We start from the raw sequence: 121,089 nt of genomic DNA on the forward strand, positions 1-121,089 counted from the left end.
GAAGTCGCGATATAGTGAGCTTTGGGAGTCACAGCAAGAAAGAAACCTGGTGCTTGGGGGGGAAACCGAGGAACCCCAACTCCGAACTCCGCGGTGCAACACGTGAAGTGAAAAACGTGGTAAAGAATTTGCGAACCCGATCGCTCTACTGGCGAACGATTTTAATCCGCTAACGCACATCATAGTCGTTTGGAAAAACTATTCAGAAACACCAGCGGGAGGGGGGGATGAAGGATGATTGAATAGGAAAACCGACATGAAAACTCCAATTCCAGGTAGGGGTGGCAGACAGACGGAAAGAGAAAAAGAAAATCAAACATCCCATCCGTATTGAAATGCCCAGTGTGGCACCAACCTTTCCGGAGGCTCTTCTCAGCTCGCGAGACCCCAACACTAATACTCTCTCCTCCTATTTCCCCCCTTTCCATCCCCTCGCTAGCTATCCGGTACCGTTTTCGCTAAAGTGTGCCACGGATAAAGCTCTGCTTTCGTGGGGGGGGGGCGAAAAGACGCAAAAGGTTGGTTAATAAGTAATCGTAGTAGCCGTAGCCAACCAAGTGCGACGTCAAGCGCTCTAGGGCAGGGGTAGGCAACCTATTTTTTGTTGACAGATAATTTATGTTTTTTTTTTGTCATTTTCCTGGGGCATGAACTTTAAGCTTTTTACAAAGAATATTTCAACCATCGTATGGTTGTCGATAGAATGAAATGAACAAAATTATTTAAAAGCGATATGAAGACCCCTGTTCCACAGCTTGCTGGGAGGACGGGTGGATGTTTTGGTGTTATGCTGGGTGCTTTTGGAGACCTCCACCAACGTGGTCGCGTTGGTTGTCGTCAGACTCATAATCGCAAAACCCTGGCCAAGCGAACGCAAACGAACCAGAGCCAGCGAGACACACCGCCGCGCGTTGTGCGATTTAAATGTTTTTCTTCCTCTGTCTGTTTTCCTGCTCCGCGTCTTTAGTGTAGGCCTGCCGCCGCGCACTTTCACTTATTTCACATCTCATCACACACAGCGAGCTTATAGGGTGGGCTCTTGGCGTGTGCAGGGAGGCACCTGCGGGCGAGCGAAAAATGGTTTCGGTGCGCGGCTGACCGTTAGACGATCTCGAAACGAACTCGCCACGAAACGAAAAGAAAAGAAAAACACATCACCCTTGCCGGAAACCGGGGTTCCACTATTACCGACGGATGGGTGTTTCTACGCCGTTCCTCCCTTCCTCCGCTCGCCAATCGTCAAACTAGTGCACGACACTTGTTTCCCTGTGATTTCCTTAAAACCCTACCGTGGAGTTTGTTGCTGAGTTTTCCATTCGCAACTTTTGGCACTAAACCACAAGTATTTCTCTGCAAAGTTTGATGTAAACTTCCTCCTTCCCTTGGATACACCATTCTTCCTTCCTTTTTTCATTTCCATTGCGCTTCCTTGGGGCCATTGAAGGAACATCAAAAGGAGCAAATACCGTTTTTCCCCTTTTTCCGACCTGTTGCACATCATTATTAGCACATAACTTGTGTCCGCGACCACTTCTCAATATCACTAGACACCTTCACATGTTCCACGTACCCATCCATTAATGCACGTTATTTTCCTTCCCCTTCCCTTGGTCAAAAAGCTGAATGTGGGGCCCCCGTGTTTTTTGAGGGCATGAGATGGCAGAGTTTTCTTTTGCGAAATGATGTAGCAGAAAAACGGCCCCCTGACTCATGGTTAACAAACTAATGGTAATAAAAATAAAATAATTACAATAAAATTAATAAGGAGTAAGCATTAGTTAATTACCTAAGCGGATACGATTCCCTAACTAACCCTAGGGCGAATGTACGGTGCGTACGGTTTGTGTGTGTGTATGTTTTTTGGGCAAACATTATTAGAACTAAAATTTCCTAAAGACGAGAAAAAAAAACAACCAAACGCCAAAACCGAAGGCGAAAACGAAACGGTGGAGTGAAGAAGAGGAATAAGAAAACCCCCTCCGAACAACAATCGAGGTGTCTCGAAATAAAATTGTCTAACTCAACGTCTATCATCTCTCTTCGTATTTTCCTCCTAATCTGTGTGGAGTATTAAGTGGGTTTTTTTCCTTGTTTTCTTTTGCATGGTTTTTCCACAGAAAAAAACCTAGACTCAGAGGCGAGCGGTACACACCGGGGACCGGTGGAAAACTTTGTGACGCCTTTGGAACTCGAACCGTGTGCGTACCCGCCGCTGCTTATCTCAAGGGAAAAGTGAAATCAATTTCCCCACCCCTTCCCGACTCGTTTCTCCTTTCGAGCGTTGTTAGGCGATCCACCTTCTTCACCTTCGTCGGTGTGGGTGTGTGTGTGTGTATATTGGTGTTGGTACATTGTTTAAGGGCAAATAAATTAAGAATTACATTAGCGGCACACAAATGGCACCACCCCCGCACAAACACACACACATACAGGAGGCTTCATCATTAACCTAGTGTGGTGTGTCATGTCCATCGGCGTCTCTTGTCTGTCGGGGCAGCGCATTGTTGACGCAGCAACAGGAGGAGGGGGAGAAGAAGTTGGTTGGCGGCCTACTTTCAAGTTTCCAGCGACGTAACGACGAGATTATGGAACACGCTCGCACCGCCGTCGGAGCCCATCAGCATGGCGGCCTGGCCGCAGGAATCGATGGTGGTGGTAGGGGTGGGAGCGATGGAGTTGGCACCTCCCGCCGTATTGCAGCTGGCCACCGGCTGCCCGTGACCGTTTCCGGCTGCTGCTCCACCGACACCGCAACCCATCGCCGTTCCGGTGGCATTTCCGGTGGCGGCGGCGGCTGCTGCTGCGGCGGCTGCGACCGCCCCGGCCGATTTGGCCGCCACCACGGCTGCCATCGCACCACCATTGCTCACCCCGAGCCGCAACGCGTCCATGATCACCTCGAACTCCTTCTGGTGATGGTGCGCCACCTGGTAGTCGAAGCCGCTCAGATCCGGCAGTGGATGGAACGGATGCAGGAACGGGTGCGAGAACGGATGCAGTTGGTAGTGGTGATGGTGGTGGTGGTGGTGATGGTGTTCGAGGAGATCACCGATCTTTGGTCGCTTGGGAGACAGGTCACCGATGGTTTCGCTCACGCTCGTCACCTTCGACTGCTGATCTTCGACCGCGCCACCCTCTGCGCCACCGTCCGTCGTCGTGGTCGGCGGACAATCGTCGATGCCGGTAAGGAGACGGCCCGCACTGGGAAAGTAGATCTGCGAGAGGGCCTCCCGCACCAACCGGTCACTGTCGTCGTCGTCGATGGAGGCAAACTTGCGCTTGCGGGACACCATCGCCTGTTCAAGCTGTTCCGCGCCCTGCGTGATTTCCGGATCGACCAGCGGCATGGCGGCGTCCAGCGCGCACAGCTCCCGGTCAAGCGTTTCCAGGTCCGTCTCCACCTCGGAGGACGACTTCCGGGACGATGGCACCGTGGCACCGGAGGGCTTGCTGCAGTCGCTCGCCTCCGTCGAGCCATTGGTCGTCATCGTCGTGGACGTCAGCAGCTCCGAGCAGGAGGATGAGGAGGAGGAGGAGTCTGAGGAGCTCGACGTTCCATTGCAGTCCGTATGGGGCGCGGAGTGGGGATGAGGCAATCGTTGGTGGATGAGGTGGTGGTGGAGATGGTGGTGGTGGTGTTGGTGCGAGGCTAGATTATGGTTATGCTGCAACTGACAGTTGTTGTTCATGTTTTCATTGTTATGCACGAACTCGCCGTGCTCGCCATGGTGGTGGTGGTGCGGATGCAGGTGATGGTGGTGGTTGTTGCTGCTACCGTTGGTGTTGTTGCTGTTGTTGTTGTTGGCATTGGTAATGTTGTTATTGATACAATCGTCCGCAGACGGATCGTCTTCCTCCGACTCTTTTCTGCTGCTGTCAGTTGACCTGCAACGAGCACGTAGGACAGAAAAAAAAAATAAGTAAAACACTTTTTATAAAAACAAAAAACAACGATTACTAAAAATAAAATAATGTAACACTCTCATACACCTTTCAATTCAATCTATAACTCCCTATTTCATTCCCACGACACCCGATGCAAGCAAAAACTCAAAGCACTGCAAGTAAATCGATTAATCTCCGACCGTCGAGCGTCAAACGTTGTTTTTGTTGACCTCCACGATGACGTTTCACGCTAATGACGTAGGTGACGACGTCCGGCAAGCGTAGGCTGCTTCGATGACCAGGTAAGATCCTCGAGGTTTCCTTTTTTAGTTATTGCTTGGTTACTACAAAAACCAACTGTTGTTAGCAGGTTGATGGTATCTTTAACAAACACACACACACGCATATATCCCCACACATAGTGAGAAAAGTGCATCATTCGAACTATAGCGGTGGTTTTGACGTTCTTATGAAGGATTTCTTTATGCATTTTAACGGTTTAGTTTTTGCCTTCTAGTTTTTCCCCCCGCCATTACCCACGCTCCGCTCCCTTTAAGAGTACCCATTTTTGGGTTTGCAGTATTACCCAAGAGCGGGTATCTTTATCCACTCGATATCGGGAAGGTATCGGTTTCAGCAGCAGCTTCCTTTCCTCCACCCGTGACAGTCTAAAATTAACAACCGAACCCCTCACCCTTCCTCTCCTATTAAGATTCCAACCCAGCTGTGTTAGCTTTTCTTCTTCGCGTAAAAGTTTCAACTGTATATGATACACATAATAAGAAAATTTACACTTGCTCCTTTTCAGGTGCGTATGCTCGTGTGTTTGTGAATGTTTGTGCGAGGACTATTTTTAAATCTCCACCGCAGCCACTCTCATCGCATCGCAAACTCTTATTCTTGTGTTTTTTTTTCTGTCCACGCCACCTCACTCGCCCTTGGCGTGGTTCGTCGCGTGGCACAGAGTGAGACAAAGAGAGGTTTAAACACGGAAGAGAAAATTCGAAGCGAATAAAAAGCAACCTCCGTTGGGAGAAGATGTTAGCAAATCACAATACACACACCCCTCTTCCACACGAGCTTCCTCGCGAGGAAATCGACGCACGGTCATAAACGCGTCTCGCCGTGTCAAGTGGGAAAACACGAAACCAACATAATACACACGCGAACAAAACGCGTGCCTCCGCGAGAAGCGTGCGAGAAAATCCCTCTCACCTTCCCCCCGCTCGGCTTCTTCCTTCTCTCCTCTCTCTTTCTCCTTCTTCTATCCGCGTCCTATGGGCCGGTTTAAAAACCCTAATTGAACCGTTAAATGGTTCGGTGGTTTGCGTCCTTCTTATGATGATACCTGACGACACACAAATTAAAATAACACTGTATCGAAACGAGTATGCGACACTTACTTGGCGAGATTGGAGAGCATCAGCAGCTTGTGCTGCTTCTCGCGCCGAATATCGTCGGTCAGCCGCGAGTACGTGTTGTTGATGCACACCGAGCGACGCAGATTCCGCTCCGAGTCCTTGATCCGCTCCAGCTTGTGCACGCACAGCTGCAGGATCCGCTTGCGCACCTCGCGCTGCTTCAGCTGGGGCGAGATCATCGGCACCTTCGGGCGGTTGCGGCGGATCGGTGGCGACGAGTGCGGCGGCCCAAACATGTCCGAGTCGTCCTCCGCCACCGTCGAAGTGCTGTTCGTTGGCAGGGTCATGGCTGAACCGTCTTTACACCCTCTTTCCCTTCGTGAGCTTTAACAGCCTTGGTGAGCTCACTCCTCTTACGTTCCTCTTCTTTGGACTTTGAACTCACTTCGAACTGTAGTGAGTCCGTCGCGCAATCTCGGATGCTACCGGTGAGAAGATCACTTCTCACTTGTCTCACAGTGCAGTCTTTTTTTTTTCGAGCACACACAGGTAACGGAACCGAATGTCGCTGATCAACGACGTCAAGTACGTGCAGAATTCCTTGTAATCCCACTTTCACACGTCACACGGTAAATTAACTTTTCTCCTTTGCTCCCGTCTTTCCACTGGAGGGTAAGGATGTTATGATATGGTTATTGCACAAGTTCAAGACTTTACCGAGCAATTTTGATTACTTCCAACAACTGATACAATCGGAGGCTGTACTAGTTTAATTTGTTGCACTGTTCCCACTCCCTTGATTGGCTTCTCGTGGTTTGTAGCGTACCGTCGATGATTTCGCCACCAAAAACGCACACACACACATGTACACGAACCGTGGTCTGTCGAAACCCGTTTGTCTTTATCCGATCACCCGGCCTCGACGACGTCGACCTTGCCCCGTTAGGTAGGCCGTTAGGTGGTGGTTCAAATAAAACGAGATTTGATATCTCCCGTCTACCAGCAGCGGGCACACACCCTCGCACTTGACACAGTCTCTCTGTATTTTATTTTTACTTTCCTTGCTTTTAGTAACGTTGGGAAAATTTCCTTCACTACCTGGAGAGCAGGAAACGATTAATCCAACAACAGTGACGAATAACCTATTCCGATTCACCCGTTTTTCTTCGAGAAGCGTTTAACACAGCTTCCTTTGATGGCATTTAAATTCGCCTCCGTTCGTCACACATATCACATTTCACTTCTCATGCGCACGTCGAACACTTTCCTCGTGCACGCACGGCAAAGGATGAATGAATTGCTGCTTGTAGCTTTTCCTCCACTTGACTCTCTCACTTTCGCGTTTCCTCGTGTGTCTTTCGTTCCGCGAGTCTCCAGGTTCCAGTGTAACACTCCGGGTCCGCCGTAAAACAATAGAAAACTCGCACGTGGATCGCAGCTCAATTGACTCCACAAAAGGGTCGGAGAATGGTGTGTTTAGCTATGGAATATGCTTTCCTCGACGATCGACACCAATGACACGAACTGGAATGTTCGGACCAGGGGGCGCGGGGAGGGGTCGATGGTGATGGCCCACAAAACTCGCGCACTCGGTGGGGAGAAATGAAAACCGAAAGTTTTTTACCGGAACGTCACTGGACCGAACGGTTCGATGGTTCGATGGGTGGTTTTTTCCCCTGCCCTCCTCAATCGACCAAGGAAGGAAAAACGGTAATGAATTGACACGCGACCTCGATTGAGGACGTTCGAGTAGTAAATGGACCTTCGATTCGAAGCACTTGGTTTGGTTGTTTCTTAGATCACTTCACCTCACGCAGCACGTCATACAATGTTTTCACAAGCACTTGCGGTCTACCACCGGATCCACTTGGAACGCAGTCGGACATATCATAAACCTTGGGTTAGTTGTTTTTTCCCACTTGTAGGAGAAATGTCTCCAATTGATCCTGTTGGCCAAATTGATTAAAGGACCCTCGTTCCCAACACACACACACGCACACACCGTTTGATGAATAAAGGGCACTACTATTGCGGCTTGTTGCTGGCTTCGATGGCTCTTCCCAGTTTCCACAGGCTAAGTGTTTGGCTCAAGCTTTTCCGTTTCGCGTGCTGCACGCTCGAGCGCCAATCCGAAACTGACGAGACGAGACAAACGCCACACGGTCCGTTCGTCGGTCGCGGTCCGAATGCGAGCCTGCAGCAACGCCGATCCCGTCTGCGCCCTTCGACACACGCGTTTCGGGCTTCCCAGCGAGTAGGCAAGCGAGCGAGCGAGCGAGCGAGCGAGAGACGGCGCCGTCATCGCACTCACGCCGTCGCCGCGCGGCCGTCGACGCGATACTGCTCTGCTTGTTGCCTTTGTGGCGCAGCTTTAGCGGTGCGAATCTCTCCCAAGCGTCCACGGGGTACTCAGCATCCGCTCATTCTCAGCCGCGAGAAAAGGATTCGCGCGAGAGACGGCGCGTGAGTGAGTGCAACGCGTACAATGTGCGAAATGCGTTTGAAATTTAACAGAAAAGGGTCGATCCGCATCCATTCGCTGAAGGTAGTAGCAACAACAATTTACCAATTACCGTAAGCAAGTAGACCAGATGATTGCGTCAATCTCGATTTATCACAGTGGACCAAAACGGTGTTGTTTGATAAACTACCTTCAATTTTACCACAAGAATCAACGTCGGTCACCTTATACCTTCAAACAAGGGTTAGAATTACCGAAGAGGGGAAAGTATCTACTGAAATTAGGTCCCAATAAGTCTCCCCCAAACTCATCCCAAACACTGCGTCGATTGTTCGGCCTGTATTGTGAGTGAGAATGAGTAAACCACGACTTCATTCGAGAGGAACTCATCTCTCGTACACGTTTGACAGCGAAACGTTTAGTTGGCGATTCTTCCATTCTATGTCGTTTACAGTGTAGCGTGTAAACGAATGAAATCGTTTACACGAGCCACTCAACGCTCCCGTGCACCCGACGTCCGATGTGAATGTATGGGTTTGAAATACGCGTACCGTGCGTATACGGTACGAGATGCACGTACAACGGTATTCGAAATCAGCTGTGCACTGTTCGGTCGTATGGTATCAATGGGCCGACTTAAAAGGTAAGGTGTTTGAAGCTGGAGGCGCGGTTTGATGGGAGGATGAGTGGATAGAGAGAGAGAGAGAGTGAGAGAGTGTGGTGGTGTCCATTCGTACTCACGCACGAGACAGTCGAGTCTTTTGTTTCTTTATTATGTAAAAAAATGTGCTGTTGGGGGATTCGAACATGAGTGCGGGTCTATCACACATCGTACGTTGTTCACTCGAACGTTATAATGCGCGATATGCGCGATTGAGGGTTTTTCGCTGGCTTTTTCGTCATCTCGCTCAGCTTTTCTCTTTCTATCACCCTCACTCATACTCGGACCCTTTGCTAGATTTTCTATTTCGTTTCGTCACATTTTCCCCTGGCATGCTCTATCTCCTTTTGCCAACGCGACGACAGTGATTGTCGGGCTTTGAAATAACGCCCGATGAGACCGGAACTCAGGAGAAGTGGTTTCAATTTCCGTGCCCTGCCGTAAACTCTATGCACCATCACCTTACCCGGTCCCTTTCCTTCGCACCTTAAGTTTTCTGGCTTTTCCTTACCCATCGGATAGGGAGTTTGCCTCTATCGGTTCACAAAAAACTATCGAGGAAAACCTTATGGTGGAAGTTAGTTCATAAAGTGAAAAATAGACCATGGTAAAAACTCAACCAAATTCAAACCCCCATCGCTTTGCAGTCTCGTCCGTTATTTCGACCTACGGAGTGCAGCAACAGTCGAACTTTACAAACTGAACCGCACGAGAGAGCTCTGAAGGATGCCGATTCTGTGTGTGATGTACAAAAAGCAGTAATCACCAGCTTTGCTCGAAATTGGATGCTGCCGTTGGATGGAATAGGGTAAAGAAGAGTCAAAGAGAAGGAACGAGAGAGAGAGAGATGGCAAGCGTACGGATGTAGCTGTGAGCGAATGGGAAAGGCAGATATTAAAAGCATCGAATCGAGGGAAATCCACAATGTACACTCGTACACCTAGCTCACCTAACGGGTAGCCAGCAACGACAGCGACACGGGACGAGCAACTTGTCTGTTCGTGAAACGATGAGATGAGTAAGCTGGGATGAGAAGATCATCAGCCAAGTGAGGCTATATGGTCGGTAATTTATGAAGGAGGGATAGATTTGCACGTACCTACACGAAAATAGCGTGCCGTGCGCGCGTTACGCCGACCCTTTTTCTCGCCCTTCCCACCGATGTCGTTGTCTTTTCCACGACACCATTCGTGCACGCATTCCCTAAATTATCTTGAGCAGCCAGTTTCAAAGTGATCCGTGGCACTTGTTTCAGAAAATCAGCACACGTACACGAAAAGCGATGAAAAGGAATTCATCTTCTACTAAGTTAGCATAAGATGGAGAGATTGCCAATGACTGACAAACAACTTATAAATTTTTATTTCAAGTATGAATTAATTAGCGTTTATTGCGATTCAACGTTAATGCAATGTTTGAATAATTCCAATACCCAAAAGTCCAACTTGTCTAATTTAACCTCATGTTCATCGAATCTTTCCAGTATCTTTCCAGTTCCTTTATCGTTGGGTCTTTCATTCTTTCCATTCGTCTCATTCTCCCTCCTCCCCACACCCCTTGTTTTTATACTTTTCTTTTTGTTTCCCTCAAGCGTAATTTACTTTTCGTCTTTTCTGGGTATGATTCGTTTTTTTTGTCTCTTTTAATGTCCCAAACAGGATACCATCGAACAGCTGGTCGGTAACTGTCTGGGGCAGACGAAAGGCGATCGAAGGCGAAACCTCGAAAGGCGAAATATAAAAACAACAAGACAAAACAAGCAAGAAAACAAATCACACAGAAGCAGAGCGCAACCAACAACAGAAAGCAACAAGGTATAACAAGCAGTATGCAGGGTAGGTACGGAAGCAACGCCAAGACGATAAGGCATAGAAAAAGTAACCATCGACCCCTTACCGACGACGCGGCGCACCACCACCGGCTGATTTTCATTTATTTTTTTATTCTTTTCGTTTTTCCATCCCCTGCACATCAGCACACCCACTGTGCTCTCTGGGACCACGAAGGGCCTCGCAACGCCCGTCATCGTTCTCACGGCTCGCATCGTACTCAACTCTTCTCACCTTTCCACTGTTTCTCACTTCTCACACTGTTCTCTTGGGACGGTATGGTGCCGAGCGAGATGGTTTTCATTCAACTCCATCAGAACGCGCTTCTGGGAACACATTTTACATGTCTATCCACGTGTGTGTGTGTGTTGGTACGTTTATGTTAATGATTTGTTATCACCGTGTCAGCAGCGTGTAGTCTAATTTCGCTGCCTAAGTGAGACGATTGGGGCCCATTAACAACTCATACGCGATTAAATGTCACAAAGTGTGCCCCATTCACGCGTCAGGTATCGTAATATTTTATTTTTTTATAGTATTTTATTTTAAAAGAAGAAATGTAATTTAAAAAGAATATCAAATATAGGAGTGAATTTGAACATAATTCAAATGAAGAACGGGTGAGCAACATTATGAAATAGCTTGGCTGCTATAATGCCGCGGTTGATAAAACAAAATGTTTCGCTAAGGAATTGATTCATAAAATCTTCCTTATTTTTTAAGAATCAGGACCCTTCCCGAGCAGAGCCTTGTTTGCCGGGTGGAAATGAGGTCAGTCAGTATGCCAGACCAAGGAAGACGACTGCTTGACAATATACATTTCTATTCGTGTTTCCTTCTCCACCCTCCCTGTCCAATGATTTTCGCTTCCTCCTGCAATTGGGGAGTGGATTTTCCACATCACACCACCACCGTACACTTTAGCCCCATCCGACTCGCTGTGGCCGTTCGGTTGTCCTGGAGGGCCTTTCCGTTCGTATGCATTATTTGGACGGTTCGCTCGCTTTGCCACCGAAGCGACACGCATCACCGCCCTTTCTTGTACCGTCATGTGCTATCAGCATAACTTGACACACGAAGTAAGGCAAGTTGAACGCAAGGGAAAAACACACAAATAAGAGAGGAAAAAAGCATCCAACCTCGCGTGTGGTACACGCAGGCACGTACGAGAGCCAACTGCTTCGATGGCGATGTTGGCTTTCGTCCGTCGAAACGTGTTTCCTACATACACACACAACACAGCCGCGCACACTCGAGTGTGACCAGTTCTGCCCTCTCTCCAATTCAACACCCACGGGGGCCAGCATACGACAGGGAGACAGCGAAACATTATGTGATATGAACAATTCGACCAAACCGAAAAGGTACGGGCTGAAAAGCGAGACCCTTTTTACGCTGTTACCCAAGCATTCATTCTTGATTTTGTTCGATTTGAGAAAAGGCCAAACAAAAAACCACTTTATATCTCCCAGCCTAAACGACATCCTCCCGAACGCAATCATCATCTGGGCTGGTTTGAAGCGAATCCGACAACCTGCCTCGGTTTTTAGTGTTAAAAATCTCACCCGCCCCAACGATCATTATCTCACGCTCGCGGTTTTTATAGCTTGCATTATCATTTTTATCAGCGTCAAAGAAATAAAACAACAAATGGAAGGCGAGATGGGTGGTGGGGAGATGGGTGCGTTATACTTAAAGTAGTAAAACTGGATGTTTACTTTATTTATTTGTTTTCATTGATTATTTTCCTTCCTTAGATAAAAAAGAAACTCTATGTACTTATAAACTTGAACAAGAGTGGTAGAAATAATGTGTTTATCCAACTAAAGCCTCATTATCAGACTCAAACAAATTATTTCAAAACGGACATCATTCTTTGTTAGGATGGTTTTTAAAAATCCACCTTTCGCGAATAAAATCTAACCCGAAAGTACACTGCATTTACTACTCGAAATTTTAGTTTCCTACAGTTTCCTAACAGTGTACTTATCAGTGTACTCCACAACCCTATCGTGGCAGGGCTAGCTCATGTACCGTAACAGAAGTTTGAAAAAAACATTATGCTTGCCACAAACCTAGAGTGCAGAAAAGTGAGGGTCAGAAAAAACCCCACCGTGAAACTCGAAAACGACGACGACGACGTCGACAAGACCAAACCGACTCCAAGTGCGATTATCGTTATTAAGGCAAAAATATGATCCACACGCAGCTAACTGTCGGTGTTCTCCTTTTATTCCTCTCTACCGCTGAGCTGTGATCCCTTCCTTGCCGCTCCCTGCCGGTTCTAATTCCTAGCTAACAGATGGGTATTAGAATCTTAATATAGCTAATGTGATACAGCATTAAATCGAGTTTTATACGCTTTCCGATCCGATCCGATGAGGACGTTCTCTCACGAGCACTCGGCGCTCTCCACTATTTTTCTCTTTCTCTCTCACTTTCTTCCTCTCTTTCTTTCTTGTTCAATAATATACCCATCATCGAATCCACCAGCACACATACCTTAGCGTTGCCCTGGTAACCGAAACATTTTGCTCACGTTTCCCGCTAGCCTGTTTCTCGCTCGTCCCTCTCATCCTTCGCGATTCGTTTCGCGTGGCCAATCGGATAACCACTTCCCGAATGGATTATTTTTGTGTCGAAAACCGAAAAAGTTTCGATTATCCATCGACAAAGAAATTGTGTGTTTTTGCACCTAGGTTACATAGGAAAATCATAATTATTAGGAATTCATTTCACCAGTCGATGCCCACCTCAAAAACTAATCTCGCCCACTACTCATTGACAATCAAATCAATTTGAGTAAGTGTGGTTATGGCATTGTAAAAAATTATCGGAAACCAAACGAAACGTAACAACAAATCCGGTTTCCGGTCGCCTTCAGCCACGGGGTTTAAGTACTTATAGGGGTATATTGTTGCGATTCCCTAGCGGATGAGAACTCCTGGGTCGTATTCTAAAAGCTGAAAGGGAAAAATCTTGAACAACGTGTGCACATCAAGACGTACTTTCCAGGCGTTGGATGTGAAAATATCAAACCTGGGGAATAACCGATCGCTTCTCGGCTCCTTTTTGATGACTCAGAACCCAGTCAGTCAGAGGTCGTCACTAGGAGGCAATAATATTCAAAACACCCTCACCCTCGACCAAGTTATATCTTGTCGTCAGAAGACGCGACAAAACATTCATGATTCATCGATCGGGCCAGAACGATCGTGTTGATTTTTTTACACCACCACCACAACCACCAGCAAAAGCACACACAACTCGACGCCAGGATGTTCTTTTGACACACGGACATTTCTAGCGCCCGTGACTAATGCGCGCGACCCCGATGCGCACGTCACTCATTGCCGTGGGCCGGATTTGGACGGTTGGGCGGTTCACTCTCACTCTCATTTCTCACTTTTCGTTGCTCACGTTCCTTATTTCGCATCCTTCGCTACGGCGCCTGCCTGGTGGCGCTTCCCCCTAGGTAAGATTTCCCGCTTGACATCAATCGGCCGGCGGGTTGTGAATTTGTAATCAGGACGCAACGCGCTGGGTGTCGATCCGATTCGATATGAATAATTCTCCACGTGACCCAAGGTGTAATTACGGTTGAGAGAGTCCAAATAGAGAAGCTTCACAATGCCGCCTTGTCTTCATCTACGGAGCCGATTATTTTACCATTAATCGTGCATTAATAACTTCTTATACAGGAGCATTTAAAAGCAGAATAAACTGAGCTTAATTGACGATCTGTTTACCACAAACGGTTTCTTTTATTGCTCCTTTTAAATGAACAAACCCATGGACATATGCAGTCCCTTTCCAGCAAGGGATTGCTTCTCTTTTAATCCTTTTCCTGTAGGTCTTGAAAAGTTTTAGTTCTAGACTCGCCAGGTGCCAGTTGGTCATGCCAAACTCGAAAAAACAAACACTGAAATGTTGTCAATTTATCGGTTTCAATCAAATTGCGGCCATCAAACGCCTATTAACCAAACTATACCAGTGGGGCGCGAGAGTGGCTTTCCGCTTTTCCCACGGAATACGAGGGAGCATGTGACGCCACAGGCATACACACTCATCCCAAGTTGAACGCAGTGTAACGGTTTCATGTTCCTTTTCCGGTGTTAACGCCGATTCCAGAATGAATATCCTTTCGTCGTCGATGGTACGAGAAGAAGGGACGATACACAAACACTCACACACAAAGCCCTCGAAAGGCCACCCATTCCAACACACAGCTCTATAAACGTTCGACCACGAAAAGGGTCCGTTTTATACGTGGTCGAGAGTGAGCGATCCTTTTTTCTTCAGCATTCGTTTCTTTGTGTTTTTGACTCAGTTTTGCACACGCAAATTAGGGCGGCGGGGAAAATAAACACTCGTCGGAGGCCGTTCTCAACTTGACATCGTCGGCCGGCGATGTTCGCGAGTAATGTTCCGTAGGGAAAAACTAGAGCTTGCAGAAAAGGACGACAATAAATAAATTCGGCGGAGTAATTCACACCATTCGCAAAGAAAAGGAACGCATCCGGAACCTAAGGCAACAAACCACACCACAAGTGCTAAATAGTACGCATTGAATTCAAAATTATGGTGAATATGCTTGCTATGAAAAAGAGGAAACAGAATATAGAGCTAATCTCTAGTGTCCAACGAAAATAATTCCAAAACGTTCCCAAAAGTGCCTCGAATTCTTAACCAAACAATATTTATCCCCCCTCGTCCACAGCATTGGGCTCTAATACGATGATGTTGGTAGAAGCAAAACAAAGCGGGCGGTCGGAGTTCAAAAAGGGAAGAAGCGAAAGAAACAGTCAATGGCTGCTGGCGGTACACAACACGAAATGGTAGCGTTCGTCGTTCGCATATGTAGATCAATGTCAAACAAAATGAAGCTTTTCAGGTTATGACTACGTCCAAGATGCGAACGAGATGGAAGAAGTGTGAACGAAGGAGCCGAGTTTCGCGGGAGGTGTTGTTGTTGCTTTGGTTTGACGTAAGCCGCTGTCAAACGGGGAGGAAGCTGCAGGAACTGTTGCTACTATAGCTGAACTACAACACACGGAGGTCGTAGTTGGCGGATATTTCAACGCGATCAGCATATTTCACTCTCTCTTTCTCTCTCGCTCTCTCTCTCTCTATCCCTCTTTTATTATCTCCTCTTGCTCATTCTCTCCCACAGTGTGAAGCACTATCGCTGTGACGACTAAATCAACGGTAGCGAACGAAAGAAGCGAATAATGAACGCGACAAAAGTAAGCCGCCGTAACCGTCCGACGCCACTGCCGTCGTGAGGATGGTCCGCTTGGTTTACCCCAGGGGAAACCCACGGGACATCTTCCCTTCCATTCCCTTCGCGTCAATACCGATGCTGCTCGTCGGAAGGCGAAGGTGAAGCAGACAATTGAATAAGGTCGTTAGAGCGTCAGCCATCGTCATCGTAATGGTGCTTGGTTCGAAAATTATACGAAACGAGCTACCAGTGAAACGGCGAAGGAGAGAGTTCACTGCAAAAAAAAAAAAAAAATTATACGCGATCCTGCCAGGAGTCGAACCTGGAATCTTCTGATCCGTAGTCAGACGCGTTATCCATTGCGCCACAGGACCCGTTGATGACGAGCGGCGTTGTTTACGAACGAATGCGCCGTGTTCGACTCAATCCGAAAACGCAATCATGAACCACGGGCGCATTACGTGCGTCTTTTGATGCAATACGATGAAAAAATTAAGCCACGTTGATATGCATTCACGGCGCCGACCCACGAGGCTCTCGCACACAGTGAAGAGTGGACGCGCACGCACCCTCTTTTAATTGCGGCACCATAACACAACATCACCATCTTTTGAGCCCGTCGTCGTCGTCGTCGTCGCTGGTTCCAACCCGCATGGTATGTGCGATGGCTACCAACACCACTTTACGAGTGCCTACCACGGCACCAATGCAACACCGTGCCCGCGGTTCCCCAGGAGAAGCAAACTCACTCGTGGCAAAAACCGCTAGCTGGTTGTACGATTTCGGGCCACTATACTGGCCGAGACCGAGCGTGTGCACGTTCGGTTCCAACCGACGGTTGGAAAAGAAAAAATACTACACTGTTGCACAGCGTAGCACAGTGTGGAGTGCATGCAATGCTGCTTTCCCCTCACAGGGAGCCTCGGTTCCCACTCTGCGTTGAAACTGTCCACCCAACAACGAGTTCAAGCTCCATTCGCCACCATTCGCACCACTCGTTCTAGTCATAATGCGAGCAATAAATAAGCCCCTGAAAGTGCGCAAAACAAGCGATCTCGACTGGCTGTCAGCTGAAGGATCGATGATAAACGTAAAGAGGGAAGGAGAAGGAATGAACGCATGAGGAACCGAAAGGGAGGAAACGGGAAAGCAATGAAGCGATAATGCTGTGGTATGTCACTCCGGGCGACATTTGTTTGTCTGAACAAAACCAAGCATTTGCTTGTCAAGCGGAATTTTATCAATATTTAAAACAAAACGCTCATAGTGATTTGGTTTTCGCTTTATTGTGTTTTCACATTACTTCATTTGAAATCATGCCAATGTCGTGGAACACATTCGCAATCTTGGCTACAGTGGTTAATAATTTCGTTTCGCATATTAAATATTTATTTTCCACTGATAAGAACCAACAGGACAAATAGAGTGAACCGACGAAAAAAGGAAAGGTCGGTCGCGATTAACCTCTAGTAAAATGTATTAGCCTCTAGATTCGTGAAGAACATTCTGAACCCAGGGGGCAGTAATCGTTCGGTGAGTTTGGTAAATCGATAAAAATCAAGAAAGGGATGTTCGATCGATACGGCAAACGTCCGTAATAATAAAAGTAATTTAAAAAAATAAATAACTGATAGTCAATTCCACATTGATTCGGCTTGCATTTATCATTTATGCTTTTTTCTATTGCTTTCGGTGTGTAAATCGATAGATTGAATTCAACAACCGAACATTTATTGTATATTTCCGATAAAGCAAAATATTCACTAGAGGGAACTGTAACAAACGCGACAAAACCAAGAACACTGCTCACATGCCTCCATTATGATAGAAATATCAGTTATTGTGATGCATTTTTGACTTATTCAATAGTTATTTCTTAAAAGTTGATTTTGCTTTCACCTGGACAACTTATTTTTCCTGTAAATTGTACCTTCGGCATGCGAACCCCTCTGTCGAATAGCGACAACTGATTGATTATTGATAGGTGTTTAATAAATAATAAAGTGCATTGCAAACTGCACACTTTGCATCACAGGCCACAAAAAACGACTTGAAACACAGGGCGAAAGCATACAAAAGCGCAGGTGTGCATGTATGTTGACAGAACCACGTACACCAGACTCCATGCGGGAAAGCGTGAAAAGTTGCCATCGCAAGATCGTGGGATGGGTTCGGCCGCCACCTTCGTCGTCGTCGTGCAGTAGGTTTGTTGTTGTTTCCTTTTCGCTTCCCGATTTTCCACCAACCCATCATTCATTCGTCATCGTGGAGCCGCCGGACGACGCGTTTTGATGAAACGTGCAGGCTGGCGGCGGGAAAATGGAACTGGTAAATGTGCGCACATGCTATTGATTTTTCCGAATCCCCAAACGGAGAACCGCATGGTCCCGGTGCGATGGGTCAGTTGATAGGTTTCTTTTCAAATTATCTTGCCACTTGTCGAATTAACTCCTTTTGTATCGAGTTTTCCCCTTTGGTAGCGCTTTTTGACGAGTTTGAGCTTACGCGGCCAGTTTTGCTAGGGACAATTTCAACAACGCATACACAAATAAACAGTACACTGTTTCACGCTTGAAATTGGAAATTAAATTGAATTCAAAAGAATGATTCTCATGACCTTAAAAACTATTATAATAATAATTCAATAATAGGATTCAAACAAACGAGTCGAAAAATTTAAACACAAAGATGAAAAAACTTATCGTTTTCTTTTGTATACCGAGCTTTAATATTTCTGTGCACAAAACAAAAATTCAACATAGATGCCTTTTTTTCACCACGTCCTTGCACGTGATGTTCTATACTTCTCGTTGTCCGATTCTCCTTTCTACGTTTGTTATTTTACTTTCTTTGAAACCATAGACTGGAAACGGATAATTTTTCCAGTCTTTCCTTTTTTAAAATTATGTCTAGCGGAACAGAGAAAAACAAACGAATGAAACAATACCACCGTAGGATGTCCCAGGACAAGTTTTGCTGACATTGCTTCGGGAAGTAGCCTTCCCTTATCCACACAGGTTGAGAAATTAATGCTTATTTTGCTGGCCCATTCTACAGCTAGCTTTTCACGTGCAATGCAATTGCAAATGAAGATAAAGATGTTCCTTATTATTTGTTGTTTGGTTTCATTTTCAGTTTGTTAAAACACAAAAGAACATCGTATGTCAGTATTACATTTGAAAGATGTTTTAAACAAATGGCAAAACTCCCCCAAATACGAATCCTATAGGAGTTAAAATGTTACATTCGACACAACATTTCTGGCAGTTACATAGGATCGGGATTGAGGTTAACTCCTAGTTCCCAGATTCATATTTTCCCTTCCACATTCCTCACATGGATGACATTCATTATGTCCGAATGCCTAAGCAACCTAGAGCCACTAAAACCCGGACAGGATTCATTACTTGATTAGAGACGAAAGTAATCGTGATTAATAATATCGGCCATCATCGGTCGTATGACTGTGCGTGGCATACGATGGAGAGCCGTTCGCTAACATGCTCACGGACCTACATTACGAACGTACACAGGTTGACGGCGTATGTTATGCAGCTTTCGAGGCAACCCGGACAGTATCCGGGTGGGACGGGGAAAATGCAAGTCTCATGCTCATAAATCATCACAATTCAACTACCGTTCGGGGTGGGTAACGCCGTCACTGGTCGTTGGTGTAGGCTTCAATGATGATGTTCCTCCATGAGATGAAACTTCCATTGCGAAGTGAGAAGCTTTCGCAAAATGGTGAATGTTTCTTCTACGCGGGCAGTTTGTTGGTAACATTTTACCAGTGACTACCATGATTACTCGTATGTCAGTTTGTTGTTATCTCGCTTTTTATGGAAAGTTTGTGTGGTGTAGTTTGAGAATATTTTCCAGAGTTACAGTCTCAACTTTTATTACAGTAACATGGCATACCGCATAAGAGACATACATTTCTATCACCGGACCCAAAGATTCTAATGGGTACCGGAAGCGAGGAGGGGCAGCTTGTGCTTAAACTGTCAACGCGTCATTTATTGGCCCGCTTTTCGTTTCGAGAATTCGTTGTGCGGACGGAGGGTTTTGCGGGCGAAATGAGTGCGCCATCGAAAGCGGGGAGGAGTCCACGGTCTGCGTAAGCCCATAAACGTCGAAACGGAATGAATATGTCCACACGCGTAAGCTTCGATTAGCACAGCCGTAGCGAAAATGTGTTAATGTACGGACTGGGGGAAAGACGACGAAACAATGAGACAACGGTGGCGTGTCGCGGGATATTAACGAAACAAAGCCGCGATTCGTTCCCCGTACATGCGTCCACTTGACCTAGCAGGCCCATGCTGTTTAGCATTTGGCCACAAGTCGAGTTCTGTCGCATCGTTCTCCTTTTGACGACGGAACGTTCTAAAAACACACGCCTTCGGCCTTTCATGCGATACTTCCCGTTTTGGGGGGCGAACTTTGGGGAGCATAAATTGGCTACCATTTTGTGGTTGTGTTGTTTTGAACCCTGTCCTGCCAATTCCCTGGCTACCTCAAGTGGCGCTGGTTTTGGGGTCTATGCAGTGCTAGACATCAAAGCTTCGAAATTTGCTTCCTTCTGCGATTTATTCACATTCGATGAATCTTTTAAGCCTTCTTCTGTCTAACCGACAAACATCGGCCAGTGTAGCTGTTGGAATCACATATCCCAAAGAGGACCAACTTTTCCCCCAGTGCTTTTAGAAATCTGTTCGACTGGCCAACGCTGTTTGAAGCGTTTGAAACGATGGAAACCATTCGGAGAGCGCTAATATGTTCACTTTTGCTCTCAGTTTGACCAGCTTGCTCTCGTTCCGTTCGACTAGCGGTTGGGGCCACCGCCTCGTGAGTTGTCTCACTTTGTCCTACGTTCATTGGTTTGCGATGCAAAGTATTTTATTTTCATTTCAAGTATTAGGTTTCAAACGGAAAGAAAGAGAAAGCGATGATGAGAAAAGGGACGCAAACAGCGCGGAAGAGTGAAAGAAAGACATGCCACCAGCACCGTGCGGCAGAGAAAACAATTTATTTTATGAGCTTTTTGGCTTCGCTGAGCCATTTAATATGCTTTATCTGTTTCAACACCGATTCTACCCCCCCCTTCCCTGTGTGATACGTTTTTTTTCTGTTGATCTCCAACGATGGAGTCCACTAACCACGCTTAACTCCATCATTTTGTCACAGTCTTCCCTAGCGTTCCGCTTTTCTTCCTGTAGTTGTTATTTCTTTTCATCATGCTCTACGTTTTACTGTTTTTCCATTGGGTGTGTTTTCCTTATGCGCTCCGCGATCGTGACACGATGGCCCCTAACGGTTTTTCGTGGAGGCACTTGGTAACACCAGAAACATGGAAAAAGTAACCAGAAACATATCTTTGGGGGATTGATTCATTGCCCTATACCTAAGCCATGGTTTTTCAACCATTTCATTAATTTCCCTTGAGTCGATTGCAGCGTAGAAAGGTCATTCGATGCGCCATCTTCTAATTGATTTGTTTTATGCATATTACATAGTGGATTCATGTAACAAATTATAATTTACATCTTCAACGGCGCATGACGCTATGATATTTTCATTATCAAGTTATAATTGTTTAATAACTTCTTTGCAATCCCAAGGAGAGCGTTTAAAACTGTGAACAAAACAACAAAATTAGCCTCGAACGCAATCGCGCTTTGCCCATCGCTTTGAAATGGTCCCTTTGGTAGACAACCTGTGTATTAACTTCATTACACTTTTTAAAGAACCACACCCCTCCCTCACCCCTCCCACATAATCACTTCTCTCCACCCTAAGACCGTTTTTCAATCTAGTGGAGGCGTTTCGGGCGCGACATGTTGATGTTTACCGTCCAAACAATCGGTGACAGCTTCACAGCAGTAGCTTGCAAGCTGCTACGGTCCAACCGTCGCGTGCGCAAATCGACGGCGCTATTTGGGAATTAGAATAGAAGCTGTATTGAATTACAAATCCCGTCAAACTAGATTGGTACGGTATTAGTAAACCCATCTTCACAAGTCCTCGATAGTATAGTGGTCAGTATCCCCGCCTGTCACGCGGGAGACCGGGGTTCGATTCCCCGTCGGGGAGACAGATGCTTTTTTACCACACTTACCACCCTCCGAAATCCACTAGGTGCTGGTCGGGTCTGTTGGTCGCACTAGAGCAATCATGAATAGCTCAACACAAACCTAAAGAAAGAGTAGAAGAAAGAAAGGAGTTAGGGTTTTGCTTATAGTCATTTTCTTTCAAATTTGATGGAGGCTACGGTTCAACTACCATTTTTCAACAGCTTTGGCCAGTGGTTTTGGGTGACTGGTGTCACTTTGTTGTACCCACCCCATCGCTACCGTTGTTTGCTTATCTCCGCTACCCTTTTTTCTGCACTGCACCTTATGGACCTTGAACCGGCAGCTTCTATCTCTCTCTCTCTCTTTGTTGCTCCGGCCTTTAAAACACATGCCCTTGCCTTGTTCACTCGCTCGTTCTTGTACGGACGGGTTCATTCGCTACCATTTTGCACCGAGCTCCCTCCTGGCGGAGATGTGGCGGAATGCAGGCGTGTGGCTGAGCTGGAGGGATTGATTAATTGTGCGGTTCGGTACGACCGTGTGGCACCTGAATGTGTGTGCGAACGTGAACACCTTTCCATATGCTGACGGACCAGACGAGCGAACGAACCAACGAACGAACGAACGAACGAACGAACGAATGAACGTACCAACGACCGTACGAACGAACGAACCGGCAAATGACCTTCTCTTGTCGGTGCCAGCGTGTGCTCTCCTATAACACGCCCAAGAGGTAGTGGAGTGCAACTTTTTAAACAAATAAATAAATAAATAAACACGTAAAAATTTATCCACCAGCTCCTTCCTGAACACGCAACACACTGCACATGGAACTGCCGTAGGGAAGGGATGTGTGGTGGTAATGATCTTTTAAGAAGCACAAACCACTGCAGCAGGTTTTGGAACGGATCCGCAATCGGTTCCTGCTTTTCCGAATGCGCCATCCGAAATGGCCTTCCGGATACATTGGGTTCTTAAATTTGCAGAATCATTTCGTTTTGCGGAACTCTAAGCCTCCAGGGTTGGATTGTATTTAACGGTGAAGGTGCCGTTTTACGGTGGTATAGTTACGTTCAACAACAAAAACAGCCACAATAGCTTTTGGAACTAAGAACTACAGTAAAAGAGGTTTCGTACAACAACCTTTACGAGTAGAATAAAACATTCCCGTGCTTTACCTTGACATCGACGTCAAGTTGAACTACTGGAAATTCAATTAAAGAAATTAAATTGATAAAATCTTGCAAAACCATAACCTCAAATTGTTCCGGTTACTATAAAGAATTAAAACCGGCATTGAATTATAAGATAGGCCAGTTACATGCAAGCTAATTTTAATTGTAAGTAGCTAAAAATTTTAACTGCCAGAGTTAGAATGAGCAGAAAAATAGAGGGTATATGCATCGGCTTCTTTATCATCATCATCGACTATCAAAGTCGTTTCAGCGGAATGGTTGCTCCTAGGATGAAAAAATGGCAAGGAGAAAATATTCTCACACTCCACCTTGTCCTCCCACCCCCATCGGTCGCATAGCGAACGCTCAAGGGAAAGCACAGCGTACTCAGTTCACGTTGCTTCACGAAATCCAAACACTGGATACCTCGACATACCAACCGAACGAGTAATTTCTTTCTTCCTGACGAAGCGGCCCGTAAAACATCATCTTCCGGCGTGCTCGAACAAAAACGCACCCGACACAAACGAGGAAGAAGGAACCTGGTCACCAGTTCTCACTGCCGGCGTCACAGTGCTTACTCACCCACGTCTCACGACAACGTCGTCGACGGTTAGATGAGGATTTGCGGATCCCGCATGTTGAACCGCTACCAGAGTGATAGAGAGACGACTAAAGAAAAAGAAGCGCAACAAACGTCCATCGAAGAAAAGACAACGATCACGTACACCCGGCCGTACCATATTTATCAATTGCTTTGGACGAGGGAGAAAGATAGAAACACGAAGGGAAAGGCCATGTGAAGGATGATGTGTCAGAGGTGCCTTCAAGAAAAAGGCTACCCGTTTTATCCTAAGCGCAATCGGGGTTCAGTAACATACTGACAATAGAAAAAAAACCCCTCAACATTATACCTGAAGGTTTCGTATGATTATGGTAATGTAGGAGAAATGCTAATAGAGAGGCGAATCGATGACACAAACTAAACTGAAACGTGCTTGAACCGAAAAATATGAACGAGAGCACTACTCTACATATTTTAAAACATTCATACAATATCAAACGTCTCCTTACTTTTGTGGTATTACGTATACCGGAAACAACAAATGTACCACGCGTGGACTTGTATACGGTCCGAGTCGCAAATCCGTCACATAACAACAACAAACAGACGGAATCAATCCGACCCAAGAGTAGATCGATCAGGTGTAGCGTAGAGCACGGTTTTGCCGCCTCGAGTGACGCGTCGTGTACGTGTGACGTCACACCTGTCAAAATCTGTGCAGCCACAGCGCAGTGACGACACTTGGCGGTATACTTCAGCCCACTCTGGTTCACCATTGATTGCCAGCAAACAAAAGAATGGCGTCACGCCGAAGCGCGAGATAATACGACGCGTTATCGCGAATTAAAGCGACAATTTCTCTCACTCTCTGTCTTTCGTTCTAAAAGCGTTCCTCTCTTTCGAACAGCTTCACTCTCCTGGTAGAATGTACCGGCCGGCCACCGGTCAGGACGTGGTGTACACACGACTTCTCGCCCGAATAGGGGCATGTTTTGCTGTCGACGATTGAATTCGAGTCTGCGTGCATGACAAAAAACAGCCAACGACGGTAGTTTGACACTTCGAAAAGCAAGCAAATAAACACCAACCGGAAAGTAACGTACCGGGCCACAAGAGGCTCCAGGATCAGTGCGCGTGTTTCAGGATGATTTTCCTGCGAGCAAGAAAGAGAGAGTTGCCCATCAAAGGAAATGTTGGCTGAATTTAATAAGCTTTACTTCGAAAAATCTTTGTGTTTGTCCGGAATGCAGGAAGACCGATTCCGTGAGCGTGGGACTTCAAAACAAAACAAACTAGGCCACCGAACGGTGGAGAAAATCTAAAGCTGGTTGAGTTCTATGAAGGAATAACTGTTTGTCCAATGATCGTTGACGTTATTATCAAAGCATTACAATTATCTCTCAATTATTATGAAATTATTCATTCGGTTAAGTTTGTAGCTTGAAATAATTTCTATTTTTCTTCCCTATCCTATTGAAGGCTTCCAAAGAGCATTGTAAATTTTGCATCTTTTTGAACCAACGAAAATTTTCGTTTCTCTGTCAACTACTAGAAAATAGTTTCATGTTAGCACATGCTTCATCATAGAATTATCCTGTACAAACGAGCAACAAACATGAATCATACAACCATGGTGGAACCGCTCAACTAATGGAAGTTGGTTTTATCGGTTCAAGCGTATTCTTCCAATCTCGAGAATCCATGGAAGACGTTGTGAAATGGCGGCATGTGAAAAGTAAAGGAAAGAAACTCGTCTGAGCCATTTTTGTAGCCAGTTGTGTTCAAGCCCAATGGCGTGAATGTTAATAATCTCAGTTCGTTCACTTCGGCTCGCAGGAACGCAACGGCCGTCCATTGCGACGAGGTCAGAGTTTTTGTTTCAACGAACAGAAAACAGCGTCTTCGGTCCCTTGTTTTGCCAAGCAGTCTGCGGTGCGACTCTGCGGGTGCTTATCAGCTGCGAAAACCGAAAAGCCCGAACCGAGATAAGATTTCTCGACGATCGCCGTCGAGTTGAGCAGAGGGTAAACATTTGAATCTGCTTTCGAAGCGCTTGTGGTTTGGCTAGATTTCTTGATAGAAGTGGCGTTTCTCTCGAGCACAAGGAGCTGCTTGAAACGGCAGCAATTTTATGTCATTTATGTTTGTTATGTAGATCCAAATCATGGGAGAGTGTGGTTTGGGGCGTGACACGTAACGTTGAAAGTTAATGTTCGATCAAATAGGAACTTCAAAGAACCAACCAAATTAACTCCCCCGTACGAAGTGTCATTCATGAAACCATCTGAGAATCGATAAATAAAGACAAAAATCAAACCCAGGTCACGGAGGGTGGGCTTTCGTTCCAGGGAATTCTGCTAAACACTATCCTGATATGATAACGAGCGTCAACATTTGGCCCCTTCTTTGGGCCTTAGGGCGTGAACGATTCCGATGAGTCAACTGGCGCTGACCTCCCGCCGACACCAGCAAACTAATCCCTAAAAAGGATCAAATGATTCATCGATAAGCGAGAACATCCGGGACATCCTCGGCCTAGCCGAAGATTATTCATGTAAATTCGTATGTTTGCCCAGCGACCAAGGTCCCCGAGGGAGGGATTCTACCGATCTACCGAGCCTTGCCTCAGCAGGAGTCCTTCGGGCCCTGGGACTATTAAAATTAAGTTTGATCCGGTGCGTCGCGCTGATGCGAGAGAAAATTAGTTTCAGCAGACGGACGTCGTTTAAATGAAAATTAGGGCGCGAAGGGCCAAAAGGCGAGAGTGTCAGTGAAACCGACGTTTTCCCCGAAAGGCGGTGTTAATTTTCCTTTTACAAATCCTTTTCGTTGGGGATAATGAGGTATGAAATCTTAGACATTTGGGAAAGTCGATACAAGATGAAGCTAGTCCAAAAGCTTGTAACAAAAGCCAGTCCATCTCTGATTTTTGGTTATCAAGAGCGCGGCACAGATTCACTTTGATGCCAATCGAATCTCTTAAAAATGGTCCAGCATAATTTATGAAAACACTAATTTAGCAGCTCAAGAACAAGGAAAGCGCTTTCCCTCTCTCACACACACACACACACACACACACACACACACACACACACACACACACACACACACACACACACACACACACACACACACACACACGACAAAAGCATCACTTCCGTTTAATGGTCCCGCTGGCCACGGTGCGAACAAGGGCCCAGGATGTTTGCTTAATTATTCTAAACCATATCAATTTACGGGTGGGCGGGGGACCGGGTCTAACGGACCGGAGTAAATCACCACCAGTAATGAAGTGGCTGTGAGTGTGCGTTTGGAAACGCCAACGCCAACGCCGGGTTTTTCGTGCTGTGCTGTGTCTCTGGCGTTTTTCCGCTTCTCTCTCTCGCTCCGTCCGTTCCATTTCCCAGAAACTGCCAGCAAGTAAGCGTTCCGTGAGCGTTTAATCTAGCGTAAAATCTTACCCCAGCAGCAGCGCTCTAATGCAAATGAACGCGCGACGGCGACGAGAAGAAAGATGGTGGACGAAGAGGAGTTCGGAGGGAGGGACGTTGGGGAGCTGCCTCCCATTTGACAGTCGTCGAATGTGTGACGCTGTGGTACGTACGATGTGCACGGCGATAAGCAGTGTAGCAGTGAGCGCGCGTCCTAACCTTCTTCGCGTCGATTCCCTCGAAAATCGCGAACGAAGCAACGCTAGAAGTAACGCATCATTCCCTCAAAACCGACCGACAACTGGAGCGCCGTTGATCCCAACAAACATACGACGGAACCGGGGTACTGCTACACAATTGGAGTCGATGAATAATTTAATCGATTTCATAAGTGGCAACAGATTGCCAAAGAGGCGGCGAGAGAGCCAGAAGAAGAAAACAGAAGAGAAAAAAAAAACTCAACGCAAACCGCCTCTCGTCTTCGGGCAATACGATGAGACGGGCGGGCGAAGGGTGGCGGTGGATTGCCATGGTAACGCTCACAGCATTTGGAACGTTGTGTGTGTGTGTGTGTGCGTTGTGTGAGGAAAATAAAAGCGAACGCCGCAGCATCGCACGTAAATCTTTCCATAGCGATGGCAAGTATCAGGGAAAAATGCGGATGTGAGAAATGAGCCGCCAGCTTGTCACGGTTGGGGAGATTGGTGGGGAAGGGAGGCCCGTGATAAGGGACTGCAACGAAGGGAGAGGTCCATCCCGTCGTTAGGCGACTCCTTAGCTTCCTCTGTGAAGGGAAATAAAACACGAAACACTAGTTTTCGCGACTCCACGCAAATCTTCTCACACGGTGAGTCGGTTAGGTAAGCGAGGTGAGAAAATAAAAAGATTCGGTCACGCTCACTCGTTGGGTATACGGAAGATTTCCGCTCGCTCGGAAGAGCGTGAGAATGGAGTTTATATACAGTGGTTCCTTATCCCAAAAATCGAGGGGTTCGCTGGTTCGGTTGCTTGGGTCGGAATGGAACGCACATCGAACATGATTGGCATATCTTTGCAAGTGTTTGGTCCGAGGGTTGGGCGTATTTGAAACGAGGGGCGGAACGAAAGTAGGGTGACGCGGGCAATGTGTAACCGATAATTTTGTACTCCGTCATAGGCATCGGTGATGACGCATGATGCTTTCGGGCGTTATGTATCGCATCCGATGATTTGGAAAAGTGTCAAACCTACCCATTCTAACGGTGACGTATTTTGGATGAATTGATCGTGTTTCGGGGAAATCCACTTTTTTCAACAAGAAATTAAATTTCTTACGTACGAGTATTTCCCCAAGTAGGACGATGATAAGAAATATGAACATTTTTTCATATCATTGTGAAACTGTTGTTAACGAATAAATACGCACCAAATCACATCACACACAAATGGTCAAATCCTAAAATTCACCTTCTTCTTGCCTCTTCCTACACCTCCACCATTTGAAGTGGTTTGAAAGTATGCAACCGAGCAATGATGATGATGGTACACAAATCAAATACTGTTTTCTTCCAATTCCATTTCGTTATTCCAGTTTCGGTTTTGTTTCTTTGTCGCCCGTCTTGCGTTTTGATGGCTAACCAAGGAGAGCAAAAGGGAAAGGGAGCGCGCGGGAGAGAAGCTATAACAATTTCAAACCGGCACCAATATACAAACAAACATCCAAGCCTTGAGAACCACAAGACTCACCGAAAGGCAGGGCAGGGCGAGACACCTCGGGAGGGGGCGCATCTTCGGTAGATGTTGTGTGGCAACATACAAACGTCTAACGTCTCGAGCGCGCGTGTATAATATCGGACTGGATTGGCCGTTGTAACGTTGGTTGTTTATGGCGTTTGTGGATGATGAACTCGGAAGCAACGACAAACCCGAGAGATAGTAAAAACCTTCCCCAGTCAGAAGATCAAGACGGAACGCATGCCATTACACGTCGTTGTTGCTCTCCACTGTTGCTTCTGACTCGTCGTTCTCCATCTTCCTCATGCGACAAATGTCATTTAAAATATGTCCGCCTCCCCCTCCTGCTGGGACGATCAATCGATCGGGCGACGATTTAGCTGTCGTCGCGTCTCGTTGCCGACGCCGCCAGTTTGGAGATGGAATGCGACATTACCTTCCCCGCACGCGCCCCTGGGACGGTTGGGAGGGAAAACAAATTCCGCCGCGATTTGCGTCGCGATGAGAAAGTGAAAACACGAAGCGCTGACTGGCCGCTTGGGTTACTTCTTGCATTTGACCACTCTCTCGGCTCGATCAAGTGAAAACACGTCATGCATCCAGTGCCTGTGTGCGAGTCACACGTACTAAGAAGCTGCTGTGTCCTTTTCTCGATAAGGAAGCATGATTTAAGGGATTTAATTGGTGTTGATACGCTCCTTAAGATGACTGAAACATATTTCTGTAATTTATCTATTACCAAAGATTTCAAGTGGAACATTTTCTCCAAAAATAAGAAAAATTAATAAACTAGAAAAAAGAAACTCACGACAACAATGGGAATTAAGGGTAACCAATAAAATTATAAAACTCATCGGGAGCTCGTCTAAAAGAAAAGAGGAAAACAATAGTTTCTGATTTAAAAAGAAACCCGAAGAGAACCATGAGTTTGATAGGCTTTTGAATATGTCAAAATATTCAAAATTGATTAAAGGGTAAGAAATCGTACGTTAAGTTGAGTCAAATAGCAATTGAAAACAAACATTAAAAAAACATTTAAAATAATTTTGTATATATTTTTTTACTGAAGAAAACTTTCTTCCAACTCCGCAAGATCCATTCTCAATTCTTCAATTGGCTTAACGCCTCCGATAAACGATTGGAAACTTTACGTCAGAATGTTATTGCTACCTTGTGTGTTATCGAATGCAAACAACACGTAACATGTAGAGGGCGTGCATATTGCTTTTGTGCTGGGTATCGCCCCCTTCCTTACCCAACGTACTACCCCGGCCAGTGGGTTTATAATCATCTTGGCCCTTTTGTGAAAGTGAATTCACTTTGTTTCACCAATTTTCACTTCCTTCTCCTCCCTTCTCTCGTCTGACGGTTAAACTTCTGTGCGCACACCAAGTTGGCAAGTGTGTTTGGCCCGTTTGCCAGCGCTCTGTATTACTTTCTCTCTCACACCACTCCCCGTACGGCATTTTGAGGACACAACCTCAAAACTACCTTTCCAACTAGGCCGGGATCCATGTGCCTCCGTACCTCCGTACCATGACGTAATGGCTGGGACAAGGTGGACAGTTATCCACGGCGTACACACACACACACATACCAAGTGCAGGTGGTTTTGTAGGTAGCGAGAGTTGAACGAAGATTTGCGTACGTGTACACTCGGGAAACGATTTTCCTGGTAGCGGGTGTTTCCCGATGCAAACGATGCTCCATCTCGGGACTCCAGAAACAAAGGACATGCTGGAACGTGTAAAAACCAGGATTAAGGGATGCTGGGGATGATGTAAAAGGCGATTGAGATATTTACTTCGAATTAGATAATATTCTTCCATAGTTTGATTATCATCCTCCCACGAAGCTAACGAAGAGGATTGTCTGACCAAAAATTGCACAAGAATTGTCATGATTTCAAAGACTAGGTATTGAGAAATGAAATGATCAGACTGTTAGCTTATACTTCATTTGCTTTCTGAAATTTTTATGATAGCTTTTTGAACGTGCACATTGTGTTCCATTTTCAAATCAATCAAGGAGTCCCATCATATTCGTGAACCATTATGATTTAAGGCCGCACATAAGAATACGGACTTGTGAGTAAAAAGCGTCAAAGCGTTTCCCCCGAAAAATTCAAGTCCACATCAACAGACGCCGAGATTCACCGGTCGGACCACCGATCCGAACCAATCCGAAATGCCAGCCGAAATCCTAACAGCACTCAAGAGCTACGAAAAAGCAAGGCCGAACGCGGAAAAGCCACCCCACGACTTCCCCCTTTTCCGCCCTCCTCTCCCTTCTCACCCCACGATGTAGGTATTTCGTTAGCGCATTATTCGCTCCCCGGCTCGCGGAATGCTTCTCCGGCGGACGATGACGGCGGCGGCGACGGCGACGGCGACTGCTTTGGCGGCCTCGAACCGAAGCTGGAAACTGGAAACGCGAATGGAATGGAGAATGGCGCGCGCGAGCGAGCAAACGCCGTGTATATTTTTTGTTTTGTTTTTGGTGTTTGTGGGAGGGGGGGGGGGGGGGGGGGTCGAAGGGAGAAAGAGGCAGGCAGCTTGTATGTAGGTCAATACTCTCGGTCAACCGTGTCATAGGACGCATCGGGCGCAGGGTTGTGCTGAAGAGGGGGTGGTCTTGGGATGGAAAACCGAGGGTGGGACTGCGGCCGATTATGTTCTGGGTTGGTGGGTGGGTGGCCGCCGGCTGCAAGCGATGAAGCATTTTTGTCTCTCTTTATTGCCCAAAGCTGATGCTAAATTGTTTGTTAGCACGCATTTTTCGACGCCAGGCGCTCCGTGGTACCATTTCTGTGACGGGTACTGAGTGTGTGTGTGTGTATGTGTGTTTAGGTAGGAGGGTTCATAAGTGTGTACTCCCCGCAAAAGGGGGTTCATTTGTTTCCGCGACAACTCGCGGGTGGCGGGCGGCGAACGATAAGAAGACCTTCGCAATGATTGAGGCATGCCGAGTATCCAAAAGCGATGGGCTAATAAAATCGCTTAATCTAGAATCGAATCAAGAATCGTGGAAAGAAGCGTTCAGCGCGAAGCTCGACCAACCACTTCCCATCCTCCCCGCGTCGTAAACCCCATCGCCACCCCCAGGGGCGCCCTTTAGAGGAAGTGCTGTTCGTAAAACATCGAACTCTAAAAGCTGCTGCCATCAAATTTGGCTTATCGTGTTCCACTCTCGCACTGGCTTAAAGGGCGATGATTATGAGGCGGTGAACGCAAAAAGGGCCCCGTAACAAAACGGAACTGATTGGCCAAAATGGGAGCTGTCTTTACCGTTTTTTATTTATTTGCTAAACCTCCCCGGCGGCTTTTCCAAGGTTGAACACCCTTTTTCCCCCGTCGAGACACGTTCGATTCCGGTGATGTTTTCTTTTGGGCACCGGGCGAGGGGTTATGATTTTTTTTTCTTCCTCTCTCTCTGACCCTTCGGAGAACAAATTGACCCACAAACGTCGATTTGGGTTAGACAGGCAAAAGGCACCGGGACCGGTAGAAATAAGAAAAGCCTCCGCAACGAGCGCCCTCCTCTCCAGAACGAGACCGTCGAAAACGACCGTCGATCGGACCGGGTTTCCGATGAAATTCTTTTGTCCCTGGTTGCGATAATACGAGCACACGATGTAGTTGTGTAGTGTAGTGTGTTAGAATGTGTGCGTGTGTGTGTGTTGGGAAATCAAATTATGCCCTCGCATAATTTTCCCATTTATGCTTTCACATTTGTGGTCCTCCTCTTCGCAGGGATCGGCTTCCGGTTCCGTCTGCTTCCGGCTACGTGGTGTTTTGTGCGAAAAAAAAATATATATATGAAAAACCCACGAGTATTAGTGGAATCCCACGCCTAACCAAGGATATGTTTGGAAAATCCAGATCCAAACGGAATGTAAAGGCAATTTTTATAACAAGCAGAACGGTACAATACCGAGGGAGCAAAGTTTCGAAAGCTTGCAAAGCACTGTCCAACTTCATATAATTAATTAAAACCAAGTGGTGAAAAACCTACGTTGTAGATAGGAATGCCGTACGCAAAGTACAAAGCCACTTCAGTAAGTAAAAAATATAAACCTATAAACTTTTTAATGTACTATGACATTTTCCCACAATAGTTAATAGATTTTTTCCTGTTGGCAGACACTTAATTGACCAAAATATTTTCCATCTACTAACATTAAAACACGATTTCACTACCAACGGAAACAAATCGATGTTCCTAGCTTAAAATTACAAAAAGGCGTAAAGTCGTCACTGCAAAGTCAACACACCGATGACGCGTAGTAGCATCACCGTAGTGCGAAGTTGTAAACAGATGACGCTTATCACTGTCCCATCGAATAATGCCATGGTGTGCGAGAGCGTCAGGAGTTTCCTTTTGTTGTTTTCTATGCGAAACTGATCGCGGCGCAGTATCACTTTCTCTCTCGCTTCTCGCCACACGCATACACCTGTGCAACCGGCTTATCATCCGTCACCGCAGTGACGTTTAGTAGCAGACAGTTTGCTTTAACAAGATCCCTGCATTGGACCCCGTTACTAAGGCATGCACTGAACCGACGGTAAAAAGTAACCCGTCGGCCTCCGAGACGAAGCCATGCAATTGTGGCAGTGTGCGTAAGCAGTTGCATCTGGCTTGACGGTTGACAGATTGATCGACTGATCGATTAGAGAGTGGCTGATTGATTGGCTTGAAGTGTCAAAAAGCTTACACTTTTCAGCACCAATGCACCAAGAGGCGTATGATCGCATTGCATTACGCTGTGTGGTTATTTACTTCGTTTTTCATCTTTTCAATCGACGAGCCTCCCTCTGACGAACGCTCGCTGCTTGTTTGCGTTGCCGTTGCCTACGCAGGTGTGTGTTGGTAAATCTAAACACTGCCGCAAACACTCTCACTCCGGCCGGCCATTCGTGTGCCTTTTGCCGCAAATCTGGTTCAGTAGAGTGCTTCAATGTTTCACATCTTCTTCCAATCCCCGTCCATCCGTTTCCTCCTTCCCCTCCGAAACCAAAGCGTGATGGCGTGGACTTAGAGAAATGATAGATGTGCTTTGGCCCAAACACACACCCCTCCAAAACCTCCCTTTCCAGTGAGAGCACGACGGTACGTTTTCTGGTGCCCTGCTGGCAGCGGTAACTCAAAATTCCGTGTCACGTCTACGTCTCTCCCGTCTCCACCCGTTTCCACCCCTCATTGGCCCACACTTTTCAAACGATGTGCAACATCGTCAACGGTCAATTGCTACAATCAGCAGGCCATCCTACTCCCACCTTCGACCCCGAATTTTCGTACTCGCTCTTTTGGGACTTAGTCAATTTTTCAAACCGTTTTCATTTTTGCAAAACTTAAATAAATAACGTCGATTTGATTAATGATCAACAAATTTGTCAAATTCCAAACGTATTTGTACTTTTGTACGTAACTATACAGAATAAAAAAGTTAAAAAGCATGTCCATAATGCACTTCAAATGATTTCAGCACATTTTACAACGGAAATAAACATAGAAAAGAAATTATGCGTTCGATTCCATCATTTTCAATATGATTTACGTCCATGTATTTGAAAATAACAATGAAAATCAAATTCACACTTCGACCAGATTTTTAATCACTCAATGCCAAGCGAAACCGCCTACATTATTGTGGGATTTGGTTGTCCTGTGGACAAAGTTTATTGCGGGTGGATAAATTATTTTTATCACCGATTTTTCATGCAATTGTTGAATAGGCGAAACCTCAACCATGTACAAAAAAATATTATCAAATTTAAAAAAATTTAGGACAGATAAACTTTCGTCACACGCGATTTTTGTTCAACGATCACACTTATTTTTGGCCACCATAGTCTCAAACCCACGCTCACAGTCAAGCTGTCAAGGGAGCGTTCAGTGATGGCAGCCGCCGGGACCGGCTTGGAGTGCGTCGAGCGCAGTGAAAATAAAGTGGGTAAATTAGTGGTGTTTTCTGTGTTTTTTAGTGATCTTTATGGATAAGAGTGAAGAAATTGTGTGTGGGCTTGCTTTGCTGCTTATATTCAGCCCGAAAACGACATATTTAATCGATAGATAGTGTTGTTTACATCGCTACTCTTCCGCACGGAGAGGTACTGCTGCTGCTGGCGTCCGATCCGTTCTCGCAGAATTCATCGATAAAAAACAAAAAAAGATGAGTATTCCATCATTGATTGTGTATAAACATCAATAGTAATTTCCTATCTATTTTCATTTCTAGAGCATCTTTCGTCGGAAGCTTGTTTTGGATTCCGCTGCTCGGATGCGAATCCGAAGATATTCTCTAGTGTACAAGTGTTGTGTGTAGTGCAGTGATATGTAGTGAAATTTATGACTAAGAATAGTCTTAAGCGGTGTAGGTAATTAAAAATAAACCGAAATAAATATATATGTTGATAAAAATATTACGGAACTGGCGGACTTATGTTTGCATGATGACCATCACTATACAGGGTACTCGGGGGCCGCCATTTCTGATCCATGCGCATGCGCAAAATCGCCCACGAGGGTAACTCAGACCCGCGCAATTAGCTGTTACATTGCGCGCCAATTGCGCGCTAATTGCGCGGGGTATACAACATTTTTATGTCACACGTGACATTTTCTGCCTCCTGGGTGGGGAACACTTCGTCGCAAGATGTATGTATGTGGCAAAGCATAACTATGCGCGCTGCGCTCGCTTTCGATTTCTTTCCATTTCACGGAATCGTGCCATTCGTGCGGAAAATTCCTTCCCCATCTCGCCCGGTCGAACGTGCGTTTAGTCGAAATAAGGGCAGCAAACGCGAGTCGGGACGGGGACTGGATCTGATAGGAAACAAGAGAGGAACAGAAGAAAAATCGACGGCCGACCGAAAACGATGCAAAACAAACACCAGCTAAAAAGACAACAGTTTTGGGGCTGGAAATGATGGGTGCACGAAAAAACGGAAACGTACGGAAAACACAGATGATGCTCTCTACTGCGACGGGTGGGGTGAAATTCCTCATTTCCTTTTTTGACATGTGTTCAGCGATAGTCCCTAGAGTGTTTATTGAGACAGTTTTATCGTAAAACATAATCCTTCACCCAACACGATTGTAATGATAACCTGGCGATTGCAATGATAACCTCTATGTTATGGTTGAAATTTCAGCCCAGGTTGATGCACAACACAACGATAAGATAAACGATAAGTTTTAAAATCAACTTAAATTATCTATAAATAATTTTCCATTTTGAGGAGATTTTAAAAGGGAACGACTCTCGAAAGCAGCGAATGCGATGTAAAAATAGATGAAAATGAAAAACCTTTCTCCGTCAAGTAGGGACCAACAAACTATCCTTTCGAAGGCAGTCGTGGCCGAGCGGTTAAGGCGTCTGACTAGAAATCAGATTCCCTCTGGGAGCGTAGGTTCGAATCCTACCGACTGCGAATCAAAGTGAATTCGACTCAAATTTTGAAGCTTGTTTTTTTTAAAAAAAGGCAAGTAGTTAAGTAGTAGCTGGGTTTCTTTTTCTTTTATAATTTTCCTATAATAAATTAAGAAACAACACTAAGCGATCATTGACATCCTAACTATTGGCATAATCGTTTTGAAATAATGAATGTCATCATAATGCATTCAAGCAGTTCATGAAAAACTATATCATTCAACCGTGATGAACATATTAAAACATCCGTTATTTAAAACAGGATGAACAGTTGTACTACCGCATTCATAATGCATCATGCATTTAGAAAAACAACATACGACCAAGAAATACTCTATTTGATGTTTCTCGATTGAATGGTAATCGAAGCGATTCCAAACCACCTCCGACACAAACGGGCTGACAAACGTTTCAGTAGATATCTATCAAATACTAAAACAGCTAGTGCATTACAGTACCCTGCAAAGAAGCGCTACTGCTGGGCGAAAGAAGAATGCAGGACAAAAAAAGATTAATTTTAAGCCTCCCTCTTCCCGACACTGCTGCGTGCGTGTGTATGTGTGGGTACAAATGGGCTTTCTTGAACACCGATACCGTATCTAAACACCGATAAAAGAAAAGATGCTGAAGCAAAAACCGCACGGGACCGGCAAATCGGCGCTTGATCCGATTTGAAGAAGGTTGAAACGCCGAGAAACGCCTGAGAGATCCACGAGGCGCAAGCTAGCGAGAAACGAACGAACAAAAAGGGACAACGCGAAATAGCAAGAGATGCATCGTGGTGAAAAGAAAATGATCGCATACTTGATCAGCACACGAACCGCGATCACCGCTCGGTGGTCAACAGAAGTTGAGGGAGAAAACATGAAGAAAAAAACAAAGAAGGAAAGCAAAACCACGCAATGAAAAACGAACGCCAATGGCAGGGAAGAACACCTCTCGAAGCTAAGAAAACAGGGCGGTGTAGGTTTGCTCCGATTACGATCGCAAGATCAGCAAGAAATAAATAAATCGTCACTCTTTTGTGTCGTTCACGGTGCGCTCTGTCTTACTCCTTCGATTTCCCTCTTTTTTTTGCTTGGGAAAAAAGGGAACGAAGAAACGCGGCTTCTGGTGGCAGCATCTCTTTTCGCCGAACAATGCCAAGACGGTCGAGAGGAAGACAAGTGATCGCCTAAGTTCACGAGAGCTAGCAAACGGGGGAGGGTGGATGTTACGTGCCGCGTGGCCTCGACGAATGATTTTACACTCACTCACTCGCGGCTTCGGTGCTTCGATGGCGGAGCGATTTGCAAACCCATGGATCGTGGAAAGGATGAAGTGTGCAAAAAGGTAAAATAAAAAAAAAATGCATCGACTGCGATTACCATTCAACAACTGGCAGGCACTGTACAGGAGGCCCCACCAGCCAGCAGCACAAGGCACGAGCCAAAACAAGCCCTCACACAAGCTCCGTGTTGTCACCTTCGCGCTGGCGGCGCGTCGCGTCGGTGCGCTACTTTCGGTTGCGCAACACACATCTTTTGGTGGCCAAACGCACACGCCACACAGCTGCTGCTGCTGGTTGCCGTTGGGGCCAGCAATCTGATCTCGTTGCTCTCCAGCTACTCTCGTGCTCGATGGTCGTGTCTCTCACACGAGAGTATACGATGGTACCACACCTGGGTACATCCTCCTGGGTCGGAAAAGAGCAGGCTAGACACACACACACACACGCGGTGCTGCGTGTTCTGCCACTTGTGAATGCCTCGAGGTCAGATGCGGATGTACGCGGAACTACCCGCGCCGAGCAGCTGAGCCGATCCGGCACGCAACGATTCCGCGTCCGCGAGATGCTGCCGAAGGTGAACGCAACATGATGATCGGATTGCTTACCATATGATGATTGCTACCGAAGCCCTTAACTCCTCCTCCCCTCCTGCTTTACCGGTCGGAATTTGGTCACTCATCAAAACCCCGTGAGTCGTGAAGATGATCAATGGGGTGAAACTTAAGAAGCGAAACAACTGCCCGAAGATGGTCCGAAGCGATGCACCTGGCGAGCGAACGGGGATGTAAATGATAAAGAATGGAAAGAAAAAAAAACGGTTGATAAAAGTGGAAAGAAAGAAAAGCTTCAAGCGATCGTGAATTGGGGAGGGGGTAAACGGAGCAATTAAATGAAAGCTGATCGGCAAAATTGAACTGCCTCTTATCAAGTGACTATTAAGGAGATATTAAGACTACTTGATACATCATTTCCCATTCACATCGTTGTTGGGTTTTGATTGTTTTCAGTGAAAATTTTACTGTAACCCTCCAAAGAAAATCAATCCACTCATGTTGTCATACGGTAATGTTTGACATTTTAACCCCTTTCTATTTAAATCAGCATCAAATTTATGTTCCCATCGGCTGACACAGGAGCAAAAAAATAGATAAACATTGTCAATGCAAAAACCGGCGCAAAAGTGAAAACTGTCCCCGCCCGAGTGCAGCGCCGCGGCGGGCTCTAAATTTAGCCAAAAAAACCCGTTTTCTGAAGGAGAGAATACCCAAACCGTCTAACGGCGAAGATGTTCCATAACACACCGGGTCTCTATCCACCCGACCGACCGCCTTTTGCTCGGCGGGTCTGTTATTTCTATTCGCAAACGCGTATATTTTGCTTTCAGATAACACGGTGTCTGTTCGTTTTGTGCTCGAGACTGGGAGAAAGAAAGGATCAATCGCGAGCCACGAGATGATGATGTCGGGGAGGGAGAAGAAAAGATAAGTAGGGAAAAAAGTGCACACACAATCTTCTCGTCAACCCGACTCTCGTGCTCGAAAGCGTTCCGCATGCGGGGGGAGGGAAAAATCGAAAACGAAGATGCGTCAATGAGTTGCAAATTTATGTGCCCAGGGAAAGCACCGGCGGACGGTGGCGGAAGACGTGGAATGGAGCTCCTCTGGTGGAGTTTTTTTTAAAGGAAAAGTGAATGTTGCGCGGAGAAGAGACCCGACGTGCCTCGATGAGCTGTTAGCTGCTACCACTTCGGAGCACCCGAAGCCGACCCCTTGCTGTGGGTCTTGGCATCTCAACGCGTGTCCGCGCTTGTCTTGTGGCCGGCATCTTGGCATTGTGAAAGCCTCACGGTGGCTCGAAGAAGCGCAACACAGCTTCACAGCCAATGGGATCTTACACGTTCGAAGCCACAAACCCAAGAGGAAAAGCGCGCCCCAAGTGGTGGCATCGGTTTCATAATCGACGCCGAGGAGCCTGAAAAGAAATAAATGTAAAATGGAACACACTGCTAAGCATGAGTCCGTGTGCCTCAAGGTAGTGCGCGCTCACGTTTTACGCCTACACATCGCCGGTGATGGATGCGTTTGCATCGGGACAGAATGCACGAAAGGCCACCGGGGGGGCAGAAGATGCAACCGTCTCAAATCTGGCGAAGAAGAAAACACTGACGCCCAAGGGAACTCCAAAATAGGATCATCCGAAGGAACGCGAGAGTAGAAGCTCCATAATTTGCATGAGATTGAAGGCTCATTTGCTTTTAATTTTTCTTATATCATATGCAAGTAGGAGATTCTTATACAGAGAGACGATGTTCTAAAAATCATTTATTATGCAGGATCTGCACCAGATTAGATCCGTTTCTACTCAACCGAGCTGTAACCAACACCGTTCTATAAGTTTTCTTTTTCTTTCGCGCCGAGATATGAAAAATAAACTGCACGCATTTAACTTTCTCGCTCGTTTCGACGGTTGACTAAACAGTTTCTCGATCCAAATTACTTTTTTCCCACACTTTGCTCACTTTCTCCGTTTGGCCCCGATTGCACCACCTGGCTCATTAAATTGCCCCATCATTAGCAGCAGCAGCCCACAGCTCTTCGCCAGTTTCGGAGGCGAACGTTCGGAGGCATTATCAGGTGCAGTCATGTGACGAAATCTTTAGAAAAGTATCGATTTTCTACCGATGAAAAGGAAAACGTGTTCGTGTGATTAAGAGCCAACACACCCAACTAACACAATATCAAGTCCCAGTTGATATGATTCGATATTCAAAAATAGGTTAAATCAAATACTATTTTCCGAACTTTTCCATTGAATAGAAAAGATTCGACGGTTAAAGCTGATGAACATCGAGACAGTGTTTACTCTAACACTTGATCCAACTGGAGATGACCGTCTTTTCTATTATGAAGTCGGTTTCTTCGTTCAGTGCATTTTCCTCCGCGTTCAGTCACGTGTAACTAACGAAACAGTTATACGAACGCGGCCCTGCGAGCTAACGGCGTTTGAATGACGATTCGAGGGTACTTTTATATTGCACCGAACACACACACAAACCGAGAAAAAGAGGTTAGTAACAGGGAAATACAAGTAGGGAACATGTGAGAGGCTGTCTTTGCAGTTCAAACTACGGTAGATATAGAACACGAACGTAAAAATTAAGGTATTCTGTTGATTAAAACGCTTATCTAAGAGTTTAAATGGGTATAAAGATACAAACAGGTAATGAAGCGGTCAAAGCTCACTTCATCATCACTTTAAGTGGTTCGATTCCTTCTCATCCCGGAATGGAAAGAACAAAAATATTGAACGTCTTCTCGCACAGGAAGAGACACACTTCAAACCGGAAACCTGGCCGATGGGGCCCTCCCCATTTTTCCTCCCTTTGAGGCCCATTCACACCATCGTGGGGGGGTTGCAAGGGGGCCATAAAATTCTGCACTCCAACACCAGAGCGGCACGAGATGCTGGCTTGTTGTCATGTGCTCGTTCCGCGTCTTCAAGTGACAAATGGAGTCACTGGCGTTGACGTATGTGACGATAATGATGACGCACTGATAGGCGACGGATCGAGTGCTTTTCTAGTGTGTATCAATTGCACCTTTTCTTCTGTGTTGCTTTCCCAACACCATCTTCCCCAGCTGGCCGTTTCGTTTCGAAGCGAATTCCGACGTCCCTGTTTAGTCGGTTGATTGGAAGCTTTCACTCTCTCCCTCGCGAGCCACTGGAAACCGTCTTCAGTTCCATCCTCATTGCTTAGGCCGTGCTTTACACGCGAAGGAACTTACTGACACCACTTTTCCTTTCGTTTGCGATTCAACAATTCACTGCAGGTGAGTTGTCTAAGTATTTAAGAAGAAAAATTGTTCGTATACGACGTTTTTATATAATTCGTCAGGATTGTTTTATTGAAAGTCATTACAATACTGATTTGTATCCCGTCCCGTTGCATCAAAACAGTATCGCCTCGAATCAAGGATAACTTCCTCGACTTACACTCATGCGAACGCCTGTGCGTCCTTCACCTTTCCCTTTGCGCGCTTCGATAACGAAATTATCCACTCCACCGCGGGAGGGCGCAACAAACAACGCAACCCCGTCGTCCAGTGTGTCTCGTTCGTGATGGCCATTTCTCGATGGAAGGTCGGAATGGACGCCGGCCCCGGCGCGACGCCATTTGCCGGGCGAAGCGCAGTTTATGGGATAAAGCACATAACACAGCGCCATTACACGGAAATTGAGAGGCGTACGACGCAGACGGACTTAGAAGATGGACACAACCGGAAGTGCCACCGGTGAGGAGGGAGAGAGAAAAGGACGTAAAGCAGGGAGGGAAGGGATAGTTTTCGCTTCGATTCCGGCCGATTCCGGTTTGCGAGTTGGAAGTGTAATGTTGAGCGTGTTTGTTTCTAATATGCTGGTATATAACTGTCTGTGTTTATCTAGCATTTATTTGTCTTTTACTTTCATGCATTTATTAAAGTTATGGTTACAATTGTATTTCACATTTGTTTTCTTCCAAAAACATCAATTTGCTTTATTATTTGTTTGTCATTGTGTTATGATACTGATTTAATACAGTCTATTTATCTTCCCCTTTTCATCTTTTACGTTTATTTATCTTTTACTTTTTCTTTTACAAAACATTTTATTTTATAAAAATTTAATTTGCATTTGCATTCCACTGTTCAAAGCATTTGTTTAGGAAAGGGATGAAGAAAATCTCAAAACCAATTATACCCACATATCAAAGCCCAAGAATGATGCATTTTCTTCCTGCAACGGCTTTTTCCCTGCGAACAAAACCGAAACCGTTCGGCCTTAAAGTTGGCGGAAAATCGGCCGGGGATAGAAAATTCAACTGTGTTCGTGAGCGGTGCGTTAAATTTCATTGAATTTCACGCACCGAGTCACGCGCGCAGCCCGATTGTCTGAGCGCACACCGTGCAAGTGTGCAGTCGGCAACAGAATCCCATCCCAGGTGCATTTGTTTCAGACCCATCGTCTTCTTCGTCGTCGTCGTCGTCGTTGTTGGCTTCAGTCGACTGCACACTTGCTGCAACAGCTTGCAAGGAAAAACCGTAGTGCATAACTGCACATTTTCTAACGCACCTTTAGCAGCGTGTCAGTACGGTGTAAGTTCGGTACGCTCATGTGATGGAAAACCACGGAAAGGAGACGCATTAACGAACACCGGACTACCGAGCTACGGATCGTTTCGATTTAAAAGAAGATAAGAAGCAAAGGCAGACAGAACGTTCAGATCCAGAAAACCGATGGAGAAAGAAATACCTCGCGAAACGACAGTCAAAATCGATGGAATTGACCCGATGCCTATGGTCAACCAATTAGAGGGTCGCGGAATCGCGAAAACCCAAAAGGTGTCCGCTATCGGAAAAGTCTCACAAATCGAAACGAACCGAAGACGAATCCGCAAACGCTCAGCAAAACTGAACAAATCTTCCGGAGGTTTGCAGAAGCAGATTGAAAATACCGAAGCGAACAACCACTGGCCGGGGCTTGGACCGAACCGAGCGCGGTGCAGAAGAAACACAAACACACAAATTAACTTAATTTATGATCATTTCTTGGTAACTCTCCGTGTCTCGGGTGCGGCTCCTTTCTGCACCGTCTTCTCCCGCAGAAGAAGCCGCAGTGGATCGATGGCGTTCTCCCTTCTCCTCTCTCCCTCTGGGCCGTGCGGTGGCGGCGGCGGTGCATCGACTTGCAATTTGAGAATGTGTGTTCACTGGACCCACCCTCCCGCACACAGCTGCCCGCACCCGCACCCACAACCAACCCGCTTATACGGTGAGTGGACTCAGATTGCTGCTGCTGCCGGCTGCAGCTCTATGCACCCGACGGCATTGCAGCACCTCGCGTGTGTTGGTGCCACGGTGGTGGTGGCTTATTTCTCTCAGCTACATGGAGAAAACGGCGTTTTTTTTTCCACAGCACGAGGCAATGCATGCATCATCCGTGAAGGCTACACACAACAGTCCCATCCGTAGAACTTAATCACTAACGTAAAACGTGGAGATAGATTTGTTGGGAAACATGAGAAGCCACGGTGTTTTCTAAAAACTATACGGTTACAGTATAATCGATTACATGCCAAAGGGAAAATGTAGGCATTAGAAACGATTTCATGTCAAAACAATTTGAGGGATTGTTATAAGAAATGTGTTTTAGATCTTAATCGGACTAAGCTGCTTTTCACTGAGTTCATATTAACCATGCAAAATAATGAGCATTCAATTTGACACATATGTATCATTCAGATATTAGACCCATAAAAAGAGATTTAAATATTTAAGCACACATCGTTTTCAGTATCATCGAATATTTTTATGGAAATCAAGAGACCGAAATGAACGCAAAAAAATTAAGCTTTTGCATGTGTTATGAAACATTTTTAAAATATAATTCAGAAGATGAGTGTTTTTACTTCAAAAAGAGTTGTAGCAATATTAACTGCTTAACACATTGTCAATTATTGTCCTTCAAGTCATTATGTGTTAAACAAGGCGCAAACAAGAAAAAACAATAAAAACAGTAGAACTGATGCACCCTTGGAATCATTGGTAACTAAATTTCAACCCACCATCAGTCCCGGACATCGGACAACATTCTTCTGTTTGTTGATTTTCAATTTTTCCGTTGTTTTCCGGGCTGAGAAACACCAAACAGTTCGGTTTTCCAAAACGGTTTGTTTGGGCTTCGAGTGGTCGGGGCCCGGTGTCCTTGTGCTTGCGGCTGCGGTTATGATGTTTAGTCCTTTCCCGGGTCTTGCTCACCAAACCAAGCACCAGCCTGATTTACGCATCCTGCTGGTTAACTTCTTTTTCCCCCCTTCCTTCGGTTGAATCTTCTGCACTGACCTGAGCCTCGCCTCGCCTCGATGTAGGAACGTTTTATGGCCACCGTAACGAAGAAGTTTGCCGGAAAAAAAGCAATACCAAGAGATTGTTGTTTGTACTGACGTTGACGGGGCAAAAAGGCTCACACTCGGGGCTGCTGCTGAATGCAAAACGTTATGGGACGAGGAATGGGGTTTTATCTCCACCCCGAAACGCTGATAGGGCAGATTACTATTATGAGCGGTGAAACGATCTCTCTCTCTCTCTCCTCCGGAGGGAATTGTCGAGATAAGATTGCGGGGGGGGATTATGAGGTTGAAAAGACCCGTCGGCGCGGTCGATGGTGGGAAAATTAGGTGGAAAAAGCAGCATTCATCATAAAACGGGAGAAAATCTCAAGTATCGATTGAATATTAAATAATGAAATTATATCACGCTATCTTGCGTTATTTTATAATAAATCTCATGTAGTTCTATTTCAGAAATAAAGTACTTTGTTGAATCTAGAAAGTCTAATAAAAACATTATAATTATTTACTTTGAGATTATGGGACGGTAAAGATCCGAGCAACTCGATTATCTGTTGGTATTTAGAAGCTTCTGAAGATTCGGACGTAGGGAAAAATAGATAAAGACCTGGCAACAGTGGAAAAAACCCAGAAACTCAGCAGCTCCGCTACTCTAGCATATCGGGAAAAAGGCAAACGAGCAGTAAAAATTGACGTCCGGCAGTGGATTGACTTGGCCCGGCTCAATTTCTCTATTACCCCTCAAGCTTTAATATTTATGGTCGGCCATAATTTGTGCCCTTGTCCGGTGTTGTGTGTCCTCGTGCTTGGTTGGTGTTGATGGTTCTCTTATTTCTTCGCTCGCACGTGAGTGTTGTTCTTGTCTTCGGTCCCTTCGATCCGGTGCATCCCTTCACGCTCGGTTTTTGAGGTGCATTTCTCGATTCTTCTCCCGGGTGAACATCTGCACCGAGGAAGGATAGCGAAGAGACCTTCAGATGTGGCTCGGGACATGTGTGTGTTGGTCAACGTGTTTGTGGTTGTTATCCTACGTCTCGCCATTGGGGTTCCTGGATTCCCGCGGTGTCCTTCCCTGCTGACTTCCCCAAGGTCTTTCCCGTCACCGAACGTCAACGTGACGTACCGTGACGTACACCAACGACTTACCGTCGATTATTGATTGTGAAAGTTGCCAACGCTTTATGTCGTGGACGAAAGATTGGGAACGGAACAAACGGAAAAAAAATCACTTCCCTCCTATCGCCGACAGTAACGGATAAAACATCCTGTAAACGCCACCGTCGGAAGGGTGAACCCGAACGAAAGGACATTCGATTGACATCCTTTTCCTTCTTTTCTTGTTCCAAAACCGGGGGGTCGGGGGGAAAATGGCTTGATCACGTGCGGGGTGGCATTGATTCGAGGGAAAACTATCACAAGGCGCGCCCCTTCCCCTCCCTACAACTGTTGATCATAATTTCCTCCGAGGGAAGGGAAGTAAGCAGGCGAATCGAAGCGAAAAGAGAGGCTCTTTCTTGTCTAGCCTCAAGCCATTATGGTGCTGTTGCATTTCCCAGCCACAACGGGGGAAAAATCGCCGGAAGCCCTAGACGAGAGATGGTCGAAGCATAATGTCCTTTCTTCTGCTTCGTCTTCGTTGGTCAGAGCTCCTTCCGAAAAAGGGTCGACCCGAGTGAGTGTTGCCTTGAGAAAATGTAATCGAGTGCTAGACGACACCGGAAGAAATGTGTCAAATCGATGGTTGGTTCGCCTTCTGGTAGGAAGTTCCGCGTCGAGAGGGTTTGACGATGGCAGCAAAGGATGTTCTAGTCGCGGTTGGTGAGAGGAGTTTCACTTAAGCCTTACAAAGCTAGTCCATTGTTCCATTCTTTTTTCGCAAAGTAGCACAGGGGTGGAAGACAAAGTTGAGAGATGAAACAGTGCCAGAACTAGGATAATCAGACTTTGGAAATGCTTTGTAGATAGGAATCATACAATTATCTTATAGCTCCAGATAGTTTGACTCATCTGACCAGAACGCGTAAGAGTAATTCTACTAGTTTCTCATGAAATTGGACATGGAATTCCGATCATTCCGCAACAAACACCCTTTCCCGTGGGCGAATAGGTTTGTACAGGACATCGACGCACATGGGCTGGGCATGACATTCTACCGAACATACCCCGGTTCATTCGACACACGAAAATGTCTCACGCGTTCAAGTTTTTCCGTGGAGGAATTTATCAAACGATCCTCCACGGTTCGGAGTGCGAATAGGTGACCAGCTGAGCACTGCCCAAATGGCCAAATGGAAAGCAGCGTCGGTAGGCAAAATCTTTGCCCAGCTGGTCACAAAAACCCGGGACTTTGTAGCGAGCGATTTCGCAGACAACACACACGGCGACGATGGTGTCCCATTTCGTGCGTCTCGCCATTCGGCCGTCTCGCGTCCCTTTTTACCCAAAAACCATTCTCGAGCCTTCGAACGGGTTCTTCCTTTTTCCCCCAGCTGGAGTGCATAAAAATAAAGGACAGTCTAATGACGACCAACTGCTACCGGACCGGTACGATGACAGCTAGACGGAACGCAAGTGACAGTTGTGCCGCCTCGGGGTGGCTCGGGAGTTCGCACAGGTTCCACAGCCAGGCCGGAGTTGAGAATCGATGCGGTTCGCTAGATGTTTCGTTTGCGGTTGGAAAACGATCAAAAGCGCCTTTGGGTGGGGGTTGCTTTTTTTCTAATTCGCGCGAGCGACAAAAAGAGAATATGATTTTACAGCCAACACGGCAGAGATCGGAGCTCCCCGTTGAGAACCAATTTGTTCGGCAATGACGAGCTTTTAACGGTAGCACGGAAGGCACAGTGCAAGTCGGAGGTTTTGCAGAATGCTTGAAGGCCAAAGTAATGAGTAACGATTGCAGCAGGTTCGATAAAAGAAAAATTTGAATCCCTCATGTGTACCTAACTGCTTTAGGTAGCAAATTGTGTTTCGAAATCAGGTATTCTTATCCCCAAGGCACTATTTTCTAAATAACGCATCTAGTTTTGCTTTTAAACCATCTCCATTTGCCTTATTGTCATCTGCTTTTATCTCTAGTCGAAATCATGAAAATTTGAAATGTGCCTACTTTCATGTATTTTACACCGATTTTCCGAATACTTTTCTTTTGCATGTTTATTTATTTTGTTGGTACTTGTCCGCCACATTGGGCTACACAAGTCGGGACAAAAACGTGGGTACAATATACAATAGATTAAATTTTAACGGGTAGTCTTACACAGTTTTAACAAACTAAAACGAAGAGCCACGCTAATGCTTTGTGACGACTCATTAAAATCAATTAGAGCGTAATGCTGATTGAAGCTGCGGGCCATTGGCTCATTGGCTGCATAGTAACTGCTGTATCTCTAAGTTTGAAGTGAATAGTTAGATCTTAAGCTTAATCTAAGGTACATGTAAACGTAACATGGACAGGAGTTGAGGTGCATCGATTTCTTCTTTTAGATATTTAAACATCCGCACCGTATGGAGATATAAACGGATTGTCACTTGCTTTGTTTGTTGGTATCATACAGGTCACACGTTACTAGATTTTATTGAAATAATTATTTTCATCCCAAATACCATTATTGTCAGAGTTTTTCAATACTGAAACATAAAGAGATGAGATAAATATTGATGCCTCATGTCAACACCGGATGTCTTTTATAGACCATCATATTTAAAACCTGTCCTACATGAGTACCTTATCAAAGTGCAAACGTCACGAGCAGCACTGTGTCGCGGCCTTTCATGAGTTTACCGTTGCGATTTCTCGCGACTCGAAGCGATGCAAGCGTCCGCAAAAGGGATCCGTCGGGGTGCGACGAGGCATGCGGATGTAAATTGCATTCTGCCTCGCCAACAGTGCAGCAGTTGCAGGCTAGCTACCACCCGAGTTAACCGTACCCTCCTCCCTCCCTCCCTCCCTCGGCCCTTGTCCCGGGCAGACAAGTGAACACTATTGCCACGGTGTATTATGACGTTTAGCGCGTATCGAGACAAGGCTTATGCAATGGCGATGAAGCAGGAAGGAAGTGACGCCAGGGAGAGGAAAAGGCTGACGGTTGGTAGCCGAGCGTTTTAACCACAATCCGGACCTTTCGGCTGGTTGGTTGGGGTCGAGCTTGAACGCTTTGATACGGTAGCGGAAAGGGGGTAGGTGGCCGGTGGAAATGACCAACGCCAACGGGATCACCAATTAGATGGTTCGTCGAAAACCGTGCGGTGGATTTTGTGTTGCCGCGAGTAGAAGTGGGAAAGGGATGAAGAGCGTTAGAAACTTCCCTTCGGTGAGTACGACTGCGATATCTCGTTGGAAAACTTCACCTTATCGGTTATGTACAGCTCAAAACGATTAACTTTTTATTTGAAAGGCCGAATTGCTAAGCTTTAAACACAGCTATGAAGACCGGCGACGATCTGGAAACTCGTATGGAGTTTGCGGGTTATTCCTCAAGAGAGCACATTTAGAGGAAGTATTTATTCATCTCATACATTCTCTGGACGGAATCAAACAAACTTTCGGCTTCTTCTCCAAATACCCGGAGTTCAGACCATAGGAAAAGAAGGGAAAAGAGAGGCAGAGAACACAAACTGATAAACGACCCGGAACGAGCAGGGCTGCACCTCTAAACTCATCTGTCCCGCGGCGGCGGCTGTGGCATCTCTGGCGTTGTCCCGCTTTTATCTGCTCAACACGCTGAAGATATCTATTTTCATCTAAATTGAGTGCGTATTTGAAGTAATTTACACCAAAGCGCCACGGCACGTCGCTGTGCTTTGCTTTACAACCCAATACAACACCCTCGCGCCAAGTTCTCGCCACCGCTCAGAAGACTCGCTTGACACAGAACCGCCGGTTGTGCTACTTCGGGGGTCGGTCTGAATGGGCTGAAGTCGTGGACGCGTACATTGTAACCAAAAGTCACGCAATCGAACGGGGTATTTGGGTATTTAGAGTTGGCGATAAGCAGTTGGCGGCACTGGTTTCCCTCAAACCGTTCTATCGTATCATATACGATTAAATCATGACTGCATGCATTCTGCAAACTCAGCATAAATATTGATTATTTTAGCTTGAAGTATTGACGAGATATTGAACAGCGTGGAAGCTTGTTGAAGAAGAATTTTTCATTTAGTTTGTGACTCAGACTGCTGAAGAGTTTTTCGCGCTAATGAACAGAAGTTACTCTTGCAATTTGCAGAACTTACATGGGTTTTACCAAAATTTAAATTTGAAATTGAATTGGTAATTTATTTCAATCGGTTACTATAAAGGCTATGTATTTATTTCTTTACTGAACCATAGCCTTCTTGGATGTTTATTGTTATAGGTTCCGGCTTGCCATATTGAAGCATTTTAATACTATTTCTTCACCTTCAATGATGAGTAAACTATCTTTCAAATGTTGTATTCTTCTCATAATCGAAAATCTTTGTTATAATTGATTGTTTAAATACAATAAAAGTATTAATTCTTTATGACGTAGAATAGTCAGTTTTAATTCTTTATGACGTAGAATAATGTCACGAAACATAATCAGGACAATCGTAATGGACGTCAAATATTATGCAAAGTCTTCCAAGTCCAAGTCCACCTCGAGCAAAGTACTACTGTTCAAATGTTCTATAACTTTTCCCTTTTTTCTGTTTTTTTTAAATCCTATTTTCACAAACATAAACGAAGGAAGCCATACGAACGAAACCCCTAGCGGGGTGGCGGCTTTGGAATGCACGTATTTTGCCATCCTTCCCATCGGCGGTCCTCGGTCTTCGTCATTATTTTCCCTTTTTTTTTTGGTCTCCTTCCACAAATTCGGTACCATTTTCCACCAAGCCATCTTCACTTTGCTTCTCACCCAAACAAAATACGGAACGAAACGGAAACTGAGAAATGTGAAACGAAAACGCTACACGGTGGAGTGAGACTTTTCTCTCACTCTCTTGCTTCTCGAACCCTTTTACCCCCCTCTGGTGAAGGTGGTCGAAGGCACACCATACCAATGTTGGTCCTGTCGCATTTATTTGTTTCTTTTCCGATCCAGGGGGGGGATATTTTGACAAACATTCGTGTGGAGATCCCTTCAGATGTTCCAATCTTCAACTGGCGGTACTTGCGTTCGGAATCGGTCCCTAATTGCTTGCACACAACGCTTCTTTGCATTTGAGGTACTTATCAGAGATATGTTTTTGCTTTAAAATAAAATTATAAACCAAAGTGTCGGACTAGCAGTATTTTCTTTCTCGTTGAACCTCGCAGATATCGAAGAAAAGAAGTAACGTGACGATTTTAAATCCCAGACAAACAGAAACGCTCTACATTCCCCCCAACGCTCTTAGCTTTTATCGCCTTTTACTTCGCCTCTTCGAACGAACGACCCCGGGCTTTCGGCAACATTTTCACAAATGTCCGTTCTGGAAACCGGGCGCGCGCGCGAACGGCAACAGGGTGTGCGCGCACAGGCTGACGCTAATTTTATTACCATAAAAACCAACCCTTTTAATACTTTTTATTAGTTCTAATAGAAGGAAAGGAATAGCAAAAAGAGTGCTGCTTTACAAGGGGGTTGGGAAAATAGGGGTGTGGCGTGCGTGGCGGAGGGTTTGCTTTTTAAGCACACGTAAATTCAAATCATACGCCTCTAAAAACATGATGTCGTTCCATTCTGCCCGCTTGTCCAGTACCCTCCTTCCCTCGGCCTCTTCTCATCAATTTCGGCCCAAAGTGAGCCTCACAACGTCTCACGAAAGAAAAAAAGGCCGATCCGGTCACGTCGGCATCCAGTTCCGTTCGCCGGCCGCAAGGTTCGTCCTTTTCCTTCCCCGGTAAGACAGGAGACAGGAGCACAAAAAAAACGCAAACACACACAAACATCTCACCAACCTCGCCGAACAGGCGGAAGAGCAAAAGAGGGTCACAGGTTTCGGTCGGTATTGTTATTGTTTTATTTTTTCCACCATTTCAATCTTCTCATCATACCGATTACTTCTCCCCCCCCCGGTTTACCGTCCGGTGTTCGTCGCTCGCCTTCCAGCCCTTGCCCTCCACCGAAGCACTCGAGACACGCATACATGCTGAACGCTTGTCCATCCGCTGGGGATGAGGGCAAGAGGCGTGGAGAAAAAAAAGCACACACACACACACCCCATGAACATAAGCCCAACACCACCAACAACGCTCCATTTGATGGTTGAACGGGCTCAAATACACAATCGCGCTGCTCATGGTTATGCATTGCCCTTTCGCTGACTGGGTTTTTGTTCCATCTCTTTCCCACTCCAGCTTCCATCAGCCATGATGCTGCCTTTCTCTCTCTCACACTTACACAGTCGAACCAGAAAGTACCACTTGGTTGGTTTCGTTCGTCTGTTTTGCCCCGCGACCGAACGACGGTTGACGGATGGAGGGTTCGAGGGAAGGGAAGGGAGAGTTAAAGCATAGCATGTACGTACATTGTTTTCTTCCGATGGCTTTTCTTTCTTCCCGGCCCCGGTTGCGAAGTCTCGGCAGCGGAAAAACACCAAACGGCAGTAAATTAATGCTCTACCAGAAACATTATGCCACGCTGCTTCCTCGCTGAGTTGTGGAGTGGGGAAAGAGAGTGGGTGGGGGGCCCTTGGTAACGGGTGGCTACCGGTGGCAGCATCCAGGGGAAAGTGGTGAAAGAGGGAGGGTAGGATGTGGCGAAAGATAAGCAGTCAATCGATGTTAATTAGGTGTGATTTGAGCATTATGTTGCCATCTCAATGTGAATATCGATGTCGCCCTAAAATGTGACTAACTTTGTTCAGCACAATAATCTTGCGTATTACCCTTATTAGACGTGGATGTTGGTCATCTTTTCTCAGAAATTTCCTGTCAAAACGGTCTGTCCGCTGTTATAATACACAACATTAGATTTGCCGTTAAATAATCAGTTTCATGTTTGAATTTAGCGAAATGTTCAATAATGTTTCCATTTGAAGACATTTAAAAATACTAGCCATTTTCGATCAATTGCAAGGATCAGTTAAGTTAGAAGAAAGTGTGATAAAAACAACATTCTTCATTTTGGAAGCATTAATTGGAAACAACGTTAATGCTTAGTCTACACGAGGAGCAAAAGACTGAACATACACGTACAAATGTCGATTTTGTTGTCACTTTTTTTCGTTTCGTGTAGACGAAAGCGTATTCCATGGTGATTTCAGTGTTTACCTGTTAAAAAATGGCAGAGATTTAATGTATTCTCCGAAACATTAGTAACAAATATTGCACATCATCAAGCATAAGGACTAAAGTTCCAAAGATTGTTTACTTAAGTCCCATCTCCATTTAAAGATATTTGGAATTTTACTATCAAAACACAATTGAAGAGAACTATGTTAGTAAGAAGTTCAGACGTGTCTGACAGATAAGAATCTTTCATGTGAGATTGATCCTACGTTCTGAGATGTAAGATTGAAATTCATGAATCTCCTAAGATGCACTGCCGAACTAGAGGAAACACGCAAAAAACTAATACCGACTCAATTTTGCATTCCGTTTCAACTTCTACAAATCTTCCAACTCATATTAATGTGAATGTGTGGAGATTAACGAAACCATGGAAAATCTTTACGAATCTTTAATGTTTCAAGAACTCCTCGTTCAAATGTTCCGATTCTATTTTAAAGTGTTACTCCGATTAATCAATGTGATTCTGAATTATCAAAATCTAGATAGAACCAATAAGCAAATTGGTTGAAACTAAAGTTGTACTTTTCAGTGTTGGTGTCGATTTGCTAGTTCTACCTACTCTTCGGCAAATTTATGCCTTAAAGAGCGACACGTTCTGCCAAAATCACAACCGAAGGTCCGGAACCGACTCCCTAAAACCCAAACCATTGCCATCTCCACCACCTCCCCGCCTATTCCCGCCGGCAGAACGGCACGATCCGGCATATTAAGCCAGGCCATTCGAGCGTGGACCGTCGTAGTGGTTTGAATATTTTATTAATTTACGATTTCTCACTCCGTTGTAAATCACCGCCGCCTCCACAACCACCCCCCCGACGGACATCTTCTCCCAGGAGGAGGATTCTTTATCGCGCAACGGATCGAACACCCTCCCCGCGATGTAACCCCAACGGACATCCCTCCCCTCGGGAGGGGATCAATCGACGTGAACGGGAGTCGGGGGTGCCTTCTGGTTGGTCTTGTTTTAACTGGTTCAATTGGGGTTTCGCAGGGCGTTTGAAGCGGCAACGATTCGAACGATTCGTTTTCCCGTTGTTGGAGAACGAAATAAAAAAAAACAGCAGCACCAGCAGCATATTCCACACATCGGGAAATCCTCGCCTGTCTGACAGCTCTTTTAGCTCCGCAGGGGGAGGTGGAACGGTGTCGCACGTTGTGTGTGTGTAGTGGCGGAAGTTCTCGGATCTCAGCTCCAAAGAACCACCCGAGGAGAGTCCGGGAGTCGAAAAAACACACGGCGAACGAGCGAAATTGGAAGGGAGTTAACGATTTCGCGGGTTTTGCTTCCTAACCTCATTCTTTGGCGTTTCTGATTCGGCAGATTGTTGCTGGTTGTTGTAATCTTTTTTTTCTCTCCCGAACCCTGTTTTGCGGAAGATAAAGGAGGGAAAATTTGCCAGAGATTTGTATCGACGACCTACGCGGTCACATATTTAAGAACCTTGTCTTTCTGCTTTGACGATAAACAATATGCAAAGTTGTCTTATTAATCAAGACTTTTAATATGTTTGATTGGACATTTTTAACAATGATATTGAAAATTGTCATAATGAAATCGATAAGCTTCAAAAACTCAATTGGTTTTTACACACATTTGTAGAACTAAGCCAAAATCTGAATACGCAACAACTCAAATACAGGTTCAGATATTCTTATACAGCAGATTACCTCTTTGCTCGCCGTCATAAGGTTTTTCATAACGACCTCGCCGTCCCCCCTTTGGCCGCCCTATCCATTCGCCCCCTTTCTTACGCCTCCATCCGAAACTCCGACAAAAGCGACGGCGAGTTTTCGGTAGTTTGTCGACTTCGTTCGCTTTGTTTCCAAAATCTTGCACCACCATACAACAACAACACACACCCAACAAACCCCCGTTTTTTTGGTGGCCACCCTTTTCCCTTCCAAAGCGAACCCTTTCCCTCTCTGTCTCTCTCCCCCCTCTCCGACTTGCTTCACGGTTGATCATTGATGCAACATATCTCCCGCATCGCGTAAACACACACCCGTACCCCGGTTGTCGACAGTTAGTAGATCATTTCCACCGCCGGAACAGCGCGCGCTCCTCTCGTGGGACATGTCCCGGGCCGGAGTGGAAAGCGAACATTTGGTGAGGGAATGGAATTGAAGAGAGGGGGGTGGAGGGGTCTTAGCTTTACCCGAACGAAGGGAAGAGGTCCAATCCACCACGCACGACGGCGGCGGCGGCGGCGTCGGCAACAAACAAAGCAAAACGCGATCGAGGAGAAAACAAACTCACCAACCGCGTACAAACACAATTGCTACCTCGCAGGTCCAAAGCGTGTTGAGGAGGAGGGTAAGGAGGAGATGGGGAGTGACGAGAAGCATACGATGTGAGAGGGGAGGGAGGCGCTAAAGAGGTCAGATGTGGAGATGGGTAAGTGGCGTCCGACTACGAGTATCGCATCTCCAATGTAACAAAAACCGAGGGAAGCAGATCGCATAACCACTTTTCACGGCATTTTCACGTTTTCCTCCTTCAGATACTTTGATTATTAACCATCTGATATGGATCTCTCCATCGTGAAAATGTTGTAAAAAAAGCAGTAAGGTAAGAAACAAATCGTTACATTAGTAAACTTTGCACCTGAACTAAAAAGAAACATAACTAAAAACATATATTTCAAACTGGTGAGAATTGAACGGTGGAAATGATTCGCCCAAACGAGAGGAACAGGTTCAGGATTCGCGGTGTTTCCATCGTGTGTTTTAAAAGGTTTCCTCGCAGCAATCAGTCTCGCTTGCACTGCCCCGCGTCGCCTCCGCCGTCCTTCCCCTAATCCGGGGTCTGCTCTCGCTAATTCACTTTGTCGGGTTTGGGTTTTGTGTTCCGCACGAAAACGATACCCAGCGCCGTTTGGGGCACGTTCGATATTACTCGCTTTGTTGGTCGCCCGTCTGTCCGTCCCCTCCCCTCCTGTGCCCTTCGCAACATGACAGTTTCCTCCGTTCCGCCATCGCCATCCAAACCCTTCAGAGCGCCGAGGAAACGAAGTGCACGCGCGCGCATCCATCGATGCAGAAAGGCGACGGGGGGGTGGAATGGAGTGGGAAAATTCAACCCCTATGCACAACTCCCGTCAACCCTTCAACCACCACCACACCGCTTCAGGCCGGGTGTTTTGATTCGCGAGAACAATTATCTCCCCAGCTTTGAACCTGTCTCACCTTTGAGGAGCTCCTCCGAGCTGTGTTGTATGCTTTGTGGCTTCCGTGGGGCTTTGTTGCTTCCTCGATTGCCCATCGGTGAGGTGAATTATGACAATGATGATGAGCCGAGCCTGTCTAACTTTTCGTCAGGACGATACTAATAAACAACACATCGGGATGAACTTGACCTTTTTTTTAAAGGAAATTGAAGCTTTCTTGAAAATTTTCTTTAACAGAATGGCAGCTACTAAGAATTTTCTTACATCTCTTGAAGAGATGGTTTAAAGATTGTATAATGAACTGTTTGTTGCTTTAAAGCTTAAAACATTTTACAACTTATTGCTACTTACATTAATCTCAAACTAGTTTATTTATTTATGAAGCTAAGTTACGAATCAATTCATGTATTGGTAGGAGACATGCTTAGCTCTTGTTGATATATTTGTATTGGTCAACTGAATGTTGATTCGTTCCACTCCAGCAAGCTCCAGAACACGATTTGCAGGGGTCCTCCAGTGAAGATTTAACATCATTATTAGGATTTTGTATGCTCTAATTTGCTGAAAGTATCATTGAATGTAATATTGTGTTATATAACAGTAATTTGTTTTTTGAATTGAGCTTTGATTTTCTGTTGTTCAGTGGATATAATAATCTTATGAGTTTATCCAGTTTATTGTTCGTTGTGTCTAGGTGGGAGCGATATATTAATTTATTGTCTAATTTAAGGCCAAGGCGTTTTCTTAAATTTGTATGGAAAGAATATGGTTTGTGTTTTCGAGCGGTTAATTTTAATTAAACTTGACCTCGACATCATAAAACAAGAAAATATTCTGCCAGGATGAACATTAAAAACAATGTAAAAGTAACGTATTTCATACAACAAATCATACCTGTGACCAAATCACTAATGAACATCAATTACTTCTGGCAAAACAGTATCTCTTTTCATTAAATGATGTTCAACCCCCTCAGATAATTTAATTTCAATCGATCAAATGACATTTGCATCCGCCAATTCTGACGCATTTTTTCCTGTTCTCCAGGAAGAAACTCGCAAGAAACGCATTATGGGCGTGCAAAGAGAACCGAACAACCAACAGGAAACTAATAAAAACCATTTAAAAAAACATAAAAATACATGCAAAGACCATTGAATTGGATGCAAAACACAACGCACCCCGCAAAAAACGGTCAAAAATTGAAAGTCAAAAATGAAGCATTCCGGTCGCCGGCAAAGTTCATGGACGCGGGCAAGTTCATTGGTTGCAGTACCATTGTTTCAGTGTGTTGATTTTCATCGGGTGCTGCAGGCGTATTTGCAGAAAACTATGTAGCCCGCCGGTAAAGCAAACAACCCGCGAACGTCGAACTCGCCTGCTTCCAGCGTCAACACTGGTTAGATTGCATGTCATTCCAACCCATTTTTGCAGAGTATACCGTTCCTCAAGCGGGCTTCAAATGTAAAGTTAAACACATTCCCATCTTTGTCCTTTGACTAGGATAGGAAAGCGCCCTCTTGCACACCGTAAATGGAACAAATTTGTTCTGCTTAATTATACGCCCTCGCGACCTCAGACCCTTAGACCCGAGAAGAGGAGAGTGCACTGCCATCCTCAGCTCTAAGAAGGTGACATTGACCGCTCATTAGCGCATCACAACTGCAACTCCCGAACGAACGCCGAACCCGTTAAAGACCGTTTTCGAGAAGCCTGCAAGTGCCGACGACTGCAAGGAGCCTATTTTTCAACCCTCGGCCACTCCCTTGGCGGTCAATGTCTGCGCGGGCTTCCTGTCTTTCCGTGTAGCATGTCAAAAAGCCCTCCGCAACCAACGCGAAAGACGCAAGACGGCGTCGGCGTCAATGACTTCGGGTCTGGGTCTGATTCTATCTTTTCCCCGTTGCCTTCCCGTTCTCGCTGCACTGAAGGAAAACACACCCCAACAGAGCAAGTGGTGTACGATAATTAACTGTAATTAAAACCCAATTCCCTCTCCGCAACCAGCAACACGGAGCGAAGGCGGCGGCAAACGAGGCGCGATGCGAGTTTTCCGCCAGAACCAACCCGCGAACTAACGGCGTCGTTTAGATTGTTTTTCCTCTTCGCGCACACCTAGCAAAGGTGTACAAACAACTGGAGAGAAACGCACGTGGTGCATCAATGCTGTCGATAGCATTGGCAAAACATGGGGCGAACAAGAGAAGGATGCAGCAGGAAGTAATGTTGCGGTAGGTGATGGTCCGTTCCGGTGGGTTAACGAAGCGCGCTGTAAAACCGTCTCGCTAGGCTCGGAAACCTTTTTCCCCTCGCCCTCTGAAGACTCTATTTTCAGGTTTAATTATAATTAGGAACCATTTAGATTCTGGGCACACTAAGAACTTAATCCGGCGGAGGGTGCATAATGCAAACAGATAGCATAATTGAATGGTTGTGTGCAATCTCTCGCCGGAAAGAGATCCATCAAAAATCATATTCATTTGGAAATAGTTCCCATGACAAAGGAATCCCTTGGCGGTTTCGTTATCAAGGTGGAAAGTGTCTTTGAACCTAATTCTTATCCACGAGGTTAATAGTTGAATCAAAGAACCGTGGAATTTAATGTCAGTTTGGAGGGAAATGTTGCTACCACAAGTTCATCACGTCACCTCCGATAAGATCCAACCCGGAGCAAAACGAAACCAATTTCCAACGCCGGAAAGAGAAAGAAAACTTCAAATCCTCCTCGAAATTAATCGATCCCAAACCTGTAGAAGTCACTTGACGGCGGGCAGTAGCTTGCGGACTTCGGGAGAGTTCACCACAGAGGCTCCTCCAAAAAGTGCGACGAAATTTAAATGGAACGCGATCGATCGATGGGCGCTCGGGAAAATGTCTCGCCCCCGGGGTTGGAAAATATGGATGATAAACAAACAGACGGTTAAAAGCGATCGAGGAGGAAATTTTATTTGAAAATTTGGGAGAATATCGCTACACCAAAAGTTCTTATGGTGAGGCCTTTCTGTTTTGAATACTCAGCCTTAGTTTAGACAAAGAGACAAGCATACGCCAAAAACCCTGCTGCTCGATTACAATGGTAAATACCGTTCAAATTGACATATTGAAGGTTCGATGGGGGCATAATAAAGATTTGCCTCCAAGTTCGGGACATAGGCTTGGGCTCTCTTTCGGCTTTCCACAGGGCGCCTCTCTCGCAAAAGCGGAGTAAAAACGTGTGGAAAGCCGGCCAAACGCGCGACAGATGGTTCTGGTGCGCATGCACCACTCGGAAGGGCTTATGCTCTCGGCTCCCTATGTTGAGGCAGAGGACATTCCCACCTCCCCCCACCCGCGGGATGTCTCCAGCAAACGAGCGAACGTACCGAACGAACGAACGCACGAACTTTCGACACAAAGGGCACGAGAAGGCTTCGGTAGAACGGTTGATAAAATAGGAAAACTGGGAAGATCATCGTGGGAAGAGGGGAGAGGGTGTGTTGGAGCACCATAAAATGGGACGAGGTGAAGGCACATTAGCTTTTCCGCAAAGGCGGCTTCCTTTTACATCGAAGGGTTTTTGCATGGAGCAAAACCTGCACACTCAATATATTCATCCGTTGCTCGTTCGCAAGGGAAACGGAAACTTGGACTGAACGTCAACCGCGCCAGTGTTTGGACACTGTTGGAGGGTGTGTGTGAGTATATGTGGCGTTTCAGACGTGGCCCCCTTTGTCAACGAAGGGTGCTTTATTAACCGCTGAATAAGTTATCACTTTATTGCACGAATTTAATCAACTGAACCTCGAGCTGAACTCATTCGTAGTACAAGTAAAAAAAAAAGAAAGGAAAGGATACTATTACTCAAACACATACACACACACACACACCCGTACAAATTTCCATCTACTGGGCCTCACATAAATTCGAGGAAAACTAGTTGCCGGAGTGTCAAGGAAACGAGCCATTTATGACGAAGTTACCAGAGAGTAGCGGCATTTCCCGGCAGCAGCAGCGGGAAAACTCTTTCGTCTTCTCGAATGGATGTTTTCCTTCCCCTTAGGCACCGAAAGCGTGTGTGCGTGTGTGTGTGTGTGGGACCTTTTCTTTTGGGGCGATGGTTTTCCTAGCCTTTGAGTGTAATTTTTCACACACCGTTTCTTTCGCTTTTCCATCCAGTTTGTTAATTAGAAATGCAGAAAAATTGAAGGATCCCATCTCGTCGACAGCTTGGTGTGGTGGCCCAGGCCTACCGGGGGCGTCGTCTCCGGGCGTGAAAAGTGGGTAAAGGTGATGAACTTTTCGTCCACCCTTAAATTTCCTTTCGAGAAGGAACTATTCATTTTCCATCCTTCTTTCCCTTTCTTTGCAAAACCGTTCCAACTTTGGCTGGGAAAATTCTTCAATTCTTCCCCCCAACCAAGCAGTGGATGACTTGCTTTTCGGCACGGAAAATCGGCTACGGCTTAAGGAAGGAAAACTTTCTCCCCACCAACTATTCCACCTCCGAAGTCGAAGTTCGGTTTATTGATTGTGTTTGATTTCGCCATTATTAATTCAGCGTCAATCTAAGTTTCGGGTTTTCTGCCGTTTTTTGGAGCCGTTTTGCCTTTGAAACAAGACGCTCAAGACTGATAGCGTCCAGTGTATAGAGCCATTGGGGAAACATAATTACACTCACCGGGTCCAGCGCACAGATTGGCGCCGGATGGGTGGAATTTTAAAATTTCCAATTAAATAAACCATCCACCCCTGGAGGAAATGGAACGGGGGCTGAAGAAGCCGATAGGAATGATTGGCTCATAAAATAACTCACCTTCTCTCGGCCATCAAATGGCTGGTGGGTAGCAAAGGACAAGACGACAAGAAGTCCCCCGCATTTATAGTCACTTTTTGGGGGCGTCATCTGGCAGGACTATGGAAATTAAACCTGGCAATCACTCAGTGAAGAGCTGGGGAAAAACTTTTATGAAGTCCGCTTTGGTTGGTAGTAAAACGTTACAAAAGACGGCAGATAGAATTTTTATTTCGTACACATTGTAGACTATTTTATGTCTTGGTGATCGATCCGGTGCCGCCGCCAACTAAGATTGAAAGACTCCAACAACTTTTGACTCCATGTATTTCTAACTTGTCGAGTGTCAAAAATTCGCACTTTCGTAACGGTTATCTTTCCCTATTCCCTATGCGATGGCCGATTTCCTACCAAACTATCAGCTTCCGCGTCCAAACTGGACAACCTTCGTACGCATCAAATTGACCATCAGCGCTACGAGCAACTGAAGCAACAAAAAAAACCCCAACATAATAACAACGAAACAAAAAAGTACTTCACACGATGAAAGCTTCCAACACAATGTAGCATTAATGCTGGACCGAGCGGGCACGTACTGCTCACGTACGCCAATAACGTCACTTTGCGCCCTCTAGCTTCACCAGCTTGACTTAAACCACTAGCCTTTTGGCCGTTACCGTTAGTCGGAAGGAAGTTATCGTCTCGACTCCACCGGCGGCAGATGGTGCGCCCAAGGTGGAGCTGCTGCCCGCTCGCTGGGAACACACAATCGGCCGTGGCTTATAATTGCATACAATGGAGGAGTTTTCCTTCCGCCCCCAAGCGCGCACCTTCGCGGTTTCGGTCGGCTATTATTTTTCTTCTTTCTTCGACGCTTGCCTCCCACTTTTCTATTCTCGGGATCCCTTTTATGACTTTTTTTTTGCTGCTGATGATGCTGCTGCTGTTGTTTGCGCAAATATTGGCATTATTTTAAATCTTCCCTATTCCGGGGCGCCATTTCCAGCGTTGTTCCTCTTTGCTGGCGAAATCGAATGCAGTAGTTTGCCGTTCTTTTTACACGAAAACATTTAGCATGTTTGTTTAATCGGGTTTTACCTACCGGTGCTATCATTCACAAAGCGTTTTATATCCCAAAACGTTCTCGTTTACAAACGGAGTTTGGCATAAATATTCACGCACCGTTTATGTTGTGCTAATAAAGAAAAACTTGAGCGCTGCCCGAATTTTCTCACGCGAAATATGTCTATTTTGTGTTACATTAAACTAGTTCTTCAAACACACACGCGCACAGAGACAGGTGGTATGAAAGTCAGCCCTGTTCGCTTGACTCTTGTTCGATGAAATAGGATGCTGCAATTCATCTTCCTTAATTTGACTCTCAATCCCTCAAGTGCCTGTTGCGGCACTGGAAAGCACTGCTTCCAGGGTTGAATAAAACCTATAATAAGGAAAATGAAAAACTCCACCCCCTCCCCACCGCCCCCAACCGCTGCAGCAAGCTTTTCCGACCACCAGTCGCCCAGATTGGCTCAGCTTGTTTCGTCAAGCAGACGCTACTCCAGCTCCGAAAACTCCAACACACCCGAATGGACCCATTCCTTTCCTCCGATATACAAGCATAAAGGGACGAGAGTTTTCGAAAGGCAACTGGAAACTATAGGAAAATTGTTTGCAGCGGGAGGCAGTCGCGCCCGTTGTGAACCAGTTCCAACCGAAGAACGACACGGACACAACATGCCGGGGACCTTTTTGAAGAAGGCGCGGTGGTGGAGGAAAGTGCAGCCCAAGAACATGCACACGTCCACTCCCGTGTTCGGGCGAGGGCAAGCAGATTGAATGTATTTGCATAAATTTTCCTCACGGTTCGTGTCGCCGGCGATTTTCCTTCGGCACAAGGGGGGGGGACGGTGGGCGTTCGAGAAGCTAGACGGTCTTGACTGGATTCTCGTTTCTTCGTCCGTCGGAGTCCATTTGTCCAAGACAACCAGGAACCTTCAAGGTGTGCAAATAATTGTTCTGCCATCAAACGGCGAATGCAATCAATGCTTCTATTTTCAGTGCCTTAACGGTTTGTTTCGAGGTGAAGACTGAAGCTATGTTGGAGCAATTTTCTATCAATGTTTAATGACAGTAAAAGAACGTTAAAGTTCACACACGATTAGAATGTAATAAGGAAGCAGTACATAAACAGACCACATAAGCAAATAAACAATTTGTTAAGCAAATTATTTTCATTTTAAGTCAAACTAACGTTACGATTACTCGAACTTAATCTTCCTTCCCGAGCACGTCAACCGGTTCTCGATGCAGAAACATTTCTGGCCGAAAACGTGCCCTATCGATGAAGACAGATGACGGTAAAATTGAAAAAGGACCTCGACCAGAAATCAATACCCACTGATTTAATGTCGTATTTTCCGCCTGGCGTTTTTGTTGCTCAGGTTCGTTTGGAGGAAGCGCACGTCTTCATCCAATCCTTCATCGTTTCCCTTTCCCGCGCTCGGCCGCGTCGCGTTCCATCTAAACCCATCTTCAAGCTAAGGGATCATTTGACATTGACATAAATTCTAGAAGTCGAGGTTCGGAGGACCAAAACCGATTCACCAGCAAACAAACGCACACACACAAACCCAGAGGGGGTGAATGTGTGATTTATGGTGTTACTTTTCTACTTCAAGGAGTCTTCGTTCGCATCTTGCGATGAAATTACGGGCTGATCATGGACAACTTTTTACACGAACAAGCGCGCGTCCAGTGTGTATGTCCTTCTCTGCTCCTTTTCGCGATCCGCTGTAATTCTGCGCAGCAAAGTTTTATTGGTCGTTACGGCGGAAAAAGGAAAATCAATTCCAAAGTTTTTGAGAGACTTTCGCCACGACATCCCTTCCTTACCAGCTCTAAAAGTGGTGGCAAAAAGGACAGGATTCGTTTAAAGAGAGAGAAAGCGGGGAAAAGACTTAAGACAAACCAGAACCAAGAGTGATACGGGCAAATATTTACGCGAGATTAGGAAGCAATGTATTGTCCCTCCCCGCAAGGTACGATTTACGACGAGGGAAAAGGAATTTGCTTGTTACGATGATCCGAATACCTTTCTAAAAAGATACCGATTATCTTCTCCAAGTGGCTAACTGACTCTCGGTCGCGCTTTTTCTTTTTTTTTCCCCTGTTGTACATTCACCGTCAAGGGAGGTTAAGAAATAACCACCACACATAAAGTGGCCCTTTAAGAAAACGAACAATTAAGCGCGTATGACAACTATCTTTAGTATTCCACACTCGCTCGTCTCTTCGCGCGGATAATTAATAGCCTCCTGGTCCTAGCAAGACCACGCACGACGATGGCGAAAACAATCGCGACCAGAACGTGAGACAACACCCGTGTGGAGACTGAGGACTGAGGGAAGTCACTCATTAAGCGAGGTAATTAGTGGGAAAGGGAAAAGTACCGTTCTAAAGACGTTCTCCGGCGTCGGTACGATGCGCCTCGGGTTGGCATCCGCAATGCGCACGAGGGTTTGAAATATCATCACCGGCAAAAAAGGCAACCCGCAGAACCTCAGAAAGCAATTAGAATGTTAGAAATACATTTGCCGCTCAGTTTTCCTAGGTACGATGATGATACATCGAAGAGGGCAAAACGATCTGATCGCGACCGATCGCCAGCCCTTCAACCCGGGTCCTGTGGCGCAATGGATAACGCGTCTGACTACGGATCAGAAGATTCCAGGTTCGACTCCTGGCAGGATCGCGCGAGAGACGAAACTTTTTTCTCGTCCCTCTCCGCACGATGAGTTTGGATACTTTTCGGAAAAAACTTTTTACCATCAGGACACCCACTGTTGGTAACGCGATCTCAATCACGCGAGTTGCTAATTGCTCGGTTGATCATAACCCATTCGGTGATTATAGCTATCGCTAGAACGCAACGCTCTCAACCACGCTTGAAACCAACCATCTCACCAACACAGTGGCGAAATTGATACGAAAGTCAACCCCGGTATACAGATCACGTTCTTTCGAAACTGTCAGTGGTGTATCGTGTTGGCCGTCGCAGTCGTTGGTGCGCACGCGTAAACAAATTAAACGAGCGGCACACCTCCCTTCCCATGCCCCTTTCCACCGTTTGCAGGGAGTCGCGACACGTGCACGGGTGTGCGTTCCGCCTTCTGGTGTTATGCTGCGCGCAGTGGAGGCGAAAAAAAATATTTATACACATTTCGAACGGCGCAACCAACACTGGACGAAAAGCTTCAAAGTGAGCGCGTTCGGTAGCAAAACTAGCTCCTAACTGACCCCCTCTGGACTGTGGAACCGTAGCGGGTGGAAAGCGGCGACAAAAGAAACGTAAACGAACACAAAACAAGAGATAACTTATCGAATTGAATGAAATGTAGCCGTTAAACGCCAAACCGGCGCAATGCTTCGAGAGGGTCTCGAGAAAGGGTACGAGTTTAACTCTCGACAAAAGGGGTAGTGAGCGGATTATTTATCGCGTTTTTGCTGCACGGATTCATTTCATGCTGAAGATGATATTTCGTTGTAAGAACAACTTCACCGATGGAAACAATGAAGAAGGTCTCCAAAAGCTGCCCACGTTTGCTTAAGGAGTTATATTTCATTTTTAACACATACTTATTTCATTGAGTTATCTTGATCAACGCTGTTTTTAAAAACATTCATCGCCACGTTTGTTGTAACGGTTAAAAGTTGGTTATTTAGCATAAAATATTAAAGATATTCTTCGCAGTTAAAATTATACAACCAACTAAAAGAAAATTATGTCCAATTCCCCACAAATGTTGGTGTTGATTAAAATTTTAAAATATATGACAACGCTTCTAAACAAACAAAACAAGTGACGCTAAGCACCTTTGAACACAAAATTGGTAAAAAAAACTGATGAACTATTTCACAGAGAGATGTCTAGGAGACAGCACGACCTGCTTTCGAGATAAAGTCAAATGGCAACGAGTGTAACATTCAAAAATGTCTGAAAAGATAAAATTTAAAAAACACAGGCAATTTAAAACCATCAAATTAGAGGAGTAATGAAACAAGAGTGAGAAATCGAAAAGAAAACTTACTACGCGTTATTTTGCGAGCATTTTTTGTGAAAACATCTGCACAGCATCGTTACAACGCAATGGAAGAATATGACCTACAAGGAATTTTTGTACTTTGTACGAGCGGGCGCTCCAGTCGGTGTCACGGTCAGGAAGGAAACGAACGTACCCCGTCAAGAGATCGAACCCCGTATCCGTTTCGCCCTTGAAGCAAGGCTTAACCTCGGTTCCGTGCAAAAACATCAACCCGCACGGACGCACGCACGCACGATGTGCACCTCACGCGAGAATTGTTGTTTTGTTGTTCGCTCATTACTTGGGTTTTTTTCTGCCACTTGTTTTTTTGTGTCTTACTACCCACACTCCGTCAGCATCGGCATCATCACCGCCATCGCGAACACGATCACGCCAAGGGTTTGTGCTCGGAGGAGGTTGGGGGGACGGAAGTGAACGCGAATCGCGAACCGCGTGTGCTCGCGCTTCCAAAATTGCACGTGCTCCACGTGATTCCCGTGCGAGCTAAGTTGGAGGGAGCCTCACCGTGGCCGCACGGGAGGTCGGAAAACACGATCAATGTGAGGGTTTGGTTGACGGAAAAATAAAAAAAGCCACACGACCAAATGACAAGTCCACTTTCGCCCCTCGCGGTTGTTGTATGTGTGTATGAGGCACGAGTAGTGCCTCTGGTGGGAGGCGTTCGAACACGGTTTCCGGGAGGGTCATGGAATCCGGGGGGATGGCACGAGACCAGAACACTTTGACGTCGGCGGTGACTGTGACTGTCCCGGCACTTCGAAGTGGCCGCGCATCGGTGATCGGGAAACGTGCGAAAGATTTGCGACACGTGACGAATCGCGAGAGTCGTCGAAGAAGGTAAAAAAACAGACAGCTTAAAAACAACTACGAATGGGATATGGACTGGGCGAAGGAAAATTAACTATTCCGCCCGTTCCATCCGCATACACGTGTGTGGCGCCTTGGTATTGCGTTTCGCGCTTTAGATGAAGTCGTACATCGGGGAATCTACATACGGAATATAAAGAGAGGATAAAACAGAAACACTTCAGGAAATCGCGAACTTATCAACAACAAAATCGTCAAGGTTAAGGATAGCCAAAGATCATTGATTTCTAAAATGAATAAAATTTGTTTAACATGGTAGCCATCTTGTTGTTTTTTTTATGAAGTGTGATTGAACATTACCAAGTTGATACATTTGTTTTTTTACCTAAAAGAACATAATCAACTTACAAAATTCGCATTTCTGAAAAAAATAAGTCATCTACGTTTGAGAAAGTCGTAAATTCTTTTCACTCTTCAACCCACTTTAACACATTGTATCGTAAAACTCATTGAACGATTCATTTCATTTCAAGTGTTTATTCGAATGACCCTCGAAGTAGTTCCTTTGGCAAAAAAATGCGATAAACTCTTAAGAGGCTAATGGCAAACAATTTAATAGATATATTCAGAAAACATGTAAAGCACATAATAATGACCATTTGTAATTAATATTCTTATGATCATAAATATAGCCATTTTGTTGGCTAAGTTCTTCAAAAATTGTCTATCTAGAATGAAGGAAAAAACGAAAAAGAACCATCAACTCCTAGCACCAAGTGTTTAACAACAGGTAGCTTCTCAATAAGCGAAAAGTGTCTCAATTGCTTGACCAAACCGTTTAACCTCCTCCTCCTGCTTCGAGAAAAAGGTAAGAAGCCGGGCGACAATTGGCTGCAGATTACGCCATCTCGCCAACCTGCATGAGAGCTTCGTTCTTCGTTCGCCGCACGTACTTCCATCTCCCCTCCGCTCCCCCCATGCTGCTCGTTTTCCAAAGACGCCCGCAGCCCCTCCTTCTCCACCCCGTTCTCGGCTTGGCCCTTCGACGAGTTGGAAGTGAGCGGCGGCGCGTGCTGCATGTCGCGTTCATCTCTGGGATCCACCCCTCTTCTCCCCTTCACCTCTCTCTCGCCCAACGAGCACAACAACAACAACGTGTGCCCTTCCACACCCCCACCCAAAACGCATGGGGGGGGGGGGGAGGGGGGGGAGGGGGGGGAGGGGGGGGGTGAGTGCGCGAAATGATCGCGTAAGTGTGGTTTGGCGCAAGCACAAATCGCTCGCGGAACTCGCCGCCGTCAGGTGATGGAAAACGGCACAACAAAAACCCCCAAAATCACCCCCTCTGCTCCATCGGGTCGTTTGCGAGGGAGCGAGGTAACATAAGAGAGGGAGAGAGAGAGAGAGAGAGAGAAGGAAAAAGGGAAAGATAGAGAGAAACCGGTTGACGTTCGATTCTCGGAGCGCGAACCCCGCGAGGGTTGTTTTCGCGAACACCCCTCCGCGCACTGGGGTGTTTCTTACCGTTGTGGACGCGCTTGCTTTCGTGTGCACTTCTTCCACCACCCGCCCCTTCCACCGACATCGCTTCTGGGCAAACGGCGATCAGTCGGAGCCGTTGCAACGGATTGCCTTTTGCTTCAAACTGCATTCGGCGTTCTGCATCTGCGAGCAACGGGCATGGGAGGGGGAGGATCGCAAGAGAAGGGAAGGGTCTGGTGGGGACTGCGGGAGTCTCGTGAGACGTGGCTGGGGTGAGGGACGGACACACAAAGCGCAAACCGAACGCGATCACCGAAGGCTACACCACCATCGCGCCGTTGCCGCCTTCGAGGAGATCGGATCGAAGGCAACTTCGAACACGGAACAACCGGGTGCAAGAGGGACGGAACCGAGGCGGGCTCATGTGCAGGAGCGAGAAAGGGCATTGGAGCAGCGGAAAACGCGCGCAACCACGCGCGTCGCACACTTTTTGCCGCCAACAGCGGTCCAACAACACCGACTTGGACTTGGACGGCGGAGCAGACGGAACCAGATATAAAACAAAGGAGTGCTTTGTGTCTCGCTGCAGGTCGGAAGGGTGCCGAGGGATGGGCTCAGGTAGCCCGCGCGGGAAGCGAAGGAAAATCCATTGAATAACGCAGGAAAATCCTCACGGAAGGGTACAACACAACGGAACGCGCAAGCAAACACATTGCAGTTTGGCTCGCCGTCGTCGTCATCCGGTGGAGTAATAAATATTTTTATTAATGCTTCACTTCACAGTTTTGGATGAGCCTCTCTCGGGGGGGGAAGTAAACACGAGTGATTGATGTATTACACTTCACTATCGGGAATTGAAAGACATTAAATTTAAATTTAAATTTAATGTTTTGCAGCAACATTGTTGAAAAGGTGGCTGCAATGAGCAATGGATACTTTTTTGAAAACACTTTGTTCTGCCTGCTTCCACGGAAAAGAGAACGGTTGTTAATTTCATAAGGAAAACATCAAAAACGACAATCAAGCAAGTAAAAAATGGGTTTAAATTCAACGCGTCAGTTGTGTAGCATTGTCGAAGGAAGTACGAGAGCAACAGTAGGGTATGATAAGAAGTCAATTCTATCCCAATCAAAATACAGCAGAACTAACCGGAATCAAGGAACAGAGAACTGCGCTCAAGAATGATCAAACATTTACTGAAAAAAAACAACAGATAAAAAACAAAAACTAAAACTATTTACTCGAAACAATAAAAGTAGAATACATCAAGTGCACAAGAGAAAGAACAGAGGTAAAACAAGTAAATGTATCAGAAAAGTAGCGAACATCGTAGAGAGATTTGAGAAATCCGATATCAAAGTCCTAAGAATAACGCTGAATAAGGTAATTATGTTTCAGTTTGTAAAATAAAGCTAACATTCAATTTACTAGCACGTAGAAAAATTCGTAAAACAGAACGATTGTGATTTGATTACCAATTGAATTATCATACTATTCGATAGAACCAAACGTTGGAAACGTACTTCTTGTACAATCACAATTCGGCGCACTCGGCGTTTTCTGCGAATGTAGTCCACACAAGGTCATTTTACCGATGATGAAACCAACACCAACAAATTTGACTCTGTGTTTGTGAGAGCTAATATCGCGCGACATTGGTCGACGATTGTCGCTCTACATTTGTGAGCGAGGTTGTAAGATGGGGCATTCAGTGCGTTAGAAAGAGCTCGCTACATGTGTTTCGTGTCAGAAAAGTCGCATTGAAAAGACGCGGGACTTTTTCAGGTATGAGATGTTGGACAGGAATTAGTTTTACGATGGCTAGCAAGGAGACGACACTGGAGCTGATCGAGGATTACCGGAAGCTTCCGGTCCTGTGGAGCAAGAAGCATCCGCTGTACAAACATCGCCAGACACGGTTAAAGCATCTAAGGGTTCTGGCCAAAAAATACGGTGTTAAGGAACCCGTCATGGAGAAGCGGATTCACAACCTAAGGTCGCAATTTACGCGCGAGCATAAAGAGCAGTTGAAGAAAACCAAAGACCCACTTCCGAGGCGCTCCTGGTACGGATACGAAAAGATGCTGTTTCTGAAGGACGACTGGCAAGGTGTGGAGGGAGGAGATGCAAATAGCGAGGGCCCGTTCAGTGACCTCTCCGACGCAGATGCATGGGAAATGGAAGGCGACTTTGACGATATGATAGCGTCGAGTGTGGTAAGTTCTAAACAAGCTAAACGAGTTTTCACTCGGTCAAATCAAACAAATGGTGCCCCAATATATTCTAGGTTGATGCCAAGGGAACGAAAATAATTCCAGTAATCGACGTGGATGCCGACTCGAGTGAATCGCAACCGGAGCTTGAAGCCGATACGACTCCAACCGTCAGCAGCAGTTCGGCGAAACAAAGAGCAACGCGCAAACCTATTCCAGGGCCCGCAGTACGAATGCAGTGGGCAAAAGCAAAGCAGGCTGCGCCAAAACGGGACGAATACGCCGTGTACGGGGAATATGTTGGTGAAAAGCTGCGAAACGCCGGTAAAAGCCGGCTCGAAATCGCCAGGGCACAGCAGGATATAGAGGCGATATTCATTAAACTAGAGAGCGGAATATATGGAAAGCCTGGGTAAAAATCGAATATCAAAAACTAAACCACCAAACATTCCTTCACCCACAGGCCGAACAAAAGGAGGAGTGAGAACTAACTTTTACCAAATATCTAACATGAACTGAAATGAATTATCTACATTTAGTCGTGTTACATTATAAATAAAACGAATTAAAGTAAGCGTCACAATTAAGTTGTGTCTTATTATTTTTTGTGCAAGAAAAGAAAACGCCTGTTACGGAAACATTCGCTTACGTGACTTAAGGAAAACAGCAAGTAAGTATCATATAATTACACGAATGCCTAGCCACAACCCGCATCCCCTTTGCAGTGAAATGAATTCGAATTGGAAGTAAATGATGGAAACTTACATTAAAACATCAAGGACATGCAAATCGTGCAGTGTGTTTTTGAAGTGCAACAATTAGTTTTTGAAACAAACTCCGCCAGAGTTTCATTCTTCTTCAGCACAAATGGGCAAAGAAGTTTAAGTTTTCACAAGAATCTCCTCAACCCAACGCTCGTCGCACATCCCTTCCTCCACCTATTGGCGCTAGTTTCCATAATTTTGCGTTTTCCTTTGTCCAAAATGTGTCCACAATCCGTTGTCAAGTACCGGCTTTGACGTCAAATTAAACCCTTCACCGAAAAATCGGTACGGTAGGGCTAAGGGAGGGCGAGTTTCAGAGGGGTTTCGCTAAAGTGAGGACCATGTTTTCACGACCGACCGAAGGAGCAGCAAACCCAGCCCAGCAAACGAACACTGGAATGGGAAAGACAGAATAAAGGTGTCGCGCCAGCTTCGAACCAGTTTCGTACCAAACCAACCGAAATGAAAGCCCACAAGACGAGGAGACGGAAGCAGTTTCTTGGTCGCCACACGCCACCTGACGGGCGCTGACGAGCGGAGTCTTTATTGTAGCAATAAGCCAAGGTAGGCACAAACTCAGCTGGTGAAGTTGCCTTGCTCCTATGTTTTCCCCGGGAGCCCCCGTTTGGCCAAGGGATGCGAACATTTCGCTCGAACTTCGTGGGTTCGTAAGCGAGGGCAGGAGGAGGAGGCCAGAGTTTGAGGTCGGACGAGAAGCGGTCGAACAATTCACCGCGATATAACACGCCACGCCAACACGTAACACAACACGGCTGATAACGTCTGGGCCATGCCCGGTCCGATTCTTCGACTTGCCTCTTTGCCAGTGCCATTACGTCACGCCGAATGATGAAGGGCAGCAGCGCCGTCTGTACCAACACTTGCTTGGTGGTCGGTGTGGGTGGCTTGGCAAACGAATCACTCCAGGCGATATAGGTCATTTATTAACTTACCATTTTTGTAAACTCGAAGTTAGGCAAATGGAAATGCTTTCAAATACAAACAAGATTTTAATTTCATAAGAGTATTGAAATCCTCGAAGAGAACAACTTGATCCAAGACCGTGATGCTGAAGGGATGTAGAAAACAAAACAAAACGAAACGAAACATCATGAGAACTACCATCCAAGGGAAGCAAAAATTAACCGGACAAAAACCAAACCAAACAAAAAATGATGGAAAAACTGCAGCGTTGTTAAAGTAGATCAGCAGCTTAGCGGGGCAGAGAACAACAGCGCAAGCGGTATGCTGGGGTCCGATGCGAAATTCGGAAAACAACGTCAAACCCAACACGACTGTCTGACCTGATTTTGTTTCTGCTGTGCAAGAATGAGGCGTTTACCATCGTACTCGGTGAAATAAAGGAAATGTTGAGGAGAGTTTGTGTTGGAACAGAAAAATGGATGTATCATTTTAGGGGAAAATGAAAGAAACAGCTAAACGAAATGGAAGGTTCTTCTTAAAAAATGTTGGAGACGCTATTAGTTCATTGAAATAATTACCAAATTAAATATCACACCATTTGAGAAATTTATTTCATTTTACAGTATATCAAGACAAACATATAATACTTTGGTAAGAAAGCAAAACTGAAAAGAAATGTGGTTTTCCCCCAGTGGTACAAACAGACATTTTCTTTGCGATAATTGACGACTCTCGTGGTGAGATGATGGGTGAGAAGTGTGAACGATATATGTGAGCAGCGAGTACGCGAACGCGAGATCGTGAGTGGCGTTTTATTTGCTTTCGCACGCGCGCGACCTTCACCCTGACCAATAAACTTTCCTGCCACTGAGACAAGGAAGAAATCCGGCCCAGCATTTGAGACGTGCGGACGGGAAAGAGAACGATAGCGAGCGGCGGTCAGCCGAGAGTGGAACATCGCACATTATATCGCCATCATATGGAAAGGTGATGGCCGCAGGCATCGAGAGGACTGCTCACATAGCGCACACACACACTGTTGGTCGGTTGTCCTCACGCGCGTCACACTCATCTCTCAGGATTACCTTGCTATCAAAGCATTTCAACAGTGTAAATTAAAGGATATGAATATCATATGGATTAAAAACGGTTCACTCCAGTCCATGTAATCCTCTTAACATAAGGCAGACTTCCGAAAGGATAACGCCATGATATTTTCATGGTAAGAAAACAATTAAACAACTTGGACTGACAACTCTTGTATAATACTGATGAAGAAAAAAAACTCGTGTATAATACTAACTTTGTATCATACCACTTCAATATTTTTCATTCTTATTTACTAAAGCAACTAAAACATTACGAGTTATTTAGTATATAGGCTCTTTAATTATATTTATTAGCTTTAGAGCCTTGTGATTATCATCCCTATAGATTCGCTATCAAGGAACTGGTAACTTGAAATTAAAGTTAAATAAGAACATTTTAGTTGTATCTCACTTATGATTCAACGCTTTGAAATGGGTGGTAATTTGACTTAGTTGTATTTTGTGCCTCTTTAGTCCGGGATATAAGCTGCTCCGAATACACGTTTTTGACACGAACATAACTCTAAATTCAATTCCCGTAGATAACACTACCCCTGCTTTGCGCCAATGAACCCATAATCATTGATGAACAAACTAGGGAACTATACTGAGGTCTCCAAAGGGAGCTGAACAGGATAGCGTTGCGAGTTCCGCGACATTGAAAAAGAACCATTCGGACGCTAATCCAACTCTCTGAAGGCAAAACTTTCGAAGCGATTTTCCTGCTGACCGATTCCCTGATGACCGATTTCATTTCACGGCCATTCTATGCCGGTCCGGACGCGTTCGCTTATCTTTTCGCGCTTCCCCAGTGGTGATGATGGTTGACCGATAAGGCGCCCGTAGCGCGCCATGATAAGGCATACCTTCGCGAAGCAACAACCTCCCGAATGAGGCTTGAAGCCACTGTAGACCAGCACTTCTGGTCGATTGTGTTAATTAAAACCAAATCTAACTGAGGAACCACATTACGGGAACTCCCCTCCTCATTGCGTGAGAAAAAAAGATGTGAGAACAAAGTGAAGGTTATAGACCCAGTTTTTAAGATGTTGAAGAGATCGGGATCCGGGATCGTTTTCTCGTGAGATGTGAGACATTCGCGTCATAGAAGATCAACAGACTTCAAGGATCTAGTGATGTATCAGAAGCCTAGAGAAACCCAGATATAGAGCAATTCAGGAGTTTGGTCCCTTGAGGTCTGACACAAGATTTGAAAGCGGAAAGTCTCAGTATAGGAGAAGATGCTTCACTGTGACAGGTGATGGAGTTCGCAAAGCCATCACCTGGGAAAGGGAAAGAACAACCCTTTTTTTCGTATTTCTCGTTCCAGGTCTAGGTCGGTCGATGTCGTGGTCATCTCCTCATCGACAAATGTGTTCGTCGGTTCCGGTTTTAACGACGGTGGCGCCGTTGGGGGGATGTGCGGCGGTGTAGTTTTGTCACCGCGACTCCTATCACCATTATCATCTCCTCCCGTTCTTACCTACAGTTCCCTTCTCTCGCTCCTGCTCTCGCTCCTCTCAGAGGGTGAGGAAGCGCGAGCTTGAAGTGAGTGTACGCGGTGAAGGCTGCACGACATGAACTGCATTGAACTGCCCCCTCATAGTAGTCAAGCATTCGTTCGAAGTAAACGGACCACACGCTGCTGTCTCTTTCCTTTTGATCTCTAGCTCTCGTTCATTCAACACCCCGAAAAAAAGGTCAATCCATATAGCGACGACGTCGCCGTCACCGTTCAGCGGGCAACGACGGACGGTATATGTCCTTGACGCTCAATCGACGACGACGACGACGACGACGTCGAGCGAGCGAATGAAGAGGCGATTGTTTCGCCCTCGAGGTTTGGCCACAGTGTGTGCACGTGAGTGAGTGACACACACACAAACACATCCTCCCACACCCGCAGCCCCGGCCCAGACGGCGGTGCGAAAGATTACCCTTGTTAGTGTGCCAGGGCCAAATACACCGGGGCGAAAGACACCGAACTGAACCTTCTTCTACACCTTCTCAACAAACTACCCGCGAGCCGTAAACGTGACCTCGCCCAATGGAGGAACCAACCTACCACCCCCTACCTCCGTAACAGAAGAAGATTCTCTCTTTCGCTTAAGCTCCCCCCAAAACCCATATTGAGGTCAACCCATCTCGGGGCCTCACTTACATAAAAGCTGTCTGGGCAGACAAGTACACGCCCGCCCCCAGGGGGTGAAGCTGTTTTTCTTCTGAAAAGCTCGAATTATCTCGAAGCTCGAACGGTAACCAGAGATCTCCGCATCCGTTCGGCTTTGATCGTTTCGTCGAATCGAGAAAAAAATGGAGCTTCTCCAAAGTACTTTGCAGGACCTAGTGGGGTGCGGAAATTGGTTCGCTCTTCACAGGATCCCTACATCCAGCCTCATGGGTGAAGGTCAGATGTGTCGAAAGAAAGTGAGGTGTCGATGGGGATAAGGTGGCACCCTGAATATCTCACATTCTTGGTATATTCTAACCGTGACCTGGTTTCCTCTTGCGGTGAGGTTGATGTTACCGGCTTATCTAAAATAAAAACACGAGAGTCACGTTCTCTGCTCTAAGCAAAGAACTCTACCGACTCCAAAAAATGTTATGAGACACCGTCGAATTCTTACGCTGATATTCCTGTGCATTTCTACCTTGAATTCCTCCCTAAAGAAGTCTTTGACGGAAAAGTGGGAAATCCCATCCACAACGCAAGGGCACCTTAAAAAAGGCCGTCACGATATTTCTCATCAGAGAACGCAGTACTTGTCTCCGGCCGTTACCACCTGGTGTCGATTCTGATAAGTTTATAATGAAAAAAAAAACAACTACAACACATCAAGAATCACTCATACAACCAAAGATGGTCCTGCCTGGACGACGAAGCAGACGGAAGGCAGGAGTTAATAATTTACCCCTCCAGGACACAGGTAACCGACGCAGCGCCATCTCCCTGCTGCAGCTCCGGCCCCTGTAAAACAACGTGCAACAAATATCTCAGGCAAGCCCGATGCAGAACATGCTTAATCGCCTGTGGTCCTGCAAACTCATACACGCACATGGGGACATGAGAAAACATCTGTTCGTACTTCGTCGGCTGAACGAGCCGAGCTAACCGAAACCCAGGATGGTTTTCTTAAGGAAACGCTGCGGTACCGGGAGGGGGCTATGGTAGTTTTCACCAAGGGACAAACACACAGCAAGATGTCACAGGATGAAAGAATAAAGTGTCCTTTTCTGAGGAAGAAACGGCGGTGCTTTCTTTTGCATTGGGTTTGATTCTCTTCCGTTCGAAACCTTTATGTTTCAGTTAAGGTTAGTGGAAAGCAGCAATAAATATATATTTGAATAGTAATATATTGCAGCATAAAAAAGTTTTGGATTTTCATCAGTCGGAAAAGGTGCGTGAAAGTCACAAAAGTTCTCATACAATTTCAATGCTCATTTCTCTCACTTGAAAAGCCTTGAGTTGATAAAGGATAAACGCTTAACATACCATTCGTTAGCGATAAACAGCACCGACAAGTAGAGAGACCGATAGAACTTACCCATTTTTTTTTATGAAACACATGGCACCACAGTTCTAATAGGGGCAAGCATAAAAACCCCTTCGCACCAAAACTGAAACTGGAACAAAGATAACACAACCCGAAACGTGACATGCTTGACTTCACAGCAAAACGCAAACGAGCGAAAAACGCTTGCTATATTTATTGCACGACGCAACGAACGACAGGCCATGTTCCTTTTTTTGCTTTCAAATGCTGGTGAACTAAATCGCCTTAATTTTAGGTTCTTTTGTTCGGAGAAAATAATATTTATAGAAAATAATTTAGAAACTGTTTAGTTAAGTAAACTGAATAAAACTAATATTAACATGAAAAATGAGCAACATATTTTACCATAAGACGTGTAAAAGAAAGAAAATATACAAATGAAGAAAATAAAGAAGAAATATTAAGATAAATAACGTTATACGTAAGTTCTGTACATAAATAATACCCCAAAGGAGCCGAAAGGAAGAGATACACTAGAGCAACGAAGCCATCCTTGGACACCTGTTTACGGCGCGTATCGATCGATGAAGGAGGTGTCTTACCCTGTATGCTAAAGCCACGGGAGGGATGGCACCTCGCTTCCGACGCTTGTCAATTGTGCGCAAACAGATGGCAGTACGCCACACGGTGGTGGAAAATCGCGGCCAGAGAGTCAGCAGAAGGTAAACAAACAAACAAACAATGCATAAACACCTCGCCTACTTCGCCTCAGCCCGCGATGGTGTGTGCAATGGTTAGAGTGTACTACAAAAAGATTAAAACCGTCTTTCGCCGACGGTTGGGACTGGCTTTTCCCAGGGGTGCGATGATTTGCGTGGAGTGATAAGGAAAGGGAGAAACAAGTAACCTACCGCGTGAGCCAGTTGGACAATTTTTATTTTCTCCAATGCTTTGATATTGGTTGGTTGATAGACGAGGTGATTGTTGATGGTGGCAAGTTTAATTTACAGTTGATACACTTCTTCTTGGCGTAACGACCACTTGGTCATGCCTGCACCGTTAAGGGCTTACGAGACTTGATTCTCTGTTGTACGTGGATAGTCAGTCCTCTTGGACAGGGGAGGGTCCGGTCACAGTTGATAGTAGGGGGCAATTTTTGAAAAATGACGCGGTTGACAGGCGAGGTATTTTATCCGTTCAGCTCCATCTGCAAGGAAAATAAAACAGATAAATTGTCAGATAACTTGTTTATTCCAAAGAAAGTTGTATTTTTCATGCATATTTCATTGTAAGGAGTAGCTTAACAAAAGTCTTGGTTATTGAGTTGCTTCACCAATTCGTTTCTGTCAATTCAGATGTTTGTTAAACAGACTGTGAGCTTATCATAAACAGCGGCGCGAGCTGCAGCTGAGTTTTGCGTCTCTGACTCCATTGTGGCTTATCAACCGAGCGCGGTTCGAGCCCTCTTTTCGCTCGATTGAAAATCAGAGTTTAACCACATCGCGCGAACTATAGTAGACACACTCTTATCTACACATTTTGTGGCATTCCGGTACCAAGCCGTTGTGGTTTGTTTGCCTGTGCTGAGCCGCGACTAAAGAGGTTTGTTTTGAAGGCATCAACCAGTAGTACGTACGGGATGTACAAACAGCTATATCTGATGTCGTCTTGTATTGGGGATTTTGAGCTATTCGTTCCCTTTTCCTCCCTTTTTTTTAATCACCCATCGCTTATGAAATTCTTCCGAAACCCTCATTCTAGATCCTTTCTCTGCTTGATTTTTATCTCATATCGATCTCGTACCAACAGCGAAGGAAATATGTGTGCAAGTGCATCAATTCGACGGTGTTATTCTCGATGATTTTGTTGTTATTCATCTTTCCTCTTGTCATATTTATCAATTTCTCCTATGGAGGATATTCCGGGTCTATGCTGCGCTAAGAAAAAAGAAAGCATGTATGTTCCATCGCACTCATCTCATCGAAGTCCCTTACACTCACAGGTGTCTCTCCCCGTCCGAAGAGGAGGAACGCGTCGAGGGGTAAACAGCAAGTTAGAAGTGATTTAAATTATGCTGTCAGGCTTATCTCTTTACCAGCAAAAGGAACTGAGGAACCGCTTGCTCGGCAAGTTCCTTCTCGCTCACTCGCACGCCGGTTGTTTTTTCACACTCTCTCTCTCCCTTCTTCCCACAATAACAGCGCGAATCCGGCATCCCGGCGCGCTTACGGATGCCGAAGGTTTATTTGTTTACTGGTTTTACCGCCGCTTGTTTTGCTCGTCCTTTTGAGTCCTTCCACCCCGGAGGCGCGCGCGCGGTCTGCACCCTGCGTGGCGTACCCTAGCCTTGTATGCGTTCGATCCATCCGGGGGGAGAGAGACTTTGCCGGTTTTTTTTCCCATTCGTTCGAGCAACCAAAGCGCAGGTAATCTTCCACAGGGAATGTGTTTTCTATACCGTTGTTTTGTGTTTTTATTTTTAATAGATCTCTTTTCGTCCGAATACGGCAGTGAGCAATGTGAGGAAAGTTTTTGTAATTCTCACCCTCACTAATACGTAGAGAATGTTCATTTTTCCCCCTTCGACATCCTCCACACTACGGGGCAATGTATTTACGATTTTTCGCAAGCAAAGAATTGGTTGAAATAAAAGTAAGTAAGAAGTAGTGACAAAATTGTTCAGAAAAAGAAACGTGTCCAGAGCAGAGAAAACAGAAAGATCTCATACGAGGTCAATTTGAGTACATTACATTCAACCAGCCCCTATATATGCAACGATACCTCGTGTTCTAATGTGTTCAAATGGTATTCCAGTTAAGAAAAAGGGACGCAAAGAAAACCGCATACTCAAATCGAAATCCCTAAAACCCAAAACTGCAGCAAAAGAATACGGAGAGGCACATCGAGGGCACACGGTCGATTCGTCTCGACGTCTCGCCAGAGGCATGCGGGTATGGAAGGAATTTCCGGCTGAACCGATAACCTTACCCTTCGCCGAAAAGCGGGGACAGATTATGGGTTGACCGAGCGGTATAATTCCACCTGGGAGGAGCAAGTAGCGATGATGTTTGACTCGATGGGATTAATGGTTTTAGAGCGCTCCGTGACCGAGCGTGACATAATGTTGTTTGGAGATAATGGGAAATTAGCAAAACATTAAGCGCATGCGAATGCCACAAGGATATTGGACTTTGGGCTCGTTTTGAGCCCCGACTTTCGTTTCCCCAACCCCTACCGTTCTCATTGAAAAATCATAATTCTGAAGTAGGTAGCAGCAGCAGCAGTTCCGTTTCGACACGACGGCAGACAAGGACAAGGTACGCTGGGATAGGGCAGCGCAAAAGGAGCTACGGTGTGTTGTGGTCCCCCCCCATCGAAGGCCAATGAACGTCGTAGCAGTATAAGGAGCCCAGAGCACGCTGACGCCGAAATGGAACGGGCAACAGGCAGGAAAAAATTGTGTTAAAAGATCAACAACATCTGCGAGGGTCATTCGATGACGCCTCAGTCCGTCCTGCACCAGTGGAGTTCTCTCTCTCTCCCTCTCTCATTAGTTCTCCGCCCGACTCGCTCTCCTTAGGTGCAAGTAATACGTCTTAAAAACGACACACTTCTTCTTTGCCCACCTATTGACGCACTCGAGTACAGTTTCGTGAGGCATTGCCCGTCGTTCTCCAGAAATGCCTCACGAAGGGAATTGGAGGAGCAGACGCAGCCATCGAAGCCATCGGTAGGCAATTATCTGCCGGCAGATCATCGCAGGGGATATAGCTCAGTGGTAGAGCGTTCGCTTTGCATGTGAAAGGCCCCGGGTTCGATCCCCGGTATCTCCAGGAGCTTCTTTTTTACAATACCTGCATTTAAGCGATGCCACCCCGCGTTCCTTCTGTCGAGGGACCAATTACGTCACATTGGGTTGGTGAGCGAGAAGTGATTCCATGTTCCACGTTTACCGCACCACCATTACGCCAGACCCTTTGGTGGTGGTGATGGTAATAAAAGGAACCCCTTCTTATTGCTGCTGTCGATTTCGTCGACGACCCCCGGGATCCGGTTTTGGCCAGAAGCAGGATGCAGAAAGGGATTTATTTGCCCGCTGTCGTTTTGTGTTTCCCATTTTTCCGTTTCACGTTTACAGCCACCTCCTTTGCAGCTGGGAAATATTGTTTTATTCCCTTTGGCTTCCCCCTGGCGCGGTTAATCGGACGTCCACAGTCCAGCCGCTTTTTCGCGTGCGTGTAGGTGTCGCCGTGTCCCGGTGTTGGCTCTGACCGACTTGATTGATGATCGCACCGCAACCGGGCCAGCCCCGGGGAAGTTCAACCTGACTTTGCACGCCGGAACAGGTTTCATCTGCTCGAGAAATCATCCCACCTCGTACACCTCATAAAACTCCAGGTTAAGCGGGGGGAACAACATCGAAGAACATCGACCGGGGACCGCCAGCCAGCGAGTAAACAAAAAAAACAAAAAGCTAAATTCAATTAAGTCACAGGATAAAAACTTTACGGGACAATCGGGCCCAACGTCGGAAAGAGGAACAAAAAAAAAACTGTATAAATCGAATCGGGTGAAAAAATCATAACTTATCCGGCCATGAGTTGGGTCTTTTAACGCCATCATCGCGATTCCAAACGGGGCTAAACGGTTGAATGAACTTTCGACGCCGTGGATCAGATTTTGTTTGCAAGACGTTTGAGTTTTTGTTCCTTTGAATCCTTTCGCTCACGCAGAAGCCTGTAATGATTAATTGTGTATCAACTGAAGCTTTGCGGTAAATTGCTGCAAGATTACGTTAAAGTACTCGCTATCTTTTGATTAATTAACTCAATACGAACTAAAACACTAAACCTATCCACAGACCACCACAAACTCTAGTAAGTTATATCATAAACCCACAAAGATCTCCTTCAACCTTCTGATCTAGAGCTTCCAAAACAGAATCAAACAAACCGAAACACAGTGCAAAGTTTGAACAGCAGGTCTGCGGGTTCCACTCCACTCACCGTTGTTCAAAACGCGGTTAAAAATGTAACCAAGGAGAAAAAAAGAACCTTTTAAACGGCCGGAAATCAAACAAACCTCTTGCAAGGCGACAGTTCATTTTTTGCCGCCCCAAAAGGTACGAGTTTGGTGTGGGCGAGGCAAGGGAAAGGAACCCTTGTTTAGGGGAAAGCGACGTGGCACGTGGAGCAACATATGGTTTCCCTGCAGTGTTTCTTAGTTTTAATGCTGCATAACGGTTTGGAATAATTCTGAAACCCATATACGAGGTGGTAAACGCACAAACATTTTAGAAGACACCTGGATCGGGTTGGATCGAACGAAAACAATTAATAAAAAACGCTACAGTATTCCATTTGGCGATTTAATCCATATTCTAGAAAAACTATAGATTAATGAAGGCATTAGCATAGGCATTATGGTTGGAAAATGAGTTTAATTTAATCGTATGAGCTGAATTATAGAGATAAGTAAGCTAAGATTCATCAGATTTATTTATTTTATGATCAAAACCACAACTTAATTTTGTTACATACAAAACCTTATTTAAGATAATAACAACATAATTTGACGCAATTCTGTTTTACATACATTTTTATCATAATAAAATAGTTTATAAGGTAAATGCAACCGATGATGTGTTCTTAGTTCCAAAAACGTGTAGCGTTAAACGAAAATAACTTCTTGAATGACAGAAATAAGCCAACCTTAAACTTTAAAAGCTACAGTTACATAATCTAGAGTGAAATCCATATTCTCCAGACTTTGATTCAACTGTAAAGTGTCTCTAAATAAGATAATACAATTGGGCAATCCAGATTGACCCACAAAAAGCTATTTGGTTCTTTCCTCCTGCCAAATTGGATATGCTTTCCCAAACAGCAAATCATAATTTCCCGACGACACACAAAGACAATGAAGGCTCATTAGCTTAGTCGAAGCTGGCCCCCGGTGAACCCCGTTCGGCTCACTGTTCGCACCACTTTCTTCCGTTTTACCTGGCACGCGAACAAGATGATTGCACGTGAAGATGAGACGTGTATGAAGTGGTTAGCTTGTCGCCGAACAACAACAAAGCTCTGCGAAAACCGGGCTCTGCCAACGAATAATCGGGATAATCTGTGCGGTGTGTTATGCTGCCGGGATGATGCACAAATCACCATCGTCCCCGAACTCGGAGCCTCGCGGCGTGTGAAGAGCGTCAGGTGAACGTGGACGGAGGACTGGGAAGAGATGGAATACCTGGAGAGGCAAAATCCGAGCCGCAAGAGTTGAACGGAACCTGTCGACGGTGCATCGCTTGTATGCGTGACAAGGTAGGGATGGAGGTATAGGTAGACGAATAAACCAGGACCTGCTACCGAGTCCTTTCGTCCGGAAAGTAGACACCCGAAAAAAGCACCCTTGCTGCCCTGAGACCGGGCCCTGAGAACGTCAGGTTCGAACGAACCACCATCGCGTCGTTCCGCGTTCGCACATAACCTCAACGAAGGAAAAAAAAGGAAGTAAAACGTAACATTAGCGAAATGAGGAGGGAAAATCGGTGAGCGCGAGTGTAAAGGACGGGGAGGGCGGCTCCTGGGAGGATCCGAGGCACCGCCGCACCGTCCCAAACCGGCATTCCTGGTTCCTGGTGCCTGGTGTTCCCTTCTTAGCAACGTTCCATCATCATGCTTTTGCGCATACTCTTCCCCTCGGACACGTCTGCTTCCCTTTTGCTCACCTCGGGAGCTCGCTCCGAGGTCCGATATCTGATGAAAATCTTCCAACGAATTTACTTCCCTCTCTCGCTCGATCGGGGAAAAATGTGTTTAGGAACACGCCGTTCTTTGCGCCGTTCTATCGTCAAGTTGTGTGCGAAACGACGGAGCGCGTTTGCGACGCCAAGTTTGTGCAGCGGCTCCTATCATATTTCGCCCTCAGGGCATCTCACCACATCTCACCGGGCCGTCTATCACAAGGCTCCCCATCGAACCGAGGGGGAAGAGGGTATGTTAAAGGATATACGCGCGAAAGCGAGATGGTGAAGCATAAAACCGGAGCGAGAAGGCAAGAGCATGAGGATGAGAAGCGAACGTTTGGTCGTTCGGTCGTTCGTTCATTGCTTTCTCATCCCCTAAAACGTGATATTCCATCCAGCGGTGAAGTTGGCTTTATTTGCAGTCGGTACACGTTTCCATTTGCCAGCTACCAAGCAACCACCCTCCTGACCAGCTACCCTCATGCTCCCCAGGTTCAGCAAACTCCCGAATGGGCACGTTGTATGTTCCACGTAGAACGGAAAAGCGCCACTGCAAAACGCTTCGGCGAATGGAAAACGGCCACTCGAAAAGCTGACGACAGAGGGAACACACCAGCTCATTGGAGAGGTCGATTGTGTGGAGAGCAAACCCCGGCGGATACTCTTCACGGCTTCTCGCGTCTATTCATTTGATAATGCTGGCAAAAACTAAGTCGCTTCTTGGATGAGCAAGAGGATTTTGCAAATAAAACAAGAAAATTGTTTGAAACACGACACACTGAAGCCGTAAGCAGCTAATCTGTTTGCTGCACAATCGGCATTAGCGAAACGATGAGCGGAACTTGGTTTTTCACATAACATAATACTACATCGTTCAAAATGACGAACTTTTATATCATCGGACACGCAAATTATGACAACGAGAAACAAATAACTTTATTGAAAACCGCCCAGCGCAGCAACCTTTTTATTGAAAATCAAATTAACTCAACCGACACTCGCCTCTTTTGCCGCCCATGTTCAAACCCGTGGGAGAGGAGATGGTGTGTGCGGCATTGTCGACGCCGAAAACGTCGTAAAAATTGCCATGCTAGACCATTAATAAAAAAAAAAAAAATTTGGTGCCGGCACGACGTAGGCGTCCTTCTTGACGGGCTTATGTTTCCTGCCATTCGTTCGATTTTTGCTCGTTTCTGTTTGGTTGCGATTGGCACAAGTTCATCATTCGTCGTGGTAGGCTGTGCCTTTGCCTTTCATCGGGATCCGTGGAGGGAATTATGAAGCGGTGTTCGAATCGTGTTATTGAAACTGCTATACACATCAGAATATTGTTGTTGAATTATGAAATGAAATTCAACACAACGGAGATACTAATAAGTAAAACTTTTACGAAGATATCCCAAGCCTAATAGTGATTTTAAAACTGAAGATAACAATTTAAAAACTTATTCAACTACAGCAAACCCAATTTCCAATTGCTCTGAAACCTGAAATAAATAAAAATCAAAGGATTTGAGTACGATTCTTCAGTTTTCTTTTCTTACATAGAAAATCAATTAGAATAAAAAGTAAAACAAAACAGTAACAAGGGCTAATAGAAGTTTTCGAATGGTAAAAGAATCTGGGAAGATAATTTAAGTGTTTCAACAAATTAAAAACAAGTGCGTGGAGCACAAGAGAAAGATTTAAAATGATAATAAAAAATCAAACAACAACTAAAGCAATTAAGGCGCCGGCCGGAAGAAGCCGCAAGCACAAAAGAGAATACGACCGACCAGCGGGATCATAAAAGCAACATCGAGGAGGATGATACAAATAATTACTTCAAATTAGAGGGCGCCTACTGGAATGCTTCATATCGTCTTCCTCTCAAACCCTCGGAAGAGATGCCGGTGGCGCTCAAAAGGCTGGAAGCCGGGAATCGTTCTCATGGAGAAAGAAAAATCAAAGCAGAACTCAACCGAAACCAATCACTCGGAGCGCGCGATTTTTCGGTCGCTAGTTCAAATCAAATTAACTTTATGAAAATCAATAAGCGGTTTATCGATTAACCGCTACAACCCTCCCCCCGCGCGAACCCTGCTCTTCCGCTGGGTTGGGAAAAAGACTTAAACCGGACCAGGACGTACGACACGTAGGCATTGTAAACGTGCCGTTAGCTCACACGCCGGATTACCGCGAGGGGATCATCTGTTTGGCGTTTATAATTTAGATTCGAGTGAGTGCCTCTCACCGCGTTGTTGTGGCGGGCGATAAAAGTTGGACGGAAAGATGTAATAAAATGAGCTTAGGCCGGGATTCGGGACACCTCGCTGACATCGGCCACTGTGTCGATGTCGCCGCTGTCGAGTACTCTTTAACCCCGACCGGGGGTCCCCGTCGGTGAGTTCTGTGATGAGGTTGTTCGCCCGAGACCGCTCGGATTAACTCATGGACTGCGGGGAGAATGACGGGTCCGGTTCAAAAGGTGTCGCATGGTCGCTTGCTGATTCACTCTGATGAATAAATTAGTGACACATTGTACAGTGTCGTTGGTAGGTTTAAATATCGACAGAAGTTAAGTTTTAACCTGTAAATGAAGCTTCAATCGATTTAAGAATTGTATCGTAAATAAGAAAGTCTTTTGATTCTAAATGGTTAAGTTTAACGATATCATTATTTAAACATAATGTTATATTTACTTGTAGATTTATGCAACTTTTAATTTAAATTAATTACAACGCTAACACAAGCCACAAAGTACCATTTATGACATAAAAATCATTGCTCTTGCAATCTTCTTTCTGTAGACATACCGAACTGGTTCTGGTTCCGTTTCTATAATTCTAACATGTATAACAGTCTACTGCCCACCTTCCGTTCGTTCTTGTTCTGTAATGTTCCTTTTTGACGCACACATACACACACACACACACACTTTAACAGATTCCCATTATTTTCTTTTCCTCCTTTGACCATAAACTCTCATAAGATTTTCTTTCTTTTTTACTTTCAACTGATGAACCACAGAGTGGAGAAGCCTCTGGCGTTCGGGTGACCGTAACGTAATCACTTCCAATTTTACTACCGAACCCCACCACCGTCCGTTCCCTCTGTTCCCTCCAGCGCCGTTCAACGCCCTACACGCGGATCGGCAGTGTGGATCTCTCTCTCAGCTGCTGTCAATTCCCTTCCGATAGGTCCCCGGCCATCCGTCGACACAAAGGTGTAGCCGGAGATGCTTCTTTCCGGCTCCCCTTCTCCCGCAAAGGCAACCGCACCACACCAAACCGAGGGCGAGGGAAGGAAGAGAAGCGAACGAATTCGACAACCTGGGCCTCGCGTTTGCCATGCTTTCCTTTGGTAGCCAATGTTACGAGAGCTGTATGTGAGCATGTGCGTTAGTTTTGCTGCTAGTTTTCGTCTCGATTCAACGCACGGCACAAACCCGGTTAGGTTGAGTGCTGAAGGGACGGCATGGGAAAAGTACCTCCGACGGTCATGGAGACTGAAAGGTACGTGTTGCGTTTTACGTCTCGTTTGTCTCACTTGCTCCAAGGAACCTGCTGTATGTCAGCATGATGCGAGTACCGAGAGGTGTAGCCATCGACCGGACGTGCCCTACGTCGCCAGGAGTAGCTTACCGCCTGAAGTAAGTGAACTATTTCCCGTCGCAGTACTTCCTCCAACTCCTGAATGTGTTTTTCTTGAGGAAGTACATTTACAGGAAACTATAAAAATAAGGCATTGACAAATGGCTGCAAAACTAAAGATGATAGATTTGTGAGCATAATTTCGATTTCGTACATAAAGAGTCTAATGTTCCTTGGCAATATCTTAGTGACACTATGATGAATATGGATTAGATTATGTAGAAACAATTTCATCAGTTAGCGGGCAACGATGTCAACTCGGTAGCTTTTATACACGTTTAGACAACCTCCCTTCGAACAGCAGTCGTGGCCGAGCGGTTAAGGCGTCTGACTAGAAATCAGATTCCCTCTGGGAGCGTAGGTTCGAATCCTACCGACTGCGGACTCTCTTAAATCTTTTTTATTACTACACATTCTCTTCACGTTATTACCTCGTCTTTTTTTTACTCCTACGGCGCAGCTTGTTTTGTTTTTGCAAAATACAGTGATGGCACGCAAAGCTGGTAAGCAAACTCGCTGCCCTCAAGCAAGAAGGTGGAATTTGTGTCCATAAAGCGGCACACATCATGCTTCGTCTTCCATTCATTTCTGTCTCATTTGTTTGATGATTACGTGACCTACCAAATTTATGTGACTCCACCGAACAGGATGTAACTTTTACCAGCGAAATGGCTTTGCGATAAAGTTTTCCCTCGAAGAATGATAGAGGCATGCATGAGTCAATGTTTTCAATAGTAGAGCAGTCTTTGCTTTATCAATTCGTTAAAGTTTCGCAGATTATTCATTCTAGTTTTATCTTGGATGCAATGAAAGGCGGTGTGTGCGTAATACTATGACAATAAATTCAAAATTTCTAGGTAGAAACGTCACACATTTCAGGACCGGAGAAGACGTCGCCACCGACGACGACGATGACGGCGATATTTTACTTACGCATTTCAATTAACATTTCACTAGAAACGGACCATTTTCTACGAAGCGTACGCGGAGCGTGTCGTGTTTCGGGGGTAGAGGGTTTATGTCTATCAACTGAAGGCGACAAGAAACACAAATACCATCTCCCAATCAGCCAATCGATTTTGCCTTGGCGCCCTTCTTCTTGGCCGTACAATACAAAATGTCCGAGCGAGCCCGCATACATCGGGGACGAGGAGTAACAGAATCATTACGAAGCGCCACGGGCCTCAGAGTTCGTCGTCGGAGAGTAAAACGCCGCTTTTTTCCCGCCGTTTGACAGTTCTCGCTCACACATTCCGCCATTCCCGACCCCTCACACACACCACACACCCCCTCTAGACGGGGCGCATACCGCCATGCCGTAGCGCGCGCCATGCCAAACGTTGGTGGTGTTTTATTGGAATTTAATTGCAATAGGAAAACACACCCGGCGAACACGCTGCCGCTGGCTTTTCGCGTGCGTCTTCAGACCTTCCACCCTTGGCTTCTTTTCCACCGCCCTTCGCAGCGCTTGTGGAAAGCGCCAGTTGTCCAGGGCTCCCGTTGTTTGTAGGCCGCGCTTGCACCTGATGAAGCGACGACGCTGTGACGTGACGATTACGAGGCGAATTAGTAAAACCCGAGAGAGCTTGCAGGATGGTCGGGCCGCAATTTTATGTTTTTGCTTCTCGTTTGCAGGAAACTGGACGCGCATACACACCCCAGAGTTGGAAGGTCTTCTGCCGAGCATAACGATGTGCCGTACTCGTCCGCCCGAGGTCTATGGCGGCAATATGCTGGACAGCCGATCCCAACATGGGTTGGAGAGCAGGCGGGGAGGATTCGCGGAGGGGAAGAGCAACAAAGCCTGCTTTTTATGTTGTGGAAAACTTTCCCTTCGTCCGGATTGGCAGCTGAAGCGTTCTCTTGCTTGCTCATCGTTTCTTTTGCCTTTACCTTTCTGCGTTCGGTTGTGATTTCCATTGTTTCAGGCTGGTAAATAAAATTTGAAGGGCCCATAAACACGTCAACCTTTGAGCATGCATTAACATTACATTAAACAGTTGTCAGTATATGCTTGGAAAATCTCAATGTATATTTTTAATGTCAGATCGCAAGTTTTATTTCTGTCGATGACAAGTTCCACAGGAAATTTTATATCGTGATGAACAGTTAAAGAAATATAATTTTGAATTCAACAGCATTCAACTAATGCCATGGTAATACGATACTCGACGGGTTAGTTCTAGTTCGTAACTAAAAATTGATGAAAAATAGATTTTCCTTGAGACATACTGGAAGAGCTGGAAACTCCAAAAAGGTGACACATCTGAGCTCGTTAAATGCCTTCTTTTTCCTTGCCATACCGTACTTCCCAAATATTTCCCTGTCCAAATGTCGACGTCATGATCACGTTTTCTAATGAAATGACAATTTAAAAGATTCCTTACCAAGGGAAACAAAACACGCCACACTGCTCCTAGACGACGCAAGAGAATGTTTTTGTGTCCCTCTTATTTTGGTTATCGAAATTTAATTACAAAACAGGCGCACAAGCATGCAAAAGATGCTTTCAAAGTCGACATTTTGGTCGTCGAGTGAGCGAGCGAGCGAAAAAACGACTACGAAAACGAAAACAAATTAATACACACAAGCGCCAAAGTTTTTATGCTTTGTGTTTGTCGACGTGTTGACGCAATAACTTTGTCCCCAACCGTCATCGTTTGGTTGAGGCGCGAATCGCACACGGCTCGCGGAAAGGTCGTCGAAAACAACCTTCGTCTGGAGAAGAGAATCACGTGCGATGGCGTGCAACGGTCGTCATGGCGTTGGCGGTGCGCGGGAGATGGTGGCAGCTCGCAAAATAACGCACGTAGAAGCTGGTTTTCATCACGCGCCACCGTTTCCGAGAAGCAGTCGTGGCCGAGCGGTTAAGGCGTCTGACTAGAAATCAGATTCCCTCTGGGAGCGTAGGTTCGAATCCTACCGGCTGCGAATACAAAGCCTAGTTTTTTTTTAGTACAAGTTTTTATTGTTTATAAGGCCTTCAAAGCAAGCTTGAGAAGCTTTACGTTAATATGTTTATTGACATGTATCTACTTATTTATTTGATTTAGAAGAGCCATATTGTAATCCTATTATCATGCCAATTCTGTCTCGTACTCCGCCAACCGCAGGTCGTGTTCTTTGTTATGGATCCGTAAGACAACACCAAAAACTTGGCTAACCATAAACTCCACGTCGACGTCAGTTGCCTGCAATGCGATGAAGGAACGGGGCTTGTGTCGTGCTCGGTATCACTTATTTTACGTTTCTGCGTGATTAAATCCAAAACTTACAAAACCATTCGTACTCATTTCTACCACGAAGGGCGGGGGGAAATGGGAGACTGGCACGGATGGCGGAGGGTTAGTAGTATCAGCAACAAGGGCGAACGTCGCGTCATCAAACAAAGTCAAACCCTCCTCCCTCCTCTACAGCAGGGGTTCTATAGCACACAGAAGGTTTTCCCGAACGTTTTCTGCAAGACGAACTCTTCGCAGCGAAAGAACGCAATTGTGTGTGTCCTCAAAAAGAAGGACAAAAAAAGAACCATCAGGCCCAGCGTTGCGGCGCGCGAATTCCGTCACCCACTAGCAGGAATTCCCCTCGCGGCAGGCACACACACACACACACACACACACAGATACAGCAAACACTTGCGCCCCGCGGAGTTAGCTCGCGAAAAGAGGAAAACAAAAGAAAAACCCAAAAAAGCGATCAGCGGATGAAATGGAACGGAATCACCTGTGAGGTAGGTAGAGGAAGGTAGATTTCAACGGTTTGTCGGTTGTGTGAGGAGAGGTGGTGGTGTGTGAAGGGTGAGAGATTGTTTGCGAAGGGCTCAGAGCAGAATCGCTCAGCTGGTCCCACTTGACATGGTGTGAGTAAGTCAACGCACACACATGCGCGATCTTATCGGTGTGGTAGTTTGCGACCGTCAAGTTTGGGCATGTGTTGGTCCGAACCGCCCAGCTGATTTATGGTGAGTGCCATTCGCGCCCACTCACCACCACATGGGCAACGCACTCACGACGGTTTCGTGCGAGAGAATTGCGTTCGTCTCACCGCGACAAAAGCGCAATTCTCCGAAACGAATTCCTCTCTCGCGCTCTCACTCACGTTTTCGCGGAACTCGCAACTGAAAATGAAGTGCAAGCGGCAGCAACAACGACAATCTTAGCGGTTGGCATGAGCCACTTCCCTCGCCACGCCAGTTGTTCCGCATCCTTACGGCAGGTTCACGGTTCGCTACGACTACGGCGTGTAGGCAGGTAATGCATCGCGAACTGACGTGGACTGTGAGGCTCGAGTTCGAGAAACGGTTCACCTTCGAGGCGGCTCCCCCATGGTCACCAGAGTTCGCATCGAATGGTAACTGAAAATCGTTGCGAGTCGACATCGTCTACCTTCAGCCGAAAAGTACACGTTAAAAAGGCTCTAAAGAGACCCGTCAGAACCATGACCAACACATCGTTCGATTCAACAACTTAATCTTTCACTTTGGCAAGCGAAAGGAAATGCTCAGATAACGGAACTGTCAACAGCCCGACCGGACCTACGCTGCCCATATTCGCGGGTTTACTCGACGGGAAAACGTCAAACGGTTCTTCGCTTCTCCCCCACACCTCCGCGTCATACAACGCGTTAACCCTCGCACGGCCATTAGACGCCGGCGGTTTTTAGTGACACCGTTTTGGACTAACTGCTGCCATTCGGTGTCTCTCTCACTCCATCGATCCTCTTGCCCCCCGGTCTATCGCCATCTCTTTCCGCGCGGTTCAAAGAAACCGCGTTCGCTCTCACGCGACTCCTCTCCCTCTGAGAGGGAAATCTCTCTCTCGCACGCCGCATCGGATTTCGCTCTCGTTTTGTGCTCCAAAGCGCACATTTAAACTCCTCCCCCTTCCACCTTCCCCACCGAATCTACCCTCTCGTCTCCTTCGCCCTCCTTCAACGTGTCTACAACTGAGTAACTTTCACCTTCACCTCGTTCTCTCCGTGCGCTAAAGTGCGAGTCTTACAAACCGTCGCACCATTCGGCGCTTATTCCGGCTGGGATGGTGACAAACGTACCAAAGGAAAGTCACACAAAGAGAACCGGGTGGGTGGTTGGTGAGTGGGAGGGTAGTTCAGAAAATTTTCATTAATTTTCACCCCACCATGAATTATATTAATCTTGGGGGGGCGCCAGCGTCAGGATAGGATTCTGTCTCCCCGAGCGCACATTGTTACGACGGCCAGCGACACATTGGCAAATTGGTGGCCGATGGTGGTGGTAGTTTTGCCGCTGGTGGTGGCGGCGGTGTAGAGGAACGGAATCAAGGTGACAGGGGGGGAGGGGCGCGCTGTCCTTCGGAAAAGGGAAAATTCATTTCAAGGGTCGTCGATTGCAATGCCGCGTAATGACGGTATAAGGCGGAGCTGTTTCGTCACCTTCGGGGTAGGCTTCAAAAAACATACCCCAAAACCCGGTTTTGTTTTGTAGAACGGAATTTTATAATCATGTTTTGCGCTTATGACAGTAATGATGACGATGAGGCTCAGGGAGTCTAATGATGGGAAGTAGTTGAAATTGTATAACACATCACATTTCGTGTGGATGATTTTCCCTCACCGGGTTTTCAATAGAGTTTGTGGAGATAAATTGAAGATTTTAACAAGTCAATATAATTTATAACCGTTCTATAGAAGAACTCAACGATAAAATAGATACATATCAAACCATTTGATGTTTCTTTTCTTTGGTACGGGCTTTCGAGAAACAAACTACAATGACGAACAAATAGTGACCCCCTTTTTCGTTTATCGGAGCCAATTGTGTACGCTTTCCGTCCGTCTCGGACTTAACCAGCGTCCCAGGAATGAAAGATTAGTGATGAAAAATTGTTGTTCCACTCCGAATGGCTCCAATTGGAGCGATAGGAGAGGGGGGCATTCTTCTACATTCCCTACCGACATACGCATGTACGCATATTTCATAGCCGTGCGTGACGAATTCCGGAACGAAATCGCAGAGACAACAGAAACAGAACCAAAAAAAGTGGAGGAAAAGCCGTGAGAAAAGGAGAATGAAATCGCCCTTCGCGTTCAGGTTTCGGTTTTCCTCCATCCCCCACCCCCACACAAGGGGGAACAACACATGGTGGCGGCCGGGATCTTTACGGCCGACGGAGAAGAATTCATCCATCCCGCGTAACCTGGCCTTAGAGGAGTGCGTGGTACACAGTAACGACGGTAATTGAAGATGAAGGAATTTTTTCGGTCGTTGTCGGAGAGGGTGAAATGGGATTCTGGCCAAACGGTTTTTCCTCTACGCTCCTCCTTGTGGGCTGACACTGGGCAGTACATAGGCGCAACAAAAAAAGCACACCTATTCCCGAACCCCAATGACAGGTGTTGTTGGCCTTTGCGTTTGCTTTGGGTGTCCGAAATGGAGGAAGCTTCCCATTATCCCCCCGTCTCCAGGAGGGGAGCAAGTGGCGGCCATGAAAAGCAAACAGGAAAACGTCCGTCCGGGACGGGGGGAAAACGCCCAACGACGAGTGAGACCACATTCCACCTTCCACCCCACCCTGGGCAGATGAAAAATGATCATCGATGAAGAGGCAAAAGCAAAGCAAATCGATGGGAAAAACATCTCAAGTATGCCGCGGCTCGAAACGGGGCTCGAAAAGCTCGAGCTGCACAAGGAGAAGAGCGGGGTGCGGTGGAGAATTTCATTGATCTCTTCTTACCGTACCGTTCGACGCACACACCTTTTGCCCTCCAGCCTTACACTGTGTGAGTGTTTTTTGAAAGAAACGGTTTTGTGTCAGGGGGGTGCTTCCACAAGCTTCCAGGAATTTTCCACTCCGAAGCCGACAGTCTGAACGCCTCCAGAGACGCTCTCTCACAACGGTGAGGTCGATGCTGATCGTCTATTAAATTCTAACACGATTGAAACATACGATTTCACATTCTCGAGCATTGTCGGGTGTGTGTTTGTGCGGGGTGACGGTGGGCTGGAAGGAATGTCGAGCAGAAGGGAAGATTAATTATGCTCTGTGTCGATACCGTTTCCCGAGGGTGGAAGGTGGTGGCGCATCCTGGGTGCGCGCATTTTGGCACATTTTAATGATACTTCAATGGGAACTTTGAAGTAATTAACTTAAACACTGTGAGTGTCAAATGAATGATCCCTTTTGAGAAAACGAGTTCGGATTTGTTAAACACAGCGTGATTCCTTCACCCTTCCTTGCTGTTATATGTCTTTGGAAGGAGAGAAGTCGTTCAAATCTTCAAGATGCCTAATTTTTCGCCAGCCTTTCTTGCCGTCTTTCGTATGTTAGCCAGCGGAAGGACCACCCAAGGATATTGGATCATGTCTGACCGAATAAAGAAACCGAAAACTCGAGCCGCCGAAACCGTGTTGCATCTTTTGGCGATGCAGGTATCCAATTGCCGACCATCAAAAGGTCCAGTCTAGAAACACACCAAAAAAAAACCCCGTCTAAGAAACGTTAAACGGCGTTAAAGTCACCGTTCTTGGGGTGGATAAAGATTTAAACGTTCTCATCAAGGGAGAACACCCTTCCGCAGCCGGGAGAAGATGTGCAGCGTGAAGAATGTGGCGTTAAAAAGCTCGCCGAGAACAACGTACAGAAACAAACTAACTCGACGACGACGACAAGGGGTCGAAAGAAACAGGGGTAGAAAATTAACGGCGTAGCAAAAAAGGCATCTAAAACAGTACGAACATTCATTGACAACGGAGATGATGAAAGAGGCACACACCCCGAAAACGAGGAGCGCGCATAAAGTGGCGAAAGGACGGTGGGCGAGCGAGAAGTGCGGCAATAAAGCAAAACCGACCAGAAGAAGCACGAAGGAAGCTCAGAAGGAAACATGGAGAAGGTAAAGGTAGCGCAACAAATAAACACACACGCGCGAAGCAACAACGGTGGAAACAATGAGCAAAAGGGCGCATACAAGGGAGAGGGCGGGGGTGGCCGTGGTGGTGCGATTAGAGAACGGAATGAGCCGTTTTAGCGTGGGCCTTGCGGGGAAAGGGAAGGGAGGAGTGGAGAGGGTGAAAGATCGGTCGATCGGTCGGTGCGAGGTTCGAAAAGCAGAAAAACCAAGACAACTCGGTGAGAAATATCGATTTATCTCCTCTCGCGCGCGTTCGTATTCCGTTCCATGGTCCGTTGCGCTTATCCTCACCCTTTCCCTCCCCTCTCCCCCTCCCCTTGAGACACAGTGTGCAAGATTAATTTCTTCGAGCTAGCCGGGAATATAGATGGGATGAGAATTAGGACGACGAAGAAGATCGCGACCCTCGGGAGTTTAAAAACCGAAGGATCGGAGGAGCGAACGCGTGCAGGGAAAAGGCAACGAACACACACACACACACACACGCCAAAAGGGAAGAACGCAGAACGCAACCTGGTACGGCGAACGAAAAGTGAATGACCCCACGGCGATCGAGACGGATCTTCGCTCTCGTTTGCTCCCGCTCTTAAACGGAGTTTTTTTTTTTTTTGGGAACGAAAAAATCCTTTTCTGCCCTCGCGCGTCCTTTTGCGTGCACCCGAGGAAAGGGAGAATGAACTTTCGGGACCTACACAACTGCTACGGGCGAGGGGCCCGGGGTCGAGTGATCCCTGTGTGTGCTGGGGTCTCGTCTTTTTCGGAAGATTTGTCTTGATCTTCAAGGTGCAGTGTGTTGTGAGTCCTTTCGGCAGGCGGCCGAAAGACGGTGGAAGGGAGAATTGGGACGAGTGAAGACGAGGGAAAAAAAACACATATTTTCTGTACATCTGCCGTCGGTTTCTTGTAGCTTTGGAAGGGCCCGCGGGGGCAAGACGATGCATGGGAAGTATCGAGTGACGATTGTCGGACGAGAACAACATGCAGACTTCGGAGCAATCCTCGGAGGAAAGCAGATCACACAACTATCGGCCACTCGGAGTTGTATATGTGCGCTGCTGTAAAACGAGGAAGAGATAAATTGCCGTAGCCACAAAAGAGATGGCGGCTAGGATGTGTTTAGGCAATCTGAGCTGGATCTGAAAGGAATGACCTCATCGATTCTGAGTCTCGATCAAGTATAAAGAATTTAAAAAAAAGATCAAACTTAAGTTGTGACTAACATTAGAGAGTACTTGAGCAATAACAATCATTATATGAAAGATTTAGATCTTTGTAGCAAAACATAATGGAATAGAAGAATATACAAACCTTTATACAATCATTTAAATTAATAAAAAAAATCTAATTGCAAGGTAAATAGATTATAATGCTATTTCAAACATGAAGATGTTTTTTTTATTTCAAAAGGGTAATTAAAAGGTTCTACTTAACACAAAGAATACTAAAACAATATAAATAAGGCTCTGGAACATTTATTTCAAAAATAAAGAACTGATATGTAAAGGTTTATTAAAATAAGGGAGTCAGATGAAAAATAAAAGTAAAATATTTAGCAAAAGAATAAACAACATCGGGCATCGAAGCAAAAAAAGGGAGAGTTAGCTAGATCAGAGTAAGCGGAAACGGTATAGAAGAAAACATTTGAGGTTATCACGAGATCAAGACACGCACTGTCAACTTTCTTGACGAGACACGTCAAACCCCCGTACAAAAAGTAAACAACAAATGAAATAGCGAAAAAATGGCTAGCAGCGTCGAGGCTTTATTGACGTTTAAAACGACGTTGAGAGCCTACGTGCTTTAACACCATGATAAGCCATAGTAAAATATTTCTCTCGAATGTCGGGTAAGCGAGGAAAACCCCGTCAAAATCATCGCCAAAAAAGAGAACTCAAAGTGGTCCTACGTTCAGAACAGAAGGTTCCACCGAGATTTGAACTCGGATCGCAGGATTCAAAGTCCTGAGTGCTAACCATTACACCATGGAACCGGTTGGCATCTCCAGCGCCGGGAACCGTGCAGCACCTGTTGGCTTCGGCAGACTCCCACGAAGGCACAGAAAGTTGTGTTCTTTTTATCGCGCGCAGCGTTTGCGTCAAGTGTACACAAGTGTATCGTCAATTGGGTATACATTCAACAACGTCCCACAGAGACCCGTAGACATATTGAGAGTTTTATACACAGCTGGGTTGGACTTATCCCATCAATTTAGCTCGTTAAGTAAGGTGTTGTTCAGGTTGTTGAGCGTTGTACAATAAATTTGAAAACACATTTAATTTTAAGTTTTCATTATATTACGCACACGTTCGAAAAAAAAAGATATTGAACAGCTAACAACACTTTACGGTAAACACCCTGCATTCTCTTTACAGTGGCCCTCGATGGCCTCCCGCGATGCTTTCCACGACACAAAACAAGCATAATCCCACATTAGAACCCTTCAGGTACGTCCTCAAACGAGGTGGAAAAATCATCCAATTCCCCGTGTACCGCCACCACCATCCCGCAGCCATCTAATGTCTACACATACCCACTTCGAAAAGCCGCACGCATACCAACTCTGAAACTCGATGGCAGCAGAATCCTTTCGAGAACGTGAGAGGAAAATCCGAAAGATTTGAGGAACGAACGAAACAGATAAAGATGAAAAAAAGTAAACACTGTCCATAAAACAAACATCCTTCCCCGAAAGGGCGCTGGATAAAAATCCGAAAGGGTCCTTCTGGTCGCAACATTTGGTGTCCTTTCCGCAAACGGCGGATTTAGCGTCGAGAGGCAAATGCGAGCCAATCCCCGGGTATAATAAAAACCAACTCCCGTAATCGAGTTTATCCTTCGGACGGACGGTGTGTAAGTTTTGATCGACCACCACCCCAGTGTGTAGTCCCAGAGAGCAGACCCGGCCTGGGATAATGTGCACACAAATACCAGGAGGCCAATCGGTGGCGTGTTTAAACAACTTCCTTTGGTTGTTAGAAGCGAGCTAGAGCTGCTCCATAATGACTGTTTCCCGATAAGGTGCCAACAAAATGATTGCTTTCGGGGAAGAGGTTGGATTTTTCGCACGCTTCCTTCGATGTTTTACGTCCCGTGGGACTAAGAAGGTTGTATCCTAGGAGATAAAATACTCAGAAAATGTGTTACTCTCAGTGTGTTTATTTAAAAAAAAATTCGAACATTACCATTTTTCCTAATTTACCAAAGAAGCATATCTGAATAAATGTGAGTTGGGAACAATCAAGTAGACATTGAAATATTATAGAGGAGGATATAAAAGGAGTGATGAGCAGCAGCAGTAGAATTGAATTCAGAGAATGAAAGGATAAGGTTGTATATTATAGGAAGTATCTAGAGAAGAACTAATGTATAGAAACCCTTACATAAATTGTCCCAACGGTAAAACGATCTAGTATGCTAAGTAATATTTTTCTATTTATGAGCCCAAGAATGTTAAACCAAATACACCCATACCTCATTCCGTCATTGTCACCATCGATGAACCATCGTCATTAAATTTTCCATCATCAAAACGCCACTTGCTGCCGAACGGATGAGCTTTTAGCTTTAATTGGAAAAGTGTAATGAATGCCAAAACTGTTAGTGAAGGTGCCCGCCGCCTCGTGTGAGGGTCGTTGGTGGTGGACGGAACGGGGAAGGACTTTGGCTTTAGAGAATCGACCCACCCGGTAAAGCACGGCACACCATAATATGCCATCAAATTCGTGCGCGGAGAGGAGTTCGCTTTCGAAGCCGAGCATTGCCAACACACAACATTTACAACCCCTCGTACGTGATGGAAATCACGTTCGCATGCATTTCCCATCTCCTCCGGCCGGCGTTAGTTGTCTCTCTCTCTCACACACACTTTCGTGCTTTCTCTTTCTCTCTAGCCCTTTTCCACTTCTCTATTCGATCGATCCGTGAATCCGACTCCCTCCGGGACACCCTTCTTTTCCACCCGGGTTCTGCGAAGCGATTTTTCAATAAACCTCATTCTTTAATGTCCTCTTCTCTTCGGGGGCCCTTATGTTCTCGCAGGAGCCAAATACCGTTGTTACTCTCACTTATCCGGCCGGCGAGACGACGACACTTCGAATTTGTATATCTTTTTTTTTTTTGGTTCTCTGGCCCGGCTTTGTCCCTTTTCGGAAGGGACGCACCGTGCGCTTCGGTGGTGGATTCGTCTCTCGCTGGCGAGGGTCAAGTCGGGGTTGAAGGAAGCCACCACCATCACCTTGCTTCCTGCCGAACTCCACACCGGTTCCGGTTGTGTACGTCCTCGGGACGAACCTCCGAGTCAGTCTGAAGAAGGACTTTTCCCCCGGTGAAGCAATAAGCGCGCTAAAGTGAGGCCTCTCTCTCGCCGGTTCTAAACAGATTTTGCTTCCTTTGCATCCTTCCTTTGCGCCGGAAGGAGAGCGGGGCAGAGAAAAAAAAGGGCACCCTCGTCCTCGCGTACGCCCGGGGCACAAATACTCAAATAAACATATGGGAAGCGACGATGATGTGGATGATGATGGTTGTGCTGTCGCTGTTGCTTCCGCCACTTTTGTGGACGAGGGGAGGGGGTTGGGGGAGGGGCGAACGGACGAATGCACAGACATTCGATTCACTTACGACGGCATGGTCGGTTCATCCAATTCTGCCGCTTTTGCCCTTGCTGGATTTTTTTTTTTGTTATTAGTCTTTCATCTTCCTTGGCCCAGCCCTCGTTTTGGAGGAGTTGCGAGACTCCTGCTCGTTCATTGACCTCTTCCCTGCGACCTCTTCTCTACCGGCTGGAGAAAAAAACGGAAAACACCCCTAAGTTCACCGAATGCAGATGCAGTTTACCCCGGCTCCGTCCGTGAGGCCCTAAAGTCGACCGGTTCCGGGGGGGGTTCTATTTGTTTCCGACCAGCAGATTTCGAATGGTTCCTCTGAACCTCTGTTTGATTCCTATTCGCCTTCGTTGATCCTGGTTAGATGAACCAATTTTTTGCTGTTTCGAGCAATTATATTTGCTCCGTAAGGTTCTGGTGAGGTAAAGAATTCTCTTTCAGTCTCGAGGGTTGCAGTTTTCTTTTATATTTAAAGGTCAGGTATCATTCACACAAAATGATAATATTTTCGTACATTTTTCCCCGGAGCTACTTCAATATGACCTATCAATTTAATTCGGTGAGGAACAACAAATGGAACTAGGATTTCGCGGAGAAAAATGTACCCCCAAACATCCGATTTCAAGGAACCTTCTTCCAGTACCACCACCGTGTTGTTATACTGTCAGCAACAGCGTACTCAAGTCGATTCAGATAAATGAGCAATTTCGTTGGTTTTACCGGGTCGATATAATTCGACGAGTTTCCCTGGGATCTATTGGAAATGGAGCTATTTGCCCGAAACACAAGAAGGTTCGCCAAAACTACCTGGACTACCGCTTCCGGTAAGCAGCGCCGGTAATGAATCCGATGTCGAGTAAGGTTGTCTCCATTGGTTGGATTTCGGTTCTACGAAGGCCCACGGTTTTACTGCAAGATTCCTCAAACACCGGGCCGAACGGGTGAGGGTTTTCGTTTGAACATTTAATGTTACAAGAAAACCTACTCAATTCCGGGTGGAAACAATTTACTTCGAACGGCAGTTGGTGATGAGATTTTCAGTCAAATTATTGCTGATGTTAATTTAATTGAACTGAATTAAAGACCAAAAGGAAAACCACTACAAAAAATGACAAAACTACAGCAAAGGTCGCTTGTTTGAGCATGAACCCCCCACACAGTGATGATTTACAATGTAAGGCAAACGATAATTTCGAAATGTGCTTGACGATTGACAACAACACCCGGCAGGCGATGAGACGGTCCTTGGTCGTGGAAAGACTCCTTTTGCCAACGCCAGCGCTGGTGTTCAGGACGACGAGCCGATGAGAATCGAGGACTGCAAAAGCCTGTGGAAGTGAGGTTATATCTTCGAGCCGACCAAGGAAGAAAAAGCGAGGACTGCGTGGGAAACGACCTTAGGAATTATTATCCTCCCACTGCAAAGGACGGATAGTGATGGTCGGCGATAAATTGGTGTGGGTGTTCGCCCAAGGAAAATGGTCCGTAGGTGTGCACACAACACCGGTGTATGCGTGGGTCGACTTCTAGGAGCTGCGTACGAATGCTGGAGGATTAAGGGAAAGGTGAGTTTAGATAAAAAATAGTAGGACAGAACATCCTGGCTGGCGAAGGGGAGCTGATTACTGGTGAATGGAAAGCTACGGGGGAAATGTCAAAATATGTGAGGTTTCTTTCATCTAAAACCATTTTCTTTTAACTCCCAGGAGCTTTTAGCATCTCTGAAATGTTTTATAATTAGTAAATTACAATCAAAATTATGACACAAAACCAAGAAGAATCTTTTGCATCTCGAAACGACGCGAATAAAAGATGCCATTCGTTCTCACACAAAGTGAAGAAAACACACCGAAACTTCTCAAAAAAGAACAAGGAACGCGCGCGCGTTCTAGTTTCGCTGTAGACAGGATTCGAACCTGCGCGGGTAGAACCCAATGGATTTCAAGTCCATCTCCTTAACCACTCGGACACCACAGCTGTTGAGACACTCGGGCGCTGGAGTGCGATCGGCAACTCCAGCCACTTAGATATAATTGTAAGAAAATGATAATACAGCACACACGAAACAATAGACGGTGGGGGATTATATATGGAGTACAAAGGTTTTCAGAAGCCATAAACTCTCCGCTTGCTTTCAACGTTAACATACTACGTCGTCGTAATGATTACCTTTCTTATATACATACCAATTTAGTAAAAACATTGCGTAGTCCATTTTTCAACATTTCTAAATGGTCTAAGGCTCCGGCGAGATTCGAACTCACGATCTCCTGTTTACTAGACAGGCGCTTTAACCAACTAAGCCACGGCGCCGTTGCATCAACCGGCATTCACATTTTCCTCAAAAAATGCCCTTTCCAACGCAAACTCTTGTCGCATGCACCTCATATAAAACAAAGTTCCTTCTTTGCAAGGCGAAAGTGAACCGACGTTCGACGTAAACGATCACCTCTCGGTGGGTAAAAATAACGTAATCCACCGCAAACGCTACTGGGGCGACCGTCGGAAGTGTGGCGTACGGTTGACCTACATAATTGGGCGCGATGAAGGAGGGATAAACAGCGAGAAACCAGAAGACATACTCCAAGATGCAGAGCAGCAACAAATCAACTGTGGGGTTTTGTGGGGTTCCAAAAAAAAAAACAACGTTTGCCACACGACGTAACAAGCATGGCACGGCGGGATTTCGCCGGGATTGTTCTAGAGCGCGTCTTCGTCGAGTGCCCCATAGTCAACCTCTTGTTAATCAACGCTCTAAACATTGCTGGTTCCGTTTGGAATTGTACCACTGTTCTACATTCGGGACGAACGGTTATTGTGTCCCGCTGCGGATAGCCGCGTGCATCTTCACCCAAAAGGAGGTAAATTAATCATCCGCGGCACAGCAACATTCGGGTCAATTAAACTTTCAACTGCCCTCTGCAGGGTGGCCCCGCCGGGTGGTGGGTGTGTGTTTGATTTGCAGGTTAAATACGCACAAACACATAACGAATAAAAGTCTGGAAAGATATAGAATGAATTATTGAGCAGTTAGTTCAGGAACTAGTTCAACCTGATGCACCGCAGTTTGCATTTTGCTCCAAGTAATAGAAGTAACCATTTTCAACGGAAATAGGAAACTCCCCAGTGTTCAACACCAACGAAAGGTGGCGCGAAATGAAATCGAGTGGTACATTTCAGCTAGAGGAGAAAGTAGGTAATTGAAGCAAGCTGTGACGCAATCCTCTGATTCCCGTGGTTGCTTCACCGGGGGGACCTCCATCCCAGTTAATGCTTTTTGTCCATCAATGGTCTCAATTATCGAGGGACTCTGAGGCAAATACTTGCGTAATGTTTGGATGTAAAATATGTCCTAATAGTTCCTCCTTCCAGGTCGTGTTGAAATTTAAGGTCTTGCACGCAATTTCTAGAAACGTTCTACGCTGTGCATCGCATTTTCTTTCCATTGTTTAGTCCAACACCGCGCGACTGGATCGATGAAAATCCTATTTTCAACGTCATTTTTTCCTTTGCTTTGCTTTGTGCCAACCGCGCACATTTCATGACGGTTTGAATAATAAATTTGACTTCATTTTTGTTGCTCCATCGGGTTTTCCACAAAGGCGCGCGCGATTAAAGAGCCATGCGGACATGGACCCTTGGATGGATAGCAACAGCAGACGCCACTTTCTCGAGTTATCTATTCTACCACCACACCCCAATAGACTTTTTCTCCCAACCCCAAGACGAACTGGGCACCCTCGCGCCCCAAACAAGCGGTCGTTCCCACTTTCTCGTCTGCTCTCAATTTATCTTTGCTTTGTTTCTTGCCGCAACCACCGTGATGGCGGAGGCGACGGCGGGTTTTGGCCAGTGTTTGGTAACAATATTTTCGTCTTCTTGCCCCCCTCGCGGTGCACCGTTTGACTTGCTGCGTCTCGCCGGTGGAAGCAGAGATGGTAATTTTATTTAACGGAAAATTAACGAACACGACACGACCGAGTGCCGCTGGAGATTCGGTGAGATACGGCACATCGGGAACCGCACTCTTGGAGTGCACATTCCGTTCCGTGCGGTCGTCCGGTGTCAAAACCGGGTCGCGTGGAGTTCAGCAAACACTGACTCGCCTGGAAATGCGTTGATTTAAATTAATGCAATGTGCGACGTTGAGGTACATCGGAGTAAAATCTCCCCCGATAAAATGACTCAATTGGAGACATTGGAGTGAACTTGACTTTTCTGCAACTTCGCACGGTTGGTTATCTTTGTGTTTTGTGTTATCAAAACCATGTACTCGAGGTAATGTACTCGAGGTAGCGACCATTAGTATCGACTGCTGGGGCGAAGTTCCGTCCAAAAACCGGTATCTAACAACGGCGCGTCTTGGAGGATGTCCACCGCAAAGTGTGTCATCGATTGGAGACGAAATAGATGTGTGTTTGGGTCTATTGTTTTGCCCTCCGAGCGGCTCAATGGTCTAGGGGTATGATTCTCGCTTTGGGTGCGAGAGGTCCCGGGTTCAAATCCCGGTTGAGCCCGAGAAATACATCCTTTTTTTGATACCCATCATCATCTTTCTTCAGTGTGAATGCTTTATGATGTTTAGCTTCCATGACAGGAGATAATAAATTCGTAAACGCAGTTTCAATGACTAACAAGTGTCGTTTAAATTCACAGTTAAAAGTCAGTTTTTTAAAAAGGCCAAAAGTATCTACGAATTGGCTTTCTATCAATGTTGTATGATAATCTTTGTGTAAATGAATCTCTTCAGTTTTCAACGAACAATCAAGAAAATTCCCCACACTTAACACTGTCATTGCTTGGAGATTGAGCAAGAAAAGGATAAACGATTAACCATAACCTACTTTTCCATCCTTTGATTATTGTCCTTGCGAACGTCAAGCATTCACAAAGCCAAAAGAATAAAAACCCTCAGATTGGGTCCAATTTTGTGTAGTAATAAATACGGATACTTCCTGACGTAAGCAAGAAGTACAAGAAACGATCTACAATCGCCCACCTTCATTTCCTTGTCCAAAAAAACAAAAAACTATGCCCAGCGAATTGTTGGAAAATCTGCTTCCCCCACGGCTCTACTCCCACAGGTTATCCTCCTCCCTGAAGGATACCACGCTCTCTCTCCTTCTCACGCTCGTATTTCTATGTCTCATGCGCCCCCCAAAAACCACCAGGCGGCTCCATTTCAACGAAAGGGGAGCTGTCAATTGCGGCTCGACTGGTGGCATTCAGCCATGTTGCTGTTGTTGCTAGTAGTGGCCAAATTCCTTTGTACTGGATACTGGTCTTACGGGCGCAAACGAGTTGTTTCACTTGTGGCGAACATACGATAGAAAGAGAAAGAAAAGAATGAGCGAGAAATACAGCACATTTCACTTACATCTCTCACGCTGCTATTTAGCCCTCTCTCTCTCTCTCACCACTCGAAACGGAATGTTCGGAAATCCGTGAACGTTTTCCGGGTTTAAGGATGTCCATTTCTGGTAGCACGGCGAAATGCGAAGCCGCTCGATTGGGCGTTAATTTATTGATCACTTCGGCGTGCGTTGTCATTATCATCGTGCGTCGGGGGAGAAGAAGGAAGGGGGTGTACTCTAGGCGGGAGTGATAACAATGGGAATGCATGTCCTTCGCACGTCCTCAAACGTCCCCCCCTCCTTCCGGGTAGAGGGGGCGAGCTCCCGGGGTTCTTATCAACTGATTACCGCCGATAATCTGACACTAAATGGTGCGGATTGTGGACAAACGGAACTCCGCTGGTGCTCTTGCGGGTGGTGAATGATGGAAAATGAAACGGTGGTTGGTTGGGTATGAAACCGGAAATTGAGTGGGCGAGAAAATATTGTCCGCTGTGGGCTAGGATTAAGAGAGAAAGGCCGCAGGCGTCCGACCGGGTGGGTTTGGTTTGGCATGTTTCTCGGCTTGCACGGTGAACCGTGCCGCTTTGCATGAGATTATTCAAATGGAAACTTGGTAGCACTTCCGGTGAAACCAAAATGAAACAAATAGTGCAAAAGGTTAAATAGAGAGCAGAGAAAACCACATTTCAAAAGCTTGACGGTTTAAACGTGGGCACATATAATGAGAATGATGGGAGGAAAAGGTCATCGAGCAAATAAAGAATAGAGATACACATGCTTTTACTTTATCCGATCTGGTTGTTCTATTGCATCGACATATTAGGGGTTATCATGAAATCGTCGTTTCGTTTTAGCGGTCGCTAAAGGTGCTCATTTGTTCATTTCAGTCGCTAAAAGTTCATTATAATGAACAAATGAGCACCTTTAGCGACGAATGAGCGCCTTTAGCGACCGCTAAAACGAAACGACGATTTCATGATAACCCCTATTATGTGCAATATATTCACATTAGTTTATTTTAGGATCCTAGTTTGTGGTTCTGCAAAAGATATCTCCTGTTTGGATTCCTCGTATTGCCTTCACCGTAGTTGTGCGAAAAACTGTCTGCCCTGGGGAAAAACAACAATCGAACGATGGAGGGTATAAACAAAAAGGATTTTCGCATTTTTCGATACATTCTAAATGAGACATGTTCAAACATGCTGAAAGAAACAGATTGGCTTTGAGATCGCGTCATCCAACATGGGGATGTAGCTCAGATGGTAGAGCGCTCGCTTAGCATGTGAGAGGTACGGGGATCGATACCCCGCATCTCCAATTCGGAATCTTTTTTTTATTGCATGAGCGAGCTTTTACGATCCTGGGTTACGGAGGCAAATGAGTAGCAAGCAAGCAGTAGCAGTAGAGCGCAGGTATTTTTGTACTGGTGTACTTCACGTCTGAAGCACCGAGATTATGTTCTATTGATGTTGACTAGCTTTTATATTATTCTAGAGTAAGTATAGGTACCGGATGTAAGGTATGTCTATGATGCTTCATTACCAATCAGGTGTATAATACCGAAATATTCAGAATACCTAATGAAGGGTACAGTGCTTTCTATGCACGGTGCGGGTAGTGGAAGAGGTACTACCTGGAGGTGGCTCGTGATCTGCAGGGTTTTTTTTTTTTTTATTTCCGTGAAAGAAACAGTGGATGCAGGACGTGCAGTGGCAACAATAAAAAGTTCAGCAAAAAACAGAAAAAAACTGTCGGGCTCAACCGGGATTTGAACCCGGGACCTCTCGCACCCAAAGCGAGAATCATACCCCTAGACCATTGAGCCACATAAACTGAGCCAGGTTCAAAGCTCTAAATAAATCTACAGCGCGGACAGAGGAACGAGGAAATGAATCATTTTCAACATGATGTTGAATCTCATTTAACATTTATTAGAACAATTGTTTGCCTCTAGGGCTTTACAATACATGACTTAACACTAGCTTAGAGGGATTGCGGTATATGGGAGAGGATACGGGTACGGAATAGGGAGATGGTGATGTAGAAGTAAAATAGGCCACTTACTGCATTGAAGGCCGATAGCGAGCGAAGTAACGGATCGTTCCGGTCATAAGTATCACAGTATACAATCACAGAAGTAAATAATTTATTCTATTACAGAACACATAAAGTACGTACTAAATGTCATTGCCAAAGATAATGCCTGTGATCTGATACTCGTAGCGCGTTCCAGAGCAGGCACGAAAACAGAAACAATCTGTCTATTGTATTGTATCTTTTCTATTCATGCGATTTAAAATTATTTCAGTAGTAGCTAATGTTGTAGTAGGCTAAAACTTTACTTACAACTAAAATGGGTTATGACGCATATTTGAATGGAATGTTTGCAAAACGTCAATTTCAATTCATTCTTAATTAAACATTTCAACATCATTTTTATGACATCCCTGCAATACCCTCAACGTCATCACGATATTGTAAACGACGATGCGCAAAAGATAAAACTTGTTTTGGTGCGCAAAAAATATAACGGGCTCAACCGGGATTTGAACCCGGGACCTCTCGCACCCAAAGCGAGAATCATACCCCTAGACCATTGAGCCGCACGAGGTAAGCGACATTATAAGTCGATTGAAATAAATGAAAGTAAAGCAATTGAGGTCAAGACGAGCACGGGATGCGCTGTAATCATTTGAGCCGAAGAGCACGACCAACTTTTTCTGTACGGACGGATGGCAAATAAAAAAAGAGATGGTAAAGAAACATCTAACCCATTCACAGTCACAGTGTTTTTGGAGATTTTTTGTGATTTAGATCAATACTGTGTTAAATGTTGTTCAATTTCATCGATTAGTATCGCATGCAAGAGTTAAAATGTATAAACATGTAATGACGTGGTTTTGAAGCAGGTGCACTTAGAATTAACGTCGCACAACGAAATAGAAACAAAACAGGTGACAAAAACTGCCGAGCCAGGGCAAAACAGTGAAGGGGTGAAAAACGCTGCTTTTAAAATATACCGCGCCTTGGCGAAGACCATGCCCTCCTTCAATCTGTCAAAATATGCTTTTAAAAACAAAACACGCGGCCATCAAAGTCGCACAAACAAGTCGAAAAAAGAATACTTTGGAGATGCGGGGTATCGATCCCCGTACCTCTCACATGCTAAGCGAGCGCTCTACCATCTGAGCTACATCCCCTTGTCTACCAACGATTGCTAAAAGCAGTACAAAAGTAAAGCCTGTGGACCCGTTTGAAATCTTCACAGCATTCAAAGATTACATAGCCCCTAGGGTTATTCAGATTGATGGCCAGCATTGAAAGAAACGCAATTACCGTTTATCATTTTCAGTGTTAAGAGTGTTAGCAGTTCATTGTGCTACATCATCGAACATTGATTAGGTCACAATTGACGTAATTGTCGTTTAACATGGGATAGTTTTTCTATTTTCCGCTTAGCATGTTTAAATGATTCCAAATTGTCTCATTTATTCCTTTATACAATGTTAGCATTTTGTGTGTTGTTTCCATGATGTCAGACCGATTGCGACGATAAAACATACGCGAGTAGCCAGTCAAATTTGGTATAGAACGGAAAGAGATGATGCGAGAGAGTAAAAGAGGCAAGAAAAGCGCGGCTACTGGGAGATCCATCGGCATGGATATGCTGGAGGGCTCATAACGTTCGCACAGTTGCGTCCTCAGCTTTACCGTTCCGATGGGAATATCATCTCATCTTCCCCGAGATCGGCAGCCAACTATTTCAACGCGCTTCAGCTTACCAACCAACCCACCAAGAAGAGTTTCCCAGCGCCAATGAACAACACACGCCGGCTCGTCGGTTGCGTTCGCTCACTCTTCTGTGTGTTCGTTCTTGGGGTCCATGAACATGAACCACAACAACTCGTCTTGACGGGGAGAAAGGAATAAACGGAATTTGGTAGCAAAATACGGCGGAAATGAGGGCAGATTTTTTTTTCTTTTTGACAACGTTCATCTCTCGGGCTGCTGGACTGACCCTTCCGAGAGCGAGGAAAACACACCGAAATACGGGAGCATCGTCGGACGGTAATCGGAAGAGTAGCATGAAGCATTACGTTATTCCATCGCTTTGCTTCCCGTTCTCGAGTCTCCCCTTCCCTACATGCCTGTAGATGAAAAAGCATGATGAAGATGATGATGCTGATGACGATGACACCGTGAAACAAGCACCAAGGTGGGAGGCTCCCTGATCCACCTCCTCACCTCCCATCAGCTGCAGCGGGCGTAGGATTTAGGCAGGGGAGTTAATTTTGATTTGTGAAGTGAAACTCGTTAATTTTGGTTTAACATTTTGACAAACGATGAGGCCGCCTTTCGAGTTTCTTCGGGCCGTTGCTCGTGTTTAAGAATCAATGGGACGTGATATTAGGAGTAGCTATTTCATTTGGTGTTATTTCGGAATGGTTTCCGAAACATATTAGGAATATTTTAAATTATGTAAAGCATTAGTTTTAGAGAATGGTTAAAAGAATAACAATTGAACTCTTCACGCACAAACGAACAAAACGAAATATAACATTAAGCTTACCTAATGTTAAAATATGATTATACGGATTACAACAAACAGTATCAATAGATGACGATAACGGTAAAACATTCAATCGATGGCCCTAAATCATTATGCCACGGATGATTTTTATGTCAGAGCGAACGTAAAAAAAACTGTTCGTACCCAACAAAAGCTCCAACGAAATCGATGTTGGGCACATAAACATCGATAATTTAATAACATGCTTTGTATGGATTGCTAATTTCGTAACGGGTTTAGCATCGCTAGACAACCCCACATTTTATTCACTTCTCAAAGCTTGAACACTTTTGGCAGTAGGAAAGAAAAAACAACAAGATACAACACAACATAGAACCATTTGTCCCAGTAACCCTTCTTTTCGGCAGGTTCCAGTTAGTTCGCTGGTTTGTCCCGCAGGTTTTGGATCACAGGTGAGAACCGACGGCGCCCCCCGACGATGGACGGTAATAAAAAATGCAAACGATTTCAAAATTGCCAAGGAAAAAAAGATATAAGGGGAACCAAAGCGGTATTCGGCGAGAAAGGAAAGAACTCGAAGAATGTTGTGATGCTCGCCCGAGAAGATGCGAGATCGGGGAGAACGGAGATGAAGCCACCACAAGAGCACGAATAAGTCTGTAACCGCATTTATGGACCAACCGAGGCACAAGAAGCAGCAGTTGAATCACTGAACAGAAAAAAAGCACCAGCAAAGAGGGAGGTTTGTGGGTGAGTTTCGGTATGGAAGTGAACAACAAAATGAGTATAAAGAGAAGAAAAAAACAAGCTAACTGTAGTTAGGTTTTACCGGCAACGTAATAACTGCGCGCACCAGGTTGATAGTTCGGCGAGTGGTTTTTGAGTTTCGTGCTTTTCGTTCCACTGGATGAGAATCGCTTCCCTTTTTACGTGCATGGATGTTCCGGGGTCGGGCTTCATGCTGGCTCTACATGTCGTCATGCTTTTTGTTCCAATGCTACTGGATTTATTTTTTCTTATACCAACCCCTGTCCCACTGCCATTATTCGATGATTTTGTTTTATTTCGAGTCATTTATGATTTAATAACCGGCCTCAGTATGATCAAGCAGAATGACATCGCAACGAATAACTGTAGATTTAACTAAAGTAACACAAAACAACCTTCAACGAGTTTTGCAAATTGTTTGTGCTGGGCACAAAACAGAGGAAAGCTTCTTCTCTCCTGGTCGGAAGCTTGGTACAATATTTCATTCGGTTTTTGCTTGCCAACCCATCCCGTGGTTCCTCGCAGTGTTCGCGAATGTGAGAAAACACCTGGTAAAGCTTGCGATGTGATACAAGAGATCTTGCGAAAAGTTTTAATGCAGGAGTAAGTTGAATTTCCAACCCGAATAAAACAGATGGTGTTAGGAAAGGTGCGCGAAACATCATGAAGAAAACATTGAAAGAATTTAAATAACATAAACAACAATAAAGAAGAACATTGGCAAAACCTGGATGGAATATTGACCTAGATGAAATATTAATGTTAATTGGAGAAGAATGCAGACACACCTCTTAAAATAGTGCTTCGATGCTAAGTGGTTGGTTGATCCAATATTTATCTAGTTTGAATCATTCTATTCTACATTCCATTCGATTAATGCATGCTAAGCACATTCGTATCTTTTAGTATTTGTAATTTCCAAACAACGAAATTTCGGCTACTTACAAACTATATGGCTAAAAGCGGACAAGTTTGCGTTTGTTAGATTTCCAATGATCTTCCTTAGAGTGATTAGCACGGGTTAAATGAATTCTCCTACGCTTCGCAAATTACGGCTCTACTATAAGTGACACTATGATGTCGCATCTCGAATATTCAACGTCCGCTCAATCAGTGAATTTTCACACCTTCGTACGGCACACACGCTGCTCTCATCAGGCCAACGGCATTCCGGCTAATACCTCTGCAAAATGTACAGCCCAATCAAATAAACACACATCTCCTGCGATAGACATTGGAATTAGAAACTACCAGACCGATCCCGATGCCCACCTCGATGGAATCCTAGAGAATGTCAAACAGATCCTTTACCCACCGGTTTACAGGCCACAGTATGGGTCGTTACTGGCGAGACATTCAGTGCCGGTTCAACGGAAAGGACATGTCAGTCGTCGCGACTGCTGTCACGCCGAGCCGGAGTTAAACGAGCAATGAGTATGCAATACTGGGCCAGGGAGCCTCATGCAAAATGCACACACTGCAAACGAGAGGGCCGCCTCGAACTTCCCAGCTCCACATAAATACCTAGAGCCTGGTCGAAGCCGACGGAACCATTGCCGGATTATTCCATTCCGCGAGGAATTTAAACGGCTTGTGTTTGCGAGCGCTCTTCCCGGATGCTCCTGGTTCATGCTGGGAAAAACGGTGTGGAAATGGGCGTGAAGTGGAAGCGCAAGGACGGGGGAAAATTGCATCCTGGCAGACGATAGTGGTTAGTAGACGTGATACACGCATTTTCCTACTAGATGAAACATGCTATTTTGTCGATTTTCATATCCAAAGGACACGTCTGTCGCGCGATAAAAGACGTATGGAGTGGAATACTGATCATTTGAGCGAAACACAAATGTATCCAGAGTCCACTTTATAACGCAATGCAAAATATGTTTCATGTATCATTATTATAAAAGTAACACTGTTGTGTTAAACTACCAAATAAATGCATGTATAGCCTTTACTAAAACGAAGTTTGTTACATGAAACATTTACAAGTTTAATGCAAAACATGGAAACAGTCGTAGCTGAGCACATTTAACATTTAAACATGAACAGTTTACTACTAAAAGCAAGAAAGACACAATTTTCCGACAAATTTCTTCTACCGCCATAGCAAAGTGAAGAGGAAAAAGGACTGTGAAGGAAGTGGAAGACTAAGTATGAGAGGGCATGAAATATGCACTAACACATTTGACTACTCCTTGGTGCAGGAAGTAGCTGCTTTGCCCAGAGAGCTCCAAGAAAAACGTCCATCCATTCAGGCGGCGATCCTATTTGGTCCTGTTTCAATAACCCCTTGTCCCCAGACTCCCGCAGAATCTTACCCTCCACCCAAGCGCTCCACTTTCAACGACGGGAGCAATACGATGGGAGCAGTGGGAAAAGATTGAAATACGACGACCGGAGGCGTCAATTTGCGGAATTGAGCTTGATTTTGTTAGCACACACGAAAAGCCCGTCTGCAACCGGCAACTTTGGCAAGGACAAGGATGGAAACACCTTAGGCCAACAGGAGGGCTAAAGTGCGATGGAGCGATTTTGTGTGGGAAAACAGCAATTGGGAACCACTACGCATTTGTTAAAGTGAGAGAAAATTATGCCAGAGGGGAGAGAATGGGACGTGAAACAAACGATAAACAGGATAGCACAATGAAAAAGGATACAACATCACAAAAAGGCAGAGTAAAAGAGTAACAAGTGTACAATGTGAGAGTAAGAACGAGACGGTGCAAATGTGGGAAAAAGCACAGAGAGCATACCGTGCTCATTACAGAGAGAAAAAGACAAAATCAAAGAGTTAATAAGAGGTGAAACAGAGAAGGAAAAGCCAATTCGAGGATGTGCGGAACCGGAGTGAAAGGAGCGGGAAAATAATTTTCATCATATTGAAATGAGAAAAAGGATTCACAACAAGAGGGGGTGCTGGGGTTGCTATTTTCCGATGCGGGCGGGTGGAAAAGTTTACGCAACAAGAGCCAGCCAAACCCCAACATGATTTTGGTTTGATGCGGTAGAGGATTTTCCACGTCTGCGTCGACGAGGGGTGGGTTGTTCCATGGAAATTTGCCGGAGGAAAATAGTGTTCTTTTCGCACTCCCCTATTCTGCGCGCCTTTTGATTTGCAACAGAGTCTTTCGCCTCAATCGGCTTGTTGATTACGGACGAAAGTTATTATCATTTACACCGAGAAGAAAAGAAGACGACACCTGATTAACGTTTCTATTTATTTTTGACTTTTTTTTCATATGGTATTGAGTTTTTCTTAACACGTTCGAAGAAGTTACAATGGTAATCTTTAAAATTCATCCCACATTATCGAGTTCCTTTAATTTCAAAGTAATGAACATAAACGATTGTCGACACATAATCATCAATGTTAACTTCTTTCACTTCTTCTCAAAGATTTCACACTCTGTGATGACCCTTTCGAGTATACCAACTAACGTAAGATAAATTCAGGCCCACGGAACCCTTCGGAAAAACCCGCGCCGCATTTCCCGAGGGATGCGGTCGGCTGACAATTAATCACTGCATAATGTAGCCGAGCGGGAGAAAAAGACCAACACCCATAATGAAACATGCCTCTCTCTTGAACGGGAAACGAGGCACAAAGAGAATTTTAAGCGACGCCTTTCGGGGTGGCCTCTGCGACGTAGTTTTCCCCCGCTTTTGTGTACTATATTAGAAGAAAATCGTCAAGTTTTCCCTTCTAATCACATCAATAAACAACCCGGAAAGCGATAGGAAAATAAAGGCGATTCGTGTTCGACGCGGTGCGCCGGAAGGGACAAAGAAATGACTTTCACTGCCTTCTGTGCTTGGAAATCACTTTTCTTCTCCTCTGTTTATCGCATCTTGCTGAGGAAATGTACTTGAATGTGAGAAAAATCGTGAAATAAAAATAAACAAACGACGGGGCAGAACTGCAAAACCTCGGAGCCAAGATTGGAAAATTTGCCAGCAACAAACACAACGCCATCACAATCGTGTCGTCCTTGCGGGAGCGGGTTTTCCTGAACGTGAGTCAAGGCGAGAAGTAACCTCCTTCCCGCTGAAGGACATCGCTAAAAGGATGTTGAAGAAAGGGCGAAAAAAACTACGGAATTGGCGAGAAAAATGGTGTCCTTGTTCGTCTGGCTTCCGAGACAACGACACAGGAGAAGGCGCGCGCTCTTTTATGTCCCCCGCACGTAAGTCCTGAGTTTTCTTTCGGAGTAGCGCGGTCGGGACTTTCCGGTAGTTAAAAGTCTCCGGTCGATAGATTTGGCCAAAGCAATTTCACTGCCAGTCAAACACACCAACCGACCGACGACGTGCAGCACACGCCACCCTGGTGGAAAAAGGGGTAGATTCATAGAAAATTGATTCTCAAGCCTTCGGAGGAGGAGAAGGGAAGCGCTCCACACAACGTTGCGGATTTCGTTTCGGGCCACTCGACTCGATCCCTCTCCCTGGACATAAACATGCGCGTATCCTTTGGCGACAGGCCGTTCCCGGGGGGTGGGAGGAGGTTTATAACCTTCCACACATTTTCCAACCGTTCCTTCGCCAGAAACCTTCGTACGCTGCCCTGTTTCTGACAATCGCAAAACCGGTGGAATCGACCGCTGAGGGATTTCCGGAAAGACCGGGCAAGATTTCGGGCTAAGCCAGGAATAAAGGAGAAGTATTTGCGCCGAACCTGTTGGCTTGGTACTTACGGCGGGAAAATGTGTTTTCTCCAACTCGAGAGGCCGACGGTTCGTCGAGTTCAAGTATTTCCTGGAGTGTTTCTTGTGCGATTTCGAATAACATTGGCCCTTTGGGGGGGAAAATCAAGAGTAAACTTTAACAATCTTGAAGCAACTGGAAGTGTCGATGAAAATAAAATAATGACACAGAATAATTAAATATGAAAGCTAACTCACGGAGTGAAACATTGCTAATCTTGATGCGACCTATTTACCGATCGGTAGCAAATAAACACGTATTAAGAACAATGAAACAAAATGAATGCGGAGGTATAATTTCTTGTTTGCAAGGGGGGAAAAACTCTACCAAAGTGAGGTCTCCCGCTTTCCCCACTGGCAGAAGATACTCGAACCTCCAGGGAAATACCCTCTGGAAAACGGGCAAATGTCTATGCACGTGCAATGGTCGCGTGCTCCAACAACTGGTTCGCCCTCAACAATAAAACGTATTGTCGGGCGGTGCCGCTTTCGGCATGGACAAGGGCTTATTGGAGTGCCCGTGTCTGGTCTGTGTGCTAAGGTGCGAGACGGTGTTTGTCTTTTGATAGGACCAAAACTATCCGCAGAGGCGACGAGGGGGATGGAGAAATGATTACCGTTTCCTTTTTCTTCTGTTTCCGCCTCCTCCACACTGCCGAAAACGCGCCAGTTCCAATGAAGAAATCATAAATCTTCATTACATTTCCGCCCGCAACGTCCTCGGGAAAATGCGAATGGGGCGAAAACCGATGCGACGGGGGGTGGTGGGGTTGGTGGAAGTGGATACGATTTTCATCTTTTCCAACCCACCAACCAACCTCCGTTGTTTCCTTCTCTCCGTGTGCATCAACAGGCGTAACAAAGTTTCGCTTTCTCCTGCTCCACACGGAGCGAGTAGGAGTTTTCCTTTGCGAGCTGCGGTGTCGTACGTCTTATTTCCGGGGCTTTTCCCCCTCCGACAAGTGGATGGTGGATGCAAAGCGCCACGCAAATCGAAACCCCGGGAGTCATGTGCTTTGGAATATTTCAACCGGGAAAAACGGGCAACGGTGAAGTTTTCCGGTGACTTCACCTTTTATCGACCCATTGCTGGACAAGCCGAGACTCCACTGGGTTCGAATTTGATAGACACTCGCTCCGTCTTCCGAACGCCATTTGTTGCGAGCAATCAGGCACAACTGACAGGGTTCGTCGGGAAAAACTACCTTCTTTCCATGTTTGAAAACCAATAGCTTCAAGTGGAAAGAGAAAAACCAAACGCAAATAAATTTACACCATCTTATATTGGATGGAAGGCGCAGGATAATAGCGGAAGCGGCGGGTTGGAGTACTTGTGACCGGTCTAATCCTCTAGTAACCATTTCAAAGAAGGTGATTTACTTGAATTTCATTCCACCGTTTCAGATTCTAAATGTAAGGTAGTTTTTTCTCAAGTCTTGAAGCATTCTCAACCAAGCTAACAGGTTAACTAATTTCGTTTTAATTGTCGTTTTAATCAACTCTAATTAGATATGTTAGCAAGCTTTATACAAAACACTATTCAACTGCAAATAAGCTAATTTTTACGATAATCACAAAAGAATAACATAACGTGAGTTGTTTTGCGGTATAAAATAAGATTGCAGAACAAACAATAATTAACCAACTGCAATTTTTTTTAAGGACATTGAAGTTTTATTATATAAAAAATATATATATGCGTAGAGTTTTTTCTTCACAGGATGGCAGCTACTAAGAGTTTAGTTACATCTCTTGAAGAGATGTTTCAAGATTGTGCTATGGACTGATTGTTACTTTAAAGCTTGAAACACTTTACATATTAATTTATTGCTACTTATATCAATCTTAAACTAGTTTATTTGTTTATAAAACCAACTGCAAATAAAATATAAATTAAACGTAAACATTTTCATTATTTTTGTTGGGTGTTTACCTATTTTAAGTTTCCGAAAGCTTTTGACAATTAACGATAAGTGAAATTTGCACTTCACCGGCTTTAAAGTACTTCGACAAACAAGTTAATGAAGGGCCGTTTCAGTTTACGTTACCTTTTTCTTGTTGCGTTTATTTCAGCAAACATTTATACTTGTTTTCATTTTCTCAACCACTTTCCGATTGTGTTAGTGAACCTTTAGAAAGCTTGCAATAGAATAATAATTTCGGTAGAAAACATTGAATGCACCGCAAAAACCAGCCTCTCCGTTGTAGAGAGATTCCAACGGAAAGTCAAATACCCAACTCCCTTCTGGGACCGTCATTGGTTTGTACCGTACATAATTATGTCTTCTCGGTAGTTTGCCTTTTTTTCTTCTTTGCTGTTCATTTTATCTCCCGACATTTCACGCACCATCGGCATCGTCGAAGTGGGTGGACGCCGGGGGTTGCGAACGTGGGCGAACGAATAAATTCCGAAAAGCTCACTTCTGCCCACACCGGGGTAAAAGTAGACATTCCCACCGGTTTCCATCCGGGAAGCTCTGCTGTGACTCTGCTGTATTTTATCCGAAGCACCTCCTCATCGTTACGCCATGAAAATATAGCGCCGTATCGTTTCATCGTTTTCCCCCGGCTGGCTAAGAAAAAAAGGGAAAACGCACCCGAACCGAGGAACTCCCCTTCCGGAAACGGGAGGATGAAACGCACGCCGGGTGAAAAAAAACCACGATACAATCCGAAACCCTTTACTCACCACTCTCCGAAACGACAAATTCGTTCCCATTGTCTATCCGTTCGTTCTTATGCCATTCCTGGCGGCTCCACTTTAATACGCAAGGATGTTGAAACGCCCCCCCGGCATACAGGAGCGAGATTTTATGCTGCTCGAAATCTGCAATTAAGTTATTATGCTTAATTTAATGCCCGTTTCAACGTGGACGTGTAACAAAGCACTTCCCTCTCGAAGTCTTTGAACGAAGAGATTCTACTTTCGTGGAATCCCACTTTTTACCTTTTCCGGGTGTCGGAAAGCAAATCATTTGCTCGTTTACAACTAGATTACGTCTCAGGTGAAGGAAATAGCACATCCCAAATTCATACAGTCATCATCAAAGCCACAAGGGAGGAGGATTGGACTTACACAGTAAATTACGAAATAATATCTAAGAAAAACTAAGGCGTAAAAAGTCGTTAGCTAAAATTTTACCAGGCGTTTCTCCATAAGTGCTTAAAACCACTCTTTTTATTTTATTACATACAATTGTTCAAAGTTGGCTTGTCACCAACTTTTTGTCGCGGGGAAAATTCTTTTTTGACATTTTTCAATTCACAACAAAAACCGAAGCAGCTTGCTTACATCCTTCCGCAACGTTAAGGGCTACGGTTAAGTTGTCGGTCGGTTTCGTAACAGCCGGTTCCGTTACATCTAGGGAGTTACGCGCCCCCACACGCCCGAGGAAAACTTGACAAAACCGGGGCGGATTGCGAAGTAGATTATGCACACGCCGTCGCGGAACGCGCGCTGGTATTGAGCTCATATTCGGTGGCTCAAGTCATGAACGGAGTGTCCTGCACCGTTCACTCGAAGGACTCTACACTCCAAACAAGGGAAAGTCGTCGCATTGGAGATGAGGCGACCATTCTAGTCGCTTTTCTCAAAGGTGAACCGAGCGTCATGAGCAGCCTTCGTTGGTGAACCCAAAAGGCCCAACATTGGCCAAGGGAACCATTGCTAACAGGCTTTATAAGGCATGGGAACATAGAGATGGTAATCACCAAAAAGAGAGAGAGCGTATGAGTGAGAAAGAGCGAGTGAAAATTCGAACAACATTTTCCAACCTAACGGAAGTCACCCTCAAACAAAACTTGAACCTAAGCTGATAGACTGATTTTCCAACATCCGCTAGTGGAAGGTAGAGGGCGAAGGTTTCCGGACAGGACATTCAACAAACCAGTCACCATCGAATAAAAACGGACCCCCTCCACACACACACACACACATGCAAACGCACGCCAACACTGTGGCAGCCAGACCTGGGTTCTTCCTTTTGCCAGGCTGCCCCTTTTCACACACAAAGGAAAAGATACTGATGGTATGGAAAACGAGGAAAGAGGAACGTTGGTTAAAGGGATGAAAAATTTGCTGAGAACATCGCAAAACGACCGGAGCAGCGATGAAATTATACAAAACAGCCAGTCGGTCGGGAGGGAATGGGAAAACTTTTTTCTCGGCTCCCAAAACCAAACCAAAAACGGGGAAAATATCGGCATCGGCGGAAAAGATGAACACAGTTAGACAAAGTTCGGCCACCGAATGCGATAGGTGTGAGGAGGTTACGGACGCGGAAAGGAAAAATGGTAGGCGACTAGGGAACGAAGCAGCATCTTAGCCGTGGCCCTCAATCTTTACGAGATTGTGGTTTTCCTTTATCCTTTTGCTCGAACGCTCGAATAAGCCCTATCCTAGAAGGAACGAATAAGCCGTACAACGAACAGGAAAGTATTTTGCTCGTTTGTCCATTTCCACCAGCTTCCGTTTACTGGCGGCCCGTGCTTTTCTTCTTCGATTTTTAACCATTTTCCCTTTGAGGCTTTCGCGTTCTCTTATTTACCGTTTGCGAGCAGCAGTTTTACCTTTTTCTTTTCCTTCCTTTCGAAACGATGATGATCAACATTTCGGACAGGTTCTGTGTCTGCCCGTCTAGTAGAGTCTCTAGTGTAGTGCCTGAGCAACCTGCGGTTTGGGGCTAATAAGAGAATTTTATCAACACCATTAGGTGGCCGTTCACGACGACCTCCACGATGGGCAGGCTCGGCGGCTTCGATCTTCAAAGGCATTCAAAAGCCACAGCCTTTGTGTTTTCGGCACGAAAAGAAATGAAGCGCACTTCGGTGGGCGAAGGTTGAATAAAATTAAGGTGGAAAAGTGCGGTTGGGTTGGTTGCTGTTTTCGAAAGTGAAACTGAAAATTGTTTCCGTCTACCGTTGATAAAGAATTTCGGTGAATGTTATGGTGGTGGAGAATACCGTAGGAGAATCAACTAGGTGGGTTTTAGGGGTTGGCCCTATTTCTGACCAGAAAGCTGATTTTGTAAATTGAAATAAACCAGCTTCGTTCAGCTATGACTTTTCTAAACGTAAAAAACTGACTTCATAATTCAACACTATTGAAAATTGGCTTGTGTTAAGAGAAATTTCACCATCATAAAAATCCTTCATAAATATCCAAAATGTCTATCCACAAACGTTGAAACATCTTCCTCCTAACAAACAGACGAAAGGACATTAATTAGATCGAAAGCACTTCCCAGAAGCACTTTTTAAAATCAAGGACACGTTACGAAAAATAAAAGCTCCATCCCTTTCTTCCCTTTTCCCATCGTATCTGTGGCGGGATTAAAACTCGCATCCCCAAGTGATGGTAAAACTTTTCTCCACCGACATCGTGTCGAGTTTTACCCGCCTTTGTGAGTTGTTGTGTAGTTTTATAAAAATTTCCAATGAACCCTAGCGGCTTCCGGGAGTAGCCCTTTTCACCGAAACCCACCGACCGACCCCGACCGTATGGGAAAAGTTTAATGCCGATCGTTAAAGTTCGACCACACACACACACCGTCGAACCGTCGATAGAAGGTGAAAACACGCTCCCAAAAAAGAATGCAAATGCAAATGAGAGATGCAAAACGAAAGAAAAACAGGCGCCTTTTACACACATAGCACATCAAGTGGGTCCTCCGTCCTCGATGCTTGAAACGAAGACTCGCAAAAAAGAGAGAGTATACGGAAACCCGTGGGCGCACCCGGGTAAGACTTTTCCTCACGGAGAAGGTGAAGTAAAATCTCAATTTCATACACTTCCCGAGCTGCATTACAAATTCATCCCCTTTCATGTGCGGCTTGTGATCCACCGCAGCACTGTTCATGTCTTTTTCATTATTTCACCTACACGTGCACAACCTTTTTCATCGACGAATCCGGAACGCCCGGTGGGAGGAAAACCTGGTGGCACATTCAGGGGGGGAAAAGTTGAAGATTATAATCGTGCACCGAATGCCGTACACCTTTGCCGTTCCACACAGCGTCACCAAAAGGGATGGCATTCACCCCGACATGAATATTGAGTGCTTCGAGTTGGGCTCGAGTTCCGCAACCTGCGCAAGGCGACAAATAACTTCCTCAAACATTCACACACTAAAAAAAACCACCCACCCAAAAGGAAAACCAACGTTGCATCAAATTGCAACAAAATCAATGCACCGTTCTTCGCCTCGAACAGGAGTCGGTCTAAGACCGGATCAATGCACCCGCTTTTCCGCTTCCTCCTTCGATGGGCAAACATCATCCACCAGAACCCAGCTCTAACATCCGGTTGAAGCTCTACCATCCGGTTTTACATTCCTACTCGACTCTACCTTTAGAACGGCTCGGGGTTCGAACGCACCATCATCATTCGCCGGGTGGAAAAAGAGCCATCATCGTCCATCGAAGGAGCGAAAAAGGTGAAAAAAAAAAGAACCAAACGACAATGATGTAGCAGAACCAGACGTCCCATGCGTGTGCGTCGGGGAGGGGGGCAGGGAAAATCAATGATTTATTATCTGCAATCCGTCGTGTTTTCCATTTTCGCCAGCCAGAAAAGCTAGCGCCCGATCCGTCGACCAGGGTGGTGGGAGGAGGCGATTGTGTCAATACTGTTTGATCCTTGGCAAGCGATGAATCGAAACCGCTTTGGACGTTCCGTTTCGTTCCAAGTGTGTGTGTGTGTGTGTGTGTGTGTGTGTGTGTGTGTGTGTGTGTGTGTGTGTGTGTGTGTGTGTGTGTGTGTGTGTGTGTGTGTGTGTGTGTGTGTGTGTGTGTGTGTGTGTGTGTGTGTGTGTGTGTTTACTTGCGTGGGGGCGAT

The 121,089-nt window shown here is 45.7% G+C and overlaps 3 protein-coding genes and 15 non-coding genes across 18 annotated transcripts; 10 read left to right on the forward strand and 8 right to left on the reverse strand.

The window, feature by feature from the left end:
• Window positions 1-1,708: 1,708 nt before the first annotated feature.
• LOC131261210 (tyrosine-protein phosphatase 3) lies at window positions 1,709-5,593 on the reverse strand. The gene is made up of 2 exons (XM_058263180.1): window positions 5,289-5,593; window positions 1,709-3,885 (listed from the first exon to the last, which is right to left on the reverse strand). The coding sequence occupies exons 1-2, from the start codon at window positions 5,591-5,593 to the stop codon at window positions 2,556-2,558; spliced, it is 1,635 nt and encodes a 544-aa protein (XP_058119163.1). The 3' UTR covers window positions 1,709-2,555.
• Window positions 5,594-15,722: 10,129 nt separating this feature from the next.
• On the reverse strand, window positions 15,723-15,795 carry Trnar-acg (transfer RNA arginine (anticodon ACG)). The gene has a single exon. It is a non-coding gene; the product is annotated as a tRNA-Arg (tRNA).
• Window positions 15,796-21,442: 5,647 nt separating this feature from the next.
• Window positions 21,443-21,514, forward strand: Trnad-guc (transfer RNA aspartic acid (anticodon GUC)). The gene has a single exon. It is a non-coding gene; the product is annotated as a tRNA-Asp (tRNA).
• A 14,216-nt stretch (window positions 21,515-35,730) lies between these two features.
• On the forward strand, window positions 35,731-35,812 carry Trnas-aga (transfer RNA serine (anticodon AGA)). Its single transcript has one exon. It is a non-coding gene; the product is annotated as a tRNA-Ser (tRNA).
• A 28,016-nt stretch (window positions 35,813-63,828) lies between these two features.
• Trnar-acg (transfer RNA arginine (anticodon ACG)) lies at window positions 63,829-63,901 on the forward strand. Its single transcript has one exon. It is a non-coding gene; the product is annotated as a tRNA-Arg (tRNA).
• A 5,427-nt stretch (window positions 63,902-69,328) lies between these two features.
• LOC131260265 (uncharacterized) lies at window positions 69,329-69,682 on the forward strand (the record flags this gene model as incomplete). The annotated part of the gene is made up of 1 exon (XM_058261941.1): window positions 69,329-69,682. A coding segment is annotated over exon 1 (354 nt), but the record flags the coding sequence as incomplete, so codon positions are not given.
• On the forward strand, window positions 69,644-70,229 carry LOC131259357 (uncharacterized). The gene is made up of 2 exons (XM_058260830.1): window positions 69,644-69,757; window positions 69,829-70,229. Exons 1-2 carry the CDS (start codon window positions 69,719-69,721, stop codon window positions 70,168-70,170), a joined length of 381 nt encoding a protein of 126 aa, XP_058116813.1. The 5' UTR covers window positions 69,644-69,718; the 3' UTR covers window positions 70,171-70,229.
• A 9,556-nt stretch (window positions 70,230-79,785) lies between these two features.
• On the forward strand, window positions 79,786-79,857 carry Trnaa-ugc (transfer RNA alanine (anticodon UGC)). The gene has a single exon. It is a non-coding gene; the product is annotated as a tRNA-Ala (tRNA).
• A 6,844-nt stretch (window positions 79,858-86,701) lies between these two features.
• Trnas-aga (transfer RNA serine (anticodon AGA)) lies at window positions 86,702-86,783 on the forward strand. Its single transcript has one exon. It is a non-coding gene; the product is annotated as a tRNA-Ser (tRNA).
• Window positions 86,784-89,250: 2,467 nt separating this feature from the next.
• Trnas-aga (transfer RNA serine (anticodon AGA)) lies at window positions 89,251-89,332 on the forward strand. Its single transcript has one exon. It is a non-coding gene; the product is annotated as a tRNA-Ser (tRNA).
• A 6,877-nt stretch (window positions 89,333-96,209) lies between these two features.
• Window positions 96,210-96,281, reverse strand: Trnaq-uug (transfer RNA glutamine (anticodon UUG)). The gene has a single exon. It is a non-coding gene; the product is annotated as a tRNA-Gln (tRNA).
• Window positions 96,282-100,787: 4,506 nt separating this feature from the next.
• Trnas-uga (transfer RNA serine (anticodon UGA)) lies at window positions 100,788-100,869 on the reverse strand. The gene has a single exon. It is a non-coding gene; the product is annotated as a tRNA-Ser (tRNA).
• A 262-nt stretch (window positions 100,870-101,131) lies between these two features.
• Window positions 101,132-101,205, reverse strand: Trnat-agu (transfer RNA threonine (anticodon AGU)). Its single transcript has one exon. It is a non-coding gene; the product is annotated as a tRNA-Thr (tRNA).
• A 2,132-nt stretch (window positions 101,206-103,337) lies between these two features.
• On the forward strand, window positions 103,338-103,409 carry Trnap-ugg (transfer RNA proline (anticodon UGG)). Its single transcript has one exon. It is a non-coding gene; the product is annotated as a tRNA-Pro (tRNA).
• A 2,084-nt stretch (window positions 103,410-105,493) lies between these two features.
• Window positions 105,494-105,566, forward strand: Trnaa-agc (transfer RNA alanine (anticodon AGC)). The gene has a single exon. It is a non-coding gene; the product is annotated as a tRNA-Ala (tRNA).
• Window positions 105,567-106,002: 436 nt separating this feature from the next.
• On the reverse strand, window positions 106,003-106,074 carry Trnap-ugg (transfer RNA proline (anticodon UGG)). Its single transcript has one exon. It is a non-coding gene; the product is annotated as a tRNA-Pro (tRNA).
• A 706-nt stretch (window positions 106,075-106,780) lies between these two features.
• On the reverse strand, window positions 106,781-106,852 carry Trnap-ugg (transfer RNA proline (anticodon UGG)). The gene has a single exon. It is a non-coding gene; the product is annotated as a tRNA-Pro (tRNA).
• A 524-nt stretch (window positions 106,853-107,376) lies between these two features.
• Window positions 107,377-107,449, reverse strand: Trnaa-agc (transfer RNA alanine (anticodon AGC)). The gene has a single exon. It is a non-coding gene; the product is annotated as a tRNA-Ala (tRNA).
• Window positions 107,450-121,089: the final 13,640 nt, after the last annotated feature.

This window comes from Anopheles coustani, chromosome 3 (genome assembly GCF_943734705.1).
Source record: "Anopheles coustani chromosome 3, idAnoCousDA_361_x.2, whole genome shotgun sequence".
Taxonomy (NCBI): domain Eukaryota; kingdom Metazoa; phylum Arthropoda; class Insecta; order Diptera; family Culicidae; genus Anopheles; species Anopheles coustani.

Bases quoted from the DNA above. Each gene is read 5' to 3' on its own strand.
- LOC131261210 (XM_058263180.1), bottom strand. From the start codon at position 5,593: ATGACCCTGCCAACGAACAGCACTTCGACGGTGGCGGAGGACGACTCG. The intron at 3,886-5,288 runs GTAAGTGTCGCA...TGCTCGTTGCAG, and splicing joins ATGCTCTCCAATCTCGCCAA to GTCAACTGACAGCAGCAGAA.
- LOC131259357 (XM_058260830.1), top strand. From the start codon at position 69,719: ATGGAAGGCGACTTTGACGATATGATAGCGTCGAGTGTG. The intron at 69,758-69,828 runs GTAAGTTCTAAA...AATATATTCTAG, and splicing joins ATATGATAGCGTCGAGTGTG to GTTGATGCCAAGGGAACGAA.